This window comes from Macaca nemestrina, chromosome 8 (genome assembly GCF_043159975.1).
Source record: "Macaca nemestrina isolate mMacNem1 chromosome 8, mMacNem.hap1, whole genome shotgun sequence".
NCBI lineage: Eukaryota > Metazoa > Chordata > Mammalia > Primates > Cercopithecidae > Macaca > Macaca nemestrina.
The window spans coordinates 40834433-40957643 of NC_092132.1; the positions used below are offsets into that span (position 1 = coordinate 40834433).

General features: G+C 37.2%; 1 protein-coding gene and 1 long non-coding RNA gene across 3 annotated transcripts; one reads left to right on the forward strand and one right to left on the reverse strand.

The window, feature by feature from the left end:
- The first annotated feature begins 10522 nt into the window (after positions 1 to 10522).
- LOC105476004 (LDL receptor related protein 12) lies at positions 10523 to 103230 on the forward strand. Of its 2 annotated transcripts, XM_011731564.3 has the most exons (7): positions 10523 to 10953; positions 62744 to 62800; positions 83492 to 83627; positions 92955 to 93157; positions 94389 to 95493; positions 97270 to 97402; positions 100938 to 103230. In XM_011731564.3, the coding sequence occupies exons 1-7, from the start codon at positions 10875 to 10877 to the stop codon at positions 101802 to 101804; spliced, it is 2580 nt and encodes an 859-aa protein (XP_011729866.1). In that variant the 5' UTR covers positions 10523 to 10874; the 3' UTR covers positions 101805 to 103230. The 2 variants fall into 2 exon arrangements, with proteins under 2 accessions (XP_011729866.1, XP_011729867.1); XM_011731565.3 differs by lacking the exon at positions 62744 to 62800.
- Positions 71488 to 73280, reverse strand: LOC139355790 (uncharacterized). Its single transcript, XR_011606833.1, has 3 exons — positions 73213 to 73280; positions 72069 to 72173; positions 71488 to 71594 (listed from the first exon to the last, which is right to left on the reverse strand). It is a non-coding gene; the product is annotated as an uncharacterized lncRNA (long non-coding RNA).
- Positions 103231 to 123211: the final 19981 nt, after the last annotated feature.

Consider the following 123211-nt stretch of genomic DNA (forward strand, 5'->3'; position numbering starts at 1 on the left):
AGTCTTTCTCCTCTCTTTTGGTGAAAGAATATTTTTACACAAGCATTTATTAGTAAACTTGTTCCCTGAGGCTTAAACGTTAACAAAGGATTAAGAGCATAAATAATTTACATGAGATAGAAACATATCCATGAAAGTATAACACCCTTTAAATGATACACTGAACAAAAGTTAACAGAGTTTTCCACTGCATATCAGAATAGGCAAATCCTCTTGTTATCTACCTTTACTTTTAAAAACGAAGTTCATAACAGTAAAATTTTTTCACTCACGGAGCTATTATTTTTTTCCAATCAGAGAACTTCGGCAAAGACTGTTTTAGGAAACATGGTATCTATACTAACTGCACACATAAAATTAATCTTAAAAACGATTAATGAGATTGTTTTCCCTTTCTAAACAACTGAATTAAAGTAAAAGCATGATCAAACTACTTGGCTGTACAGAAATCAGTTATTAATACTGCTTAAAAAATGTAATAGGGAACAGCTGATTCAGTAGACATAGATATATTTGGCCTCTGTAGAGCTGAACTCGTCTGTCCCACATCACATTTGAAGTTATTCCAATAGCGCCAAGCAAAATAGCGACAGAGTAATTGGCATTAAACAAGATAAAGGATACATATTCTTTGGCTATTATGTTAGCAACTGAGTACACTGAAATACTATCAGCCAACAATATAATTTCCAAAAAGAACATTACTGATGTAATAAATGTTTGTGACCTTTAAGTCTCCTAAAGGTGTAGCATGGTTCTAGGAGAAATAATTAGGCATTCTTGCACCAACTTGTCTTCTACCTCAGGGAAGGATTGCTGTGCAGTAAGGGGTCACCTTAGAAGGGAATTGGGGAAACATCCCTGACCCCAAATCTCTCCACCCTGACACTTCCACTAATGACCAATCAAATTATAAATACTCTAGAGGAGTAACCGTACTTGGCTTCAAGGTGGATTTGTTTATAAAGTTTTTTTTGTTTGTTTTTTGTTTTTTGTTTTTGCCAGGAATCATTTCTGATAGAGGAAGGGAGAGGGTGAGAAAGCATCAACAAATTGAGAGCCTGAAGTCAAAGAAAGAGACTGCAAGCAAGGCTGGGGAGAACAGAGGAGTAATAAAAAAGGAACCATTGGGTGTTGAAGACAAACTACATACTTCAATGTTGTATCCAGGGTCCACGCCAAATTTAGAAATCCCTAAGTTTAACTTCGAAATGGATAATGCTGTAACCTAACAGGCTGAGAGGAAAAAAAGAAAAAAGGACAAAATTCTTGATGAAATCAGAAAAAAAATAAATAAAGATCACCAAGAATTCAGCTCTGATCTAAATCAAAGGCCAAAGAAGTTTCTGTAGAGGCCTCTGGATAAGAGCATTAGACTTTCTTGTAGGCAATTCTGTTAGTTCCTCTTCACCTCTTGACCTTTTATTACTTGAGCTTTCTCTGGCACAGACACACTTTATCTTTCCTCTTTTTGTAAAAATTTCTTTACTTGGTGTCTATGATACCAGACTTTTCTTCATCTCTTCCCACCCACTGGCCATACCTTCTCTCTCTCCTCTTATTGTCAGTTCCTCTTCCTCTACCATCTCTGACCCCTGCAATACTGATGTCTTCCATATTCTCTAAGGGAAACTTCATCCTCTCCAGAAGCAATCTTATCAATGCCAATCATTTTCTACCTTGAGTCCATTTTTCTCCTCTGAAATACATAGTATACCCAACCACCTGTTGAATTTCTCTACCTGTGCTGGTTCTAAGTTATACTCGTTATTTTCTCTGTCCTCTTCTCCCACTTCACTCCATCTAGTTGCTCAAACTACAAATCTGAGAGTCTTAAATTCTATCTGCTACACAACCATTGACTGTGTTCTGTACTCTCCATTCCTACTGCTCCTGGGCACTCCTCAGTCCATCTCATCTCCTCGCTGCTGTCTGTAACCTCCTCCAGACTGCTCTCCACCTTTCCACTTCCTCCCTTGCTGGGCTCTATCAAAATGGAGCCTGACTCCTCTGCTCAAAATTCTTTCAAGGCTCCCCAAATCCTGCATCATACAAAATAAAACTACACTTATTTGCATGTCACTTATAATCCTTGGTGATGTAATTCCTGATTATAGTTTGATTTCTTCACCTTCTACACCTATTGAATCAGCAATACCAAACTACTTTATCTTCCCAGAACACACCCTGTTCTCTTCTCCTATCTCTACTTGATGTTCCTCTGCCTTCAAGGCTTTTGTATTACCCCTCGCAAATCTCCTTCTTTACTGGCCGTCTCCTACTCATTCTTCATTTCTCAAATCAAGTGTTTTTCCTCTGTGAAAACTCTAATTCTCCCCTGCGGTTCTGGTGTTATCGTACACATATGTATCTCTACTGTTACCATGTTTGTTCACTGAACAGTCCCAGCACCTGAAACAATCACCAGCACATAGTAGGTGCTCCATAAATATTTATTGAATGAATGAGTATTGTGTATATTTATGGATATATCTGTTTCCCCCACTAGATTATAAGCTCTGTTGTATCTACAAGGACTAGCCTGACAGAGTAGAACCACCACAGTTTGGTGATTGAGTTTGGTAATGTGAACATCTACACTGTCTACAATCTTGAGCATATTTCAAGTATTCAAAAATATAGAGTGGATCATGAGTAAAATCTCAATAACATTCTAGTTAATTTTCAGAGAAATGATTTTATTTTGCTGAACCATCAATTTTAGCAAATACACATTGATGGATAGAAGACAATATTGGTAATAGCAAATGATGAATAATAAAGATAATTTATTTTGGAGTTTCACCAAGTTGGAAAGGGCTCTTTAAACTTATCATTCTCATATGTTGGTGACTGATGACCCAGAAATTCATAATGCATTGAACACATCTTGAATTTACACTGCAAAGGTCTGCTTATCTGGGTTCCCTTCTCTGCTCCCTGATCCTGACTTCACACTGGGCATTAATTTCATCACCTCTTAGACTAATTACAAGGAACAGTCTAACTTGATAGACAACAGAATTGGAATCTGTCTGCACATCTGAAGCAAAGTGTTAGCTCACAGCTTTCTGAAGAATGTTTTGAAAAGACTTCTTTTCTACGGGCTTCTGCTGAGTTAGAGAACAAAAGTCCTGTTTATTTTAATAGTCAATAAAATAAGTAGTATCCAACTTAAAGGTCATGTAAGGCCAGCTGAGACTATAAAAAGCCCACAACCTAGTATAGAGGAAATATTAACATTGACAGTAAAATAGCAGAAAACTATGGCTTCAATACCAGATTTGTGTTTTGAAAAAACCTCATTACGCAGTATCTTGAGTATCAGCACAAATATGTGGGTCTCATCCTGCAGTGATATTTATTGGCTGTTCCTAAGATCAGGCCTCCAAGATTCACTCCCTTTGTGCCTGGGCTCCAAACCTAGCAGTTTTCACTGGAAGGCCACTCGGGCACTAATGTCTAGATAAGTATCTGTCATCTTTCTCTCTCTGTCTCTCTTTCTCTCTCTCTCTCTCTCTCTCTCTCTTCACTGCATTACCCCTGCCTAATAGCTTTGCTTCTCATTTTCCCCAAGAATCTATTTAATTCTTGAGCTTCATTATTCATTCACTGAATAAATATTTACTGAGCATCTATTTGGCGACAGGCCTTCTTTCAGATGCTTCCAGTGAACAAAACACAAAAGTCCCTGTCGATCTGGAGCTTTCTTTCCTCCTCCCTTTCCTTATTTCTCTTCCTCAATGAAGACAGGAGAATTCGAATATTCTGATTCTACTCCCCATATCTGCAAATGTACCAATCAATAAGCTATAGATGGGATTAGTGAATTCAGAGTACATCTCTCATCTTCAGAGAGAGGTCCATGTCTCAATTCTTAACACCATTTGTTCAGAGTTACAAGCAGTGTCCATGAAATGCCTTGCCAGCAGGAAGAGGCTTGTGGGGAAATTGGTTAACTATTGTAACGAGTGTGGCTAATGCTGTGAGAATGGACTTCTTGAAAGACATCATCCACTGAACAGGAAGATCGGATGTGAGTGGGGAAGAATAAGTGTGCATGGCAGGCAGCCTGGGTGACTGCTTCTGCCTGTCTGAGGCAATGAAAAAGCGCAAAATGTCCAGAGGAGCCTGGTGCCTATATATCCCGGTCTCTGGAGTGCTGAAGGTTAGAACTGCTGAGAATCTAATCCAGAAGGAACACAGTCAGCACAGCTGCTCTGCGACTTGCCCTTTCCTCCCCACTCACAGGCCAGCTGAGGCAACCTTCAAATAACAGGTCTCTTCTCTACCTGTTCATTGCCATTAAATGCCTTTAAGTCATGCATTTAAAAGCTGAAAGTATTTTGTGAAATTGTGTATATATGGGTATTTATAAATTGGAGTTACCATCTGAGGAGTGTCTGTACTTAAACAGAGCTACTAATTACATAGGAAAAAATGTTGTAGTGACTGGAGTTACGTGCACCGGTGACTAGAACCAGCCAACATAATGTTCTAAAGTGCTTAACTTTTTTCACTTAATTCGCTTTATTGAATACAAGAATAAAATTTTTATATTGAAATGCTTTTGACACAATTTCTTTCATGTCCTGTGCTGTGCAAGTGAGGCAGTGGACTCTGGGAATCGAAAGGCTTAGACTGTTCTTTTCCATCACAGCTGGTATGTATTCAAAATGCAAACCAGCCTGGGTATTTCCAAGGAGAATATTCTTTTCATGATGAAGCTGGAGTAATCTATTCTTTGGTAGAAATGACCTGTGTTTTCATGGCCTGATAACTGAGCAGTTTCATATGATTTGATGTATTCTTTGAGATCAGAAAAAATCTGTCATAGATCTTTTCTGAAGATTAGGGCAATAAGCAACCTAGGGTTCTCTGATCTTCAAAGGAAACTATAAATACTGACTCCAAGGTCAACGAAAAAAATACTACAAGCAGCAAAAAGCCAGACTTATGGTTCATCTAATTTATATTCACTTGTTACTTTCAAAAATTCGAGGAAATAAAACTTTAAAAAATAAATCTAAAAGAGGCTTATGTCTATTCAGCTTAAACAGAATTCGAGTTAGTATGGGTTATTTCTGGGAAACAGAATAAGACAGAAAAATAACTACATAGATTTTATTTTAAATTGTATGATATGAGAAAATAGGATCATTTTGCTTATGTCATTTATATGTTTAATAACAGTAGCAATTTATTGAGTACCTCATAGGTGCCTGGTGATGTATTAAGTGCTTTACATACAACTTGGTAAAATGATTTAAGAGAGCATGCTCTAGGATCAAATTGCCTGAGTCTAAATGCTGTCCATTTACTGTGATCTTGAGATAATTGCTGAATATCTCTGTGCCTGTTTGTTCTTTTGAAAAATGGGGATAATAATAGTATCAAAATCATAGGATTGTTTGAGGACTGAATACATAGCATACCATAGGCATTCAATATATTTTAGCAATTATTATCTCAAAGGTATGTAGACGATCAAAGAAGCCCCCACTTTTTTCCTGTTTCATAGGAGGAAATATGAGGTACAAGAAGTTAGCTTCTTTACTAAGGTTGAACACCTAAATCAAACCCAGCATGGTTAAGTTCTTGAGGCTTATACCTTGTAATAGCTTGTTCTTGCATTGCTATAAAGAACTACTTGAGACTGGGTAATTTACAAAGAAAAGAGGTTTAATTGACTCACAGTTCCACAGGCTGTACAGGAAGCATGGCAGGGGAGGCCTCAGGAAACTAACAATCATGGCAGAAGGCAAAGGGGAAGCAGACACATCCTAAATGGCTGGAGCAGGAGGAAGAGAGTAAAGGTGGAGATACTAAATGCTTTTAAACAACCGGATCTCATGAGAACTCACTATTGCGAGGACAGCAAGGGGGAAATCCACCCCAGTGATCCAATCACCTTCCTCCAGGCCTCTCCTCCAACACTCGGGATTACAACTGGACATAAGGTTTGGGCGGGGTCATGAATCCAAACCATGTCAGCCTTTATCCACTACAGTATACTATATAGTTGACCCTTGAACAACACAGGTTTGAAGTGCTTGGATCCACTTATGTGGATTTTTTTTTCAACCAAACATAGATCAAATATTGATGGGGTGAAACTTGCATATAGGAAGGCTGCTGTTATATAGGTGGGTTCTGGTCCCATAGAGTCCACTGGACTTAAGTAAACATGGATTTTGCTATATGGGAGGGGGAGGTGTCCTGGAACCAATCCCTTGCATATACTAAGGGGTAACTATATTTGCCAAATATACTGGGGAACCTCAAATCTTTTTTGGATTTAGGAAGAATAAAAACAAATAAGTTATATATGCCTGAAATTAGCAGTATTTCCCTATAAAGAACCTTTGGATTGCCATCACAGCTGCCAATTCATTTCTGATGGGCTCATGGGGAGACATGGAATGAGATTTCATCCTACATACATTTCTAGCTCATATCCTCAGTCAATCACGAGAACTTAAACACAAAGTTATGTGCATTTTGAAACTTAGCAGTTAAACGACAACAAAAAGGTTCAGAGTATCTCTTTATATATACCAATGTCTGTAGTTACTGCTCCCTTTACTTCTTTTTTCTTGGTGAGGGCAATTGTTTTATATGTTTAAAGAGATAGATGTTATTACCACTATAAGTTATTGCATGCTCTATGGCCTGGTTTTACAATTAAGTTGAGCTTGTGAGGGCAAAACTAAATCTATTTGGATTTGGATTATTTAATTTAGAGCCAGGATTACATCTTTGACCACTTGGTACAATGTTGGGTATGCTGTCACAGCCCAGAATATTTAACCACAATAAATGTGCTAGTGAACTGGCACAGAAGTTACCTAGATTGATGGATCTCATTTGATGGCCTATATTATTCAACTCCAGTGGAAATTAGAATTCATTTCTAAAGGGATCTCATTTATTTAACTTCAATCTTAAAAAACTGTCTTTCTTTTAGTTAGTTATATTTTTTTTTCTCATTTGTTTTTCTTTTTTAAACACAATATTCCTTTGAGGGGGAGTTAAAGGATTTAACTTTCTCTGGCAGCATGCCAAATAGAAAACCTACTATCATCAATTTTCTTTCCAATAAAAGATGATTCTCAGAGTGGGAGTGATAATTCTCCCCAGTCTAACCTCAGTGTTGATGAGATTTTCAAATGCTACTAAATGAAGCAGAGTCTACATTGGGATGGAGCAAATTTTAATTGGTGACAAATAAAAATTAGACCACTATATGTGATGATAACCAAACAAGGAAAAAAGAAAAGTTTAAAATCAAACAAAAGGATTGATTATTTAAGGGCATGTTTCCATAAAGTGGACGATTGTAGCCCTTTTCAAAATATGTCATGGGAAAAAGAAGCAGTCCCTGTACTGCTCCACTCCCAATTGCATGTACTTGAGGAGCTCCAGAACCACTTGGAAAAGGATCAAGCAGCAACTCAAACAGTTGCCTCATTCAGTTTTTCACAAACTTTTAAGAAAATGGTTGACACAATATTTTAAGAATGTGCTGAAAATAATGTCTTCTCTCTATAAAAGTACATGAACATAAAATCTTCATGTAATTTCAGAAGGCTTAAGATTCACTGAAGCCCATCTGTGGATCCAGGGGACTCAGATTAAGAATGATATGGGTCTCAGGGACATGATTTATGCTTTAAATCATGCAGTCCAGAACACTGGCCAAGCAAAATGAACTAGTAGTACAATTGCAATGGAATTGTTACCAATATTAACCACTGCATAGCTATAGTTTTCTGAATTTCAAAGTGCTTTCTCACAGATGAACAATTTGATGTATCAGCCCAGAGGGCCAGCTAGGTAGATTAGGTGAGAAAAAGGGAGTAACAATGAGTACCTATTCTGTGCTGTGATGCTTATTAACGTCTGATATCCTACTAGAATTGTTTTCAATAAATAAAAATCTTCCATCATAAAATATAAATACCCTTCACTGGTGAATATTGAATACTTATTAGAGCACTTCTAATAAAAACCAAAATACTTAGGTTTTGAAGGCATTAAGAAGGCACCTAGATCTACATTTCTGCAAGTTTTTCTGGTGGTGGGGGGGGTTAGTGGGGGTGTCACTAAGACTATTTCAGGAAAGTACATGAGGTTCTCCCTTTGCAAATTTATACATTGCATGAGTCTCGATTTTCTTCATATACTTCAACCAAAACAACATATTGCAACAGATTGGATGCAGAAGCAGATATGAGAATCCAGCTGTCTTCTATTAAACCAGCCATTAGGGAGATTTATAGAAGTGCAAAAACAATGCCACTCTTCTTACTAATTTTTTGTGTTTGTTTTGGAAAGCAGAGTTATGTAAACTTGTAATGCATGTTTTATTTTAAATGAATTTACTTTTTTTCTATTTTAATTTCTAAATGGTAAATATCAATAGATATGACCCACATAAATAAAAGTTCTTTGGTGTCCTCACCAAATTGTAAGTGTTATGGGGGTCCAGATACCCAAAAGTTTGATAACCTGGCAAGTCTGAGAAGACATATTGGGGTGGATGAGCAAGAGAAGGGGTGGGAGGGGTGTGACAGGAACTGATGAGGGCACTGTGTGTCTCATCTTTGGAACAGGGTTTCTTGAAAGGTACTAAAAGTGGACAGGGGAGGATGCAGTCCAGTCAACCTCATCACTTTGCTTGTGGCCTGTTCTTAACGCAGCTCTCATGGAAGCGCAATTTATAGAAAGCGATCTTAAGAAACAAGAAAGTGGAGTTTAGACTCCTAAAATTAGGAAAGACAACTGCAATTTGCTTAGTGAAAAACACTGAAGTTGCCTCTTTCCAGAATGGAAAACATTTTTGGAGTGCTGGTCGCTTTTTTTTGCCAGATGATATAAGATTTGTTAATTATTAGATTTTTGTAATACTTATTAATACATTTTTCTCTTATCTTTTGTGGTTTTTTAAAAAAAAAAACTTAAAAGGGGGTAAATTGGCAGGAGATACAGGGAAAGCCTAAATGTATTCCCCAGAAAGTATATTTTAAATTTTAACATTTACTTACTGAGAGGTGAGACCAGCAGAACTTCCTGGGTCGAGCGCAGACTTGAGGAACTTTCCATCTTACAAGAGGATTCTAAAACACATCAATCAGCGCTCTGTAAAACGCACCAATCAGCAGAATCCTACAAGTAACCAATCGTGGGGAGGATTGAAAAAAGGGCACTCTGATAGGACAGAAACGGGCAACATGGGCGGGGACAACAAGACAATAAAAGCTGGCCACCACCAACCAGCAGCTGGGGTCCTCTTCCACATTATGGAAGTTTAGCCCTTTTGCTCCTCACAATAAACCTTGCTACCGCTCACTGTTTGGGTCCCTGTCATCTTTCAGAGCTGTAACACTCAACGGGAAGGTCTGCAGCTTCATTCTTGAAGTCAGGGAGACCACGAACCCCCTGGCAGGCACCAATTCCAGACACATTACTAGGCACTAAGCATTGTGCTAGAGAGTTTGCTGTGGTATAGGGGAAACATTCTTGACTTTGGAATGAGAAAAACTGTTTCAAACAACTTACTTGCCATGGGTAATTTATTCTCTCTCTTTTAGATAAAACATGGATAATATTTATCTCACAAGGATGTTTGGGATTAAAAAGTGATAACCTATGTCAATAGGACAGCATGGTGCAGTGTAGGTCTTCAATGAATAGCATGGAGAGTGCTTACAAAGGGCAACGATAAAATCTAATAAAAATAAGACGTTGTAGACAAACACTTTAAAAACACAGGGCGTAAGGTATGATGTGCCAGCGTCACTACAGACGTACTTAGAAAAATGTCCTGGGGATCTATGTAAAGGAGGACTCCCATTTGTTGGAATGGGGGAAGTGCTTTAGGGAAACTGCAGCGTGATGGGCGAACCCTCCTCTCAATATATCTACCTCGAAAGTCGGCTCCAGCACTGCTGAGCATCCTGGCCCAGCTGCCCCCGACCCAGCGTGAGATGTTAAACCTCTTGGGGCTTCCAAGCCAGACTGGAGGGGCTCTGCACAAGCCTTGCTCGACTCATTCCGGGCACCTTGAGCGTGGGAGTCCACACTGCCCCCTGACCGACCAGCTGCCGCGTTGGCCGCACTAATTTGCGCCCGCCCGCACTCCAAGCTCGGCGCCGACCGCAAGTGCAGACGTGGGGGTGCGGGATAGAGGAAGGAACTCATAAGTTCTCAGCTTCAGACCATCCACGCCTCCGCCAACATGGAAGCACCTTCAGCCTCCCAACTTGTACCCACCCCACCCGCTGGGCCAGAGCCCAGGCCTCGGACAGCGACCGAGCTCCTCCACCCACCCCGCGCTCCAGCCCCTGGGCATCCAGCGGTCGGCGTTCGCACGCTCTCTCATCGATTGGCGCTGCCTTGCTCCTTGGGCTCCAGTCGCGGGGAAATCGGCCCCAGACTTGGAAAGTCCAGCGGAGCGCGGGGCGGGAACCGAGGCAGGCGGGCCAGGGGATTGCCGATCGTACGGATGGGCGCGCGCTCCGTCTGGCGAGTCGCGGCGCCGGCTAGCCCGAGCGGCGCGAGGCCAGAGTCCCGCGTCCGCCACCCCCTCGCCTCGCGCCGCCGCGCGAGCTCCTTGCCCTTGCCCCCAGGAGGTTCGCCCCGCGTGGGGCTCTCGCACCGTCCGGGGTGGGAGCAGGCGAGCCGGAGGGAGGAGAAAGGAGGGAGCGCGCGCGGGCGGCGGCGGCCCCTCCCCTCCTCCTCCCCCTCCCGCCGCCGCGGAGAGCGCAGGGAGCAGCCGGGGGCTCGGCGGCGGCGGCGGCGGCGTCTACCCCCAGCTCCTCCTTCCTCCCTCCTCCTCCATCTCCTCCTCTCTCTCTCCATCTGCCGTGGTTATGGCCCGTCGCTGGAGCACAAAAGAGTCTCCGCGGTGGAGGTCTGCGTTGCTCTTGCTCTTCTTCGCTGGGGTGTACGGTAAGTGTCCGCGTCCCCGCGCCCCGCTGACCGAACAAAGCTGAGGCGACCCGGGCCCTCGAGGCCTCCAGGACTGGGGTTCCCCTGAAGACTCCGGCGGAGAGCCGGGCTGCCGGCGGGACAAAGACCGGCAAGGGGGTGGATGTGGCGGAACGGGTGTCCCCACACGGAGATGCTTTCCTCCACTCGCCCACCTTCAGACTCTCGGGTGGTGGAGAGGGGCTGGGGGTCCCGGCCGGGAGGGCCCCGGCGGAGCGAGCGGGTGGCGGGAGGACTTCCCGACCTGCGCTGGAGGGCCCCCGCGGCCAGCTGCTCGAGGACCCATAGCCCGGCACAATCCACACACAAAGATGTATGACTGTGAGAAAGCAGAGGAGGTCGCCCCCGCCGCTGCCGGGACGGTCCGCCCCCCCGCCCCCACCCGGGGTTAGGAAGTTCTCTCACCGGTGAGATTCCCACCGCACCAGTCCTTTCCCTACCCGAGTCCCTGAGAAGGCTCCCTGCTGACTTCTCCCCACCCCTCCACCTCGCGGGCAAGGGCTCTGCCGAATCCGGGCGTGCAGGATCCTGTTGGTTTCCCGGGAGCAGCACGCGGGAGAAGGCCAGAAAATAGTTTCCAGCCCCACCTCAGTCTCTCGCTCTTAGGGTGTCCTGGCTCCCAGTTCAATTGTAATTTCATCCATCATCGTCCGCCGCTCTGGTCACTGTTACTTTATTCCAGTCGATGGATCGGGTTAAGAGAAGGCTGAAGACTGTGTGAGGACAGCTTTGTATTGCGTTGGGGTCTGAGCAAGAGCTGAATGGAATTAATTGCAAAGAACATTTATCTCTTAAGATAAATGAGTTCCACTTCTGACTTCACCGTTCTTAGTTCATCAGTTAAACACATTGAATAGGTATTTCAGAGAGCTCAGTTTTAACCTTTCCTTTTTGGAGTGTTGCTTTGATTTCCTCAGAAAAAGAATTAGAAGTTATCATTACTTTGGTAAATTTTACTTATAAAAAGTCTAAGTCATTTGCCACAAACACTGATTTGACTAGTATAATGGTGGTGGTAGTGAGGTTTAGTCAACAGCCAATTTGTCAGCAAGTATTATCTTTTGAACGCATTTATCTACGGAATTGAATGTGATGGTGGCTTTTGAAACCTGGCAAGTGACACTAAATGAAGAATTAATGAACGTAATTGGGCATTTACCGACAGCCAAGAAATAGTAGTCTTTTTGGTACAATTCAGGGTGTGTTCCTCCCGTACCTGATTAATAGTATTTTTGTTTGTTTTGGTGAGGAGAGTGGTTTGGTCCATTTTTTATATAGAGGTAATTGCCAAAGGTGTGCTTGTGTGGGACCAAAAACCCAGTGCACGACTTTTGATAGTTAGCTGCTTCAAGTGGCTGTGATCCCTGCTTGCCTGATGACTTGTGGGTTTGGGTCTACACCAGAGATCAATAAGCTATTATGTTGTTTCTTCTGGCCTGAAGGTGGATATAGTTCTGCTCTAGGTTTGGTATAATGGCCCAGGAGAGAGAAGAAATTGAGAGGTATCTTTAATTTGGGGTGATTAGGATTGTCCAGCTTTGTCCTTTGCTATAATAAGAATTGAATTTCTGTGATGTCTGATCAGAATAGATAAATAAATGGGCTCTTCTTTCATTAAAACCTGTGTCATCAGTGTTTGAACTACAAGTCTTTTGCCTCGAGGGATAAGAGGCTGTGAACCCCTTAATTTGTTTTGGTGCATTCTTTAGTACTTGTACACAAAGTGACTTTCTGGTGGGTGCTTATCAAAGCTTTATCTTTTTGGAATTTGTGTTCAGTGAGGAATTGTTAGTAAGCAAAGACTAAAACTCCTTTTTCCAACAGTGTGGGCCCAGATTATAAAACCAGCAGGTGATTATGCCAAAGGTGGTTGTCTCAAGCCACAGCAAGTTTCAAAGTGTAAAAAAAAAAAAAAGGAGGTAGTGAACCAGGCAGAACATTAAACTGTATCAGCAGAGATTAAAGGGAACCCTTCACCCTGGAACTGAGAAATCCTCTTTATAGCTGCATGTTTTTTGTCCTCTTCTGTCTCTAACCATGTGTGGGTTTATAATAGTGAAAAAGGGCTATAACAATAGTATGGGGGATGTGGTTCTGTAACAATAGCGGGAATTCGGTAACTTAGAATATATAGTAGTTGTAATGGGTAGTGGATGCATCCTGAGAAATAGCTATCGTCTTGAACCTCTTAGAACAGATACTAGCTGTAATTTGTGAAACTGTCCCCTATACAGTAAAAAGTGTGTGTGTGTTTTAAATAGCTTCAAAAAGAGTTAGGTCTATTAATGAAACTGAATATTCAGAATCGCTGTTAGCAAAGAAAAGCAGGTTGATTGGCCAATATTTGGGGAATTCCAATATTAATTCTTCACAGAGTGACTCTTGAAAATGAAATGACTCTAAGGTGTGCTTCAGATTTTTGAAACATTTCACATACATAAAAACTTTTTTTTTTGTTTATTTTGGTACTACTCTCCAGATGACGATTTTTATGGGCTCTGATATGTGACTGTTATACTTCCAAATTAACTTGTCTGAATGCCAGTCTTACCTGAAACTCTAAATTGTAATCTAGAATATAAAGTTTTCCAGAAGTAGTTGTTCAAGGACCTGTAATTATCTTTCAGGGGCTACTGTATCTTAACTGCATTCAATGTGCCTAAGAGTTAGGAGGAGAGACTAAAGGTTGACCTCTGCCACCTTTGGAAGTTTGAAGGGATAAAAATGTCAGTAGTGACAACCACAAGCTTTGCAACGCGTTGTCCTAGGCTTACTGTAAGAGGAAAAAGTACTTTGTCATTTTTCACATAGGGATGTCTGGCTTTTACAAATCTATGGGAGTTTCCAAAACCTCTGTCTCCTAGTCAGTAGAAGCTGTTAGTCTTGCTCACCTCCTAAACCACAAGTTGGTAATTCTGACAGTTCCATTGCTTTATCCTTTCCACTTCTGTTTGTCTCCCAGATTAGTGTTTCCTAACTTTTACTCAAACCTACCCTTAAAATACACATTGCTTAGGGTACTATGTACATAGAGAAAAAAGTTAATGAAACCATACTTTTACTACCTGTGCACTCAGATGTTTTCTGTTTATTCCTCCTCTTTCTCACCCTTCCCTTCTTCATTTGCTGGTCTGGACTCATTAAATTAATTTTGGATCCACTAATAAATTGCAGTCCTTAGCTTGAAAAACACTACCCAAAATGAAGCCTTAAAATGTAGTTTAGAGGCCAGGCGTGGTGGCTCAGGCCTGTAATCCCAGCACTTTGGGAGGCGGAGGCAGGTAGGTCTCCTGAAGTCAGGAGTTTGAGACCAGCCTGGCTAACATGGCGAAACCGTCTCTATTAAAAATATAAAAATTAGCCAGGTGTGCTGGCGCACGCCTGTAATCCCAGCTACTCGGGAGGCTGAGGCAGGAGAACCTCTTGAACCCGGGAGGCGGAGGTTGCATGATTGTACTCCAGCCTGGGTGACGAGTGAAACTCTGTCTCAAAAAAAAAAAAAAAAGTAATTTAGAGTGTTTGTTGTTTGTATATCATTTTACAGTAACCTTGAAGAGTTGCAGATGGTTATTTTTTGGTTACTTGCTGCCAGAGCATTTGATAGCTGTAGAACTGTTCCTAGCATATACTGATTGACTTGTGATAAAATTCATTTTTAAACTGGTTTTCAGCTTATTACAGTAAAGAGTCTTTACTGTTCTCAGTAGTATTCTAGATGTTGTGGTAGCCTAAAATAATCCTTTTACTCTTGCATATATGTAATGGATGAATCTTTTCCCATGAATTTTATGGAATGTTCAGTAGCACTTAATAACTGGTTTAAGGGTAGACAAGAAATTCCAATTTTAGAAAGGTTATAGAAGTAACTGAAACATGAGGGAAAAATCTAAACCAGATACCAATTACTTCTTACAAAGTCAAGTTTGATTACATAAAATATGTTGAATAAAATTGAATTAATTGCTTAACATAAACCCTTCCTTGAGTTCAGAATCTAAATTATATCCATATCCTTGGGAGAATATGAAGGTAGGCAGCACATTCCACAAAATTCTAGGTGGTTATCAGGCAGAAAGTATTAAACAAGCACTGTTAGCTGTATTCCAGATACAGTATGGAGGAGATTTGAATGATGTATAGTAAATGATTTATAAGGTTCCTAGAAAGTAAAATTTCTTTTGAAGAACATAAAAGGGATTTTAGCCTGAAAAGTGAGCAGCAGTTAAAGAAAACGTTAAGATTTACTTTTGTAGTTAGAAAATTTAAAGCTGGCCGGGCGCGGTGGCTCAAGCCTGTAATCCCAGCACTTTGGGAGGCCGAGACGGGCGGATCACGAGGTCAGGAGATCGAAACCATCCTGGCTAACACGGTGAAACCCCGTCTCTATTAAGAAATACAAAAAACTAGCCGGGCGAGGTGGCGGGCGCCTGTAGTCCCAGCTACTCGGGAGGCTGAGGCCGGAGAATGGCGTGAACCCGGGAGGCGGAGCTTGCAGTGAGCTGAGATCCGGCCACTGCACTCCAGCCTGGGCGACAGAGTGAGACTCCGTCTCAAAAAAAAAAAAAAAAAAAAAAAAAAAAGAAAATTTAAAGCTTATTAAATTATTAAAGGTGCAAGAGGACCTTTTTGTGTGTCTGATATGAGATGTTGTCTTTTTTTTTTTTTTTTTTCTCTACACTTTACCAGTGATACCACAATTTAAGGGGTGAAAGTTCAGTAGAAATATACGTGAAATATACGTGAGAATTATATAGATTTAAGTAAATATAGAATATTTTTATTTTAAGTATTAATCCTGTTCTTGCTGCATGTCTTTATAAGAAGAGGAAGGTTGTTCTAAATATAGGAATTGGAAGTTGATGATCTCTAATTTCTAATTTACCTTTCTTTTCTGTGTTTCTTCTTTTCTCCTTATCACTCCCCCCTTTTGGAGAGAGTTAAGTGATAGTTGCACATTATTTAATTCCCATTTTCTAAAATTTAGGATTAGATCCTGCAAATACAAATTACCAATGTATCTATTCAAATACATGTCATCAGAGTCTCTTCTTTTTAAGTATATATAAATATATTACTTCAATACTGTATCAGCTTGGGGGATTCTCACTGTCTAAGTTATAGAAGGGAAGGAAGGAAACTAACATTTATTAAATTAAGTTCGATAGCATTTATTTACTTACAAGTACTTAATACTTATATTGAAAGATTCGTGATTAGTCTTTATTTATTGCCAATTAATCTTTAGTAGGTCTTATTTGGCAATCCTATCAGATACATATTCTTTTTTTTATTTTATGAAAGAGAACATTGAAACACAGAGATATTGTGACTTAACTGAAGTCAAACCACTATGAAGTAGTAGAGTCAGGATTGTAGCCTAACCCTGGCTGTTGCTTCACTCAGTTCATTTAGCAAATATTTATTGAGCCCTTGCTTATGTCTAGCACTGTGTTAGATAAAACCTGATGCACATAGTTTCTGCCCTCATGGAGCTTATAGTCTAATGAATAAGTTGTAATAAGTGCTCTCACAGAAACAAACACGGGGCAGAGATAGTGAGTAACAGGCACAGAGTAATTAGGGGAAGACTTTCTGATGAAGGGACATTTATGAGACCTAAAGGATAGCTATAGCTAACTGTGTTATGGTTGGGTAAGAGAGCTTTGCATATGAGAACAATGCACGAAAGGCCCGGGATCAGGAGAGAGCTGATAAGTTGCAGATAAATTAATAAAATCACTGTAACTGGAGCATAATGGTTATAAGGGAGAGCGACAGGGTGAGATTAGAGTAACACTTAGAAACTCTGGGCTTTAGAATCCATGGTAAAGAGTTTAGGTTTTATTTTAAGTTTAACTATTCAAAGGATTTAAGTGACATCACGTGATTTATGTTTTGAAACAGTCACTTTTGCTACTATGTGGAGTATTGTTGTGAAGTGGGAAACAGTAGAGATGGGATGATCAGTTAGAATTTGACTGTAATCCAAGTGAGAGATAACAGGAGCATGGACCAAGGTAGTAGTAGTGGAGATAAAGGCGTGTAGATTGCCCTTTTGATAGAGAAAAGGGGATTTTTCCCCTCTTGCCGTAAGAAGGAAAGAAGAAAATATTGATGCAAGTGTGTTTAGGTCTGTAGGTTTTGGGGTGGGAAAGTGGACATTACATCTGATTGTTCTTATTTTCTCAAAGTAATATGACATGAGATCATCAGTGAAGAGGAGGAATGAGAATTTGAGGGTGATTTTTGTTCCCTCAATTCAGTAGAACAGTTTGGACCCTTAGCAAGTTAGATTTCTGTTACTTAATCTAGAATAGAGAAAGCTATGAACACTATGCATTAAGATACATTGCGAATAGTTGTACAACAGATGACAGGAAGAGATGGACTTAAATTACAAGGGGAGGAACCTTAAGAAGGTTACTGTGGAGAATTCAGTTCTGAGGGCAGTCATTTTGTCAGTGAAATAAGTATAGAACATAACTTTTTACAGTGTTTTAAGTGTATTGCAGGCAAGAAGCAAAGGGTGGGGCAAAAGATGGATTTCCAATACCTTTTTGCTTAAGTTAAATGCTTTCTGCTAAGCTATCAATAAAGATTGCTTTAGAAATCAGATTGTCTTTGGTAGAGTCAAGAATATATTAAAAGATGGGTGAATTTCAGAGCAGATTTGGAAAAATTGAGCTTTTATCTCTTTTTTTTTTTGATCATGTAGCTTTACAGAAGATACAACTTTGGTAGGTACCAAAACTTCAAAGTAAATAAAAGTGACAGAACAGTTTTCTAATTTTCCTCTTACATAGTTAATAACTCATTTACTTGCTGGTATCAGTTTGGTGAAGGTGTGAAATTGTTTTATGCTCATGTGTTGTCATTGAACGAGACTAACTTGATACCTACGTTTAGTTCACTTACATTTCACTTTTTAGAGAAATTTAAAATGGTGCTAATCTTTTAATATTAGGATTAAGTGGAGCACAATAGGATGTTTAGTAGTTGGAATTTACCTTTTCAAATATAAGGAGTAAACCTTTCATAATGTGACTTAATTTCATTAATAGTTAAGGCATCTTTATACATATATTGGAGAAAACATAAGAATCATCTTTGTATCTGATATATATTGAAGTAGAATTGTTTCTTGAAATTATTATTGCCTGTAAAAGTTTTACCAAGAGAATACAGAACACCTATACAAAAAATGCCATGACTAGTTCTCAAAATTACTGTGTGAGGTAGGTATTATTAGAAGAAACAGAAGCTTTGAAAATAGTAGTTTTGCCTAAGATTCATGTCTCTCTACTGCTGTGCTCTTTGTGTAGAGGCCCATTATTTTTTTTTTGTCTACATTATTGTAACAGCCCCCAACTAGTCTTGGCTCTAGTCTTGTCCTGATTGAATCATATCACACCTAGCAGTAGCCAGAGCGACTTATCTAAAGTACAGATCTGGTAATACAACTTTCTTGCTTAAAACCCAACAGCAGTTCCCTGTTCTTAAAATATAAATTTAACTCACTAGAGCTTTCATGATCTGGCTAGTTTCTTTTTTTTCACTTTTAAGTTCAGGAATACATGTGCAGGTTTGTTATGTAAGTAAACTTGTGTCATGGGAGTTTGTTGTACACAATTATTACGTGGGGGTTTGTTGTACTCAATTATTAAACAATTTGTTGTACAGATTATTTCATCACCTAGTGATATGCTACATCATATCTAGTGATATCTGTACAGCATTTCACACCTAGTACACAGTAGTTATTTTTTCTGATCCTCTCCTTCGTCCTACCCTCCACCTTCTGATAGGGCCTAGTATGTGTTGTTCCCCTCCTTCTATGTGTCCATGTGTTCTTTCTCATCATTTAGCTCCCACTTATAAGTGACAACATGCAGTATTTGGTTTTCTGTTCCTGCATTTGTTTGCTAAGGATAATGGCCTCCAGCTCCATCTATGTTCCTGTAAAGGACATTATCTTGTTCTTTTTTATGGCTGCATAGTATTCTATGGGATATATGTGCTACATTTTCTTTATCTAGTCTGTGATTGATGGGCATTTAAGTTAATTCCATGTCTTTGCTATTATGAATCAGTGCTACAATGAACATAACACGTGCATGTGTCTTTATAATACAACAATTTATATTCCTTTGGGTGTATTTCCAGTAATGGGATTGCTGGGTCAATGGTGTTTCTGTTTCTAGGTCTTTGAGGAGTCGCCACATTGTCTTCCACAATGGTTGAACTAATTTAGACTTCTGCCAACAGCATACAAGCATTGCTTTTTCACCACAACCTCGCAAGCATCTGTTTGGAATTTTTAATAATTAGCCATTCTGAGTGGTGTGAGATGGTATCTCATTGTGGTTTTGATTTGCATTTCTCTGATGATTGGTGATGTTGAGCTATTTTTCATATGATTGTTGGCTGTATATATGTCTTTTTTTTTGAAAAGTGTTCATGTCCTTTACCCAGTTTTTAATGTTTTTTTCTTGTAAATTTGTTTTAAGTTCTTTATAGATGCTGAATGTTAGATTAGTTTGTGTTTTTTTGTTTGTTTGTTTTGTTTTGTTTTGTTTTGTTTTTTTGAGACGGAGTCTTGCTCTGTCACCCAGGCTGGAGTGCAGTGGTACAATCTCGGCTCACTGCAAGCTCCACCTCCTGGGTTCATGCCTTTCTCCTGCCTCAGCCTCCCGAGTAGCTAGGACTACAGGCACCCACCACAACGCCCGGCTAATTTTTTTTTTTTTTTTTTTGTATGTTTAGTAGAGACAGGGTTTCACCGTGTTAGCCATGATGGTCTCGATCTCCTGACCTCGTGATCTGCCCGCCTCGGCCTCCCAAAGTGCTGAGATTACAGGCGTGAGCCACCTCGCCCAGCCTAGATTAGTTCTTTATAGATGCTGGATATTTTGCAAACTATGCGAAAATATTCTCCCATTCTGTAGGTAGCCTGTTCACTCTGTTGACCGTTTCCTTTGCTGGACAGAGGCTCTTCAGTTTAATTGGATTCCATTTGTCAATTTTTGCATTTGTTGCAATTGCTTTTGGCATCTTTGTCCTGAGATCTTTGCCTATTTCTGTGTCTAAAATGGTATTGCCTAGCTTGTCTTCCAGGGTTTTTATAGTTTTGGGTTTTACATTTAATAAGTCTTCAATCCATCATGAGTTAATTTTTGTGTATGGTGTAAGGAAGGGGTCCAGTTTCAGTCCTCTGCATGTGACTAGGTGGTTACCCCAGTACTATTTATTGAATAAGGAATCCTTTTCCCATGGCTCATTTTTGTCAAGTTTGTTGAAGATCAGATAGTTGTAGGCGTGCTGCCTTATTTCTGGGTTCTCTATTGTGTTCCATTGGTCTGTGTGTCTGTTTCTGTACTAGTACCATGCAGTTTTGGTTACTGTAGACCTGCAGTGTAGTTTGAAGTTGGGTAGCATGATATCTCCAGCTTTGTTCTGTTTGCTTAGGATTATCTTGGCTATTTGGGCTCTTTTTTGGTCCTATATGAATTTTAAAATAGTTTCTTCTAGTTCTGTGAAGAATGTCAATGGTAGTTTAATAGGAATAGCATTGAATCTATAAATTGCTTTGGGCAGTATGGCCGTTTTAACAATATTGATTCTTCCTACCCATGAACATAGAATGTTTTTCCATTTGTTTGTGTCATCTCTGATTTCTTTAAGCATAGTTTTGTAGTTCTCCTTCTAGAGATCTTTTACCTCCCTGGTTAGCTGTGTTTCTGGGCATTTTATTCTTTTTGTTGCAGTTGTGAATGGAATTGCATTCCTAATTTGGCTTCAGCTTGATTGTTGTTGGTGTATAGGAATTTAGTGATATTTGCACATTGATTTTATATCCTGTGACTTTGCTGAAGTAGTTTTCAGCTTAAGAAGCTTTTGGGCTGAGACTATGGGATTTTCTAGATATAGGATCATGTCATTTGCAAACAGGAATAATTTGACATCCTCTCTTCCTATTTGGATGCCCTTTATTTATTTATTTTGCTTGATTACCCTAACCGGGACTTCCAATACTATGTTGAACAGCAGTGATGAGAGAGGGTGGCATCCTTTTCTTATGTGAGTTTTCAAGGGTAATGCTTCCAGCTTTTGTCCATTCATTATGATGTTGGTTGTGGGTTTGTTTGTCATAGATGGCGCTTTTTTTTTTTTTTTTTTTTGAGATGGAGTCTCACGCTGTTGCCCAGGCTGGAGTGCAGTGGCCGGATCTCAGCTCACTGCAAGCTCCGCCTCCCGGGTTCACGCCATTCTCCGGCCTCAGCCTCCTGAGTAGCTGGGACTACAGGCGCCCGCCACCGCGCCCAGCTAATTTTTTGTATTTTTAGTAGAGACGGGGTTTCACTGTGGTCTCGATCTCCTGACCTTGTGATCCGCCCGCCTCGGCCTCCCAAAGTGCTGGGATTACAGGCTTGAGCCACCGCGCCCGGCCGCGCTTATTATTTTGAGGTATGTTTCTTAATACCTAGTTTACTGAGAGTTTTTAATATAAACAGGTGTTGACTTTTATCAAAAGCCCCTTCTGCATCTGTCAAGATAATCGTGGTTTTTATCTTTAGCTCTCTTTATGTGATGAATCACATTTATTGATTTGCACATGTTGAATCAACCCTGCATCCCAGGGATAAAGCCTACTTGATCACGGTGGATAAGCTTTTTCATGTGCTACTGGATTCTGTTTGCCAGTATTTTTTGAGAATTTTTGCATTGGTGTTCATCAAGAATATTTGCCTTATGTTTTCTTTTGTTGTCAATAAGTTTTTTGTTTTTGTGTTTTTGTTTGTTTTTTTAAATACTAAAACCTCCATCAGGTTTTGGTGTCAGGATGATGCTGGCCTCATAGAATGAGGAGCAATTTTTTTGAATAGTTACAGCAGGAACAGTACCAGCCCTTCTTTGTACATCTGGTAGAATTCAGCTGTGAATCCATCTGGGCTTTTTTTTGGTTGGTAGGCTATTTATTACTGACTTAATTTCAGAGTTTGTTATTAGCCTGTTTAGGGAATTCAGCACTTTTTTTCCTGGTTTAGTCTTAGGAGGGTGTATGTGTCCAATAATTTATCCATTTCTTCTAGATTTGTCTAGTTTATGTGCATACAGGTGTTTGCAACATTCTCTAATGATTGTTTGTATTTCTGTGGGGTCTGTGGTAGTATCCCCTTTGTTGTTTCTGATTGTGCTCATTGGAATTTTCTCTCTTCTTTATTAGTCTAGTTAGTGGTCTATTTTATTAATTTTTTCAAAGAAACAGCTCCTGGATTTGTTGATCTTTTGAATTGTTTTTTGCATCTCAGTCTCCTTCAGTTCATCTCTCATTTTGGTTATTTCTTGTCTTTACTAGCTTTGGGGTTTGTTTGTTCTTGGTTCTCTAGTTCTTTTAGTTGTGATGTTAAGTTGTTAATTTGTGATCTTTCTAACTTTTTGATGTGGGCATTTAATGCTATAAATTCCCTTTTAATACTGCCTTAGCTGTGTCCCAGAGATTCTGGTGTGTTGTATTGTTGTTCCATTGGTTTCTAAGAACAACTTTTTTTTTTCTTTTTTTGAGACGGAGTCTCGCTGTTGCCCAGGCTGGAGCACAGTGGCATGATCTCTGCTCACTGCAGGCTCTGCCTCCTGGGTTTGAGCCATTCCCCTGCCTCAGCCTCCCAAGTAGCTGGGACTACAGACACCCGCCACCACGCCTGGCTAATTTTTTTGTATTTTCAGTAGAGACGGGGTTTCACCATGTTAGCTACAATGGTCTCGATCTCCTGACTTCGTGATCTGCCTGCCTCGGCCTCCCAAAGTGCTGGGATTACAGGCACGTGCCACCGTGCCGTCCTGTTTCCAAGAACTTCTTGATTTCTGCCTGAATTTTATTATTTACCCAAAAGTCATTCATTCAGGAGCAGATTATTCAATTTTCATGTCATTGTATGGTTTGTAGTGAGTCTCTTAGTCTTGATTCCTAATTTGATTGCACTGTGGTTCAAGAGATGGTTTTTTAGGATTTCATTTCTTTTGTATTGCTGAGGAATGTTTTGCTTCGGATTATGTAATCAAGTTTTAGAGTACGTGCCATCTGGCAATGAGAAGAATGTATATTCTGTTGTTTTAGGGCAGAGAATTCTATAGGTATCTGTCAGGTCCATTTGATCTAGTGCTGAATTCAGGTCCTGAATATCTTTGTTAATTTTCTGTTTCGATGATCTAATACTGTCAGTGAGGTGTTAAAGTCTCCCACTATTATTATGTGGGAGTCTAAGTCTCTTTGAAGATCTCTAAGAACTTGCTTTATGAATCTGGGTGTTCCTGTGTTGAGTGCATATATATTTAAAATAGATCTTGTTGAATCGAACCCATTACCATTATGTAATGCCCTTCTTTGTCTTTTTTTATCTGTGTTTTAAAGTCCGTTTTGTCTGAAACTAGGATTGCTTTTTTCTCTTTTCCATTTGCTTGGTACATTATTCTCTCTTTATTTTAAACCTATGTGTGTCACTGGATGTGAGATGAGTCTCTTGAAGATACCATACCAATGGGTCTTTGTTCTTTATCCAGCTTGCCATTCTGTGTCTTTTACTTGGGGCATTTATTCCATTTACATTCAAGCTTAGTGTTGATATGTGTGGATTTGATCCTGTCATCATGATGTTTCCTGGTTATTTTGCAGACTTGTTTATGCAGTTGCTTTATAATGTCATTGGTCTGTACACTTCAATGCGTTTTTGTAGTGTCTGGTAATGGTCCTTCCTTCCCATGTTCAGTGCTTCATTCAGGAGCTCTTGTATAGCAGGTCTGGTGGTAACGAATTCCTTCAGCATTTGCGTGTCTGAAAAGCATCTTATTTTTCCTTTGCTTATGACACTTTGGCAAGATATGAAATTCTGGGTTGGAATTTCTTTAAGAATTTTGAATATTGGCCCCCGGTCTCTTCTGGCTTGTAGAGTTCCTACTGAGAGGTGTGCTGTTAGTCTGATGGACTTCCCTTTGTAGATGACCTACTCTTTCTCTCTAGCTACCTTTAACGTTTTTTCTTTCATGTTGACCTTGGAGAATCTGTTGATTATGCGTCTTGGGGATGATCTTCTTGTGAAATATCTTACTTGAGTTCTCTGCATTTTCTGAATTCGAATGTTGGCTTCTCTAGCTAGGTTGGGGAAGTTCTCATGGATGACATCCTGAAGTATGTTTTCCAAGTTGGTTCCATTTCCCCCATCTCTTTCAGAGATACCAATGAGTTGTAGATTTGATCTCTTTACATAATCCCTTATTTCTCAGAGGTTTTGTTTGTTCCTATTCATTCTTTTTTCTCTATTCTTGTCTGACTATCTTGTTTCAGAATGCCAGTCTTCAAGCTCTGAGATTCTTTCGTCTGCTTGGTCTCTTATGCTGTTAATACTTGTGATTGCATTATGAAATTCTTAAAGTGTGTTTTTCAGCTCTATCAGGTCGGTTACATTCTTTTCTGTAGTGGCTGTTTTGTCTGTCAGCTCCTATATTGTTTTCTTGTGATTTTTAGCTTCTTTGGATTGGGTTTCAATGTACTCCTGTAGCCCAGTGATCTTTGTTACTATTCATATTCTGATCTCTGTTTCTGTCATTCAGTCATCTTAGCCCAGTTCAGAACCCTTGCTGGAGAGGTGATGTGGTCATTTGGAGGGAAAAAGGCACTCTGGTTTTTTGAGTTTTCAGAGTTCTTGTACTGGTTCTTACTCATCTTGTGGGACTGTCTACCTTCAATCTTTGAGGTTTCTGATCTTTGGATTGTTTTTCCCCTTTTATCCTATTTGATAACTTTGAGTGTTTGTGGTGTAAGGTGGATTCAGCTGACTGGCTTCATTCCTGGAAGATTTTAGGCGGCCAGTGCTCAGTTCCCAACTCCTAGACTACATGCTGTAATTCTGAGGTACTTGTATTGGGCCCCAACTTTGTTCTCTGGCTCTTCAAGGCTTCAAAATCAACTACGCTGGATTGGGGGGACCAACTTGCAGCACCTGTGGCAGAGTGCTAGCAGTGCCAGGGTGTCTGCCTTCCTGTGGGTGTTCACCACAGTGGTGGAGACAGTGCAGCTGGGCAGGGTGTCAGGGACCCCCTGCTGGTAAACTGGAGGTGATGTTGGCTTGGGGCTCTAGTCACACTGGAGGTGATGGCTTGTGGGCAGGGCACTGGCGGATCTGGATTCCTTCTCTGTGCTCTGCAAGCAGGAATAATCATTCAGGGGCAGGGGATCTGGCTAGTTTTTATCTTTCTGCCTCATCTTGGTCATTCCCCTTAACCCCTGCCCTTCCCCCTCTCCCACACCATGTTCCTGCCATACTTGTGACTTCCAGCCTTTATACACACTGCTCCCACTGCCTGCCTTATTTCTTCCTCCACCACTTTCTTCTCTAAGCTAACTCCTGCTGTCCTTCAGTTTTCTTCCCATTGCTGCCTCTTTTGGGGAGTCTTCCTGGTTCCTCTAAAACTAAGTGCCCTTCTTAGAAACATCTCAAATATATAATGTGAGCCTCAAATGTAACTCATATATGTAGTTTTGAATTTTCTATTAACCACATTAAAAAAAGAAACAGGTGAAATTAATGTTAATATTTTAAAACTAATATATCTAAAATACTATCATTCCAACACATAAACAATAGAAAGTAATTATTAATGAGAAGCTCTGCATTATGTTTTTCATGCTCAGTCTTCAAAATCCAGTGCAAATTTTATACTTACAGCCCATCTCAGTTCAACTAACCACATTTTAAATGCTGAAAGCCTCTTGGAAAACAGCGTCTATTAAAGCTGTATGTAAACATGTCCTGTGGCCCAGCAGTTCTGCCCCTAGATATGAACTCAACAGGTACATAATGTATGCCAAAAGACATGTACAAGAATATTCATAGCATCCTTATTTGTTATAGTCCCAGACTAGAAACAACCCCTATGTCCATCAGCAATAGAATAGATGAATAAATTATGGTATATTAGCATATGGTAATTCTGTTTAGCAGCAGTTTCCAAATTTTCGAGTCGCAGGACTCCACAGTTATTGAGGAATCCAAAGAATGGTTTTTATATAGGAGCTATATATGTTTTTAAGAATATTAGGAATTAAAATTGAGTAATTATTAAAATATTCATTTAAAATGACAATAAGAAACCTATTACATATTACTGTAAATAACATGTACAATAAAAATATGTAAAATGACAAATAACTATATTTTCTAACACAAACAAAAATTTTTTTGAGAACAGTGGCATTGTCTTAATGTTTTTGCAATTACCATAGAGTCAGAGTTATATGTAAAACATATTTAGTATAATGCCAGACAATACTTGTTGAATAAATGAATTAATTTATCTATAAATGGAGTAAATTACATTTATGTGATTCCTAATGTTGAATCATTTTTGCATTCATTTATAGGCCATACCAACTTGCTAATGATAAATTTTAATCTGCTAGAATACATTTACTGATTTTTTTATACTTTGCATTTATATTTATGACATCAGTCTATTGTCAGTCTTAGCTTTCTTCTGCCCTCTACCTCTTTTTTTCCTTCCTGTAACCTAACCTCCCTCTCTTCTGCTTGATTTTCGTATGTTAATCCATTCTTTTAGATGCACTTACAATCTTTTTTTTGTTGTTGATTTCAGTGTTTAGAAGTAGTATAAAAGATTGTAGTGTTCCAGTTATTATTATTTTACCTTTTAAGATTAGAAAAGGAGAGGTGATTGTTTATGAACTGTATAGGTACTGTAATAGGAAAGCAAAAATTAACAGTTTTGTACTAATAAATGCTGGGGGGAGAAGTGTTTTCATTCCTAGTATGTTTCAACTTTATTCCACTAAGCAAGATAATACAGATGAGCCTATAAGAAGTAGATCCCTTCTTATGCATGGGCTTTGGGACTAATTAAGCCAGTAAGAGACCTCAGTGGAGATGGATCAATTCCATGAGAAGTGGAACTCACATCTGAAGGCAGGAGCTGTGTGGGAGGTAAAATGGAGATGCTAAATGAGGATTGAGCTCAAGTCAGGGGGTAGGACTCCTGTATTCTGTCAGTTGGGTACATCCAGTTTGTGTGGATGATACTTTAGGACCAAACTAATTTGCTCAAAAAGTAGCAGACATAAAGTTAACCAGAATATGGCTCCAGTGCTATCTAAACTATGATCTAGTAGTGTACTAACATGATTACGTGTATATAAAAGTATTTGCCCAGGTACAAAGGATGGGAGATTAAGGAGAACCTACTACTATCGGTGCTGCTGGAGTGGATCACTACACAGGGGCTAGGAGCCATATGAAAAATACAAGGGAGTATTAAGAAATTGCATAAATTACATTTGTATACAATTCAACTTCACATTATTTTTTCCACCACGTAAGAATAAGAGTCTGAGTGTTTGATTTGATTGCTGTATGTGGGTGGGTTAGAGAGAATTAGAATCAGAATACATGATTTATCTCTCGTCTTTATTTTATTATTTTATTTATTCTTTTATTCCCTCATCTAAGTAGGGGGCTAGCTACAATAAATGGAAATTATGTTTTTTAAAGGTTTATTAGAACTCTAAAAGCATATGTGCGTGATGCCTTTGGGGAAATAACTCTTTAATTTTTAATTCCTTCATCCTTGAGTCAGCTTTGCTAATTTATATTAAATTATACGTTCTAGAACATTATTTTGCCTATATTTCCATATTTGCTTTAAGGTTGTAAATAATATTGTTTTAAAAATATTTTCTACATCTGTGATTATATCACCATAGCCATTCCTAATACCTATCTGTCTCTCTTGTCTGTCATTCTTTTCTTGAACAGACTTGTCAAAGGTTTCTTTATTTTAGACGTTCTTCTCAAAGAACCAGCTCTTGGTTTCATGCTGTACTGCTTTCCTTGTTTTCTATTTTATTAATTTTTTTCACTATTTCTTTATTTTGTTGATTTTTGTAGCTGGTTGTTTATTTTTAAATTTTGTTTTAGACATTATACAGTAAAACTGACTCTCTTTTTTTCTGGTGCAAAGTTATATGACTGTTAACACATGTACACATTCATATAACTACCACTAAAATCAGAATGTAGAACAGTTCAGCATCCCAGAAAACTCTTGCCTGTTCTTCCTTTATATTCACAACCATGTTCTCACCCTTAATCTGTGACAGCCACTGAGATGTTCCTAACCATAGTTTTTGTTTTGTCTTTTTAAAAATGTCATATAGATGGAATTGTCCAACACATAACCATTTGAGACTGACTGCTTTTACTCAGCATAGTATCTTGGAGATTCATGCACATTGTTGCATCAATCAGTAGTTTTATTCCTTGCCGTTGTATGGATATACCACAGTTTATCAGTTCACCTATTGAAGGACATTTCCATTGTTTTCAGTTTTTGGCTATTATAAATAAAGCTTCTACAAATATCTAGTACAGGTTTCTGTGTGGACATAAGTTTTTATCTCTCTAGGGCAGTGGTCCCCAACCTTTTTGACACCAGGGACCAGTTTTGTGGAAGACAATTTTTCTGCAGACCTGGTAGGGAGGGAGGATGGTTTTGGAATGAAGCTGTTCCACCTCAGATCATCAGGTATTAGATTCTCATGAGGAATGCCCAACCTAGATCCCTTGCATGTGCAGTTCACAATAGGGTTCGCAGTCTGCCACCAGGAGGTGGACCTCAGGCGGTGCATTAGTCTGTTTTCTGACTGTTGTAAAGAACTGCCTTGAGACCGGGCCATTTATAAAGGAAAGTGGTATAGTTTCTCACAGTTCAGCATGGCTGGGGAGGCCTCAGGAAACTTACAGTCCTGGTGGAATGTGAAAGGAAAGCAAGGCACCTTCTTCACAAGGTGACAGGAAGGAGAATGAACACAGGAGGAACTACCAAACAATTATAAATCATCAGATCTCATGAGAACTCGCTCACTATTATGAGAGCAGCATGGGGGAAACCACCCCCATGATTCCGTTACCTCTACCTGATCTCTCCCTTAACACGTGGGGATTATAAAGATTAAGGGGATTACAATTCAATATGAGATTTTGGGTGGGGACATAGGCAGACCTTATCAGGTGGTAATGCTTGCTCACCCACCACTCACTTCCTGCTCTGCTGCCCAGTTCCTAATAGGCCACGGACTATTACCGGTCTGCAGCCTGGGGGTTAGGGACCCCTACTTTAGGGTAAATACTTAGGAGAAGAATTGCTGGGTCCTAAGTTACACATACGTGCTTAACTTTTTAAGAAACTACCAAACCATTTTCCAGAGTGACTGTATCAGTTTGCATTCTGACTAGCAGTGTGAGAGTGTTCCAGTTGCTCTGCATCTTTGTCAGTACTTGATATTGTTAATATTTTTGTTTTTGTCATTCTAGAAGGGATATGGTGGTAGCTCATCTGATTTCATTTGTGTTTTTTAACGGCTAATGATATTGAACATCTCATATACTTCTTTGCCATCTTGTGTGAAATGTTTTAAGTTCATTACTCATTTTTAATTGGGTTGGTGGTTTTTTTGTGTTGAGTTTTGGGAGTTCTTACATATATTTTTTCCCCTCTGAATCTGTAGCTTGTCTTTTTATTCTCTAGACAGTGCCATTGGCAAAGGAGAAGTTTTAAAATTTGATGAAGTTCAACTTGTCAGTTTTTTATGAGTTGTTTTTTGTGTCATTTCTAAAAGTTCTTTACCTAATCCCGGATCACAGAGGTTTTCTTCTGCTTTTTTCCTAAAAGTTTTAGAGTTTTATGTTACACGTTTAGATCTAAAGTTCATTATAATTTATCTTTTTAAAAGGTATGAGGTTTAAAAAAGAGGTTCAGTTTTTGCATATGGATAACCACCAACTGTTCCAACCCGAGGAATCACCTCTTCTATTTGATCACCTTGAGGTTGGTCTTCTAATTTTTTAACATCTGCTTCCGCTTTAACCATAGCCAGCTTCTCATGTTCTGTATACTTTCTATGTGCTGAATTTTCAAGGATTTGCTCAAGAATATCAAGAATCTTTGTGTACAATATTCTCAGCCTCTCTTATGGACTCTTGCATACAGCCAATCCCACAAGGCCAGTGGTCTTCAGCACACCTACCACGACAGTGCCAACAAGCCAATGACCTGCCATTTTTCTTGAAGTCTTTAATCAGGCTGAATTTTATTTTGCTGTGTTCTCTCTCCCTCCTCTCCCCCTCCCCTCCCCCTCCCCTCTCCCCTTCCCCCTTCCTTCTCCCTCTCTCCTACCCCCAGCCTCTCTCCCCACTCCATCTTTCCCTTCTTTCCCCCACAACTAAGAAACATGTATGGGTTGTGTGTATAAATATATTTGTTTTTTGTTGTTGTTTGTTTGTTTTCTGAGACGGAGTCTCGCTCTGTTGCCCAGGCTGGAGTGCAGTGGCACAATCTCAGCTCACTGCAAGCTCCTGCCTCCCAGGTTCACACCATTCTCCTGCTTCAGCCTCCAGAGTACCTGGGACTACAGGCCACCACACTCGGCGAATTTTTTTGTGTTTTTAGTAGAGACGGGGTTTCACTGTGTTAGCCAGGATGGTCTCGATCTTCTGACCTTGTGATCCACCTGCCTCGGCCTCCCAAAGTGCTGGGATTACAGGCATGAGCCACCGCGCCTGGCCTGGGTTGTGTATATATGTTGCGGATACACAGCTAAAACTGTTTTTTTATTTTGCCCTCACACTTGAGTAATGGTTTGACTGGATATGGAATTCCAGGCTTTAATATTTTCTTTCAGAATTCTGTGTATGTTATTTTATCATTTTGTAACTTTTAAGTTACCATTTTGGTTCTCATACCAAAGAGTTGTCCTTTTAGAAGTTTGTAATTTCCTTTTCCTATTTAGAGTTTATAGTTTTCACAAGTATGTGTCTGTGTGTGTATCTCCAGTCATTATTATTGTTTGCTATTTGGCAGACCATTTTATCTGACCATGTTGATATTCTTCCAAAATACTTATATGTGTATATGTCTAGTTGTATGAATATATGCACACATACGTATTTATTATGGGTATATGTGCACATATATATGTCTACACCTGTATATGTGTTTTAAATCCCTTTTATCCTGTAAGTTTCCTCCATTTGGAACTTCTATTAAGTGTAATATAATATTCATAATACCTAGCTTTTTTTTGGTCTCTTAGGTTTTTATATTGTTTTTATTCTATAATTTAAAGATTCTTCAGTTTAGTCTTCTAAATTATAATTTGTCTGTAATACGTCTATTTATGAATAATTTTTTTTTGTTTCGACAGAGTCTCACTCTGTTACCCAGGCTGGAGTGTAGTGGTGCGATGTAGGCTCACTGCAACCTTGACCTCCCAGCTTCAAGCGATTCTTCTGCCTCAGCCTCCTTAGTGGCTGGGACTACAGGCGTGTGCCTGGCTGATTTTTGGATTTTTTGGTAGAGATAGGGTTTCACCATGTTGGCAAGGCTGGCCTCAAACTCCTGACTTCAAGTGATCTGCCTGCCTTGGCCTCCAGGATTACAGGTGTGAGCCACCACACCCAGCCTAATTTTCTTTTTTTCGTAACGATAATTTTGTTTTTTTCAGTTAGCTATGAGGAGCTGATTTGTATCTTTCTCATCTTCCCTGATTACTCCCTTCCTGCCCTGTCCCCTACTCTCATCCCTACACCTGAGAATATAAGAATTGTGGGTCCTTTCCTCAGAAAATAATCCCCCTGTGTGCATTCACAGAAAATTTTGTACATAATGCCTGATTCTAGAATGTCTGAAAGCTCATTTATGACCTCTAGATCCTTGCTATTCAAAGTGCTGTTGTAGAAACAGCTACATTGGTCCTGTCTGGTAGCTGGTTAGAAATGCAGAATCTCAGGGCCTGTGCCAGATACCAAATTGGAATCTTCATTTTAACAAGATCCCTTGTGATTTATTTTATATTCAAGTTTGAGAAGCACTGTGATAAGAGGTTAGAAACCTCTGTGGTGTATGTGATATATATGATTTTCCTGTTGTGTTACCATTTACATATCTGGAATATCATCTACAACACTTTAAAAAAAAAATCATGACTCAATCACCAAAATTGTAAAGTAGAAATATTTTGAAGTAGTTACAACATAGTATAGTATTTGAATAGCAAGCTATGCTATATGAAGTAGCAGGACTCAAGCAGGGACTGATGTATACACTCATTCTTGTCCAAACACCTACATAGTGGTTACTATGAGCCAGGCAGCATTCTAATCACTGTGTGTTTGTTTATGTATATGTGTGTCTTAGTCCATTTGGAGTGCTATAACAAAATACCATAGACTGAGTGGCTTATAAAGAACAGAAATTTCTCACAGTTCTGGTGGCCGGGAAGTCCAGCATCGAGGCACTGGCAGATTTGGTGTCTGGTAGGGGCTCACTTTCTGATTCATAGACAGTGTCTTTTTGCTGTGTCCTCACGTGGCAAAAGAGGCTAGCTAGTTCTTTGGGGTCTCTTTTATAAGGACACTAATCCCATTCTTGAGGGCAGAGCCCTCATGACCTAATCACCTCATGAGGTACAAAGACTCCACTTCCTAATACTATAACCTTAGGAGTTAGGATTTCAATCATACGAATTTGGGGAGGGATACAGATATTCAGACTCTGTGAATGTATGAATGTATATGTATTTATTTACACAGATTCATTTGCTTAACAAATGATAAACATATGAATCTGTGTAAATAAATACATATACATACATCAGCTTCGATACTATTTCCATTTTACAAATAAGGAAGCTGAGAAACAAAAAGATTAACTATCTTAGCCAAGGTCACATAATTAGTAAATGGAAGATCTAGGATTTGAACCAAGATAGCATAACCTAGAATCTGTGCTCTTAACCATTACATTATATTGCTCTTTTATAGTTGTACTTGGAGATCTCCGTAAACAAAACGCAACTCAAAAGCAAGCTGATTAATTCCTTATACATTCACCTTTTAAAATTTATTACTAGAACTCATCTGCTTGTGGTGCTGATAGATGAGCCAAACATGCTGGATCATTAATTCTTTCTGAATTAGTTTTGGTTTGCTATTAACTGAGATTTCTACATGGCAAGAAGCTAGATTATTGGATTTTACACTACCTACCCTCAAGGTTTGATATAAGGTTATTAAATAACTTATGCAAATACTTTCTACATTAAATGTTAATTTTCTTCCATCTCCAGTAGATGGACAAAAGACAATTTATAGAAACAGTAATTGGATGGCTAATAAAATTAGAACAAAGATTAACTTCAAAAGCAGTCAGAGAAATACAAATAAATACCACCTGTTAATTTAGTAAATATATAAAAATGAAACTATTTTATCAAATGTTCAATAAAGACATAAAAATAAAAATGTGATTAGTGTTTAATGAAAGGAGCATTCATACTTGATAAGTAGAAATGTTCATCTTTGCTGATGGGTTTGTTGGTATTATTTGACATATCATGGTCTTCTTTTCCTTACCGCTTTTTTCCATAAACTATTTCCTAATTTTGAACATTAAATTGTTTGCAGTTTTGTTCACATAATGCTGTAATTAATATGCTTTTATCTTTGTTTGAATTTTTATTATTTATGGTTTATAAAAGTGGAATTACTAGGTCAAAGGTTGGAGTGTTTTCCAAGCTCTCATTAAAAATAATATCTAATTTGTATTGAATGCTTACCGTGTGCAGTCATTGCTCTAAATGCTTTACATATATATGAACTCATTTAATCTTCACATCAAAAATATAAGATGGACCCTGTTTTATGTTTTACAGGAAATTGAGCCACAGTGGAATTAAAATAATTTTAAAGTCACACAATTAGAGCCAGGATTTGTTTTCCAGAAAGATTATACTACTTTAAGCTTCTGCTTGTAGAATTTGAGATTATCTGCCCTCTTATGACCTCCCCAGTAAAATGTTCTGATAATTGCACAATAGCAGTGAGCACAACTAGAACCTCTAAATACCATTCCTCACTGGAAGAATCCAAGGGTCATTGGATGAATGACTGATTTCCATTCTAGGGTAGAAAATACAAGAGAAACTAGGGATATTCTGTTGTATCAGAAGGCAAAGAAGCTACACAAAGACTAGTATTTCCAGCCAAAAGGACACAACGGCCAATAGAAAGGGGGCTCCCAGTGACCAAAAGATGAGAGAACTTGAACATGATAAAAGAATATAATGAAGTCAGTTGGTTGAAATGCACTGAATTTATAAAAACTCCTTGGTGTATAACAATAGATGTGTAATAAGGAACACACACACACACACACACCACTACAACAACAGTGAATTACTGGATACAGTAAAAACAAATAAGCACTAACTCCATACTCTGATAACAAGCAATTATGAAGAAAGAATTAAACATTTATCCTTTTTCTCTGTATGAACTCTGGTTATAGGTTAAGCAAATAACCTTATTTGTTGAGGGAAACTTCTTTGCAGAATTTTAGTTAATGAATGTGGAAGTAATGGCAGGATTAGAATATCGTTTTGCCAACCCTAATGAAATAATTTATTCAGGCTATGATCATCAGTGGATAAAAACATTAGACATACGATCATGTGGGAACTTCTCAGTGGAGGAATCAGTCTGCCCTACCTGGACCTATTGCTTAATCTCAGTTTTATGAAAAGTAGGGTAAGGAGATAGTGTATGACTTCTGTCACACGTATGAAACATACAGCATAAGCTCTGAAGTTTTCCAGCCAAAAATGTTGAGCCTGTGTAAAATTAAGATCAAGTTTCTGTAGCAAGGTTTGGCAAAACATGGCCTTTCAGTCAAATTCGACCTAATGACTGTTTTAATAACATTGTTTTGTTTTGTTTTGTTTTTTAAACACAGCCACTCTGAATCATTTACATATTGTCTAGCTGCTTTTGTGCCGCAGTGACAGAGTTGAGTAGTTGCAACAGAAACTGTATGGCCCACAGAGCCTAAAATATTTACCAGTTTGGCCTTTCACAGAAAAGGCTTCCTCATCCTTGAGCTAGATGAACCAAAGTTAAGTGACATCAGAAAGAAGCAACACCACAGAATATGGGCCTTTTACAGGACTGCTGATCTAGCTTCTTTAACTAGTCAGTGGTATGGAAAATGAAGGAGTATCCCTCTAGGCTAAGAGGGACTTAAACACAGCAACCAAATGCAATCTCGAGACTGTTTTGATCCTGCTTCAAATAAGCAAACTGAAAAAAACAGGAGACAATCAGGAAAATCTGATTATTGCCTGGCTATACTGAATGACATCAAGATTTATTATGAATTTTAAGTAGTACCATTATAGATAGGTGGATAACGTATTTTGAGAGAGATGTATGTTGAAGTATATGGAGGTAAAATGATATGTGGCATTTACTTCAACATACTTCACAAAAACAAAAATATAGCAAAGACACATTAATCTCAAGATTCTTTAATGTCAAGACTTACATACTTTATACTGTATCATCATGCCATCATTACTTTCTATAGTAGGTTTTAGTGTTGCCTCCTAGGTTGCTGTGCAAAACAGCTACCAGCCACTCTTTTAAATGCCCTAATTCCTTGGTTACTTAACACACTTGTGTGCTTACTCCTATTTCCACAATATCTAAGCACGACTGTAAAACACAATATCTAAGCGTTGTATTTGATACTTGATTCTGCTCTTCAGTAACTATGAGATTTCGTCCTGACAGGTTAATTTTTCAGTCTCAACTTCCTGGGCCTTAGAAGGGGGAATATCAGTTACTCCTGGAATTGTTTCAAAATTAAAGGATACGTTTGTTCTGTAAATAATGAAATTATTAACCCAAATGAGACCCACATATATTTTGGAAGTTATAGTGAGGGAATTGATGCATGATCTTTATAGTAAGACAGACCTAAGTTTGGATATTAGTTGTATGTGTTAGTCGTGTCCTTGAGCAAGTTATTTACTATATCTGAAGTTTAGTTTCTTCATTTGTAAACTGGAGACAATATTACCTCAAGTATTTGTTCTAATAACTAAGTAAATTAAAATTTGGGAAAGTACATAGTATAGCAACAGATACATGCTAATTAAATATTTTTTCTTTTTTTCATTTGGGGAAATGTATAGCTGGATATATTTACATTGGATAACTTAAACTTCTTTTGAACATCGAATGGTGTGATTAATAAGAATTATGCAGAACTTACATAAAGAAAATTTCTCTAACATAAAGAGGATACTAAATGGAGAGATATCCTTTGTTTTTGGATAGGCACATACAGTGTTGTTAGGAGGTCCTTTCTCTCTAAACTATTTTTTTTTTATTAAAAAAATTTTATTTCAATAGGTTTTTGGGGAGCAGGTGGTGGTTGATTACATGAGTAAGTTATTTAGTGGTGATTTCTGGGATTTTGGTACACCCATCCTAAGCAGTGTATGCTGTGCCCAATTACCCAATGTGTAGTCTTTTATCACTCACCCCCCCTCACCCTTTCCCCCGAGTCCCCAAAGTCCATTATATCAATCTTATGCCTTTGAGCCCTCATAGCTGAGCTCCCATTTATAAGTGAGAATATAAAATGTTTGATTTTTTCCATTCCTGAGTTACCTCCCATGGAATAATGGTCTCTAGTTCCATCCAGATTGCTGCAAATGCCATTATTTTGTTCTTTTTTATGACTGAGTAGTATTCCGTGGTATATGTATACCACATTTTCTTTATCCACTTGTTGATTGATGGGACTTTGTGCTGGTTCCTTATTTTTGCAATTGTGAATTGTACTGCTATAAATATGCATGTGCAAGTATCTTTTTCATACAATGACTGCTTTTCCTCTGGGTAAATACCTAGTAGTGGGATTGCTGTATCAAGTAGTAGATCTACTTTTAGTTCTTTAAGGAATCTCCACACAGTTTTCCATAGTGGTTGTACTAGTTTACATTCCCACTGGCAGTGTAAAAGTGTTCCCTGTTCACCACATTCCATGCCAACATCTGTTATTTTATGATTTTTTGATTATGGCCATTCTTGCAGGAGTAAGGTGGTATTGATTGTAGTTTTGATTTGCATTTCCCTGATCATTAGTGATGTTGAGCCATTTTTTTCATGTTTATTGGCCATTTGTATGTCTTCTTTTAAGAATTGTCTATTCATGTCCTTAGCACATGTTTTGATAGGATTTTTTTTTTTTCTGCTGATAAGAGTTCCTTGTAGATTCTGGATATTAGTCCTTTGTTGGATGCATAGTTTGGGAAGATTTTGTCCCACTCTGTAGGTTGTCTGTTTACTCTGCTGATTATTTCTTTTGCTTTGCAGAAGCTTTTTAGTTTAATTAAGTCCCATCTATTTGTTTTTGAGACATTTGCTTTTGGGTTCTTTGCCATGAAGTCTTTGCCTAAGCCAGTGTCTAGAGGGGTTTTTCAAATGTTATCTTCTAGAATTTTTATGGTTTCAGGTCTTAGATTTAAGTCTTTGATCTATGTTGAGTTGATTTTTGCATAAAGTGAAAGATGAGGATCCGGTTTCATTCTTCTACATGTGACCTCCCAATTATCCCAGCACCATTTGTTGAATAGGGTGTCCTTTCCCCACTTCATGCATGTTTTTGTTTGCTTTGTCAAAGATCGGTTAACTGTAAGTATTGGGCTTTATTTTTGGGTTCTTTATTGTGTTCCATTGGTCTACATGCCTTTTTGTTGTTGTTGTTGTTGTTGTTGTTGTCATTTGTTGAGATGAAGTCTTGCTCTGTCGCACAGGCTGGAGTGCAGTGGCGTGATCTCAATTCACTGCAGCCTCCGCCTTTGGGGTTCAAACAATTCTGCTGCCTAAGCCTCCTGAGTAGCTGGGACTACAGGTGTGTACCACCACGCCCGGCTAATTTTTTAATATTTAGTAGAGACAGGGTTTCACCATGTTGGCCAGGCTGGTCTTGAACTTCTGACCTCAAGTGATCTTCCCGCATTGGCCTCCCAAAGTGGTGGGATTACAGGCGTGAACCACTGCACTAGGCCTACATGCCTACTTTTATACCAGTACCATGCTGTTTTGGTGACTGTAGCCTTATAGTATAGTTTGAAGTCAGGTCATGTGATGCCTTTAGATTTGTTCTTTTTGCTTAGTCTTGCTTTGGCTGTGTGAGCTGTTTTTTGGTTTCATATGAATTTTAGGATTGTTTTTTCTAGTTCTGTGAAAAATATGGTGGTATTTTGATGGGAATTGCTTTGAATTTTTAGACTGCTTTTGGCAGTATGGTCATTTTCACAATATTGATTCTACCTATCCATGAGCATTGAATGTGTTTCCTTTTGTTTGTGTGGTCTGTGATGTCTTTCAGCAGTGTTTTGTAGTTTTCCTTGTAGAGGTATTTCACATTCTTGGTTAGGTATATTCCTAAGGTTTTCTTTTTCTTTTTTTTTTCTCCAGCTATTGCAAAAGAGTTGGGTTCTTGATTTAATTATCAGCCTGGTTACTGTTGGTGTGTAGTGGTGCTACTGATTTGTGTAGATTAAATTTGTATCCTGAAACTTTCCTGAATTCATTTATCAGTTCTAGGAGCTTTCAGGATGAATTTTTAGGGTTTTCTGGGTATAGAATTGTATCATTGGCAAACAGCGACAGTTTGACTTCCTCTTTACCAATTCGGATGCCCTTTGTCTCTTGTCTGATTGCTCTGGCTAGGAATTCCAGTACTGTGTTGAATAGAAGTGGTGAAAGTGGACATCCTTGAACAGAAGTAGTGAAAGTGGGCAATCTTGTTCCTGTTCTCATGGGAAATGCTTTCAACTTTCCCCATTCAGTATAATGTTGGCTATGGGTTTGTCATAGGTGGCTTTTATTGCCTTAATGTATGTACCTTCTATGTTGATTTTGCTGAGGGTTTTAATCATAAAGGGATGCTGGATTTTGTCAAATGCTTTTTCTGTGTCTATTGAGATGATTGTGATTTTTGTTTTTAATTTTTGTTTATGTGGTGTATTATATTTATTGACTTGTGTATGTTAACCCATTTCTGCGTTTCTGATATGAAACCCACTTGATCATGGTGGGTTATCTTTTTGATATGCTGTTGGATTTGGTTAGCTGGTATTTTGTTGGGGGTTTTTGTATCTGTGGTCCTCAGGGATATTGGCCTGTAGTTTTCTTTGTTATATCCTTCCCTGGTTTTGTTATTAGGGTGATGCTGGTGGCTTCATAGAATGATGTAGGGAAGATTCCCTCTTTCTCTATCTTTGGAATAGTTTTAATGGTATTGGTACCAATTCTTCTTTGAATGTGTGATAGAATTCAGCTGTGAATTCATCTGTTCCTGGACTTGTTTTTGTGGACAATTTTTTAATTATTTCCGCCTTGCTGCTTGTTATTGGTCTCTTTAGAGTTTCTGTTTCCTCCTATTTTTCAGGAATTTATTCATCTTCTCTAGGTTTTCTCATTTGTGTGCATAAAGGTGTTTGTAGAAGCCTTGAATGATCTTTTGTATTTCTGTGGTATCAGTTGTAATATCTCCCATTTCATTTCTAATTAAGCTTATTTGGATCTTCTCTCTTCTTGCTTAATCTCACTAATGGTCTTAATTTTATTTATCTTTTCAAAGAACCAGCTTTTTTTTTAATTTATATTTTGTGTGTTTATTTGTTTCAAATTCATTTAGTTCTGCTCTGATCTTTATTTCCTTCCTTCTGCTGGGTTTGGTTTGTTCTTATTTCTCTAGTTCCTCGAGATGTGACCTTAAATTATCTATTGGTGCTCTTTCAGACTTTTTGATGTAGGCTGTTAATGTTATGAATTTTCCTCATAGCACTGCTTTTGCTGTATCCCAGAGGTTTTGATAGGTTGTGTCACTATTATCGTGCCGTTCAAATAATTTTTAAATTTCCATCTTGATTTCATTGTTGACCCAATTATCATTCAGGAGCAGGTTATTTGATTTCCATCTGTTTGCGTGGTTTTGAGGATTCCTTTTGGAGTTTATTTCCAATTTTATTCCACTATAGTCTGAAAGAGTACTTGATACAATTTTTATTTTCTTAAATTTATTGAGACTCGTTTTTGGGCCTGTCGTTTGGTCTGTCTTGGAGACTGTTCGTGTGCTGATGAATGAATGTATATTCTATAGTTGTTGGGTGGAATATTCTGTAAATATCTGTTAAATCCATTTGTTTTAGGGTGTAGTTGAAGTCCATTGTTTCTTTGTTGACTTTCTGTCTTGATGACCTATGTAGTGCTGTCGGTAGAGTATTGAAGTCCCCCACTAATATTGTATTGCTGTCTATCTCATTTCTTAAGTCTAGTAGTAATTGTTTTATAAATTTGAGAGCTCTGGTGTTAGGTGCATATATATTTAGGATTGTGATATTTTCCTTTGGACTAGTCCTTTTATTGTTATATAATGTCCCTCTTTGTCTTTTTTTTTTTTTTAAACTGTTGTTGATTTCAAGTTTATTTTGTCTGATATAAGAGTAGCCATTTCTGCTCACTTTTGGTGTCCATTTGCATGGAATATCTTTGTGAGTGTTTATGTGTCAAATGAGTCTCTTGCAGACAGCAGATACTTGGTTGGTGAATTATCTATTCTGGCATTTTATGTCTTTTAAGTGGAGCATTTAGGCCATTTACCTTAAATGTTAGTATTGAAATGTGAGGTACTATTCTTTTCATCATGCTGTTTGTTGCCTGAATACCTTGTTTGTTTGTTTTCATTGTGTTATTGTTTTATAGGTCCTTTGAGATTTATGGTTTAAGGAGGTTTTATTTTGGTATATTTCAAGGATTTGTTTCAAGATTTAGAGCTCCTTTTAGCAGTTCATGTAGTGTTCACTTGGTAGTGGTGAATTCTCTCAGCATTTGTTTATCTAAAAAAGGCTGTATCTTTCTTTCATTTATGAAACTTAAGCTTTGCTGGATACAGAATTCTTGGCTGATAGTTGCTTTGTTTAAGGAGGCTAAAGATAGGACCCCAATCCCTTCTAGCTTGTAAGGTTTCGGCTGAGAAATCTGCTGTTAATCTGAAAGGTTTTACTTTATAGGTTAAAGTGATGCTTTTGCCTCACAGCCCTTAGGATTCTTTCCTTCATCTTGACTTTAGATAACCTGATGACTATGTGCCTAGGTGATGATCTTTTTACGATGAATCACCTGGGTGTTCTTTGAGCTTTGTATTTCAACATCTAGAGCTCTAGCAAAGGCAGGGAAGTTTTCCTTGATTATTCCCTCAGATGTGTTTTCCAAACTTTCAGATTTCTCTTCTTCCTCAAGAACACCAGTTATCCTTAGGTTTGGTCGTTTAATGTAATCCCAAACTTCTTGGAGGCTTTGTTCATTTTTTTTTTAATTCTTTTTTCCTTGTCTATATCAGATTGGATTAATTTGAAAGCCTTGTCTTCAAGCTGTGAAGTTTTTTCTTCTACTTATTCTATTCTGTTGTTTAGATTTTCCAATGTATTTTGCATTTCTCTAAGTGTACCCTTCATCTTCAGAAGTTGTGATTGTTTTTTATTTATGCTGTCTATTTCTCTGGAGACTTTTCTGGCCATATCCCGTAACATTAAAAAAAAAAATCTTAAAGTTGGTATTCACCTTTCTCTGATGCCTCCTTGAGTAGCTTAATAATCGACTATCTGAATTATTTTTCTGGCAAGTCCGAGATTTCTTCTTGGTTTGGATCCATTGCTAGTGAGCTAGTGTAATCTTTTGGGGGTATTAAAGAACCTTGTTTTGTCATAGCGCCAGAAGTGTTTTTCTGGTTCTTTCTAATTTGGATAGACTAGGTCAGAGGGGAGATCTGGGGCTCAAGGGCTGCTGCTCAGAGTCCTTTTTTCCATGGGGTGCTCCCTTGATGTGGTGTTCTCTCCCTTCCCATAGGTATTCCTGAGAGCTGAACTGCAGTGATTGTTGTTTCACTTGTGGGTCTAGTCACCCAGCAGAGCTACCAGGCTCTGGCCTGGTACTGGGGAGTGTCTGCAAAAAGTCCTGGAATGTGATCCATCTTCAGGTGTCTCAGCCATGGATACCAGCATCTTTCCAGTGGACATACAGGGGAGTGAAGTGGACTCTGTGAGGATCCTTGGTTGTATTTTTGTTTATTGCACTGGTTTTGTGTTGGTTGGTCTCCAGCCAGTAGGTGGCACTTTCAAGAGAGCATCAGCTGTGGTAGTGTAGGGAGGATACAAGCTTGCCCTAGGTTCTCAGGCAGTGGGTGGGACCAAAGAGCTCCCAAGAGATTATGTCCTTTGTTTTTGGCTACCAGGCAGGTAGAAAAAGATCATCAGGTGGGGGCATGGTTAGGTGTGGCTGAGCTCAAACTCTCGTTGGGCAAGGCTTGCTGCAGCTGCTGTGGGGGAATGGGGGTGTAGTTCTTAGGCCAATAGAGTCATGTTCCCAGGAGGATTATGGCTGCCTCTGCTGTATCATACAGGTCACCAGGGAAGTGGGGGAAGGCCGGCAATGACAGGCCTTACCCAGCTCCCATGTAGCCTGAAAGGCCAGTTTCACTCCCACTGTGCTTCTCCAACGGCACCAAGTTTATTTCTATTCAGTTGGTGAGCAAGGCTGAGAACTTGGCCCAGTCTACAAACCTCCCCCCTGAGAAAGCAAGCAGGGCTTTCAGGTTTCATGCCTTCTCCCTTGCCAAGGCTTCTGTGGGTGTATCTGCAGTCTCCATTTGCCCCCTCCCCCAGATTCTGTCGAGTAAACTTCACATTCTGTCGAAATTGTTACGAAGTTCAATTGGAAGTTTCCTTCTCCCTGTGGTTTTTTGTCAGTTCCACTGGCAGCCCTCCCCAAGTACCCCTGGGAGACAGTCAGAAATGGCTTCCCTGTGGACCTAGAGTGCCTACCCGGCTCTTCCCACTGCTTCCTGTACCCCTGTATTTCACTCAGCTGTCTAAATTCATCTCAACTCCAGGTAAGGTCAAGTTCTTTTCCCATGATCTGTGTCATGCGTATCCATATGAAGAGACCACCAAACAGGCTTTGTGTGAGCAACATGGCTGTTTATTTCACCTGGGTGCAGGGGGGCTGAGTCCGAAAAGAGAGTCAGTGAAGGGAGATAAGGGTGGCACCGTTTTATAGGATTTGGGTAGGTAAAGGAAAATTACAGTCAAAGAGGGGTTGCTCTCTGGCGGGCAGGAGTGGAGGTCACAAGGTGCTCAGTGGGGAAACTTTTTGAGCCAGGATGAGCCAGGAAAAGGAATTTCACAAGATAATATCATCGCTTAAGGCAAGGACTGGCTATTTTCACGTCTTTTATGGGGGAATGTCATCGGTTAAGGTGAGGCAGGGCATTTGCACTTCTTTTGTGATTCTTCAGTTAACTTCAGGCCATCTGGGTGTATAGGTGCAAGTCACAGGGGATGCGATGGCTTGGCTTGGGCTCAGAGGCCTGACAATCTGGACCTTCAGGTTTCCCAGTGAGGATGTGCGTTCAGGGGCAAACATTCCCCCCTCACACTTTGGGCACTCACAGTTTTTGGCTGTCTCACAGACCTGCAGCAGCAAGCAGCTTCATTCAGAGGATCTGTGGATTCTCTAGGCTTTCCTACTATGTTTCTGTGGTAGTTCTTGGAGCGAAAGTTCATGATGTGGGTCTCCGCACACTGCTCTGTCTGTCTGAGTGGGAGCTGCAAGTTAGTCCTGCCTCCTGTGCGCCATTTTTTTTCTTACATTGGATAACTTTTATCAATTATGTGAAAAAGGATAATTCTGCTTCACATGTGATACTTCTATAGAAAAATGCCGAGCTGACAGGTTAACTGGAAGATAGTACTTTAAGGTTCCATGAAAGAGTAGATAAGCTATGAGATGACTTCAGTAGAAGTAAGTGAAAAGCTAGCTATTTGCTGAGAGAAAAAAAATTGTATTTTTCATAGAGACAAGGTTTCCCCATGTTGGTCAGGCTGGTCTCGAACTCCCAACCTCAGGTGATCTGCCCGCCTCAGCCTCCCAAATTGCTGGGATTACAGGCGTGAGCCACCGTGCGTGCCAAAAACAAAAAACAAAAAAACACGTTTTTTTTTTTTTTTTTTTTTGAGACGGAGTCTCACGCTGTTGCCCAGGCTGGAGTGCAGTGGCGCGATCTCGGCTCACTGCAAGCTCTGCCTCCCGGGTTCCCGCCATTCTCCTGCCTCAGCCTCCTGAGTAGCTGGGACTACAGGCGCCCGCCACCGCGCCCGGCTAATTTTTTGTATTTTTAGTAGAGACGGGGTTTCACTGTGGTCTCGATCTCCTGACCTTGTGATCCGCCCGCCTCGGCCTCCCAAAGTGCTGGGATTACAGGCTTGAGCCACCGCGCCCGGCCAAAAAACACGTATTTATACATTTATTAGATTAATGGGCTGTAAGCTGTTAAGAACCCAGGCGTCACTGAAGATCAAAAATGGTAAATTTAAAAACATGCCATTTTCTTGGTATCCTCCTCCCCAACAAGTTCTAAAGCTAATGCAGAGCAAAGTCCCTTACAATCTAAAGACTGAAGCTGCTCAAAATGTAAAATATTTGGTAGTCATTTACCAAACATTTTGAAAGACAGTGATAATAAATTTCTCTTTAATTCAAGGGAACAGTTGGATTTGAAATCTTTCACTTGTGGCTTTCTGACTTAGTTCACTCATAGAAGAATGCCTGGCTTTCTCTTTATACATTCTTTCTCCTTTTCCTTCTCTCTTCTTACCCTCCTAACAGTAACATATGAAACCAAATTGTTAATTATACAGAGGATGTGTCTTGCCTAATTCCAAAATCTGATAATTTTTATTCATTAAATCAACAAACATTTACTGAGATCTCACTGTGTCATAAATTAGGAGATGGTTGCTGGGGAATAGCAAGGCAGGGAGAGAGAGTAAGAAAGAAAAGGAAGGAGAGAAGAAAGAAGAGGAGAAGGACTTTCTTTGCCCTGAGGTACTCAACATTTGGTGTGGAAGACTAGCAGTTAAAATGTGGTACATACGTATGTGGAATACTACACAGCCATAAAGAACAGAATCATGTCTTTTGCAGCAGCATGAATGCAGCTGGAGGCCATAATCGTAAGTGAATTAGCACAGAAACAGAAAACCAAATACCACATATTCTCACGTTTAAGTGGGAGCTAAACATTCACGGACATACAGATGGGAACAGTAGACACCGGTGACTACTAGAGGTAGAAGGGAGAGGGATGTGAGTTAAAAAACTACCTATTGGGTACTATGCTCACTATCTGGGTGATAGGATCCATACCCCAAACCTCAGCATCACACAGTCTACCCATGTAATAAACCTGCACATATACCCCCAGTATGTAAAAGTTGAAATTATTTTTTAAAATTAATAACCCCCAAATATGATAAAGATTTTGGTAGTAATTTGCTCATAACACAATACATACTAATACAATGTACTATGTGAGCCTGAAGAAGGACCCGCGACTCATCCTAAGGTAGACAGAAGTGTATTTCCTGAACTGGGTTGAAGGAATTAGAGAGTAACCAGTGGCAATGCACTCGACTTTTCCATGCAAAGGGTACATCATGTTCAACAGTGGCAAAATTTCAGAATCTGTTTGTATTTTAGTGGTGCTGAATCCAGAATATATAAGTACAAGGTAAAGGCAGAAAAGGAGTAGCAAAATTTAAGGGATGGAGGGATAGAAGAGCCAGATTATGGTGAGCCTTAGAGACTCTTAACACATAGAAGGAACTGAACTAGTTACAGTTTTATAAGCTGAAGATTAATGTCAGATGTGCCTTTAAAAAAGATCTCTGGTAGCATTGCAAAGAATGATAGAGGATTCATGAGAGAGTAGTGCAAAAAGGATCAAAGAGTTGTGAGACCAAAAGTAGGAAAACCAGTTTCCAAGCTAATTCATTTATTTATACATTCAGCAAATATTCATTGACTGTCTGATATGAACCAGGCACTATTCTGTGCTCTGCCCCTTTGAAGCTTATATTTAATGCAGTAAGACAGGAAAGAAATATCAAAGACATGGAATAAGGAAATAGCAGGAGGGTTGGAAAGAACTGAGAACTTAATATATAGTGCATGAAGGGAAGGAAGGAAGGAACGATAAGGAAGAAACTGAAATGACTTCCAGGTTCCTACTTGGACAACAGGGAGATGCTAGTGTCATTCACCAAGGTAAGGAATATAAGAGAAAGAGCAGACTGAGGGTAGATAAGAGTTTAGTGTCACACCTACCTATTTTGAGGTACCTAGGATATTAAGGCAAAACCATACAGTAGAAAGTTAAAAACAATATTTATTGTAGAAATTGGACTAACAGCTCCTTCATAAGGTGATTGTGAAATTGAATGTACTGAAACATGGAAATTCCTTAGACCATCATTTGGTACATAGTACATACTTACGTTAGCTGCTATTGTTTTTATTTCAAGATTATGGGCTTTGAGCTAGACACATTTGCCTAAATACTGGCAGCACCACTTGCCGGTTTTGTGACCTTGAACAAGTCTCTTAACTTCTTTGAGTCTTTTTTTCTGCATGTAAAACTGGAATAGTATCTATTTTAGAGGGGTGTTGTAAGAATTAGTAATGGTGTATGAAAAGTACTGACTACAGTGACTGGCACAGTATAAGTGCCCAGTGACTACTGGGAGTCTAATAAAAATTTGCAGCTTAGGAGAAAGTTCAGATTAGGAGTTGAAATTTGGGAGCTATTAACATGGAGTACTTGAACCTTTAAACATGTATGCTGAGAATAGACTTTCTAGAAAGGGAGAGGATAATATGCCAAAAGATCCCTGAATAGTTGGAAAGAGAGGCGATTTACTAAGAATAGTGGTTGAGGAATTTGTTGGAAGCTTGAAACAAATAATGAAGGGCTGATAGAGTTTTCAAGGGCATTGGAGATAGAACTGAGTCAATTATTTAAAGGTTATACAACAGCATTGAGTATCCAGATGAACTGAAACCATGAATTTACAGTGATACCATTCTTTGTAGTTATATGGTTTTCTCCAACTATAAGAAAAGTGGAGGCCGGGCATGGGGGCTCACGCCTGTAATCCCAACACTTTGGGAGGCTGAAGCGGGCGGATCATGAGGGCAGGAAATGGAGACCATCCTAGCTAACACAGTGAAACCCCGTCTGTACTAAAAATAAAAAAAATTAGCCGGGCGTGGTGGCAGATGCCTGTAGGCTCAGCTAGTCAGGAGACTGAGGCAGGAGAATGGCATAAACCCGGGAGGCAGAGCTTGCAGTGAGCCGAGATCGCGCCACTGTGCTCCAGCCTGGGCGACAGAGTGAGACTCCATCTCAAAAAACAAAAAACAAAAAAACGTGGATTCAGAGTTGATGTTTTTTAGGATAAAGTGTTTTCTAAGTAGGCCATTGGTATCCGTTTCCACATGAGCTTCAGAAACGTGCTAGGGGTCAAAGCTAGATTGAGGAGGGTTCAGGAGCATATGATAGGTAAGGAAGCTCCATTAGTCAGTATAGATTCTTCTTTCAAAAATGTTGGCTGAGAAAGACCAAAATAGGAAAATGTAAGGAAGAAGGTGCACTGGCAAGAAAGTAGTGGTTTTTGCTTTTGTTTTTTAATGGACAGGAATTACTTGAATGTATATTCAAGAGGAAACAAGGGAACCAAAAGAGAGGAAAGGTCTAAAGTTGAAGCAAAGAGATGGGCTAATGAATGACTCCAGGATCCAGAGTAATCTTAGACCTAGTATGTCCTTGGCACTCATTATAAAGCCTCTGATAAACTTGAGAACCACCTTTATTTATTTATTTATTTATTTATTTATTTATTTATTTTTTGAGTTGGAATTTTGCTCTTGTTGTCCAGGCTGGAGTGCAGTGGTGCAATATCAGCTCTCTACAGCCTCTGCTTCCTGGATTCAAGTGATTCTCCTGCCTCAGCCTCCTGAGTAGTTGGTATTACAGGCATGCACCACCACACCCAGCTAATTTTGCATTTTTAGTAGAGACGGGGTTTCTCCATGTTGGTCAGGCTGGTCTTGAACTCCTAACCTCAGGTGATCTGCCTACCTCCCAAAGTGCAAGGATTACAGGCATGAGCCACCGCGCCCAGCCGAGAACCACCTTTATTATCAGTGAAATACCATGTGTAACTTCATGTTCTCTGGTCATACGTAGTGCTAGAAGTAGAGACAAACGACTTGCTTTCTCATCTTTTATACATAATAAAGATCGGAAAAAGACAATACTAGGGTGTTTGATGCAAAAAAAGAAAATAGCGTTAAGGTTAAGAAAAATTTAGATCTACAAATACTATTGACTGATTTTAACAATTCAGTAATTTCTTTTAATGTTATTAAAAGTATAGTTTAAACACACTGATTTTTAAATTTTGCTTTCTTTATAATTCTACCTTTAAAGGCGTTTCTTTCTGCAGTATAATACATTAAATTATCTTTGTTATTACAAAAGTGAACACTGTTTGTGTGTTTGTGTTAGTCTGTACATAGACTACATAGTGCTAGTAGTGATGTCAGCAAGAATAGCAATGTGGTATCTACATACTCATCTCATCACTGAGTCTCATGTATAAGAACATTTTTTAAAGTGACCTGTTGCTATAGAAGAGGGAAATTTATATTAAATGATAGTTCTTATACTATTTTGACAATAATATTAAGAAAAAAGACATTACCTGTAATCATGTTTTTATTATAATGTCATAAGGAAAAGCTTGAAACTGTATAGCTGTAGAATTTTATGTTGTCTTTTTTCAGAAGTTAGCATTCCGGTACATATTCAATACACATTAATTACAGAAGTAATATATACTTTTAAAATTCAAACATTATAGAAATGTATCAGCAACAAGAGTTAATTATTTCTGCCCTTCTCCCTATCTTGGGAGTGAGTAAACAGTGCTAGCAGTTACATATATATATTATATGTATATAATAAAATATATAATAATCGTATATTATATAATACATTTAATATATAATATATAAATATATACAAATAATTAGTAATATATAAATATATTATATATTTATATGTTATAATTATATATGATATAAATATATAAATAATCTATTGTAATAATTATAAATATAATATGTAATACATAATTATAAATTGTTATAATATAAATACATTATATATAATGTAATACATAATTATATATAACACATATATATCTGCCACATATTTTTCTACATGTGTAACTTGGCTGTTTTGTGTACTTTCTGATTTTTAATTTTTAAAAATTGGTCTCACAAAATAACACTAGGGGTCACAAGTTCAAGTGCTGACAAAGACCAGGAAGGTAACACAAGTGAATGAAGAGGGCCTGGTATCGGTCTCAGAATGACAGGGGAAGGTAGTGGGCACTAGACACCTAAAAATGGCATGCTTCTTCTAAAAGAGGTCAGCCACAGATCCAGCTCAGTAGGTATGTATGCAGAAATAGATATACACAGATACTAAATTTTTTTCAAAAGAAGCCCAGAAATTCAGTATTTTTAGGTGAAGACTCTCAATTTTTAATGTTGGAATTGAGTAAATCTGGATTTCAGTCTGTCTCTACAACTTACTAGCTATAGAATTGTGGGGACGATGGAATCTATTCTTACAACTTTAGGAGGATGATTTAATAATACATCATGAATTCATACAATATGTAATGCTTATTAAATGTTGACTGTGATTAGTGGTTGTCCAGCTTTAAAGGTGTGGGAACGGGATTGATTACAAGGGAGCATCAGAGAGCTATTTTGGGTGATGGAAATGGTCTGTGTCTTGATTGTAGTGTTGGTTGCTTGACTGGACATATTTGTTAGTACTTATCAAACCCTTGAAGTCGATGGATTTTTTGCATATAAATTATACCTCAACAAAGCTGATTTTATAAAGATAACTAACTGCTTTTCCCTTTTCTGTGTACTCCAGTTACATCAACTGTTAATAAAGTAGAGTTGATACCAAAGGTTTCTAACATTTTTATCACTAGTCTCTTACTGTCCCCTCTGAGCCTCAGTCACAAGCCCCACAGTGTGAAAGATTTTGCCCGCTGGGAAACAAGAAAGAAAGGAAAAACTACCTTTATTGGTTCAGTATACTCTTCTATACTGTGCGAACCATGTACTGGATTTATCAATTTGGGTACTGTGCTTGATATATAATATGAGTAAAGCAGGCCACTTAGTTACTTTGCAGAAATGTTATAATGTAATCTACAAGCTAATTACCCACTGTTTAGTGATAAGCTATAAAGCTTAATAAACCAAGAAGAAAAATTAGAAGCAAAAGTAATATACAGGCATACCTCAGAGATATGGTTTGGTTCCAGACCTCCACAATAAAGTGAATGTCACAATAAAGTGAGTCACGTGAATTTTTTGGTTTCCCAGTGCATGTAAAAGTTATGTTTATACTATAGTCTATTAAGTATGAAATGACATATCTAAAAAAATGTATACCTTAATTTAAAAATATTTTATTGCTTCAGAATGCTAATGATCATCTGAACCTTTAGCAAGTTATAATTCCTCTCCTGGTGAAAGGTCTTGCCTCAGTGTTGATGGCTGCTGACTGTCAGGGTAGTGGTTGTTGAAGGTTGCAGTAGCTGTAGCAATTTCTTAAAATAAGACAACAATAAAGTTTGTCACATCAGTGAACTCTTCCCTTCATGAAAGCTTTCTCTGTAGCATGTGATGTTGTTTGATAGCCTTTTGCCCACAGTAGAATGTCTTTCAAAATAGGGGTCAGTCTTTTCAAACCCTGCTGTTGCTTTATCAACTAAGTTTATGTAATATTGTAAATCTTTTGTTGTCATTTCAACAGTGTTCACAGCCTCTTCCCTAGGAATAGATTCCATCTGAAGAAACCACTTTCTTTGCTGATCCCTAAAAAGCAACTCCTCGTCCATTAAAGTTTTCTCATGAGACTGCAGCAATTCAGTCACATATTCAGGCTCTACTTCTAATTCTAGTTCTGTTGCGATTTCCACCACTCTGCAGTTTCTTCCTCCACTGAAGCCTTGAAACACCTCAAAGGTCATACATGAGGGTTGGAATCAACTTCATCCAAGCTCGTGTTAGGTCACAGTTCATTGACCTCCAATGAATCATGAATGTTCTTAATGACATCTAGAATGGTGAGTCCTTTCCAGAGGTTTCAATTTACTTTGCCTGGATCCATCAAATGACTTGCTGTGGCAACCATAGCCTTACAAAATGTGTTTCCTAAATAATAGGCTTGAAAGTCGAAATTACTCCTGATTCATGGGCAGCAGAGTGGATGTTGTGTTAGCAGGCATGGAAATATGTGGATTTCCTTATACATCTCCGTCACCACTATTGGGTGACCAGGTGAATTGTCAATGAGCAGTAATATTTTGAAAGGAATCTTTTTTTTCTCAGAGGGTGGTCTCAAGAGTGGGCTTAAAATATTCAATAAACAATGCCATAAACAGATGTGCTGTCACCCAGGCTTTGTTTAAGCAGAGTAGATTTAGCTTAATTCCTAAGGGCCCTGGGATTTTTGGAATGGTAAATAATCATTAGCTTCAACTTAAAGTCACAAGCTGCATTAGCCTATAACAGGAGAGTTAGACCTCTTTATCTTGGAAAAATGGTACTGATAGACTTGGTCCATGTAGGGATGCCACAAACCTCCAATTTGGTAAACAAAACAACAGAAAAACAACACTGTATCTGCAGAGTATCATAAAGCAAAGTGCAATAAAAAGAGGTGTGCCTGTACTTAAGTATATAAAAGTTTAGTTCCTTAAATGAGAATAAATACCTGAGTAACAGCACTCATTGTCTTTTTGCATGCTTCTTTAGGTATACGTGTATATGTGTGTGTGTGTGTGTATATATATATTTATGTGTATTCTATAAACACACGCATATGTGTATCTTTCACAAACTTCTCCTAACTTCATTCTACGTCTGCCACTCTTGAGATTGCAAGACTAACTCCTTCTCTACCACTTCCTCCTCCTCCTCTGCCTACTCACCATGAAAACAGTAATTCACTTCCACTTAATGAACCGTAAATACATTTTCTATTCCTTGTGATTTTCTTAATGACATGTTCTTTTCTCTAGCTAACTTTATTGTAAGAATAATACAATAAAGTCTGTAGTACATGTAACTTAGAAAATATGTGTTAATCAACTGTTTATGTTATTGTTAAGGCATCCAGTCAGCAATAGGCTTCTAGAAGTTATGTTTTGGGGGAATCAAAAGTTATATGCAAATGTTTAACTATGCAGAAGGGTTAGCACCCCCAACCCCTGTGTTGTTCAAGGGTCAACTGTATAATTACGAACTGTGACCAAAGCACAAGCATCAAAAGAAGAAATAGGTAAATTAGGCTGTTTTGAAAATTAAAAACACTTGTGCTTCAAAGGACACTGTCAAGAAAGTGAAAAGTCAGCTTATAGAATGGGAGAAAATATTTGCAAATTATGTATCTAACCAAGGGATCAATATCTACAATGTCTAAAGGACTCTTACAACTCAGCAATAACAGAAAGACAATCAGCCAATTAAGAAATGGGCAAAGGATTTGAATGGACATTTCTCCAAAGAACAGCATAAATGGCCAATAAGCACATGAAAAGAGCCACATTATTACTCATTAGGGAAGTGCAGATCAAAACCATAATGATATATCACTTCATACCCATAGGATAGCTAAATTGAAAAAGATGGACAATAATAAATGTTGTCAAGGATGTGGAGAAATGGACCCTTACATGTTGCTGATGGGAATGTAAAATGGCATTGCCATTTGGAATATAGTTTGGCAGTTCCTCAGAAAGGAAAACATAGGGATACCATATGACCCACCAGTTCCACTCTCTCTATATACTAAAGAGAATTGAAAACATATGTCTATATAAAAACTTGTATACAAATATTCATAGCAATGCTATTCACAAAAAGTAGAAACTGCCTAAATGTGTGTCACCTAGTGAATATGTAAATAAAATGTGATATATCCAGATAATGTAATATTATTCAGCCACAGAAACGAAGTACTGAGTCATGGTACAAGGATGAATCATGAAAATATAAAGCTAGGTAAAAGAAGCCAGACACAAAAGACCACGTATTGTATGATTCCGTTTATTTGAAATGACCAGAATAGGCAAATCCATACAGACAGAAAAACTAGATTAGCTGTTGCTAGGGGATGTAGGGATGAGAAAAGGAGGAATAACTGCTGATAGGTACAAGGTTTTTTGAGGGGGTGATGAAGATGTTCAGGCATTAGATGGTGATGGTGATGGTTGTACAACTTCCTGAATGTACTAAAAACCACCCATTATGCACTTGAAAAATGAAGTTTGTGATATAAAATATCTTTCAATAAAGCTGTTACTGTAAGAAATATAGGTGTGTAATTTTTTTTCCTGGAGTTCTGAATTCTTTCAAACTCATATTCATTCTTGTGAACCATAGTCATAGGTAGGAACCTTTGAACTTAGTAGTCCTAAAATTCCTTTTTCAGTTTATGTTGTGAGCTCTTTTATCAGTAGCTCAAGCTAATTTTAGAATAGAGAAGATGATTTTCATCTGTATGAACACTCACTGAGGTGCTCAGCAGTAGGATGCATAAGATCTCTGCATGTTCTTTAAGGGACCTGATTCATTCTTTGAATACTAGGAGCTTGTGTTTGTTTAGTATTTGTACTTTAAACAACGTAGTAGTTCGTTGTCATTATATGCTTATTTCCAAGACATTTCAAACATAAAATCTTACTAACATAATACTACAGGAAGTCTAAACATATGAAAACACTGAACTCCCAAAGGTCCATTAAGAATATGGTTTGGCCGGGCGCGGTGGCTCACGCCTATAATCCAGGACTTTGGGAGGCCGAGGTGGGCGGATCGTGAGGTCAGGAGATCGAGACCATCCTGGCCAACATGGTGAAACCCCGTCTGTACTAAAAATACAAAAATTAGCTGGGCATGGTGGCACGTGCCTGTAATCCCAGCTATCAGGAGGCTGAGGCAGGAGAATTGCTTTATTTAACCAGGGAGTTGGAGGTTGCAGTGAGCTGAGATCACGCCACAGCACTCCAGCCTAGTGACAGAGGAAGACTCCATCTCAACAACAACAACAAAAGAATGGGGTTTAAAAATTATAATGTATATTTTCATTAAAAGTAATGTTATAAATAATTACTATTGTTTTAAGTGGAAAATATGTTCAAGGCTAGTTCATATAAATACATAATGGATGGCCCAATTAAAAAGTTACAGAAATAATACTTTTAGGATACCAGTAATTAAATCAATCAGGAAAATATCTTTTTTCTCAGGGATTTCTTAACCTTTTTTACAAAATTAAACATCTCATTGTAGGTATTTGTTAGACATTATGGAGCCTTTCCTTAGAAGAATGTACTGAATTTGTCATACACTTAAAAGGGATTCACAAAAATCTTCATCTAGACCTACATGGGGAAGGTAGGTGTGTGAGTCTATTTGGGCTACCATAACAGAATACCACAGACTGGGTGGCTTAAACAACAGAAATTTGTTTTCTCTTAGTTCTGGAGGCTAGAAGTTCGAGATTTAGGTGTTGTCAGGGCTGGTTTCTGATGTGGCCTCTTTTCCTGGCATGTGGTGTCCTCCTTACTGTGTCCTCACATGGCCTCTTCTCTTACTGTGTCCTCACATAGCATGTGTGGACAGAGATCTCTGGTATCTCTTCTTCTTATAAGAGGACACCAGCCTTCTTGGATAGAACCCCCACCCTTACCTTATTGAGCAGAGGGCCAAAATTCACTGAAAATGTTCTCAATCAATGAGAAAGGGGCCACTCTGCACACTTTGATTCTAGATTTTAGGCCTGCCGACATGTAACACCGGGAAAATGAGGCCTCCACTATCAAGCCTGCCTTTTTGGCAAACTATCTTGGAGTTTGGCCATACAGGTAGTAAAAAAGAAATATGTATTTGCCTGGCTTTGTTTTCTGCATATATATCTTCACAAATAAAAAGTGATGATCAGGCTACAACATATTAGATTTGAGGATTCTGGGACCTGGGTTTTGAGCCCTCCTCCCTCATTTTCTTTTATCTTCTCACATAATTTGACATGAATTATCTATAAGTTTCCTTACAATGCTGTCTTACCAAAAAACTAAATAAGAAAGTTAAAACTATAATTATTGGAAATACTTATTTTGCATAATTTGCATATGTTATACTAGATTAAGATACTGAAGGGGAATAAAACAATGCTTATGATATTAACCATGATCTTAATTCACCTACATGTTTTAAGATTCATAAGTCATTTGAATCTCAAATCTCAAATCCAGAATATTTTGTGTGTTGTATAATATGCTATCAGAGGGTTTTATTTTTTTGTTTAAAAAATTTCTTATGGATAATTTCAAATATTTGTGAAAATAGATAGGACAGGATAATGAACCCCTGTGTACCCAAAACCTAGGCCCTAACAGCAGTTACTAACCCAGAGCCAATCTGCCTCCTTGCTAGGCTGTTAAATTCTTCTGCATATTTTGAAGAAATACCAGACCTCATTTCATCCAGTAATATTTTAGAATGCATCTCTAAAAGAACAAGTATGCTTTCTTTTTAAATCAGTTTAAGTGCCATGCCATTATCTTAGGAACAATTGTTAATTTTTCCTTGGTTTTATAAAACCAAACTGGTTTGTGTTTACAGTTGTCTCATTAATGTCCTGTTTGTTTATGAATCAGAATGTAAATGAGGTCCACAGTTTGTAATTATTCAATACTTCCTTTAAGCTTCTTTCAATCTGTGGACTTCCTCCACAACTTTAAAAATATATATATTTGTTGAAACAGTTTAGAGTTTTTCATTCTGGAGTTTGTTGAGTGTTCCTCTGTAATGTGATTTAAAATGGTCCTCTGTTGTTTGCTTTTTCAGTAAACTGGTAAATGGATTTAGAGCTATAAAGCCTAATACAGTAGCCGTCAGCCACATTAACTATTTTAAATTTAAGGTTAAATTAATTAAAATTAAATAAAATAAAAAATTTAGTTGCTAAAGTACAAAGCTCATTTTAAATGATTAATAGCTACATGTGGCTAGTGGCTACCATATTGGGCAGTGCCTTGATAGAACAGTTCCATCATGTGGGAAGTTCTGTTAGTCACTGCTGCTTTAGATAGAGGCTTGATCAAGTTCAGGTTTCTCCTCCTCTGTGTTCTTCCATTAGGAGGCCCATGATGTGTGATGTCTCACTGTCCTTTTTTTCTGATGTTAGCAGTTATTGATAGTCAATGCCTGAATCCATTCATTCATTAAAGGATGCAAAATGTTGACCATAGGAGTTTTAAAGAATTACTTCTGGTTGGGTTGATCTCCAGAAGCTTTATGGCTGAGGTAACATTTAGTTGAGCCTTGAAATTTCTCTGAAAGTTTGGTAAGTGAAGGTACAGGGAAAAGAGGAATTTTGTGGTTGTGGATTGTGGTGGTTGTGTTTGTTTTTGTTTTTTAAACAGGGCAGAAGACTAATGTGTTTGGTGCACAAGAAGTATGGGAATTTAAAATTGAAAAGTATATCTGGAGCCTATACAATGTAGATCCTGAATGCAACGACAAGGCATTGGATTTTATTTGAAAGGGAAATGCTATAGTAGCTATTTGTTGGTTGCCTACCATCCAGTTATCTTTTTTCTCTTTTTAACAATGCCCTTAAATGCTTCAGAAAATGTAATTCAACACCTCACTCTAGGCTTATGTCTATCATCATATTCCATTTTGTTTTCCTTGAGAGGGGTGGGCATGTGACCTAAGCTGTTCTAAACAGAATGAATATCAAGGCTTTTGGTTGTAAGTGATGAGATACAAATACTCTGTCTTCCCCTGGATGTGGTACCTGGAAGTGCTGTAGTTATTCTGTCAGGCTGATGAGGAAGCCAGCACACAGCCTGACAAAATAACACACAGAGAGATCAGGCAACCACTGATTTCTCTGTCACTAGAGATTATTGTTTCCTGTTCTAGAACTTTATAGAATAGAATCATACAGAATGAATTCTTTTGTGTTTCTTCTTTTACTCTATGTTTTTGGAATTCTTTTTTCATTTCCCTTACCTAGGTGTGGGTATATATCTATATGTTAGGTCATATATCTATATGTTCATCCTGAAAGAACTGTTTTCCAAAGTGGTTGTACTATTTTATATTCCCACTGGCAATTTTTGAGAGTTCTAGTTGAAGCTTGTTTTAAAGCTTTGCTAGGATAATTACAGAGTAGCTTTTACTTGGCAGTTAAGTTAGCCCTACTCCTAAGGTGTGGGTGGACTTCCTGGTCTACTAATACCCATGCATTTATCAAGGTCTCTCCGCTTCGGAGTTCTCTCTTGCTGGTCAGAACTTTAGCATCTTCCAGATTTGTGGGATGGAAGGGTTTATTTAAGCTTTCAGCAGCAATTCTTTGCCTATTCTTAATAGGTGACATCTGTTCTTAAGGCGTTACCTTACCCATGTGCAGCTTGACATTCAGCCTAAGACTAGGACTGTGATGCAAATTTTGGAGTTTTTCTTTGTTTTTTTTTTGTGTGTTTCTCATTGTTGTTCTTTTAAAAAACTGATACTGGTACTCTGAATGTTTCTGTTGCCTGAGCCCCTCTAAACTCTCATCTCTGTCTCCTCAGTTTAGCAAGATCTCCCTGCTTTGCTTGGGTTCTCCCTCAATATGCCAGAATCCAGGAAGTCTCCAGATAGAAAGGGCAGTAATAGGACTCACCTTAATTTGTTTCCCTTTTCTCAGGGATCACAGTCTTACACTACCTGTTGTCCAGTGTCTGCATTTTTTTTACATATTTTTCTGTTTTTTTAATTGTTCACAGCAAAATTGCTGATCTATTGCTACTTCCTCTTTTATAACCAGCAGCAGTTCATGAGTTTTTTTTCTTTAAATCTTTTTTCGTTGCAACTGAAAATGGGGTCTTCTGCCATGTCTTCCAACTGGCTGTCATTTGTATTTACAAACGCTTTGGATTTCTGTATGCTTATTTTATATCCTACTACTTTACTAAATTTTCCTGTTCTTTATAGTTATTTTTCTATTGACTGTCTTGGGTTTTCCAAGTAGATATAATCTGCACATGGACACAGTTTTACTTTTTTTTTTTTTTTTTTTTTAACAATTCTTGTCTAATTGCACCGTTTGATATTAGTAACTATAGTGGCCACTCCTGTCCTCATCCCTACTTTTAGAAGAAAAGCCTGTAGGCTTTCCCCTTGAATAGGAAGCTTGCTAATTATATTTTGTTTTATATTTTGTTTGCTTCTGTTTTACATATTTTCAATTATTTTGTCAACAGATTGCCAACTCTTCAGGAGCAGGGACTCGGCATGCCTCTTACTTATATGGACTTAAGTATTCCTGCTATGTGTTATGTTTTGTGCTAGTTATTGGGGTTGCAAAACAAAACCCTGCTGTGTCCCATCAGAATACTCCCCCCACCCCAAAATTAAGATCTAGTAAGGAATATAGGCATTACACAGATAAAACAAATGTGATAAAATTTCAGAAAGTGACAGTGTCAGATACTAAAGGAACCTGTAACAGAATGACCTAACCTAGTATGGGAGAATCAAGAGATATCTCCCTAAAGAAATAATGTTCAATGAAAATCCAAAGGCAAGAGAGACAGTTGATACTTTCTAAAAGACACCCATTATTACTGGAAAGAAGAGAGAGAATGGGAAAGTGGGTCACAAGAGAGAAAGGTTTAGAAGTAGTTAGGAAGAATCGGACTGTGGAGAGCTTGACAAGCCCTATTAGGATTGTGAACTTTTTCCTTAAGTACAATAAAATAAGAACCGTCTTTGCTTTTTTGGTTTGTATGTGTATATATGTGTTTATGTTTGATAACTACTCTCACTGAGAAGTAGAAAAGCAATTGTAGGAAGCTGAGCATTTTCGTTTCTTATAGTTGCCAGTCATTTAACTTTTAAACCAATGTTTTTCTTATAAATTGGAATGCTGTGGCAGGTAGATTTTAATTCTGAGAGCTAAGCACTATTTCTTATATAAGCAAGAAGTATATTCATGTCTGAATCCTTTAAAAAAAAAAAGCAAGGAACACAAACTTTTTTATGTCGTGGGAATTAGTATTGAGCCTGAATTCTTTTTAAGAGGTGAGGAATACAGACTTTTTAATGACTATGTATTTGAATGTTCAATCCATCCAGTTACTAGCTCTTTGGAAAAAAAATTACTAAACTGCTAGAAGCTTTGGTTTTCTCATTTGTAAAATGAACCGTTGTTTTAAGGATTAGCTGAGTGAACTCTTGTAAGGCACTTAGGATTTGGCTGGTACATATATATCAAATCTTAGGTGTATTTATTAGCTGTTCTTAAGAACTTTAGTTCTTAAATAAAAAGGACAGAAATATATAAAAGAAGACAGAAAGATAATAAAGCAACAGGGATGCAGAGACTATAAATTTAGACATTCTCTTACGATAACATCCCCATTATATAAGTGAGCAAACTGAATCTTAGAAGTCATTTGAAGTTCATGACTATATAAATAGTAGAGCTGGGGTTTTATTACAGGAGTCTGACTCGAGAACTCAAACTCCATATCACTGTTGTATAGTTTCTTTCCTAAAACAGCGTCTATTTTAGTCGATTCTGTCTCATATTGCAGTCAAAACTACAGAGCAATAAATGGGAATGGTTGATTACATGTTGGTGTTTAGTGAGACCAAAAAATTGTCATAACAAACTATTTTCTGATTTAGGTGATAATGAAACTTTTTCGTAGTTGAAAAATCTTTTTTAGGGTTTATCTACTTAACTGTTTCATTACATAATTAGCTGTTAATGTGTAGTTAAATAAGTAATGTTTCATCAGACTTTTTTTTAGTATTTGCTATCTCTAAAGGGTGATGTCTGAAAAAATATCTGAAATGACTGCATTTGAACACTGTAGTCATAGTAAGATTGGTGGCGGGTGTTCATATTTGTACGTATGAAATATTCTTGGGGTTTGGGAGAGGGGCATTAAGGAGGATATAATTTGTATTAACAAAGCAATTTTCTTTGGGCTATCTACTGGAAACCTAGAAATGATTGAAAAGTATTTTTGTAAAAAAGTATTTTTTTTTTTACAAAAAAGACATCTTTGTAAAAATATTTTTTAGAATGGCAGTACACATAAATTAAGTAGCCCACTTCTTCAAGTGATGTTCAGAAGCAGAAACGTCACTTTGATGTTAACAGAAGTTATCATTGATTTTTTTTTTTAACTTCTAAATAGGATTGTTTTTAAGCTAGAGTAAATGTATGGGAAACTAGTAGTATCATGTTTTCTGTTTTAAAGGGTTAACCAGTTTTTAAAATCATTAATACTTCAATGAAATTTTAATATGTTATAATTGGCATGATATTTATCACATTTCTGTTTATCCAGAATGATGGGAATGAACTATATTCTGTTCACCTGTTTATCTTTTTTTGTAATATAAATAAAATTTTTAAAGAAATCTGTGCCTGTTTGTAACAAATTTGGCCAATGCTAAAGTATACAATTCAAACTTCCTCTCTAATTCCAGTTCCAGAGGTTTTCCTCCACAGTTTGTATATACCCTTAGGCTCATCAGTGTTTATGTAAATGCATAGACATACACATGACATGTTTAACATCTGCATATTATAAACTATACATACATAATTTTAAAGTTAAAATTAAATCATACTTTACTGCTCATCTGAAACATTTTTAATTTAATATGTGTATCCAATTAGTACACATATAATTATTTGTTTATTGACTATTTTATTATAAGACTGTTTATTCATGTGCATGTTGATAATAGTTTTAGATTTTTTTTTTTTTTTTACTGATAATAAAGGATTTCACTAAGCCCTATAAGGTTGGTATTATCTCCATTTTAAAAGATAAAATTGAGGCACAGAGAGATTGGGTAACTTGCACACCAAATAAGTAATGGAGCTGGTTTTAGAATCCTGGCAATATAGCTCAGAATCCACAATCTTCAATATTACATTATGCTGCTTTTTTGCCTTCTATTTTTGCTCTGTTTACCCAACTGGAAAAATTTCATGTTTAAAATATATCTTAACTGGGTGTGATAGTACACTCCTGTAGTCCCAGCTGCTCGGGAGGCTAAGGTAGGAGGATTGCTTGAGTCCAGGAGTTCTAGTCCAGCCTGGACAACATAGTCAGACCCTGTCTCTTTTTTTAAAAAGTAAAATCTGATATTAAAACTCTCCTGAGCATAATATGCTATCTTCCGGATATTGGAAATGTTGCTATCACAAATTACATAGCTATGATTTGTAGCTGTGTATAATATAGAAGTAGAAGGTTTAAGCCCAAACCTTACCAGTGCTTCTCAAACTTTAATGTGCATGTAGATCACTGAGTGTGCAGGAGGATCTTGTTAAAATATAAATTCAGATTCCATAATCTGGAATGAGCCTGAGTCTCTGCATTTCTAACACACTCCCAAGGTGGCCAGTACTGCTAGTCTACTCGTGAGTGGCAAGGATTTAGGCAGTTTATACTGACCTTTGGCAAACCTTGTTAGGTATTTTATTGAATCAGTTTCATGTTTTGTTTCTGCTGCCTGTTTTTATAAATGGTGTGTTGTAAAGAAATGGGTACAGTCTTTCTAGTCATTTCAATTCTATATGTGTGGCATTTAACAATAAATGAGAAAAAGAAATTGTGCCTTTTTTTGCATCAATGCACAGTACTTAAAATGAATATAATCACTTATTTGTATACTTAATATGGCCCTCCCACGTATCTCATCATTTTCACTGTTTCATTCTTAATTGAGGGAAGCATAATGTATGTTTTCATTTTGAAGGGTATAGCTGTAGTTGAACCAAAAATATTGTTTTATCACTCTTATTTTTTCTTTAGTAATAAGAATAATATACTTTACACAGTTACAAAAATCAACACCTGTTCAATGCTATGTGCCGGGCACTATGTCAAGTGCTTAATGGGCATGATTTCATTTTAATCACCAGGACATCCCTCATTTATTCATCTATCAGCTATTTGTGCGCCTCTTCTGTATCAGAAACTGTGCCTACGGGGGGAGGCAAATAAACACAAATTCAGTTCTCCTATAGCTTAGTGCATTGGAGTAGGGGGTGCGATACAATATTCAAGCAATCATAGAAGTGTGGTAGTTGTAAACAAAAAGTTGTTAATTATAATATTTGCTATTTTCTCCACTCTCAACCGTGAAAGAAAATTCTGCTTTTGTCTTCTAAGTTTTTTCTGACTAGCTTCCTTCCCCACCTGACTCCAAGGAGAATTCTTTCTCTGTCTGCTCGGTTTCTGAGCTGTTGTGATGCCAGATCCAACTAATGAGTTAGAACTAATGATGTATAAAATACAAAATTTTAAGACAAATACCTGAAAAGACATTGTTTACATTAATTTGAGGGAGTAAATATTCCCAATACTTAAGATTGTTAGAACGGTGTGGCTGATTTGGACACGCTTTTAGGGGAATGCTATTTTTAACAAGCTGTGTTCTCTTTTTTTCTTGTAGCAGTACTGACTTCCCTTTTGATTATTAATTGATAGAAAATTCTTTCTGGTGTTGATCAGATCTATGTATTCGACCTTTATCTATACCACTACATTGTTGAGATTTCCAAAATGTTTGTTTTCCCCATTACTCTTATGATTTTGAGCTTCCTAGGATTGTTTTGAAGATTATTATAAGAAACTTTAGCTTCTCAATATTAAAAGGAGCACTATGTAATTGTTTCTCTTTTAAAGGGAGGTTCTGAAAAATTTTATCTTGGATATTAGTTTATTCATTATGTTTAATTTTAGGAAATGGTGCTCTTGCAGAACATTCTGAAAATGTGCATATTTCAGGAGTGTCAACTGGTAAGTCATTTTTTGTAATGTTTAAATTTCATGCATGACTTATATGGTAAATATTGAGAGCCACCTGGTATCTTACGAAGTGATATTTGGCTATAAAAATTATTACTGCTTTTTGCAGCATGTAATAAGGAATGAAGTAACTGGAACATGGAGAAATTCTCATAAGATAAAACTGATACTTGCATGCCCATGGATTGATTATACTTTTCCAAACGGACTGCATAATTATTTTTTCATACAAACATTGAACCTAGGGAAAAGTTAGCTCAAGTTGAATTAGTATTTTCTTTCCATATAAAGTTATGTGAAATGAAATTTACTGAAATGTGATTTTGAATGCTATCCCTAGGATTAGAGCCTTAGAAATTAAGCTTTTTGCTTGATTTTTAGATTATAGTACTACTCTACATAAAACTATTGTATTTGAGCACGCAGTTTATTTGCTATTAAAAAGCAACCCAATATGCTTGTGTCCATGAAATTCAGAAATTCATCATTGAGGTAAATGTATTTTTTGTACTCATCTAGGCTTTTATAACTTATAATTACTTTATAACTTTATAATTACTTAAAGACTTATAACTACTAAAATTTTTATTCATAGGTCACTTCCACAACTCTGTTACCATTTTTGCTATATCAACCACAGTTACTAGGAGAACTAAAATATTTATTTTTGCATATATTGAAATAGGTTTTCTTACTATTCATTTATTATTTCCCTATATTGATAAGTTTTGTGTGGTTAAAACTGCACTTAGTGTATTTATCAATCCATTGATTAACTTCTTTGTGTCATCTTGTGATTTATTTGGTTCTTTTTTCCTCACATGAAGCAAATCTTGTTCTTTTGTTTTATGTCTGACTTTGTATTTAGAAAGTTTATAGACTTAAGAAATACTCTAAGGATTAGTATGCTCTAGTCAAACACATCAACAAGCCTAGTTTCCTGAAAATACAAAGCAAGTGCTTCAGTGCCTGCATTAATTTTTTTTCATAGTTTGTTTCACTTTTTAAAAAATATGTTCTCAAATGATACATAATTGTATATACCAAATAACAAGGTTATTTTAAAGATGGCCTTCTCTCTTTTTCTTTGCATTTTGAATAATGAGAATTATAACTACTTCTCCAAGTTGTAACTATAAAGTATGCTTGTTTACAAACATTTTAATTTATACAACCAAATGGTTACTATTTAATTCAGTAGTTTTCAAAAATTTTGGTCTCAAGACGCATTATAAACTTTTAAAAACTACTGAGGCCTGTTTTAGTGTACGTGTGCTGCTACAACAAAATACTACTGTGAATAGCTTGAATAACAGACATCAATTTTTCTCACAGTTCTGGAAGTCCAAGATCAAAGTGCTGGCAGGATTGGTCCCTGGTGAGACCTCTTTTCCTGGCCTGTAGATGGCCACCTTCTCATTGTGTCTTCACATGGCCCTTTTTCTATGAATGTTCAGAGAAAGCAAGAGATCTCTTGTGCATCTTCTTCTAACAAGAACATCAGTCCTATGGTATTAGGGCCCCATCCTTATGACCTCATTTAACCCCAGTTACCTCCTTAATGGCTGTATCTCCAAATACAGTCACATTGGTAGTTAGGGCTTCCACATATGGGCTTGAGGTGGGACACAATTCAGTCTATAACAAGGACTTAAAAGAGTTTTTGTTTATGTGAGCTACAGCTACCAATATTTACTATGTTAGAAATTAAAACTGAGAGTTTGTTTTAAAACTCATTAGTTCAATTAAAAATAACAGTAACCTATTGCATGTTTACATCAATATGTACTATAGTTTTATGAAAAATATATTTTTCAAAACAAAAAACATCAATAAGAACAGCTTTGTTTTATAATTTTGTAAAGTAATGATTGGCTTAAAAGAAGATAGCTAGATTCTCATATCTGTTTCTGCACTCAGTCTTTTGCAACATCATGCTTTGTTTGACATACTAGGAGACAGGCCAGTCTCACAGTGATGTGTAATTGGAAAAGAGAGTAATATTTTAATAGCCTTTTCCAGATAATCGTAAATATTCTGTGATACTAGACTAAAACTCAAAAAGAGGTAGTTTCTTTAAGGTTAGTTGCAATGTGGAGTCTAACACCATATCATTGAGCATTTTGTGCTCTGTTACATTAAAATCTAATTGGGTCTTTCTTACCCTTTGAATCAGTTTTCTTACCATGTATGATTTTATAATGTTCTTTGATCACTTGCAAATGCAGATTTGCTGAGTTATGCAGATTAATACAGAGTATAAGAAGTTATGAAAACTTGGAAATTTGGACAGATACAGTACTATGTTCTGAATTTTGTGTCAACTAATCAAGAGTTACATTATACTTATTTTTAGCTGTTTGCTTGTGATTAGACCACTAGGCTCTTGTTGAGCATTGATAATACCCTTCAGTAAATTTCTGTTTGAAGAAAGAAATCAGAAGTAAAGATATTTTACATTTTTTAATCTTTTTTTTCTTCTGAATTTCAGATGCATATTTAGAAATACGTATTAGCTTGCTAGGGCTACCATAACAAAATGTCCCAGACTGGGTAACTTAAACAACATGAATTTATTTTCTCACTGTTTTGCAGGCTAGAATTCTGAGATCCAGGTGTCAGCAGGGTTGGTTTCTTCTGAGTTCTTTCTCTTTGGCTTATAAATGATGTCTTACTTTCTTCACATAGTCTCCCCTCTGTGTGTGTTGTCCTGATCTCCTCCTCTTACAAGGACACCAGTCATATTGGATTAGGGCCACACATATGACCTCATTTTAACTTTAACTCTTTAACTCTGTAAAGACTGTCTCTCCAAATCCAGTTACGTTCTGATGTACTAGGGTTAGACTTTAAAATATGAGTTTTTGAGGCAACACAATTCAGGCCATAACAAAATGTGTGTTTTAATTAAATATATTTATATGTCAATAAAATACTCCATTTCAGAAGTGAGTAAAACCTTATTCATGGCTTATTTTTTCTAAGTCTCATCTTACAAAATCTTTCTAACATAGAATGGGAAGAATAATATATGAAATCTGTTCTAATTATATTATTAAAAATAAATGGAATTATATTATTAAAAATAAGTGGATGCTGTCTCCAAAGGTATGTCTGGGTACACAGAGTCATTGCTTTTTTTTTTTTTTTGAAATGGAGTCTCACTCAATCTGTTTCCCAGGCTGGAGTACAGTCTCAGTTCACTACAACCTCTGCCTCCCGGGTTGAAGCAATTCTCCTGCCCCAGTCTCCCAAGTAGCTGGGACTGCAGGCATGCACCACCATGCCCAACTAATTTTTGTATTTTTAATAGAGACGTGGTTTCACCACATTGGCCAGGCTGGTCTGAGACTCCTGACTTCAAGTGATCCGCCCACCTTGGCCTCCCAAAGTGCTGGCATTACAGGCATGAGCCACCGTGCCTGGCCTCATTGCATTTTTTTCTGAGGCCAGTACGGAGCTATAGATGTAATGTTTAATGGAGTATAAGTTTTCTGAAATCCTTGCATCCCCAGTAGAAACTAGGACCCCTTCAGTGCTGATCTAAATGGAGAGCTAGCCTTTGGAAGAATCTCAAAATGCAGGACTTGCTTTCTATTGAGATCAGCAAGCAACAGAAATGGTGAGATGCTTCAGTATTCTATGCTACCATCTATTTCTGCTCTCCCCTGCTCTTTTCACCTCTGCTACTCCATTTGCCAGTGCTCAGTGCCCTGCTCGATTGTCGTTTGCACTTTGGAAAGTATATTGATGATTTTAGAAAGAATTTTAATTGTCTACACCTAGTGTTATCAGGTAATTTGTTTTCCAAATCAGGACACTTTGAAAGCGAAATAATACATTATTTTTAATTATGCTGCACCAGTGACAGAACAAGAACTGTTCTGGACAAATCAGGCTGTATAGTCACCCTGTTGGCAGTGAATTCAGTTCGTTTAACATGTATCAAGCACCTGATAGGACCTTGTGCCAAGGAGGGTGGAAGTAAGTGGTGAGTAAAATATTCTGTCTCAAGGAACTTATCACTTAATAGCAGAAGTAAATGTGCAAACCGTACCTATAATATGATCTTAATGTACTAAGGCACATTATGGCAAATAATGAACACATTAAGTTAGAATATGAATTTGTAAAAAGCCTAGTTATAATATCTGGTAAGTAGTAAATGACTTAATATTAACTTTTCTTATTTTATTAATTAGGCATAGTATTAAGTGCTTCATTTTGTTTACTCATGAATTTTTGGGGGAATTACTAATTTCTAATTAAAATATAGTTTTGGTTCTTGTGCTTGGAACAATTTGTTCTGTTTTTAATATTCTGTTTATTTCCATCTTCTTCCTCCTCAAATCCTTGCCAGGAAAGATAAGTCTTTGCCTTTTTGCTTGTTCTTATGCTACAGGGTTGGCATAAGAAATTGTAGTTAAATTATCAAAAAGTGTGTATCTAGTTGTTATATAATGGGAAAGAATATTGGATAAAATCTAATTTTTGTACTTTTTAAAAAATTTAGTACTTTTCTTGGTCCAGAATTTTAAATCTCCCTTCATATATTAGAGAAAGGAGAAAAGACAAATGGTATTTTTATAAATTTAATAATATATGAAAATCAGTATGAATTGTACCACAGAAACTGCCAAGTAATTTAACTGCATACACGAGAGAGTAGGAAGGCTATTTTAATCACTTTTTTAAAAAATGTCTATATGTTTCTTTTTGAAATGTTTAAAATTACCAAATTACTGCTTAACTGCTACATAGAATGAAATATATCTTAGGTCAAGTTGATTTACCACAAAGCCCTTGTACACATTAAACACATGTATTTGATTTTTTAAAATATATCTGCTTTAACCTGAATTACTCTGTAATCTATGATATTGACTTTAATCAGGATATTCTAGAAATAATTTATGTTCTCCTTATTCTTGATTACTTCTAAATCAAGTTTTTTGTTTTCACAAATTCTATTTATTATACAAGTTTCATTAAACATTTAGAAAAAAGCATTAGAAAATCGCCCATTAACCCTACCTTCCTAGAATAATTAATAATAGTATATTAAATTTTTTATTTGTCCTTTTGTGTACATACCTTAAAAATAATTGTATATGCATTTGAATTATCCCTAATTTTATCTCCTGCTCTATTTAACACTATGTACATTTTTTCCCTTAGTCTTCATATCCATTATTGTAATACCTGCATAAAATTTCCATCACGTGACTTCATTACAATGGGTTGTTTCCAATGGATTTTGCCTAATTTGGATCTTGCTCAAGAGATATATTCATATACAGTTGACTCTTGAACAAGATGGCAGTTGGGGCACCCTGCATAGTCGAAAAACCATGTATAATTCTTGATTCTCCAAAAGTTTAAGTACTCACTAGCATGCTGTTGACTGGAAATCTTAACAACAACATAAACATTCAATTAAATTTATGTACGTTATATGTATTAAATGCTGTATTCTTTTTTTTTTTTTTTTTTTTTGATACAGGATCTGGCTTTGTCACCCAGGCTGGAGTGCAGCGGCATGATCTCAGCCCACTGCAACCTCCACCTCCTGGGCTCAAGCCATCCTTCCACCTCAGCCTCCCGAGTAGCTGGGACTACAGGTGCTCACCACCATGCCCAGCCAGTTTTTGTTTTTGTAGAGATGGGGTTTTGCCATGTTGCCCAGGCTGGTCTTGAACTTGTGAGTACAAGTGATCTCCCCACCTCGGCCTCCCAAAATGCTGGTATTATAGGTGTGAGCCACTGTGCCCAGCCTTAAATGCTGTATTCTTAAAGTAAGCTAGAGAAAGGAAAATGTTATTAAGAAAATCATAAGAGAAAATCCATTTACAGTATGCTACTGTATTTATTGATACTGTAAGTTTACATTATCTATTTACAGATGAGTCATCTGTCTGGTAAGGTGGGCAGCTGCAATTGCAGACCTCAGTCTACAGTACATATCAAGCAATTCAGCTTTTTCTTGTGATGTTGTGACTTTTCTTTGCTTCTTGGGAGCACTTGCAACATTACTAGTGGCACTTCGTATGGATCCCATGGTGTTATTTGGGGTTTATGGTATTGCACTAAACAAATGAAAAATACGTGAGAACCACCAGAGATCACATTATACTGTGACACACAATTTACTGGAGATACCAACTGCTCACATGAAGGTGATCAGCATCACACAGCAATTTAAGCAGATACTTGCAAATTGAGCTCACCAAAATAGCAATGGGAGGTGGCTACAGAATTATTAGTTGTATAGTATGTCCTATAATTAATTTTATTCAGTTATGATTTAGTATTCATCTTTATACTTTTCTTGAATGTAAATGGTGCTGTGTGTGGCCTGCAAGTGTTCGTGTAAGTTTTGATAAATTCTAACTCTTTGTAATAGGTTAGTGTATTTTTTATGGTAGTAAATGATAAAATAGTATTTTACATACATATGTATTCATGATATACCTAATGTTTTTTCAAAATTTCCAGTCTGTGATTTGTCTGCAAGGTTTTTCAAATTGTCACGAATCTCCAAAAAATTTTCCAGTGTATTTATTGAAAACAATCCATGTGTAAGTGAACTCACACAATTCAAACCCATGTTGTTCAAGGGTCAACTGTATATCTAGCCTTTTTTATTTCTAAGAATATTTCCTTAGCATACATTTCTGAAAGTGAAATTACTGTATCACAGGTCATAAATAATTTAATGACTAGAAACTTAAGATTGCCTTCCAAAAAAGATGTACTAATTTACACAGTTGTCTGCATTTACTTTCAATATAATCATGTTTTTCTTGCTTAACTTTTTTTCTTATTATGTTTCCGTTAAAGTCTCAACCTTTTATTTTCTGTCAAACTTTAAAAAAAAAAAAAAGGAACATTTTCTTTTCTTTTTGATTCATGGCCTGGAGTTGTGACATTTCAAAGAATAAGAGAATGAGATTTGCTTTCCTTTATAGTTAGGCAAAAACTAGCCTGAAGTTTATAAAATATTTTCTGTTTGCTAATAGGAACAGATGTTAAGGCTTGCTGCTTTCTCAGGCAGAAGCTTTTTCTAACATAGGAAGATTAACATGGTATTTCCAATTACCAATGATACAACTTCCAAATATTCCTACTTTTTAATGATAACTGAAGTCTGAGATTACCTTGATTTTGAGTCTACTCTGCATTTGACTTGAAATCTTTTGTCAGGCAAAGCTGACATTTCTATGAGCTGAGAGAGAGAATATTTACTAAGAATTTCCTTTCTTAATCCTTATTCATATTAACTAAATTAGCAGAGTATATAAAATAGACTTCAGATAGTTTTTAAGTATTGTTTAGGCTGTCAGAATTTTATTCTATCAAAGTCATCAGCCTTTCTTGCTTTTACGTATTTGCGTTTTATAGTTTCTATTCTAATATTCGAAGGCCTAGCACATTGCTAATCCTGTATGCCTTTTACAACTGTTAATTTGGTTGTGGCCTTTAAAATAGGGACATATTTTCTAAATTGCAGTAACTTTGCTTTCAGATTAGTTAACAACATTTTGTAATAATGGCGAGTACTAAATTAAAATGGCTTTTGTTTTTAACCACAGCTTTGGGCTTAAATATTTTAACATGGTATTTTGAAATTTTCCTGGAAGAACATCTAGTCTGATAAAGCTTTTATTATCCTAGAATGTTTAAGATCTTCCAAATAAAGAATTTGAAAGGAAATAAAGGTTAAATTTTAATTATCTCTGATAGAAGTTTACAATTATTTTTTAAATATAGAAAAGTTACATGAATAAGTAGCAAGTCAAGTGGTCCTTTGCACCTTTCCTATGTAATTTTAATATTATTTTACAGTTATTCAATTAGGTACCTGGACCTCTTGCTAAATTTACTAAGAAGAATTTCACTAGTTCTTTTGACCAGTGTTATAAAAATGTCTTTCATCCATGTTTGAAATGAAGAAAAGAAAGAAGACTTATTACATTTTAGTTGATTATTGATACATTAGGGTTTTTAGGATTTCAGAATATAGAAATAGAACGTAGTGTGAACCCAAGAAGCTATCCTTTGTATAAAGAAAATGAGTAGGGAATATGAGACAGTACATTCTTTATATAAAAAAAATTACTATAGGATGCTAATAATTTTTAAAGTCATTGTCTACCTTCAGAGTTTACTTCTGAGACACTTAAAGTTTTAAAGTAGTGAACTCCCTTTAAGTTTTGGAAAGGAAACTAATGGTGCTATTATTTCTATATTATGTACTCTAATCTTATGGGCAATGTCTTACATGAAACATCTTTATGTTATATAATTGTAACCTATTTTATATTATATGTCAAGTATTTATTGAACAATTATGTATTTATAACAAAATAATTATGTTATATTTTTATGTTACATTACAGGTTGACTATCCCAAATCTGAAAATCCAAAAATCAAAATGCTCCAAAATCCAAAACATTTTGAGCAACGACATAACACTCAAAGGAAATGCCCATTGGAGCATTTCACACTTCAGATTTTTGGTTTTGGGATGCTCAGCTAGTAAGGATATATCTGCACATATTCCATAATTTGAAAAAAAATCAAAATACTTCTGGTCCCAAGGAATTTGGATAAGGAATATTCATTGTATGTTGTAATAAACAATAACCCCAGCGTTAGAGCAGCACATGTGAGTACCAGAACTATAGACAGAACAGGTTGTATTGTGACAGAGTATGCAGTGCTTAGATGGTAGAAGTGAAGTTCATCTGGATGGATATATCCATTTCATTGAGTGAGCCAAACCTAGTGAAGGTAAAAAGGCAAGTTCTGTTCAAGCATTTGACATTTTCTTTTCCAATCTGTAACTCTGGGAATGACTCTTCAAAGTGTGATAACATGTTGGTTATCAGTAATTTTTGCCAAGGCATGAATTTGAATTGAATGTACTATGAAACTGTTGTGCAAAAGCCAGTCACTTGGTCAATAAGCAAACTGTACTTGGGTATCAGTTGACTAATAGCCTGTTATAAGTAAGGGGGTGATTTGATATTAAACTGCAGTAATGGAAATACAGTATCCAGAACCAAGCAGATGATAGTTCTTCTTTAGTATTCATGCAAACATACTCTGGTATTGTTTATTTCTGGGTACCACCCTTGACAAAGGACACAGTAACTGGAACACTACTAAAAACTGTGTCAAAGCTGATAGAGATGGGTTACAAAACCATGAGCTCCAAGGCCAGTTTGTTAGCTTAAGTGATGATTTCTGCCTTACCTTTTTATGCTTCCAGCCAGAGTCACAGTAACCTTCAAAAATTAGTAATTTTTCCCATTCTGGAAATAGTAGTAGTTTGCTTTAGCCTTTTAGTCTTCTGTAGTGCTTAAAATCGGAAAATGTAGGTACCATGTCAGTAATTTTTATACGCTTGCAGGAAAAAAAATTGCCCTCATAAGCCCTTTAAAAATGGCATAAAAGTATGCATCTTCTCTATTCATCTGATGTTATGCATTGTTAGCAAAATCCTAAATTATTCTTACTAAGAAGTTTCAGGGTGAAGCTGGCTAGTTAGTTCCATTTTAGGTGGGTATATTCAGTGTCTTTGCTCTCCTCATCTTCATTCATACTGTGCTATGACCCTGTGGGGTTTTTTTGTTCTTTTTTGTTTTTTCTCCTTCTCTATCTATATTTTTGTCTCTTCTGACTTTATGTTTTGTTTTATTGCCATATAACCCTTGATTATAGTTTGTTTGTTCTGAACATTAGTGACTTTCAAGAGACCAAGAAATTACCTGCCTTGATTACAGCCGATAGCCAAGTAAAATATTTTGGTCCTTAAAAAATGTCACTTAGAATAATAAGAATAAATATATGGCTGTATTCAGTCTTAAATGTCAGTACTAATGCAGAAGAATATTCATTTAAATTATAAACAGCTGGATATAAGATTTCCTACTTGCCATGGCACTTGTAGTTTCTAATAATAAGTCTGAGAGTAATGAGAGTCTTAAGTGAGAGTGATGGATTAATATCATTTTTTTCTGCTTGCCTGATTCTTGACTTTCAAGTCATAATTAAAACCTTTCCCATCTTAGGCTAGTAAATATTGCTACAAGTTGAGCATCCCGAATCTAAAAATCTGAAATTTGAAATGCTCCGGAATCTTTTAGAGCACTGACATGATACAGGAAATACTCATTGAAGTATTTCAGATTTTGGATTAGGGATGTTTAACCAGTATATATGCACAAATATTCCAAATTTTGAAATCCAAAACACTTCTGGTCCCAAGCATTTTGGATTAGGGGTACTCAACCTATGTTCAAGTGCTAGTTAATTATTCCCATACAGGGAGAAGTTCAGTTTTCTAACTTCTTTTTTAAAAAGAATGAAGTTTGGAGTAATTCTAAGGAAATCTTACTCATGTTCAATCTCTGTCCCCTTCCAACTCTGTCCATCCTCAAAATGTTGACTGTTGTGACATTTCGCATTATGACACAGCTTGGCTCAGGTGCCAGGGAGTCAGAAAACCCCATTTAAAGAGTCTGGAGGGTCAGAGAAATCAAGACACTATTTAGGCAACAAGCGCAGTCAAGATACAGGAAGAGGACTTTTGAATCAAGTCATTTCTGCCTAGCTGTGGGCATATGTTTCCGGTTCAGGTTACAGGGCCTAGTTATGTTATACATGACATTTCAATGAGGGCAACTATAGTACTCTAACTTATTTTTCTTGCATATTCCAACAGTTGGTCACTTGCCATGTATTCTCAGTGGCCCATAGACTCTATGCTGAATATGCCTGCTTTCCAAACTGTCCATTTTTAAGTGTCTGTCCGTTGCTCTTCCTTTGAAATGTCTCCCTCAGCCTCCACTTCATGCCCTTATTGCTTCTATTCTACTCCTTGCCCTAAGCATCTTACCCATAATTAACTATATATATATATGTTCTCTTATTAAAAGTAGGTTCTAGAATGCTGTTTATAACATTTTTAATTCCAAAGATACTAAGAAGCTGGTCAGTCCTGCCTATAGTTCTTAGATAATGGAATCAATCTTTAGAAATTTCAAAACTACTAACTGTACTTACGTTCTCTGTGTTATTATAGATTATCTACCCTTTTCATCCATGTTAATGTAGGACCAATAGTTCGTTTTTCTAGAATAGACCACTTTTGTCATTTAAATGCTATTGAAGCGGCTCCCTTCCACCTCCCTGGTAATTTTTCCAGATGTCATAGGGAGTTCTTTAGTGGGCAGCAGTTTGCCTTAGTGGTTAAGAATACAGCTTGTATGAAGTCTCTTGCCTGAGTTCCATCCCAGCTCTGACACTTACAGCTTTTTTGTGCCTTAGGAAAATTACCAAATTTCTCTATGCCTCCATTTTTTTCTTATCTGTTAAGTAGGGATAATAATAATAAGCATTAAAGTACCTGACAGGTAGTAAGTTCATTAAGTATTAGGTAATTTTATAACATTATCATCAGCTGTGGATCCAGGGCCTGCATACGTGCTTCACTTTAATGATACTTACAGTCCTTGGACTTAGAAACCATACATTTCTGACTTGAAGCAGAAATCTCATCCTCAGCACTGTGTGTCATACTTAGTCTCTAAGTTTTCAAACTGCTATTATTTTCCTAAATTAACAATAGTCCAGGAGGTATCTGATATCTGATGCTAGTCATCTAACTACAAACTCTGGTTTTTCCATGTTTGGGTGCCTCTAGTTGTTTGCATAAGCATAGTATTTTCAATGTATTGGATGATTCCCTTGTTAACTTTCAGAATAATTTTTACTCTAATCCCATATGGCCATTCAACAGACACCATTTGCTTACCAAATTTTTATTTTGGAGATGGTGGGGTTTTTTAGTACATTCATTTCCATTGGAATCAAATCCTTCTTACTAGTTGTCAACACTTGGAATTGCTTTTGTACTCATCAGCCATAATGGAATTAATATTCTTTATAATACACTCTATACAGTACTCTGAAAAATGAGATGGCCAAATGACAGTAACCACTGTTACCTATATATGCTATTATCCTTTGCTTATGAACAGAGTGAGCATGATTTTACTCTGTTATGAAACTTTCATAAAGTAAAATTGTACAAAAAGATGAGTTTTTGTAATTGCCTTTTAGGTGATCTCTTTGCCTCACTGGTTTCTCTTCCCTCAATAACCTTTACAAAATACTTGGATCACATAACTTCCTTTTGTAGTAGGTCTATCTTGGCTTGACTACTGTCTATAGAATTGGGTCAGTAAATTCTTTTAACTAGTTTAGAGTATGCTTTTCTGTAGCTCTACCACCTTCTCTTCTATGAAAGAAATCGTTTGTGCATAGTCAAGCAGAACCTTCCCTGTTCTATACTTGGCATAATGCAGGTTTTTGGTTAGCCTTTGTTTCTGTTTAATAACACCATGTGTTTAACTGAACATGTGACACTTTGCCTAAAATTACTTGTTATGCATTATATCATGTAGTACTGTATTATCTGGTATGATGTCATATTAACTATTAAATGCTTCTTGAATTCAGTTAAGAAGTACATGTCATTGTTATAAAACTACAATTTCCATGAGAGCACGAGTTCTCTATTTCTTTTGTGCCCTTCATATGTGTCTTATGAAGTTAGGTGGTCAGTAAACATAAACAGACACTTACTTGCATTTCAGTTTTGTGATTTATTAAAATCAAAATCACAAAGATTTCACATAACTTAGTCTCAACTACTTTTTGTCATAAAGTATCAATTCTTGTCAGTTTAAAAAAACCCAGTTCTTCATCTGTGGAACAGGAAATTGTACTTTTTCTTTGACAGTAGTAGTTCAGCTCTAATTATAAATATCTTTACTTAATGTTTTTTTCTGTGATTTTTTAGGTGTTTTGAAACTATGAAATTCAGATTGCAAGACAGCTTGAAATTATTTTGAAGTGATCCTCCCTCTTTCATGTGTCCTCTTAATAGAGGTTGTTTGAGCACTTCCAATTTTTTAAATAATTGATTTAAAGATAATAAGTATGATGCATTAATCTAGTTTTAAAACAATAGTCCTATGCTTTCTGTAGGATTATTAAAATAGTATAAGTATAAACATGAAGAGTCTTCAGTGTTTCTTCATCAGTTGATCTTGCCCTGTTTTCTAAACTATACAATGAGATCTTTGTATTTTAAACGAGAAAACTAAAACCAAAATCTTAAGAACTCCGTCAGAGAATCTCTACCTATTCATTCTTCAGTTAATTCTCCCTTTCTCAATTGACAGCATACATGATAAATTTTAAAAATATGTATTCAGTTAATCTTTCATATAGCTTAACCATTATTAGCATTATAATAATGTCATTGTCTTTTTCCTATACGCTAGATCAACTGTAAATTAAATAGGCTTTTGTGGGGGCTAGTCACATAGCCTGTGTGTTCCTACTGAAAAGATGCTATCCACGTTTGAAAGTTGCTATCTTTTGAATAAATATTTAGAACCTCTTTAATTTGGGGATTTCTATTTCTGGGGTTATAGGAAATTTATAAAAAGTAGAGAATGTAGATCGTCATTATTCAAAGTACTTGAATATTTGTTTATATCAAAAGATAACTGACGAAAGTAAATTAGATAGATGATTTAGTTGATACTGGCTGGGTGTGGTGGCACACACCTGTAATCCCAGTATTTTGGGAGGCCAAGGAGAGTGGATTATTTGAGTTCAGGAGTTTAAGACCAGCCTGGGCAACATAGGGAGACCCCATCTCTATAAAAAAAAAAATAGTAAATTTAAAAAGTTGATGCAAGTAATTAAGAGATGTATTAAGGAAGCAAAATGAACAAAGACTAACAAGGCTTCTGAGAAAATGGTGTTGGCGTAGATCACTTACGACTACATACCTTTTAAGTATAACCCTATTAAATAAAATATCAATACAGATACTAGCACAGTCAAATACCTGTAGACATTTACAATTAGAATCAGTCTATATTCTGCAGCCATATATGCATAGGTTCATGCTCCCCTACTTAAAGGTATTTGCTTCTAATGGAGACTAATTTAATCAAAATTAAAAATACACGTCAGGCATATATCCCTCATCAATTAAGTTGTTTTGTTTTCATAGTGGTGTGATGTCTTCACATTTCCATCTGCATTTTGCAACTTCCCAAGATAGCTTAATATAGACAAAAACCAAGGAGTTATTTTAGCCAAAAAAAGTAACCACATTTTGCAATAAAGAAAGGCAGTTTCTATAGGGTTTTCATATTTTTTCTTAAACTCTGAAAACTTCTACTTCTGGTTATTTCAAATCATTAGCATGCTGGGAATAAGATCTTACACAATTCTGCATAGTACTGACAAGATTTATTTATTTGCCAATTACATATAAACTAATTCTTAAGGACGAATTAGCCAGATCATAGCTGAAATAACTATGTTTAAGCAATAGAAATGGTATGAATAGAATGAATGTAAGCAAAAGAAGGTCAAGTTTGATGTATTTTAAACTGGGAGGATAGTCAAAATGTAGAAAGATGAAGTTCAAGCCATGTAAAGATTTTGATTTCAAACAAAAAGAGATTTATTTCCTAAAGTAAAGTTTTGTGAGTATGTGTCTCAACCCTATCCTTCCCATGGCTTTTATCTGTGTCAGGTTAATCATGACATATTTTCTCATTCTTTGCAGTGCATAACGGTGCCTAGCACTTACTCAGTAAACAATCCCACGTCCTCTTTCAGTCACTGTCCTCTTTCTTAGCCTGAAAACAGCCTTAGTAGCCATCTCAATACAGCATTCCAGGCATTACTACCAACCCATCTGATTTGGCATATCATGTAATATTGTTTACTGACAGTTTACTGTAATGCAAGCAGTGTGCTATGTCTGTTACCAAAATAATTGTATATAATCCTTGGAACACCCTGTGTACTAGTATTTTAATCCCCATTTGCAAGTGAGGAAATGGAGACTGAAGTTTGTTTTTTGTGTGTGTGTCTGTTTTTTTGAGACAAAGTCTCGCTCTGTTGCCTACACTGGAGTCAGTGGCACGATCTCAGCTCACCGCAACCTCCGCCTCCCAGGTTCAAGCAATTCTCCTGCCTCAGCCTCCTGAGTAGCTGGGACTATAGGCGTGCACCACCATACCTGGCTAATTTTTTTTTTTTTTTTAAAGTAGAGACGGGGTTTCAGCATATTGGCCGGGCTGGTCTTGAACTCCTGATCTCATGATCCGCCCGGCTTGGCCTCCCAAACTGCTGTGATTACATGCATGAACCACCACACCTGGCCCGAGACTTAAGTTTTATCTATTTTATCAATATTATAATAATAAGCCATCTCAAATCTATAATGTAAAATGAGTAACAGTAGTATAAATATAATAAACTAGGAAAAAGGAAATTACAGATGATAGTAGGTACTGGAGCTGAAGTATTAATGATAAGTTGGGACTGGGAAACAATTTATAAAGCTTATAAATAATGAAATAATGAAAAAATGGAAGACCCAGAGGAGATCCTTTGGAAGATTGGGACAGATTTGTAAGAGATAAAACAGGACTTGGTTCCCTAACACGTGGAGAAGGCAGGCTCAATTTCTGACTGAAATTTCCAGTTTTAATCTCTGTGAGGCCTAACTTATTTCCTGTCCTTAAAAATTCTTGAAAACGCCTGTGGTATTCTTCAGTTTCTTTTTCCTTAAGTACCTATTCCATCAATCAAATGCTGCATAAGATGACATAGATTCAGAATATAGGATATTCTGAAGACGAATTTGGGAAACACACAGGTCTGATCATGTTGAATTTGAGGTTAGAATGTCCAGTGGGCATTTGACTGTTCAAAGCCTCTGGGTTAAAAATTTTAAACTCTTGACCATAGTTGAAATTGTAAAAGCGAATGAAATCTTCTATTGAGAGTGAGAAGAGCAGAGGGCTTTGGAATTAACCATGAATTCCAGGGGCTGGCTGTCTGACTGGCCAAGGACAGAGGATCTAGAGCTAGAAAATTAACACAGAATAGAGTTAGAAGGAGGATCAGAGGAGGTGATGTCCACAAAGTCTGGGTAGTACAGTTCCAAGTCTGGGTAGTCAGTGTCAAGTGCTCCAGAAAGATCAAGTACCTTGGGAATGAGTATCCATTGCATTTAGCAGTGAGGTCACTGATGACCTTTGCCTGCTAGCGTGGTTTCTGTGGAGATAAGGTCAGAATTGAAAGTCTATTTCAGTGGGTCAGAGAGAAAATGCAAAGGAAGAAAATGAGAAATTTATCATTGTATCCCAGTGAGCTATCAGAAATATAGTGGGAAGAGATGCATGATTGAGGGCTGAAATAGACCTTAGAGGTATTCAAATAGCAACTCCTTATTTCAACACCTGAGGAAATTATTAATAGCACCCCCCAAAATTTAGTAGTTTACATTGTGATAGAACAGACATTGGCAGATAGACAGACAGCATCTAGGTCTTCTCATTCCAAATCTGCCAGTATACAAAGGCAAACTCTTAACCCAAAAATGAGTTAAAAATTGCTTTAATAGTTTCCTTTGACTTTTGAAATGTGTTCTTTATTAGGTATAGAAAGGAATACATTATGGCTGTGCTAGAGCATATTTGTCTACATACTCAGTGTATTGTACATGCGAAAATAGGTTGATAAAAAGCCACTGGCTAGATCTGGAGCCAAATTCCAAATTCAGTCATGTTGGAAATATGCATAACTAAATCAATATATATATATTTATAATTAATTCAGTAAGAAACTTTAGGATACTATGGTTTTGTTTTTGATTAGGAAGAATCATTAATATTTTAAAATAATGTTATAAAAGTACATATTGAATTAGAAATATAAATATTGAATCGTATAATAACCAATCTTATTTAGGGGTGGTATGTCTTATCCTTGGGCAGTTGTATGAAAATAAAATATTCACAAAATGTATTTTTGAGTACCATACTAGAATCTTCGGTTTTTGGTATAAGAGCACCACCTATGGGTTTCTCATGTACTTGAAATTTTTTTCCTAAAACAAAACCTAATAAAATTCTTTCTAGTTTTTCCCTATAATTAGAATATCGATTTAGTCAAAGGTTAGGAATGTTCTTTGTCATAGATTACTCCCACCTTGTTTTTGGCTGTATGTCACTGCTGTTAAACCATTTAATAAATAGTTGAGTACTTAATATGCTAGTACAGCGTTATAATTCTGAGTTGAATGTAATTTAACTCAAAATTGTATTCTCTTTAATGTAGGTGAATCTTACATTAATTCAATGAATTAATACAAATGAACAATTTTCCATATTCTGGGGAAAGGGTAATGATTGTTTTTGGCTGTTTATTTATATGTTTGTTTATATTTTCATGAACTTGAGATTTCCTTTAGCTTACTACGACTCCATAATGCTATGGTAGGAGATAATGAAAAGTCTCGCTCTGTCACCAGGCTGGAGTGCAGTGGCGCTATCTCAGCTTACCGCAGCCTCCGCCCCTCAGTACTCCAGACTGTACTCCATCCAGTCTGGAGACAGAGCGAGACTCCATCTAAAAAAATATCACTCAGGTTCAAGCGATTCTCCTTCCTCAGCCTCCTGAGTAGCTGGGACTACAGGCGCACCACCACACCCAGCTAATTTTTGTATTTTTAGTAGAGACAGGGTTTCACCGTGTCCAGGAGAAAAGAAGGTGTTATAAATAACTTAGCTATCCTTTTATTAAATTATTGTAATAATAACTCAGAGCAAAGTGGAAGCAAACTGGCAGTTTATTATTAATAAACTCTTAAAAAAGAATTACATTTGAATATATTTAGTCTTTTTCTAAAACATCATTTATTAAAATTAAAAATTTTTTGTCAGGGAGATTTACTAATGAAACAGCAGCAAAAAAAAAAAAGGGAAGCTTTGACTATGCCTTGGCAATGAGATGAATGCTAAGCCCTTGATGTATCTGTGTGCTGTATGCTATCAATCTGTTCTGAAAGCGATTCAAAACAGATTCCCTTTGGCAGTGGACCCTGATTCCAGGGCAGATCCATTTTTAGATACGAACTTTTTTTCTGCAGTAGAATATACTTTTAAGGCTCTGATGGCATGTTTTCTTCAGGGAATAGGTTATTCTATAGAAATAAGGATTGACTTTAAGTAACATAGCTTGTTTCATTTTGATCATTATGGATAAAATTCTTTAAATTACATAGTATACTTCCTAGCATTCTTAACCTAAATTGAACAGAGTATAAGCTTTGTTACGGGAAAAAAAAAAAATTGCCGTGCATGGTGACATGCTCTTTGTTGTCCCAGCTACTGAGGAAGCTAAGGCAAGAGGATCACCTGAGCCCAAGAATTCAAGGCTGTAGTGTTCTGTGCTAATGCCTGTGAATAGCTACTGCACTCCAGCCTGGGCAACATAGTGAGATCTCATCTCTTTAAAAAAAAAAAAATGCTGGGCATGGTGGCTTACGCCTGTAATCCCAGCACTTTGGGAGGCCGAGGCAGGAAGATCATGAGGTCAAGAGATCAAGACCATCCTGGCCAACCTGGTGAAACCTCTTCTCTACTGAAAATACAAAAATTAGCTGGGTGTAGTGGCTCGCGCCTGTAGTCCCAGCTACTCGGGAGGCTGAGGCAGGAGAATTGTTTGAACCCGGGAAGCGGAGGTTGTAGTGAGCCGAGTTTGCACCACTGTACCCCATCCAGCCTGGAGACAGAGCAAGACTCCATCTAAAAAAAAAAAAAAAAAAAAAGTTATTTTTCCAAGTTACAATTGTAATAGTGATATTTGGCCATCTCTTGGGTTACCTGATTTTTAAACTACAGCTGAACTTAAAAAGCACTGGAGTGCAGGCCGTGTATTATACCAGTCATTTTGCCTATACCGATTCATTATTCACTTAACAACTCTTAGATCAGTATGAATATTAATTTATTATGACAATATACAACAGTCTTACCTTTTGAGAGACAGGCAATAATGTGTAAATTATGAGCTCATGGTTTTTGAGTTTAGTATGTACTGTTTATTGTGTTTCTGAAAACTTACTCATCACTTCTGATAACTGTTTATGTATCCCTGGCAGCTACTCTCCCCACTTCTAATTTTCTGCTTCTAATCTGCTGTTACTTTAAAATCAAGTAATCTAATTTGTTGAAGTTGTATTAAATAAGAGGTTCTAGGATTTTAAATTCTACTAAAGGCTTAAACATCACGTATTTAATTGAGAGAGAATAAATTGTCACATTATCAACTGAATTCTGGACAATGTTAACTATTTACAACGAGAGTTCCAGATAATGCAAGAATAATCCAGGAAAGTATTGGTATTAGTTTTAAGTTATTCTATATGCATGAAGATTTTCCTCTGTGATATGCAGATATCTAATCACATGATGATATTTTAAGCACTATTTCAAGATTTTACTTTTAAATAATGTAGGAATCATTAATAACACTGTAATAAATAGCTTGGAAGTATTAATGGAATAAATTGAAGAACTGCTTTGCAGTAATTTTGAATGTTTTACTATCTTTATTCAAACGTCCACTAACTTCTTAACAAAAATTACAATCCAGCATCTTATTGTTAGGCTTATTTAGAGTACCCTAAAAGCAGCATTATGCTCCTAAGGATGTAAACAAAGTAGGTGAGCAAATATTGGAAAGGTAGTTTATGACAAAGAAAATAAACTTGAAAGATGAGTTTTGAAAAAAGATGGGTAGATGGATAGATCAATCTCTATGGCCAAAGCCAGTAATCTTGAACTCATTCAGTGATCCAGGTGGAAATTTCCTTGCCTGCCCAAAACATGTACGGTAGTCCCTCCTTATCTGTGGGGGATACCTTCAAGATCCCCAGTGAATACCTGAAACTGCAGAGTACCAAACCTGATTGCTGTCCAATATAATGCCTTTTCCATCTTAACTAAGCACTTAGGCACTGTGGCCATTAACTTTTGCAGTTTGAGGTATCACAGCAAAACTAGCGTGAATTTCTTTTTCCTTCTTTGTAATTTCATGGATATAAGATTCATTCTTTCTTTAGAGCTCAGACACCTCAGCATATGATTTTTTTTCTGTTGTTGAGAACTTTCACCTTTTCACTTAATGGAAGCACTTTACAGCCTCTCTTTGACATATCTGAATTACCAGCATCACTGCTTTTGTGCTTTGAGACCATTCATAATGGCAAAATAAGGGTGATGCGAACACAAGCACTTTAATACTGTGACAGTTGATCTCATAACTGAGATGGCTACTAAGTAACTAATGGGTGGGTAGCATACACAGCGTGGATACACTGGACAAAGGGGAGATTCATGTCCCAGGAGGGACAGAGCGGCACAGCAAGAGATGTCATCACTACTCAGAACAGCACACAATTTAAAACTTAAGAGTTGTTTATTTCTGGAATTTTCCATTTAATATTTTCAGACCACTGTTGACTCCAAGTAACTGAACAATGGAAAGCAAAATGTCCAACAAGTGGGGCTACTCTATTTAATTGGAATAAGAAACTTTATCTAAAAGGGAGGAAATTGAAATATCTCATTAGAATAATAACTTTTTAAAGTTGATACTACCATATCTTATTGGATATTATTTGATGTGTAAAGTTTTTTGGTTTTTAAAAAATAAACACTGACTTACCTAGTACTATTTTGAATGTATAATAATAAGCAAAGATTGCTTTGGCTGTCTTCCAGCTTGTGGAGAGACTCCAGAGCAAATTCGAGCACCAAGTGGCATAATCACAAGCCCAGGCTGGCCTTCTGAATATCCTGCAAAAATCAACTGTAGCTGGTTCATAAGGGCAAACCCAGGCGAAATCATTACTATAAGGTAATTCTACCTTTCTGTATTACTACATAATTTATTATAAAACATAAATTCCATTTTCATTTATTATTACTTAACATGCAGTAATATAAAAAGAAGTCTTTTCAGGAGATGTGATAAAGAACAGCTAATGGTGTCATCTTAAGAGTAAGAATAACAGCCCATCTGGTATGTGTTTTGACTATTTTCTAAGGGTGGTAATGTATTTGCATTGAATCATCTATATTCTTCTAAGCTGCTTTTTAACAAAAGATACACATTTGCAAAATAGCCTATTAGGGTCAAGACTAATCTTTGGCAGTGGAACAAACAAATAAACAAAACTCAATAATTCACTTGGATATCGAGCCCTTAACCTTTGTCTCATTAGTAGAGCCTTCTACCTAAATAAGTTAAAACACGATTGTCATGCATGTCTGTATATGTGTATGTATGTATAAAACTTGAAACAAGCTGATAATGGAGAGTTACTATATCTAGAAAAATCTTTTATTGTAACTTCGAAACAAAAGAGCATTTGTTAAGAATACAAATGAAAGGCTTTCTTAAGGGAAATAACCATAAGTTTAAGATTCTAAGAATAAATGTGACATATAAATAAGGAAGGTTAAGATTAAATTTTAAAACATTTAGCAAATTACTTGCAGAAAAAAACAGTATGGGAATAAGATTGTAAAGAATATATTTAGTAGAACTAGATATTGCTTGCTTAGGAAAATTCTATCAAGGCCATTAGGAAAAAAATGTTACCTACGGCGGGGGAAAAAATAGTGTGCCTGAATGAAGAACTGCAGTTGGAACAAAACACAAATAAGAATGTCATTTCCATCACAGAGACAGTGTAGCACAAAGGCACCTTCAACGTGCTTTCGTGTGTAACATTGTATGGGTAGGAGGCATAGAATTTTAGATTTAGAAGAGACTTTGGAGATCATAAACTCAAATTCCTTCATTTTACATTTTTAAAATAAGACTTATACATTTAGCCTACTTTCTCATCTTTTTTCGTCTTCCTTTTTTGTATATATTAACTAATGAGGAAACCAGTCTCTCCTGAGAAGCATAACTGTCATCTATCTCCTTTTTTTGGTGGAAGCCATAAACAAGGGCAATAGTTTGTTTTCCTTTTATTTTCCTGTACCCTACATTACCTCTTCTGGAACCCTGGAGCTTGGCACATACAAAAGCTGTTATTCTCCTCCTCCAGGCAGTGTTTTTCTCTTGCCTGATTGAGTGGTAGAATGCACCATTAAGGTTATCTTTCTGTAACAGTGTCAGTGTTGAAATGTAAATATACCTATTTTCTGTTACTTGTTGTATGACTGTGTGTTTGCAAAATAACATTTTTACCACATATTGGGAGTTTGTTAGCATAAAACTAGAATTTATAGAGACCTTCACCTTTTAACCTAAAAATTAAACTTACAGCTTATAGTTCAGTTTTGTAAAACTTGAAAATCTTACCAGCACAGAAGAGATTACATTGAAATACTGCCATCTGGTTTTGATAATGTATTGGATCCTTGAGATTTCGTGAAGTAAAATACACTGAAAACCAAGCACAGTACTAAAATGCAGAATAAAATTGAAGTGAGCTCTACAGCTAAAGGAGAATTTCCTCAATTCTGGAAGGGAGCAGTGAATTTGGATGTATACAGACCAGAAGGTGATTTTAGTAATTGTTCAAATTCTTTACTGAAGTCATTATCATGTTAATACCATAACTTTAAAAAGATGACACACATGCATATACACAAAGACAAGTTTTACATATGATTATCAATGCATAATCTTAAATGATTCAAAAGAATCATATGCATAATTAAATGTAGCTCTTTTAGACATACAAATGAGTCAGTATTAGGAAATATTAAATTAACTTACCAAGTTAACAAGTCAAAAGAAAAAGTATGTGATTATCTAGTATACCTAGATGCTTTAAAGCATCTTGGTAAAAAAGAAAATCAGCCTTCATTCCTGAATTTAACATAAAAATTTTAAATTCTTAGTAAAATGGAATTGGAAATATGATTTTTTAGATCTGGATAGAAGAGGGAAACTAAAGTTCTGGAGTAAAAACAAACAATACTGAGAGCTAGCTGTATAAAACTTGCTTAAGATGGTGAAATAAAGGCATTTTTACTTCATTCCTCTCCCTTGGAACCCACTACAATCAACAAAGGCCACCTTATCCATGGGGAAGAGAGGATTGAATACCAGCACCCTGCTTGAAGCCAAGGACTAGGGACAGGCAATTTTGCTCAAGACAGGAGGCTGAAAAATCTTCCACCAACCACAGCCTGAATTTATATGGGGCTGAGAGCTTAGAGAGCTGAAAGGGCATAACCTAACAAACATGAATAACTATGTCACCTGCTGACTCCATGACAGGATCTTTAATACTCTGAACCATCATTTAAGACTTACTCTGGAATATAGACCCAAGCAGGGGAACATAAAGGAAGAGAGGGTTAAAAAAGAGAGAGAAAACCAAAAAACTTCCATAAAATAAACTTCTAAACCGAAATTCCAGAATGTGTGAAAAAATTGAATGGTGAGAAAAACAGCCAAGCAAAATTAAGTTGGAACTCAGATTTACTCCAAACGTTTTAAGATGTATTCTGTCAGGGATTATTTCTCAACTTTCTTTATGCCATGAACACCTAATAGTCTGGTAAAACCTATGTATTCTTTCCCAGATTAATATGTTTAAATTCATTTAAAAAAATACATAGCATTACAAAGGGAACCAATTATATTAAAGTACAGCTATCAGATATTTTGTAATATTTGTAATGTAGTAATATATGCTTATTTATTAACACATTAACAAAATCAAGTGATGGTTAATTTCAAAGAAAAAAATGTAAGTGTAAATAGTATTTTTAGATACCTGTAAAAACTGAAATGTAACATAAAAATATCTCTAATTTTGAATAGTGGTGGAGTGGCCGGTGGTATAAATACTGTCATGGTTTGTTGTTTATAAGTGAAGGAAATGCTAAATTTTAATAAAAGGTTAGTGAAAATAAAGGTGTAAATTGTTTCCAACCAATTTGTGATTTTTGAGGGGACAGGAGAAACATTGAATACTCTTACTTGGCCTTTATTAGAAAAAAAGTGTGTTTTAGCATTTCAATTAAAGTATCAAAAGGTAGCCACTGATTAAAAATAGAAGTAATATTGAGCAGTTAATAGAGGAAAAGCAACTTTAAAAATATATTCACAAAAAGGCTAGATGTGATGGCTCACTCCTGTAATCCCAGCACTTTGGGAGGCTGAGGAGGGCTGATCACTTGAGGTCACGATCACTTTGAGACCAGCCTGGCCAACATAATGAAACCTCATCTCTACTAAAAATACAAAAATTAGCTGGGCATGGTGGCAGACACCTGTAATTCTAGCTACTCAGGAGGCTGAGGTATGAGAATTGCTTGAACCCGGGAGGTGGAGGTTACAGAGCCAAGATCGTGCCACTGCACTCCAGTCTGGGTAACAGAGTGAAACCCTGTCTCAAAAAAAAAAAAAGGAGGAAAAGAGGAAAATGAGAACTCTCTCCCAAGTAGAAAGTTTGTAACACACTTAAAACTAATAGAGAATGTCTAAAAACGAGGAGATGGGGTAGACGCTATGGCTCGTGCCTGTAATACTAGCACTTTGGGAGGCCAAGGTAGGCTCAGGAATTTGAGACCAGCCTGGACAACGTGGTTGAAACCCTGTCTCTACCAAAAATACAAAAAACTAGCTGGGCATGATGGCTCATTGCCTGTGGTCCCAGCTACTCAGGAGGCTGAGGTGGGACGATCACCTGAGCACAGGAGGTTGAGGCTGCAGTGAGCCATGAATGTACCACTGCACTGCAGCCTGGGTGGAAGAGTGAGACCTTGTCTCAAAAATAAACAAAAACAAAACAAGGGGATAGAAGAGGTTGGCTTTGGAGCTACTCATCAAGAGAAAGCTAGTCTAGGAAGATTAACATCCATTGTAATTGAGCTTAAGGCATAAAATACTAGTAACAATTAGGGTGATCTACCAGGAAAAAAAAAACAGCAGTAAATTTCATGTACCTAACTACATAGCCTGAAATACATGCAAAGCAAAATGTGGAGAATTGCCCAGCAAATTTGACCAATCCACAATTCCAATGGGAGATTTTTAACACACCTTTAATACTTATTTCAACAGAAAATACACATTCTTTTCAAAAGCCTGTGAAACATTTATAAAAATTGATTATGTTTTAAATCACAAAGGAACTCAATACATTTCAAAGACTACATCATTCAGATTGTGTTTTGTTACCACAGTGCAATTAAAATAAAGGAAAAAAAATAAAACCTGTATGTTTAGAAATATATTCTTAAATAACTCCTGAATTAAAGAGGAAATCACAATGGGACTAAATGGTTTTAAAATAACCATAGTGAAAGTAATACATATTAAAGCTGTTAGAATACATTGAAAGAATACTTAGGAAAGTTTACTACTTTAATGCATTGATTTAAAATTTAGAAAATAAATAAGCTCAGCATTTAACTGAGGAAAGGAAAAGAATTACAGGGTAAATTTTAAAGTAGAAGTAAAGGCCAGGAAAATAATAAAATTCAATAAAACAAAAAGCTGACTTTCTGAAAAACTCAGGAAAATAGATAAAACTCAAAGCAAAACTGAAGAAAAAGAAGATAAAAAGAGCAAAAGTGTCTATAAACATAACATTTTTAATGTCATAAGAATATTATAAGCAGTTTTATGTTAATACTTTTATACAAGTAGATTAATTGGATTTTTTAAAGAAAATTTATATTACTAAAATTGATTCAAGAAGAATTAGAAAGCTGATGAATCAGTAGCCATTGAAGAAGTTGAATCAGCATTCAAATTAAGACTCTAGAACTAGTTTTATAGGCAAGTTTTACCAAATGAATAGAAAAGGAATTTCCTTAACCTGGTAAAGGATGTCTGTTAAAAAATTTAAAAAAGCAAATTTAATGTCAAAGTTAATTTTAGCACCAAGGACCAAGACAAAAATGTGTGCTTTTACTGGTTATAGTAGAATTCTTAGTCAATGCAACAGTGCAATAGATAGAAATAGGTGATATAAAAAAAATGGCAAGGAAGAGAAAACTTTTATTTGCTAATTATATGTTTGTTTTAAGCAGTTTAAAGCAAACTTAAAGATCACAGATAGGAAAAAATGTCTTTAAATTGTATGAAAGTACTGTGTACAGAGCTTTGTAGTAATAAAATTTACTATCAACATAAAATCAATTTTCCAAGAAAATTTAAATGATCAAAAGTTTAAGAAACACTGATTAAACCAAAAAACATTAAGAAATTGAAACTCTCTCCCTGACTCAATATATTCTAAATAGGCACACAGCACAAATACATCAACAGTGCTTTTATTACAGAAATTATTATGAAGCATTTAAAAAACCAAAAAGTAATTTTACTTATTCATTTAAAAATCCTAAATGAATTAGCAAACTAAATCAAATAGGGTATACATGAACAGATACTTATTATTTCTTATTCTAGACAATGTTTCTGCTTTCATGAATTTTTTTTTTTTTTTTTTTTTTGAGAGATAGTGTCTCACTTTGTCACCCAGGCTGGAGTGCAGTGGTGCCATCTCGGCTCACTGCAACCTCTGCCTCCCGGGTTCAAGCAATTCTCCTGCCTCAGCCTCCTGAGTAGCTGGGATTACAGGTGTGTAAAAACTAAAACTCTGAAATACTTAAAAAATAGTTGAACATCTTTGGGATCTTTGGAAACACCAAGGTATCTTAGAGAGGACACTAAATGCACTAAACATAAAGCAAAAATAAAAAATTAGACTTCATCAAGACTAAAATTAAAAACCACGCTCAATTAATTTTTGAATTTTAGTAGAGATGGGGTTTCACCATGTTGGCCAGGTTGGTCTCAAACTTCTGACCTCAGGTGATCCACCCACCTCGGCCTCCCAGAGTGCTGGGATTACAGGCATGAGCCACCTCTCCCAGCCTTTGCCTTCATGAATCTTAAATGTTTAGTGGACTAAAAGTTTATTAAGGGATTCCCTAGTTTGAATGGGACTAGGCCTCCCATAAACAAGAGCTATAAAGTTTGGATAAAATATTTTAAAACGAACTATTTGAAGGATCTGGAGAGTAATAAGAAACTGGCAAAAACTGGAGAGTATTCCACCCCTGAAAGAAGGAACCACTCTTCGTGAGATAGGCTTGTTTCCTACCAGTTCTCTGAAGATTCTTGCCAGTCCGTGCAACGTGGAGTGACTGGAACTCAAGCACATCACCATGGTCTTGTTAGCTTGAGGTGTCAGGATGCAGTTGAGGCTGCAACAGTAACTGGAAATTAATTAATAAGGTAACTCCTGGAAAGGAGAGAACCACAAACTGGAAAGTAACTGCATTTAAATTATTCTCAGATCCTTAGCTGACCCATGAATTGTGTGTGCATAAAGAAGACTCCGAGGAACCCGCTGGAAAGTAACAGCGGGAAGGCTGAAAAGACTATATGATTTCAGCTGCTGTGCGCCACAGCAGAGGCAGTATGTGGAGTTTGAATCCTGTCCATCACAGGCGAGACCCAGTATAGGGCTTCATAAATAAATGCCTTGAGATTTTTAATGAAACTCTGTGTGTCATACTTTACAAGTAAAGACAGTGTCCTTAAACTAAGAATTCTCCCTGAGACTAAGGGCAGAGCAGAAACAAACTCGCTTTAAAGTATAAAAAAACCCAACCTCCTCAAGTTCATGGTCATCAGACTAATTTAACTGTGTGATAGAACAAAAATTAGTATCTTCTATGTTCTAGATAAATGTAAGAAAAAAAAAATCTCATTTTCTACTTGAAAACACACAAAAATTAATTTATATAAATCTCAGCTATAAATGTAAAAACTAAAACTCTGAAATACTTAAAAAGTAGTTGAACATCGTTGAGATATTTGGAAACACCAAGATATCTTAGGACACTAAACGCACTAAACATAAAGCAAAAATAATAAATTAGACTTCATCAAGACTAAAATTTTAAATGTCTGCTCATTAAAAGGTTCCATTAAGAAAATGAAAAGACAAAACCATAGACTGGAAGAAAATATTAGCAATACACATATCTAACAAAGGACTTGAATCCTTTTTTTTTTTTTTTGAGACAGAGTTTTGTTCTGTCACCCAGGCTGGGGTGCAGTGGTGTGATCTGAGCTCACTACAACCTCCACCTCCCAGGTTCAAGCAATTCTCCTGCCTCAGCCTCCCGAGTAGCTGGGATTACAAGCCTGCACCACCACACTCAGCTAATTTTTGTATTTTCAGTAGAGAAGGAGTTTCATCATGTTGTTTGGCCAGGCTGGTCTCGAACTCCTGACCTCAAGTGATCTGCCCACCTCAGCCTCCCACAGTGCTGGGATTACAGGCATGAGCTACCATGCCTGGCCAAGAATATAAAAGGGATTTTTATAACTTTTTTGTTTTAATGGGCAAAAGACATGAACAGATTCTTACACAGAAGATATAAAAATGGCCAACAATCACATGAAAAGATGTTCAGCAAATTTGTCTTCAGGGAAGTGTGCATAAAACCGCAATAAAAGATACCACCCCTCAGTGAGACTAAAATGAAAAAGACTGACCACATTGACTGCTGGAGAGAAAGAATGTGGATGTAGGTGGATATGACATGTCTTACATAATAGACATGCCCCCAAGTAACTCATGTTTATAATATGTAGAGTTCTTAAATAAGAAATATTAATGAATAAAGGAGGTAATTTGAAAAACAAGGCAATTTGGAGTAAAAGAAATAGAAATAACCAGTAAATTGGAAAGGCATTTCAATCTCAGTAAATAAAGACATGCAAAATAGAAGTGATAAATCTCTTTTGTCTACCTAACTGGCAAAACATTTTAAAAAATAGAATATGTCATTTTGCTAAATGTATGGGATATACGGTACAGACTTGGTAGAATTGTAAGTTCATATAAACATGTTTTGCCAGGATCTGTCAGATTTAAAGAGGAATTATTCTTCTGACCTAGCAATACTAGTTCTAGAACAGTTTGTCCTAGAGAATTTATTGTTCTTGTGTGTAAGAGAGATATGTACATGTATAAGGAGGTTTTGTTTTGTTTTGAGACAGAGTCTCGCTCTGTCGCCCAGGCTGGCGTGCAGTGGCGCAATCTCAGCTCACTGCAACCTCTGCCTCCCTGGTTCAAGAGATTCTCCTGCATCAGCCTCCTGAGTAGCCAGCACTACAGGCACACACCACCATGCCTGGCTAATTTTTGTATTTTTAGTAGACATGGAGTTTCACCATGGCCAGGCTGGTCTCAAACTCCTGACTTCGTGATCTGCCCACCTCAGCCTCCCAAAGTTCTAGGTTTACAGGTGTGAGCCACCATGCCTGGTCAGTAGTTTTTAAAGCATAGTTCATAATAGTGCAAACCTGGAAACAATCAAATTGTCTATCAGCTTTTGTTAGTTATTCAGAATATTTGAAGAAGAAACATTCTGATATAATAATCCTTGGGTAATTAACTTTACTATCACTTAGTTATAAGGCAAAGGCAAGAAGATAAAGTCAGATCTTTACTTTTTGGTGAGACATGTTCAGATACTGTAAAACTATATTTTGGTTTCTCTTTTTTTCATAAGCAATGACTAATTTTCTATGTGCTTTTATTTATTTGATGCTTTTGACCTATACTTATGCCCACATTTTATTAACTACAAGATAGTATTTGGCTATAAAGTGATTTATGTAAAAAAGTATTCCCAAACTCAGGGACTTTTCACCAAAAACATTTTTCATGTGTTCCTTTTTCAGTCTTTTACCTTGCTCAGATTTGTGCTCATTACTCTCCTAAGAATGTCAGCTGCAAACTTTTTATTAAGCAAGTATTAATCTAAGAGAAGGCTGAGTTTCTCTGTGTTTACTTCAGTTCATCAGATTGGGGAGAGGTGATTCTGGTTGGAACACAGAACAATTCAGGATGTTCTGAGTTAGAAGTAGTCTTTCCCAACCATGCACACAGAGAAGAAAAAGAAAAGGTGCCACCTGTCACCTGTTTTTTTAACATTATTTTGAAACTGGCATTACTTGTGAAGAAGTATTTTTCTACAATCTGGAGAAGAAATACATATATGAGGAACATAGAATTAGTATTATTATTTGCTAATGATATGGTTGTATGCCTGGAAGACCCAGGAGAGTCGGTCAATATATGGAAGCTTATAATAATATCCTCAGTTACATTGTAATATGATTTTTTTTCCAAAATTGCCTTTTTAATAGACATTTCTGATTTTTTTTTTCCCCCAGTTTTCAGGATTTTGATATTCAAGGATCCAGAAGGTGCAGTTTGGACTGGTTGACAATAGAAACATACAAGAATATTGAAAGTTACAGAGCTTGTGGTTCCACAATTCCACCTCCGTATATCTCCTCACAAGACCACATCTGGATTAGGTTTCATTCAGATGACAGCGTCTCTAGAAAGGGTTTCAGACTGGCATATTTTTCAGGTGTGTTTTTAAATAAGAAAGATTGAACTGAATTTTATGGTATTAACTGCTCTGTCACTTTGGAGCTAATCTTCTAAATAATGTTCATTTAATTAGGAGTAGGCCCTCGAGGCAGCTGAGATTGAGGATTAGAAGCTAAAGTCAGATACCCTAAGGCTGGTTCTCCAAAAAGTGTTTTGTATAATTCTAACAAAATGATTAACTTCATATACTAAGGTTAATTTTCTTTTTAAACATCTTAAATACATTTATTCTAAGAATAGCCTTTTATCTCTCAAGTGCTTACTCATATCCAGAAAGTTAGTTCAGAATGTATTTTTGTGGTAATTATTGTTTTTATACCCCCAAAGAAAAGACCTAACAGATTTCACCTTCATAGTTTATAGTCTCAGAAAAAAAAACATCTTTTCTTAAACTGTGTCTAAAAAGCATGACCAGATCATACAAATGTGAATAATTCAGAATTAGTCCTCTCTTTTAGATCAAAATGCAAAGATCTTCATGGAATAACAATAAGCATTTAACAAGTTGAATTGTTGAGTAAGTGTGCCAGTACTAATTTGTCATTAGAACCCAATCTGTTAAATCATTCTGTTTATAAAGACACGTACACACGTATGTTGATTGCAGCACTGTTCACAATAGCAAAGACAGGGAGTCAACCCAAATGCCCATCAGTAATAGACTGAATAAAGAAAATGTTGGTACCTATACACCATGGAATACTATGCAGCCATAAAAAGGAACGAGATCATGTCCTTTGCAGGAAGCTGGATGGATGGATGAAACTGGAAGCCATTATCCTCAGCAAACTAACGCAGGAACAGAAAACCAAACACTGCATGTTTTCACTTATAAGTGGGACCTGAACAATGAGAACACATGGACACAGGCCCCACATTTATTGTGGCCTTTTGGGGAGGGTGGGATGGGAGGGAGAGCATTAGGGAAAAGAGCTAAATGCATACTGGGCTTAATACCTAGGTGATGGGTGCAGCACACCACCATGGCACATGTTTACCCATGTAACAAACCTGCACATCCTGCACATGTACCCTGGAACTTTAAATATATATATATATATATAAACCCAACCTGTTTTTTAAAACTCTTAGCACTTGGGCTTTATGAACATTTATTATAAAAATATTGCTCTTGCTGTTTTATGTCTTTTAAAGATTATAATTTTTCTCCTTCTCTTTCCATCTCCTTTCTACTCACATCTTCACAGGGAAATCTGAGGAACCAAACTGTGCTTGTGATCAGTTTCGTTGTGGTAATGGAAAGTGTATACCAGAAGCCTGGAAGTGTAATAACATGGATGAATGTGGAGATAGCTCTGATGAAGAGATCTGTGCCAAAGAAGCTAATCCTCCAACTGCCACTGCTTTTCAACCCTGTGCTTACAACCAGTTCCAGTGTTTATCCCGTTTTACCAAAGTTTACACTTGCCTCCCCGAATCTTTAAAATGTGATGGGAACATTGACTGCCTTGACCTAGGAGATGAGATAGACTGTGATGTGCCAACGTGTGGGCAGTGGCTAAAATATTTTTATGGTACTTTTAATTCTCCCAATTACCCAGACTTTTATCCTCCTGGAAGCAATTGCACCTGGTTAATCGACACTGGTGATCACCGTAAAGTCATTTTACGCTTTACGGACTTTAAACTTGATGGAACTGGTTATGGTGATTATGTCAAAATATATGATGGATTAGAGGAGAATCCACACAAGCTTTTGCGTGTGTTGACAGCTTTTGATTCTCATGCACCTCTTACAGTTGTTTCTTCTTCTGGACAGATAAGGGTACATTTTTGTGCTGATAAAGTGAATGCTGCGAGGGGATTTAATGCTACTTACCAAGTAGATGGGTTCTGTTTGCCATGGGAAATACCCTGTGGAGGTAACTGGGGGTGTTATACTGAGCAGCAGCGTTGTGATGGGTATTGGCATTGCCCAAATGGAAGGGATGAAATCAATTGTACCATGTGCCAGAAGGAAGAATTTCCGTGTTCCCGAAACGGTGTCTGTTATCCTCGTTCTGATCGCTGCAACTACCAGAATCATTGCCCAAATGGCTCAGATGAAAAAAACTGCTTTTTTTGCCAACCAGGAAATTTCCATTGTAAAAACAATCGTTGCGTGTTTGAAAGTTGGGTGTGTGATTCTCAAGATGACTGTGGTGATGGCAGCGATGAAGAGAATTGCCCAGTAATCGTGCCTACAAGAGTCATCACTGCTGCCGTCATAGGGAGCCTCATCTGTGGCCTGTTACTCGTCATTGCATTGGGATGTACTTGTAAGCTTTATTCTCTGAGAATGTTTGAAAGAAGGTCAGTATCAAGACAGAACTATAAGGTTATGCTCTCCACAATAAAAGCAGGCCCAAATATTTGAAATGAGTACTTTGAGGATTAGCAATGTATTTTTGTTTTATATTAGTTTAGAAATGGATAAAGATTGTTGATGATGTATAAAATTAGTGTGAAAAGCCCAGGACTCAAAAGGCCAAACACATTACAAACTAAATATTTAGAGTTATGAGAAAAAGCAATCTATTTACCAGCTCCTGTTTTCAGATTAATCCGTTTTATAGGAATATTGTAAGCTGCAGCTCTCAGTTTTAGTGTTTTAACCTGTATTTTTCTAAATACTAATTCAAAAATTCCAGATATGTGATAGCCTACTATGTTCAAAGCATACAGGTAAATAGAAAAATGAATAAGGCATAATATCACAAGCAGTTTACAGTTAGGAGGAAGGAATTGGGGCATGGAGTAAGATGACAAAAGTGTAATGCTGTAAAGAGCTGTAAAACAAAATGGTATAAAGTCAAAAATACCTAATCTAATAAGGGAGAGAGGTGGAAAGGCTTTAATTGGAGAGGTGCCACTTGAAATGTATAAGTAGAATATAGATAGGGGAAAAGGTGTTAAAGCAATAACCTGGGAAAATATATAGAAGTAGGAATGTCCAGCATTGCTCAAAAAGTAAGCACATGGTTCAGTTTATCTGGAGCCCAGGATGCGTATGAAGGGCTAATAGGAGGTACGATTGGAACACAAGACTATTGTCCTGTTGTAGAGTTAAGTGACAACAGCACTTCAGAGTTCTCAGTTTAGTAAGAAATGGTTAACTGTTAAAGGGTGACCTTCAGAGTGAGTAGTTTTCAGTATGATCCAGGGTAAATGGGACCTGAGATAAGTTAATGGCAGAGATGTCCCTGTGGAGACAATGACCTTCAGTCCCAGGAGAATTACAAATAATAGATTTAACAGAGAACTTTTGACATAACAGATGGCTAATAGATGGCACACAGATGCACAGTATTGTAATAACCATTACTGCATCTTTTCTTTTTTTTCCTTTTTTTTTTTTTTTGTTTGTTTGTTTTGAGACAGAGTCTTGCTCTGTCACCCAGGCTGGAGTGCAGTGGTGCAATCTCAGCTCACTGCACTCCGTCTCCCAGGTTCAAGCGATTCTCCTGTCTCAGCCTCCCAAGTAGCTGGGATTACAAGTGCCTGCCACCACGCCTGCCTAATCTTTTGTATTTTTAGGAGAGACGGGGTTTCACTCTGTTGACCAGGCTGGTCCCGAACTCCTGACTTCGTGATCCACCTGCCTTGGCCTCCCAAAGTACTGGGATTACAGGCATGAGCCACCGCACCTGGCCTCTGCATCTTTTCTTTCGGCAAGTGTAAATGGCAAGAAAACTTTTTACCACATTGCAACAAAAGAGCACAATGAAGAGTCAGAGATCCCAGCTGGGCGCGGTGGCTTCAACATATATTCAGTAAATACAGTGTTCTTAGGAGTTGTAAAATCTCGTATTATTTCTCCCTTTACCTTTTACAGGGATTTTCATTCATTAAAACTCAGTGATCCAGGCTTTTACTAGCTTAAAGCCCCATGAAGACAGACTGCTTGCTTCAGCTTTGTATTCCTAGTGTAGGGATAACACATATATTCAGTAAATGTTTGTCAAATGACTAAGCTTTAAAATGATCAAATATGCCAAGATTCAGATTGTTTTAATTACTGATAATGGAAATTTGTTCTTTTTCTTAGCTCCCCCTTTTAATCTTTTTTCTTTCCATCTACTCTCAAAGATCATTTGAAACACAGTTGTCAAGAGTGGAAGCAGAATTGTTAAGAAGAGAAGCTCCTCCCTCTTATGGACAATTGATTGCTCAGGGTTTAATTCCACCAGTTGAAGATTTTCCTGTTTGTTCACCTAATCAGGTATATTGCAATGTGTAGTTTCTATTACATTTCCTCTTAAAATGAAATCTGTGCCTGTATATATGATAAAGCAAAGACCCTTGACTGTCAGAATTTTTGCAATCAAGGATTTAAATGTATGGAAGATTTGAAGTCATAGTTTTCATTACATTTTAACACTACAAACTACAAAAGTTTATTTTTCATTCCACTGATGTGGTTGTGCTAGTCTGAAGCATTTTACTGTTTAGGATAATTTAGTGCATTATAATTCAAAAGTATTGAGCTTGGCAAATTATTTTTTACCTGACCTGAACATCTACAGGATTTAAGAATGAACACTAAAATTAATATGCTAGTAATATAACGTGCTAGATTAACTAGTTATAAGTAAAAGTAATTGAAATGAAGTTAACATTTCTACCTGAGGAAAAACATCTTCAAGCCTGATTTTACAGTGTTTAACAATTTATAGCATTTTGTTTATATAGTAATTCATTATATGTTTCTGAATTCTTTAAATTTCTCAGCAATTAAAAACATTTTCTTGTCATGCTTAAAAATGTGCCAGCATTCATTTTAGGCATAAGGATTTATACATTTAAATTGCAAATTCATTCAGAAACATTTATAAAAATTGTTTCCAGTATTAGAGTTAAAACTGGTAAACATTGTTTACCTAGTAATATAATTATTTTCAAAATAGAATACCATTTCCTTTTTGGTAAATGGGATTTCTGATTATAGTCTATCACCTTATTAGAGTCTTTTAGGAAATCTTTGGTGAGAATTTGTAGTTTCAAGACATTTCTCCATATGTAATTGCCTAAGTAAATCATTCAGAAGTTCCACTGGTTGGAATTTTGTGTGCAAAGTAGGAAAAACCTAAGTTGTGGCTTCTTTATATCAGCCCTGCTATGGGGAAAGTTTTTTTTTTTTTAGATAAGAATCAGATCATGGTTAATTTTACACATCTACTTCATTCTCTACCACCCACCACCCCTAAACCCCATAAAGTCAGAGGGAACATAGTTCACACAATATGTCCTCATTCCTGACACCAATTGCAAATTCAAGGAGTTCCCCAAATCCCCTTCAGGTTTGGTGATTTACTAGGAAGACTCAGAAAACTCACTGAAAGCAACTTACTTGTGGTTACAGTTTATTACAGGGAGAGGATACAAACATACAGATTAACCAAGGGAAAAGATGCACAGGACAAAGTTCAGAAGGGTACCAAACATGGACCTTCCAGTTGTCCTTTCCCCATAGAGACAGGAGGGCATTACTCTGTCAACACAGATGTGTGACAGTATGCATGGAGTGTTACCAACCAGGAAAGCTCACCCAGGCCTCAGTGTCTGGAGTTTGTACTAGTGCACTAGCACAAAGGCAAGATTAATTGCACATGTGGCCAATCCCAGTTTCTAGCCTTATCCAGAGATTGATTGACCCAAAGCGCTCACCCTACATCACACTGATGGTGTGGTTCAGAGCTTCCACTCTAAATCAGTTTTACTATCTGGCTGGTCCAAGGTCCCCAGGCAAAGACACTGCTTTCAGACAAGACAGTCGAAGGGCTTGGAGACCCAGAAGCCAAGGACAAAGGCTTTGGGTGAGGTTAAATTCTTTATTGCCTCACACTACCCCAGTTTCTCAGGTTATATTTACCCTTGTGGGAGAATTCTACTTCAACATTTTAAAATAAAGTATGTTTTTGGGTGGTAAGTTAGATTTTATTCATTTAATGAAATTAAACTCTCAACTTTGAAGCTTTTGGTAACAAATTATCAAATTTTTATAGCAGTTTTTGGAAAAAATAAGTAATGATGTAATTCACCATCTCACTCAAAGTAGAAATGCTTTTTGAGGAATGCTTTCTCCTTCATAAACTGAAGAAGTATATGAAATTATTCCTAGAACATTCATGAGATCCCCTCATAAAATGTTAGATTGCCAGTCCTAATTAAACTGACTTTTAACTAAGTAGAGAGTTTCACTTCACTATGACAAACCAAATGTTAAAGTCAACATTAAAGTATGTTGAAGGCATTGTTGATCTTGATGGCTAATAGCAGCACAACAGAGAAGGATAACAGAAGAGCCTTTTGTTCACTGCTGGATATAATAGCATAGTGCTCAACATGAAGCCTTAAAACTTGCACGCTCACTGTTGAGGAGCAGATCTGTGGAGAAGTTCATTAGAAATGTGAACCACTTTTTCTTTCTTTTTTTTTTTTAATTTGTAGTTAGGTACTTCTTAATTGGTAAAAAATCTTACTCATCTGTATAGCAAATCCATGTGTGCCGATATCCAAATTTCTTATTGACAGTCTGTGCCTTACTAAAGTTAGACTATGAAATGTTCCTATGATAGTAGCTTCTTAACTTATCATAAATTATGTTTATGGCACTATGGAAAGGCCTATATGGAAAGCATAAATAAATGCAATACCAGCCACAAAGAGATACAGAACATAAGAGGACATCTTCCTTATTTTCTACCTTCTTTCTTCTGTGAGGGGAAAGGGAAGAGGTGTGAGTTTTGGCAGGAGATAGTATCATCATCTGAAGGAGAGTATATCAACTTGAGATTGTTTCCTGGAAATAAAATTTTTAAATACTAAATGCCAGATTGGTGAAAGCTATTTCAAGTTTGAATACTTCTTTTTATAACCACTAGATGGAGCTTAAAGACTATCTTATATAATGCTATATGGTTTTTAAAAATAAACTAAACTTGTTCATCTAGAAAAAAGAATAGATTTTTTATTCAGTTGGGCAACCTTTCATATACACTAATTACAGCTAACTAGCTTTCAGAGAATAATGATATAATTTATGCTTAATACTAAACTATAGAAAATAACACTTTAAAGATTGAGAAGGAATCTAAATGTCTAGATACCATTGAGTAGTGATATAAACAAGTTAACTTCTTTTGTTTCTTGTCTTCTATGCTGTATTACAAATATAATTCCTTTATTTGTGACAATATAATTAAATCCTCAGTATCCATTCACCAAATCCTTAAGAAGCAACTCTGTGAAATGCAATTTTCACATGTTTTGGGAAAGTTCAGCCTTGTAAATTAAATCTAATGTGTTCTTTTTTTTAAAAAAAAAAAAAAGATAAAAGGCCTGGTTTTCACAAACTCATTTTGGTCACTTCGTCAATTATGGTGGAGATTCTCCTATGTCCCTAGTTACAGAAGTATCAATTTTATTTTCTAGCTTTGGTACACTTTTCACATTGGATTATGGTGTGAGATTTTGAAACAACTGTTACAGTTGACACTAAATATCATTTTTAAGTTGCATATATAAAATGGAATAGCAAGAAAATTTTAAACACAGCAATGATTCAAGTTATATTAGTAGATTAGATTCTGTAGTAGGATGAACCCACCTAGGTAAGAGAATTTAATTTTTCCTCCTTAGACCCAAGCAACAATGAGTAACAGAATTTTTAACCACAACACATTCTTAAGAGAAGGGTATTTTTTATCTTAGGACCTTGTTGTTAAGTATCTTAAGACCTTTTCTTATTTTTGTAGGCTTCTGTTTTGGAAAATCTGAGGCTAGCGGTACGATCTCAGCTTGGATTTACTTCAGTCAGGCTTCCTATGGCAGGCAGATCAAGCAACATTTGGAACCGTATTTTTAATTTTGCAAGATCACGTCATTCTGGGTCATTGGCTTTGGTCTCAGCAGATGGAGATGAGGTTGTCCCTAGTCAGAGTACCAGTAGAGAACCTGAGAGAAATCATACTCACAGAAGTTTGTTTTCCGTGGAGTCTGATGATACAGACACAGAAAATGAGAGAAGAGATACGGCAGGAGCATCTGGTGGGGTTGCAGCTCCTTTGCCTCAAAAAGTCCCTCCCACAACGGCAGTAGAGGCGACAGTAGGAGCGTGTGCAAGTTCCTCAACTCAGAGTACCCGAGGTGGTCATGCAGATAATGGAAGGGATGTGACAAGTGTGGAACCCCCAAGTGTGAGTCCAGCACGTCACCAGCTTACAAGTGCACTCAGTCGTATGACTCAGGGGCTACGTTGGGTACGTTTTACATTAGGACGATCAAGTTCCGTAAGTCAGAACCAGAGTCCTTTGAGACAACTTGATAATGGGGTAAGTGGAAGAGAAGATGATGATGATGTTGAAATGCTAATTCCAGTTTCTGATGGATCTTCAGACTTTGATGTGAATGACTGCTCCAGACCTCTTCTTGATCTTGCCTCAGATCAAGGACAAGGGCTTAGACAACCATATAGTGCAACAAACCCTGGAGTAAGGCCAAGTAATCGAGATGGCCCCTGTGAGCGCTGTGGTATTGTCCACACTGCCCAGATACCAGACACTTGCTTGGAAGTAACACTGAAAAACGAAACGAGTGATGATGAGGCTTTGTTACTTTGTTAGGTACGAATCACATAAGGGAGATTGTATACAAGTTGGAGCAATATCCATTTATTATTTTGTAACTTTACAGTTAAACTAGTTTTAGTTTAAAAAGAAAAAAATGCAGGGTGATTTCTTACTATTATATGTTAGCCTGCATGGTTAAATTCGACAACTTGTAACTCTATGAACTTAGAGTTTACTATTTTAGCAGCTAAAAATGCATTACATATTCATATTGTTCAATAATGTCCTTTCGTTTGTTTCTGATTGTTTTCATCCTGATACTGTAGTTCACTGTAGAAATGTGACTGCTGAAACTCATTTGATTGTCATTTTTATCTATCCTATGTTAAATGGTTTGTTTGTACAAAATAATACCTTATTTTAATTGAAACGTTTATGCTTTTGTCAACACATCTTGTAACTTAATATACTAGATGTTAAGGTTGTTAATGTACAAAAAAAACACCCTTATACTCACCTGCGTTTTCGTTTAACATTTGTCCATTATCGGATTTCATTATCATATGAACTTGTCAAAGGGAAACAAACTTTGTCTAAAAATTTTTCTCTTATGTTTAACATACAACGATGTGAAATTTAGGCAGAGTTAGATAAATTACTGGCAAAAACAAAACTCTTTTATAAAGATTTTCTAATGTTGACTTTAATACTCTAACATGGTACAAACCAAATGTTAAAATCCCAAGTCATTTCTTTTTTCATCTGTATTTAGCAACAGAATTAAGTGGATGAAGATATTCTACTATGCATTAAATCTTGAACTTTATAAAACATGTACAAAAATTGTACAAGATAAGTTCCAGCTGGTAATGTCTTTCCCTAATACAGGGTTGCGCTTGTATTGGACCCTAGGGATTTGCACTAAAATTATATCAAGGTCTCAGATGAGCTTAGTGCACAAGCACTATCACTTTAAATACTATTATTTGCTACCACAGCGACTATATATTTCCATAGCTTTTGGCTGGGGGCGGGGGGCATTTTTATTACAACTTGAAATTGCTTTGCTGGTTTCATATTTATTTGTTGTATTTAAGAAATACATTGTTGTAAGAGTGATTTTTTTTCAATATATTTTATTCCTGGGGGGGATCATGCTACACTCTCAAAAGAAAATTGAGAAATCATTCAGATCATCCCCCCCTTTCTAAGTAGTGTAAATTGTAAAACCCGACATATTTTTTTTATTGTCAGTTGCTGTTTATTTATTCTTTAGCTGTCTGTTTTAGTAGTTTAATGATTGAGTATGAAAAATGTATTTGTGTGTGATTATTGCTATTTATTAAATTTTAAGTACTTTGCTGAATGTCATTTTAAAGCATGTTTGAAGTCTTGTGTATTTGTCTGTGTTATGCTGTCAGGAAGAACTGACTAAGATGTTTTAATATGTATCAAAAATTAAAATGATTTTTTTTATTGCCTTGAGGTACTTTTTAAATCAAAGTTGTTCTTTATTGAATTGTGGTGCATATACAAATTCAGGCCATAAAATATGCAATATATCTAGAATAAAAATGATTGGAAGGAGATCATTCCTTAACTGCTTTATAGTAAAGTAGCAGCTTTTACCAGTAGTCGAGGGTAAAATTTTCTAAGGACTTGAATATTACTTTGCTTGAGACTGCCCTTCAGTTGATGTATCTCACAAGATGAGAGAGTTTAATGGATTAACTGCATTTTAGTTGACGTATCTCACAAGATGCAGTAACACAGTCAGTTCTCTTTTTAAATTGTTTTCACATACATTTTAGACCCCATAGTATATTCTACTGGCAGAATTCGGGTTACCAAATAATCTTTTACACCCTAGTACTATACCATCAAGTATAGGGCTTTTGGTTTTGTTTTCTAGCATATGTTTTAATTATTTTAATTAACTAATACATCTTCCTGGTTCAAATAGTAAAATGTAAATTCCTCTTCTGTCCCAACACCCATCTTTCAGTTCCCTTGAAAGAGACATATACCAGTACCAGATCCTTGTATATCTCTCTAGAAATAACCATATATGTACATAGGCATATCAATGCTATATTTTAGTATTGCAAATTGTAACATACTATGCATACATTTTCTGTACTTTTTCTCAAAGGGAAAAAATACATCATTAGAGTTTGAATATTAAAAGTAAAATCAAGCATTGCTGTTACTTGTGTTTTTACATTTAAATCATTGATCTCTCCTGAATTTAGGGCTTCACTTTTTTTTTCCCCCAGATAACTACCTAGTTTTCACAAAATTATTATTAAATAATAGATCCTTTCCTTACTAATTTGAAATGGAACTTATATAGTACATTTCCATATTATTTGGGTATGTTTCTAGACTCTATTTTCTTCTGTTGATCTGCTTTTCTCTTTTTATACCAATCCTTTATTGTTTTAATAACTGATTTTTAAATGTTTCAAATATTCTTATTTATATTTCCATTTGAATGACAGAATTTGTTGAGTTCCACAGAACATCCATGGGTACTTTTTTTTTAGACAGTTTTAATTTTATAGATTAATTTAGGGGAATTTGACATCATTATCATATGAGTTAAAGCTTTTTATCTAGACCATGGTGCACTATCTAAAAATCATGCCCATTCGTTTTTTGTTGTTTCCTTCAGATGAATTTTACACTTTACAGAGATCTCATAAGAGTTTATTTTTTAAATTTTTTACATTTTATTGCCTTTATTAATGAAATCCTATTAATAATTTTGCCTAATTTTAGTACATAAAAAGGCTAATTATTTATGTTAATTTTCTGCCCGGCTAGCTGATTCCATTTTTTTGTTGTTTGTAATAGTATTTCACTTAATTATTTTGTGTTTGCCAACTACACAGTCCTGTCATCAGCAAACACTGATAATGTAACCATTGTTACATTTTGCATTCCTCTTTGTATGTTAATTGCATTGTCTAGTACTTCTAAAATAATGTTCAATAACTGGCTATAATGAATTGGGTTGAGATAGATTTAATCATATTAAGGAGTATCAACTAATCCCTATTTTAAAAACTGCATGTTTAATTTTATCACATGCCTTTTCAACATCTGCGGAGATGATGATTTTTTTCCTTTGATCCTTTAAGATGAATTTTACTAATATGTTTTGTAATTTTGCACTATCATTACATTCTTTAAATAAATTCTTTTTGGCCATGTGTATTTTTTTAATCTGTTGCTAGACTGCACTTCATATTTTATTTAGGATATTTGCACTTGTATTAATCAGTAGTCTATAGTTTGTATGTGTGTGCATACACATGGTCACTTTGAGAAGTAGTATTTTATGCTTGTGGATTTGGAAACTTCCCTTCTTTTACATGCCCTAGAACAGTTTAAATAGGATTGGAATTTTCTGTTTCTTAAAATTTTCAGTGAAATTATCTGGGTTTAGTGGATGTTTGGCAAGCAGCTTTTTGACAACTTTGTTGGTATCATCTAAGTAATCCATGTAGTTTTTTTAAATCCTATCTGGATCAGGAACCATCCATTTAATCCAAGTTTTCAAATTTATTTGCCTAGTTGAGGAACCTCTTCCTCTTGTTTGTGTGTGGATGTTGCCCCTTAGTTTGTATTATGCTTTCTCCCTTATTTTCTTTTTTTTTTTTTTTTTTTGAGACCGAGTCTCGCTGTCGCCCAGGTTGGAGTATAGTGGCACGATCTTTGCTCACTGCAAGCTCCGCCTCCCGGGTTCACTCCATTCTCCTGCCTCAGTCTCCCGTGTAGCTGGGACTACAGGCGCCCACCATCACGCCTGGCTAATTTTTTTGTATTTTTAGTAGAGACGGGGTTTCACCATGTTAGCCAGGATGGTCTGGCTCTCCCGACCTTGTGGTCCACCTGCCTCTGCCTCCCAAAGTTCCTCCCTTATTTTCTTGATGAAGGTAGCTAACAGTTTACCTATTTTTAAAATTATGTATTTTTTTATTTTCCCCAAACTGCTTGGATGTCTCTATTCTGTAATTTTTTTTCTTTCTAATTAGTTTATTTCCACTTTCATAAGTTTTCTACCTTTTGCTTTCCTTGGTTTATTTATTTTATTTTTTTCTAACTCGTTTAGTTAGCATGTAACTTACTTATTTTTACTTCTTAATTCTTAAGAGATTAAGACACGGACTTAAGTGTGAGCACTGCTTAAGGTGAATCATTTGGCTGCATTAATGTCATTACTGTTATTTTCTAAATGTTCTTAAGTTTCAGTTTTGATACCTTCTTTAATCCAAAAGTTATATAAAAGGATTTCTTTGCTTTGCTTTTTTTCCTAGATAATGAGAATTTTTTGGTGTGCGTGGTAGTTTTGTTTTCTGATTCTTTTCATTTTATGGCATCAAAAACAGAATGTTAAGAGTGTATGTGTTGGGGGGGGCAGTTATTGTCTTTCAATTTTTAAATGTCCCAAGAGCACTTTTAAAAAGTGTGTTATTTCTTCACAGGATACAGATTTTAGTAGGGATTACTCAGATTTTAGGTCTTCTCAACAGGATACAGTCCTTTGTCTTGTCAGTCAGAGCACCAATATTAGTAGGAAAGAGAATGGAAAAAAAAGGAGCTGTATCAGAAGGGATCTGTGGGCCAGACGCCCAGTTCTTGGCTCATGTCATACACTAGCACTAAGAACATATAAGCACAGGATGAAGGGGTCTTTCGATAAGCTGTTGAGGTTTTAGTTCTTACTACTGCTTACCACTGTCATCCACTGTTAATCTGGAAATAAGTGGGTAAGACAGACTAAATGAGATAAAGGAAGAACAAGTTCATTCAATTTTCTAAGTGTTAATTGAGCACCTACAACAGATCCAGCAATGTTCACAGCAGTTTACAGCCCTCCTTTCACCTGCTCCACCATTTCCCTCACACCTTTTCCCCGAATTCCAAGGGAGAAGATGACAGCAACTTGATAGGACCTGCTTTACTCAGGAAGGTCCCTGTTTAAAAATTGGTAGAAGCAGGTATTAGAGAGAAAGGCCTTTTCTCTGACTACCTGAACTCTTGTTAAGGAATAGCATACAAATTGCAAATTGTATATAGTTATTGGCATGAGCTGACAGCTGGCTGTGATTGCATTTTTTTCCTAAGGTAATCAACATTCAAGGTAGTCAAAGGAGGCTAAGTAAAATTCACAGAATTTTAGAGCTGGAAGGAATCTTAAAATGAGGAAGTAACAGACATAGCTGTTTAGTCAGGAATTTTCTAGACTTCAAAGAAATCTATTATATACCCATATTATACACACAGGTAAACATAGGCCATGTATACACACATGGTTTACCATCATGTGATGTCACAAGGTTTATTCCTATTAGAAGTCAGGCCATTCTGACATTTCTGCACATGCCTACTCCTAAATGTGTCTATCCCATGTTCACACCATCAAATGTTATTCTGCGAGCCTTTTACCACTAGCTGCTTCTGCATTATAGGAATTTTCTTTTTTTTTTTTTTTCTTTTTTTTTTTTTTTTGAGACGGAGTCTCACGCTGTTGCCCAGGCTGGAGTGCAGTGGCGCGATCTCGGCTCACTGCAAGCTCCGCCTCCCGGGTTCCCGCCATTCTCCTGCCTCAGCCTCCTGAGTAGCTGGGACTACAGGCGCCCGCCACCGCGCCCGGCTAATTTTTTGTATTTTTAGTAGAGACGGGGTTTCACTGTGGTCTCGATCTCCTGACCTTGTGATCCGCCCGCCTCGGCCTCCCAAAGTGCTGGGATTACAGGCTTGAGCCACCGCGCCCGGCCAGGAATTTTCAAAGCAATAATATTTGCCCATTATTAAGTGCCTATCACCTGCCAATTTGTTTATATGTGTCCTTGGAATCATCACAGTCCTGTGAAGTAACAAACTTATCTTCTATTTATCCAAGGGCATATAGCCAATAAGGGCAGAACTAAGATTTAACCTTAGTCATGCCTGACTCAACAGCTGTGAATAGGATGGATCATAAAGTGAAGTAAGATTTATCAGGAGAAATATCTATCAAGTTGGAGTTGACAGACCTGGATTATTATGCCAACTCACTGAGCCTCGGCTTTGTCATCCTGAGGTAAGGATAATAGCTTCTTCATAAGATCATTGTGAGGAATAAAGATAACATTTGAAAAGGCCTCAGCACTTGTTCTGTCCATCTATTGCTGCATAAAAAACTACCCCCAAACTTTGTGCTGAAAGCAACTACAATCATTCTGTTTTCTCACAGATCACTGTGGGCAGAGCTCAGTGGTATTGGCTCATTCTGCTCCTCTTGGCCTCTGCTGGAGTTGGAGAATATATTCCCCAAAGAGCTCACCTGAGTGGCTGGCAGGTTTGTGCTGCCTGTTGGCTGGGTGCTCAGCCAGGAGCCTGGGATCCTCTTCATAAGAGTCTCCTCAAGGCTGCTTCTGTTTCCTTAGTGCATGGAAGCTGGACCCAAGAATGAATGTTTCAGTACACCTCTGCAGAAGCTGCAAGGCTCTTGTGACCGAGTCTCAGACATCCTAGAATGTTATTAGGTTGGTGCAAAAGTAATTGCGAGTTTTACCATTACTTTCAATGGCAAAACCGGCAATTACTTTTGCACCAACGTAATACTTCTGCCATATTCTATTTATCAAATCACTGGCCAACCTGGATTCAGTAGGAAAAGAAATAGACTCACCTCTAAATAAAAGGAATAGCAGATAAGTCATGCCATCTTTACCCCAACACAGTACCTAATACATAGCAAGAAACATTAAGTTGCCATTATTAATATTTTAAGTAGAAAAAGTTTTACAGCCTTAGAAATTTATTTGCTAAAAGGATATAACATTAACTCACCTCCACTGTCATGTCAGGCATGTATGTGTATCTCATATCTGTTTATTACAAATACAAGGATAAAAAAACTTGCCTTAGCATGTTCAGTCAGAAATCACAGCACTGATGCAATTTTAAATAAACATATTTAGGCAGTTGGTAAAATTTAAAGATTAGCAGTTATTTCTCTACATTTAAAATAATTTGTATTAATATTTCAACATGTTATAACCTATAAAATTTTTATTTTTAAATTGCTTAGAGGCAACAGTATAGTGGGTAAAAGTCTGGAGTCAGATTGCCTGGATTCTAATTTCTGTCCAACTCCTTACTGGCATGTGCCCTTCAGGAAGTCACTTAATCACCCTGTACTTCCATTCTTCATCTGTAAAATGGGGATAATAGGGCTACTGGAGGATCAAACAAATTAATATACATAATGCTCTTGGAACAGCGTTGTAATATATATATAGCAGCTCTTGGCTCATAGTAGGTGCTGTGTAACTGTTTGCTATTATTGTCATTGTTTAAATGTTAAAACATCTTACGGTGGCTCATGCCTGTAATCCCAGCACTTTGACAGGCCAGGTGGGCAGATCACCTGAGGTCAGGAGTTTAAGACCAGCCTGGCCAACATGGTGAAACCCTGTCTCTATTAAGAATACAAAAATTAGCCAGGTGTGGTGGTACATGCCTGTAATCCCAGCTACTTGGGAGGCTGAGGTGGGAGGATTGCTTGAACCCAGGAGGTGGAGGTTGCAGTGATCCGAGATCACACCACTGCACTCCAGCCTGGGTGACACAGCGAGAATCTGTCTCAAAATCTCTGAAGCATACATTTAAATAAGCTATTGTACATGAAAAGTTCTAAAATAATACTGGTTTTTGAAGAGAAATGGAAACAGATCATTTTCCATTTCTTATGTGTGCTTATTCCTGGGATCATGAAAGTGAACTGCAACGCAGAACAAAGGTCAATAAGAGAGCAGGGGAGAAGAAAGGATAACAGCCCCCTTGTGATAAGTTAATAGAATTCCAAGACCAAGCAGACACAGATGAAAGGATCCTGCAGAGTTCAGGCAGCCCAAGGAAGTTACGTTAGTGACAGGGAACTAAAGCGAGGTCTTTACAGAACTCCTAGATCTGAATGTTTCTCAGATCATGTAGTTACCTTGTTGTAGCAAACACTGCTAATTGCATACCCAGTATCCATGAAAAGAAAAGCCTCATTTTAAGGGTGATGGAAAAGGAAGAGAAAAAGCCTGATTTCACTGAGCAATTGCATCAATCTTGGCCTGGCTATCTCTGGACTTCTAGTTCCATGAAAAATTAGACCTGTATGTATTTAAGCAACTGGTAGGCTTCTCAATTACCCATGGAGTAACCTTCTTAACCAATCTACTGGTTCTTAAATTAGGAATAGTAACGGTGGAGTAGAGGATTAAATGAGATGATGTGAATGCAGCAGAACAGTGATGAGGAGGCATGTGTCAATGGAGCTCAATCAATGAGTTCAGTGAATGTAGGTGCTCTGTCAATGTAGCTCCAGTTGATGGGTTATCTCAATAAGCTCCTCATCCTTGTGTTCTCCTAACAGCAATTCTATTTATATGTTGGACTTCCCTGCAAGATTTCATTTGAACAAAGGGTTTTAAGGATTAATACAATTTGAAAACTAGTGTTAGAACATCACAGGACCAAGTCGCCTTCTGCCTACCTAGGACACACCTGGTTTACTGAGAATGAAATGAGAATTTGCTTAGAGTGTTTTCCAGTAAGGATACTGAGGTGTCAATTAGGGCAAGTTTTTCCATATGTTGGAAGGAAGCTCAAACCCCAAAAAGCTTAATGTCCCCCAAAAAGTGACTTGGAAGCTTTACTAAGGAGAAGTAATAGAGTACAGTGAGATGGAAAAGTATGGGCTTTGGAATCAGGCACATCACCATTTGAATTCTGTGTCCACTACTAAAGAGTTTTGTAACTGAATAAATCACTGGATTGTCTTGTCTCATATGGGATCACACCTACCCTTAAGGGTTACTAGTGAAAAGACCAAATTTTTAAAAAAGCAAGAAACAAATTATACAGAAGCCTTTCCTGGAGCTTTACATAAGAGATTGAAAACAAATTTTAATTGTCATATCATAGATTCACTTTCCAAAATAAAAGTCTTTTAAAAGAGCTCCCCTATACCATGTATTAAGCATTTTGTGTATTACTAGAGTTTTCTGAAAGAGCAGGTTTCTTATAATAGCCACTGTCCTGTTTTCTTGGTTACAGGGCAACTTGTGGCTATATCTCAATGAAAACTAAATTCACTAAACGAAGGTAGAGTGATGTCTTGGCACACTCCGTTTTATTATTTACAGAAGCCAAAATGAAGAACTTCCATGGAGCCCCAGAACAGAAAAGACGTGGCTACTTCCTGTGGACTTAGTAACATATGTTGAGCTCGTAATAATTACAAATTATGATAAAAAGCAACATATTAACAATATTCAATGGAATATTCTCAATTGCATTACAATGGGAGCAGCTTTTTAAGATATTTCTATATTACTACTGAGCTCTGATTTCAAGTGACCCTGGAAATTCCTTGTAGATTTAGTTTTCCAAAGTCTGAGTTACCTTAAATATAAATTTTGTACAACAGTCCCCACCTTGTCCGAGGTTTCACTTTCTGTGGTTTCAGTTGCCCACAGTCAAGCTTGGTCTGAAAATATTAAATGGAAAATTCCAGAAGTCGATAATTCATAAGGTTGAAATTGTGTGCTGTTCTGAGTAGCGTGATGACGTCTCATGCCATCCAGCTTCATTCCATGCGGGATGTGAATCCTCCCTTTGTCTAGCTTCTCCACACTGTAGACATTGCATGCCCCTGGTCACTTAATAGTAGTCTTGGTTATCAGATCAATTGTTGTGGTATCACAGTGCTTGAATTCAATTCACTTTTATTTTACTATTCCTATTGACCCCAAAGCACGAGAGTAATCATGTTGGCAAGTTCGATATGCCAAAGAGAAGCCGGAAAATGTGTTCTTTAAGTTAAACGTTGGAAGTTCTCCACTTAATAACGAAAGAAAAAAAAATTGTAGGCTGAGGTTGCTAAGGTCTATGATAAGAACAAATCTATGTGTGAAATTGTGAAGAAGGAAAAAAGTTTATGCATAGTATGTATAGGGTTTGGTACTAGCCTCAGTTTAGGCATCCACTGGGGGTCTTGACAGGTATCCCCCCTTATCCATGGGGGGATTTTCATTTTGTGAGTTTTAGCTGCATCCTGTTCCTATTTCCTTTGGTGGTACTTTGCACATTGACATTTTTTACTGAGATTTTACCATATAACCTAATTTCCATTTCTCTATCTCATGTTGCCATTAGAGTAATTAGTCAAAGGCTGGCCTTGGTGGCTCACACCTGTAATCCCAACACATTGAGAGGCTGAGGCCGAGGAGGGAGGATTGCTTGAGGCCAGGAGTTTGAGACCAACATGAGCAACACAGTGAGATATGTATAAAATAAAATAAAATAAAATAAAATAAAATAAAATAAAATAAAATAAATTAGCTAAGCAGGCATAATAGCAAGTGCCTTTAATCCCAGCTACTTAGGAGGCTGAGGTGGGAGGATCGATTGAGCCCAGGAAGTCTAGGCGGCAGTAAGCTACGATAGCATCCTTGCACTCCAGCCTAGGTGACAGAGCAAAGCCTTGTCTCTAAAAAAATTGTTTTAATTAAAAGAGTTGTTAGTCAAGTGTGCAAAGCAACTGTTTGTAACCAATTCCTTGCTTTTGAATAAACATAATCATTTATTGGTACTTCCTGAATACCAACCCTCATGCTAGATGCCTTATGTGTTTTGTTTCTAATCCCCAGAACAAATATGGGATGGGTGTTCTTACCAACACAAATAGCAGCAGAAGAAGCATCAATAAGTACCTCCATCATTGGGATTGGAAGCAGTATAGCTCTTGGAAGTTGAACTAATTCTTTATTGTATTTCACTTATAGAATAATTGAGGGATTTAATTTTCTATTTTAAATGTTATAGTCTCATTGTAAGGGTTTATGTTTTATTTTGGAATAATATTTGCTTTACAAAAAATATAAAAATATTAGAAAACAACCACTTTGCAATTACTAGGATGGCTGTAATAAAAAAGACAGGGAATAACAAGTGTTGGTGAGGATGTGGAGAAACTGGAACCCTCATCCACTGCTGGCAGGAATGTAAAACCGTGCAGCTGCTCTGAAAACAGTCTGGCAGTGTCTCAAAAGCTAAATGTAGACTTACCATATGACCCAGAAATCCCACTCCCAGGTATATACCCAAGAGAAATAAAAACGTATCCACACAAAAACTTGTGCACAAACGTTCATGACAGCCTTATTCATGAGCGCTGAAAAGTGGAAACAAGGCAAATGGCCATCACCTGATAAATGAACAAACAAAACGTGATACATTCATGCAATGGAATATTATTTGGCAACAAAAAGGAATCCTGTGCTGAAGTGCTGATACATGATGAACTTCAAAAACACTCTACATGAAAAAAGTCAGTTACAAAAAAACACAAATTATATAATCCCATTTATATGAAATGTTCAGAAGAGGCAAATCTATGGAGACAAAAAGTAGATCAATAGTTGCTCAGGGCTAGAGGAAGGCGAAAGGAATTTGGAAGGAGGTGGATGTCAGAGGAAAACTGCTACACAGTTAAAACAGGCAAGGAAGACTTTTTTCTAAGACTATTACCATAAGGGGAGAGATCAAACTCAAGTCTGCTGAAACAAAAGGTGAGCAGGTTTGGAAGTGCTAAAGTGAGCTAGTGGAGAAGTCCTGGAGGACGTAGAAGGGGAGGTTGGTCAGTGTAATTAGGCCAATTATGCTTGCTAATTTGTACTTAGGGAAGTTAGGCTCCTACCCTTCCACAGAGACTGGGAGACAGGGGCACAAGCTAACTTGATTACATTTGAAGGAATGACTCCAGGTCCTTGAGAAAGAGATACTTGGGTTATTAAACTGGCATGAAGCTGGAAGAGGATCTATCTTCATTTCAAAGGGGCAAAGAATTTTCAATGACAAGTTTTCTAAAGTAAATGCTCTAAGAAAAGGGAGGTCAGGGACCTGTAATCAGGAAGGAACTTGTCTATAGGCTAGTCAACCTGAGGGGAATACTAATGCTGTCTTGGCCAACGGATACAAGGTTTATTTTTGATATGATGAAAATGTTCTAAAATTAGATCAAATGAATGTTGTAAAACTCTGTAAATGTACTAAAAACCATTAAATTGTACACCCTAAATGGGTCAGCTTTATGGTATGTAAATTATAGCTCAATAAAGCTGTGTTTAAAAGATCAGAGAACAAAAATACAAATAATATCCCTTTTTTTCTGTTTGCTTTTAGAATTAGATCTAGCTATTCCACTATAAATAACCTTGCTTATTCTGCAGGAAACAAGTAGTTGCTTTATGAAACTAAAGTTACAAAAATACCGGCCAGGCATGGTGGCTCAGGCCTATAATCTCAGCACTTTGGGAGGCCAAGCTGAGTGGATCACCTGAGGTCAGGAGTTCGAGACCAGCCCGGCCAACATGGCAAAACCCTGTCTCTACTAAAAATACAAAAATTAGCTGGGTGTGGTGGCATGCGCCTGTAGTCCCAGCTACCTGGGAGGCTGAGGCAAAAGAATTGCTTAAACCGGGGAGGCGGAGGTTGCAGTGAGCCAAGATCAGGCCACTGTAGGCCAGCTTGTGGACAGAGCAAGACTCTGTCTCAAATATAAATAAATAAATAGAGTTGCAGAAAATACCATTCATCTGCCATTCCTAGGGCTGGCCTGGCGCGGTGGCTCATGCCTGTAATCCCAGCACTTTGGGAGGCCGAGGCAGGAGGATCACAAGGTCAGGAGATCAAGACCATCCTGGCTAACATGGTGAAATCCCATCTCTACTAAAAATTAAAAAAAAAATTAGCCAGACGTGGTGGCGGATGCCTTTAGTCCCAGCTACTCGGGAGGCTTAGGCAGGAGAATGGCGTGAACCCGGGAGGCAGAGCTTGCAGTGAGCCGAGATCGCACCACTGCACTCCAGCCTTGACAAGAGAGCAAGACTCTACCTCCAAAAAAAAAAAAAAAAAAAAAAATAGGGCTGAGCTCGCTGGTTCACGCCTGTAATCCCAGCACTTTGGGAGGCCGAGGCAGGTAGATCACCTGAGCTCGGGAGTTCCAGACCAGCCTGACCAACATAGAGAAACCCCGTCTCTACTAAAAATACAAAATAGCTGGGCATGGTGGCGCATGCCTGTAATCCCAGCTACTCGGGAGGCTGAGGCAGGAGAATCACTTGAACCCACAAGGCAGAGTTTGCGGCGAGCAGAGATTGTGCCGTTGCACTCCAGCCTGGGCAACAAGAGCTAAACTGCATCTCAAAAAAAAAAAAAAAAAAAAAAAAAAAACCCATAACGTAGTGAGTGTAGTGGTTGTAGGTACCATTGACATTAAAATCTGATCAAAGTAATTTACTTTGGCACTTAACCTCTCTGAGCCATAGCTTGTACATCTGTAAGGTTGAGGTAATATTTCCTACCTCATGGAGTTTCTGTAGTGATAAAATCATTTATGCAAAAGGCTTTATAGTCCAGTGCCAAGCATGTTCAAATTCAATAACTGACTATTCCATGAACATTGATGGGGGAATGCTACATGCCAGGCATTGTTCTGATGAGTACTACTCTTGATCTCAAGCACCGCAGGCCTGCTTGACAGCACCCCTCCCTGGCTCTCTGCACCACATGCCTCCCTAAGAGGCAAGGAATTCACAGAGTTATGGGGACATGAGTGCTGCTCTTCCTCCCTCCACTTCTAGACCACACTCTTGGTACCCAGAATCCCAGATTTTCACATCCAAATGTCCTAAGTCCACATGTGGGACCTCCCTGGTGTCTTCCTGGGATCTATCTTCCTGGGGCTGGATGGAGCTGCTAGCATGAATATACCAGGCACCAGGGGAGTAAGGAGCTGTGGACGGACTGTGGCCAGGTGGGCTGCGGTGTCCACATGCACGAGCACAAGGCCTCTTACAGTGCAGGACAGGGCCTGGGATAGGAAGAAAAGGGACAAGTGTTTGCCATGCATATTCTTGCCCTGAGCACTGCAAATATTAGGGGCAAGACAGGTTCTGGCACTGGTGATAAGACAATATTCAAAACAAATATGAATATTATTTAAAACACTGAATTATTTCTGCCAACTGGAAGAAAAAAGTTAAACTGCATTTAACTTTTTGCTTTTCTCTTAAAGCCCAAGCCCATTTAGCTCTAAGCACAAAGCTATGGCCCTGAAAGTTTCTTTCCCCTTGAAGACTGCTTGACTTGAACTAAAATAAATGAAGAATTATTGCCTTTAGTAATTATGCATTGTCACTTCATTTCTAATTTATATTTTTTCTTGTTCCCATGAAATACTTTTTTATAAGAATAAGACTTTATAAGAATAATCTTTTTATAAGAAAAAGATTTTATTCTTTTATAAGAATAAAAATGCCTTATTTTTAAAAAGTCATTTATGCAAATTCCCTATGTACCATAATCTTTTCCCAGAGGGATATGTAGATAGGAATAAATAGATGTTAAGGAAAGGGGGGAAAATGTGGGATGGAGGAATGAAAGAAGAATTTTAAAGATATTTCATAGTTAGAGACTGATGGAATAACGTTATTCTTTCTCTTTCTCTATCTCTAAATAAAGGCGGTTACTTATTTCCTTATTGTATGTGTCACTAACATTTTGATATTTCCCCAAATGTTCAAGTCTGCATACATCAGGTATAATCAACGTATTCAGGTATAATCGATGTGAGAGTTAAATGCCCGAATAGGAATATGTAAATCAAGTGTATGTGAACTACATAATATTGGAAATATAAGATGGAAGCTTATTACTTAAGGAACTCCCATTAGTAAACCTTTTTTGAAGTTAATTATATGCTCGATCTGTATTTTCTTTTACTCATGATGTGAAAATTTTGCTTGATGTGAAGAATACATTGTATAAATCTAAAAACTTACACTTTTATAAAACTGAACTCACAACTTAGTGTGCACAAAGGGATGCAGTAGTCATATTCAAAGGGACCAAAGAAGCTACTTTCCTTTCCAATTTTGAAGAAAGGGTAATAACTATATGTCCATATAGATGCAAAATCATCAGTAGTGACACTTTGTTGATGACAAGTTGCTGAACAAGCCAAAGAAATAGTCTTTTCATGAAGCCATCTAGTGGTTTATTCCAGCCTTACCCTTACGTATTTTGCAACACAATTTGTTGAATAACTTGTTTTTTCTATCACTCAGTTGAACTTTCTTGAAATGAAAAGTGAATGATACTAAAGCTGCGTTTGGAGTTCCAAAGGAGTTTAAAAAAAGACTCCTGGGCCAAGCGCAGTGGCTTACACCTGTAATCCCAGCACTTTGGGAGGCTGAGGTCAGAGAATCACTTGAGCCCAGGATTTCAAGACCAGCCTGGGCAACACAGGGAAACCTCGTCTATACAAATAATTTAAAAATTGAATGAACGTGGTGGCACACACCTGTAGTCCCTGCTACTCGGGAGGCTAAGGTGGGAGGATCTCTTGAACCTGAGAGGTTGAGGCTGCAGTGAGCCTGCACTCCAGCCTGAGAGACACAGTGAGACTTTGTCTCAAAAAAAAAAAAAAAAAAAAAAAAGGAATAAGAGAAAAATCTGATCTGTGTCCTTATTAATACAGACCAAATGCTAAAATCCCATCACAGAGCCCCATATTGGAATGTTGATAAGGCAAAAATGAAAAGTTAGTGAATTACTCTTTTTGCACTGCTGTTTTACCATACAAAAATATATGATATAGTTTTGTTTCCCAGAAGTTCACTGATTAGTGCCCTAAAGTACATGGTTATGTAACAGGTGGGCAGTCAGGTGTTATTCTTGACCTGCAACAACATATTTACCGTGTTTCCCATGTATGGTTCTAAATGAATATCTCTTACAGCAAAAATAATTTCCTCTCAAGAAGTATTTGTATAATGTCAATCACGTTTTTCATGAAAAAGGAAGGTAACTCCATTACCTTCCATTTATATTCGAGAAACACAAGTGTAGTGAAATGAAATCGCATAGACAGTGATGCAGAGGTAGAAACGTTCTAACTTCAAGGAGAGTGGGAAGAAGTGCAGGTAAAAAGGGGCACACTATGACTGCCTCTCTCTGTATCTCAAAGTCTTGCTTACACCAATTCCTCCAACATCTGGGTCATCAGAGCCTCACCAGCGTCTTGTCTACATAACTTAAACGCAGTGTTGTGAGGGTTCTGGAACAGCGCCTGCTCTCCCTGCTCCAGCCCTAGCTGTGATTCTGGCCTAGGGCCTCCCAGGGCTCCTGAAAAAGTTGCAGTGAATCCCAGTGAGGTGCACCTTGCACTTTAGACCTTGACGTCATTGAGAATTTTTGTTTTATATGTAGGAGACAGAAACAGTGCTGCCAACTCACAGACAACATTTAAAACCAAAGTAGGTGATCTCTTCCTCTGCAGATATCCCGCAGCTTGCTTTATATCCAAGTCTAAGGTTAAATTTTCTTTTTAAACAAAATAAAATACAAATAATAGATGTGTAGTTGCCAGGGACCAGGATTTGTGGGGGAGAGGATTGACTAAGCAGGGCACAAGGAAACTATTTTGGGGTCATGGAAATGTTCTCTACCTTAATTATGGTGGTGGTTACATAACTTCTTTTTTTTGTCAAGATTCATAGAACTCTATGCTTCTTAAAGATGACTTTTACTCCATGTATTTTAGTCTATTTTTATTAAAAAGTAGAATATATAATATTCAAACTCTGTTTGATCTATGTAGCAAAATTCCAAGTATTTCGTTAATGTTAAATAATCTTGCTTCTTAATTCTCAAGACCAGAAGAAGCATTTCATAAGCTTGTGTATCTCATATTTAAAAGTTATAACTACTAATGAAAAGGAAGTTGCTGAAATATGGGAGTAACATAGTTGGTTTTGCTAATAATATATAGCAAGCACTGTGCTGTGTGCTTTAAATGAATATCTCTTTTAAAGTTTACAACCACCCTGTGGATGGGAAGCACCAATAGGGGGAAAACAAGAGCTTAAGAGTAGTTAAGAAACTTATCAAAGAATCACAGATGGCCGGGTGCGGTGGCTCAAGCCTGTAATCCCAGCACTTTGGGAGGCCGAGACGGGCGGATCACGAGGTCAGGAGATCGAGACCATCCTGGCTAACACAGTGAAACCCCGTCTCTACTAAAAAAATACAAAAAACTAGCCGGGCGACGTGGCGGGCGCCTGTAGTCCCAGCTACTTGGGAGGCTGAGGCAGGAGAATGGCGGGAACCCGGGAGGCGGAGCTTGCAGTGAGCTGAGATCCGCCCACTGCACTCCAGCCTGGGTGACAGAGCGAGACTCCGTCTCAAAAAAAAAAAAAAAAAAAAAAAAGAATCACAGATAACAGATAATGAAGTCAGAGTTCACTTCCAGATCAGTCTGGCTCCCAAGTACAAGCCTATTTACTAATTTTATTTTGCTTTATTATATTTTTTCTAATCAAGGGAACACTTTCATTATTCCCCTAAAGTTTATTATATTACTGGAATATATTTTGCTAAAAAACTCAAAACAACTTGGAAATTATGACACAATAGGAGTGAGTTAAAGGAGTAGGAGGGTTTCTGTGGGTACAAGTGAGTGCTGTTGGCAGGATGGGTGGACAAACTTTTGAGCAGAGCCTGGTGTTTGTCATTTCTTAAGAAGGCAGAATCCTTTTGTTCAAGGGGAACAATGTTAGGCACCATGATAGGCTAAATTATAGCCCCCAAATATATCCAGATCCTAATCTCTGGAACCTGTGAATGTTGCCTTATGTGGCAAAAGGGACTCCCAAGATGTGATTAAGATAAGGATTTTTTAAATGGAGAGATTATCCTGGATTATCCAGGTGGGCCTTAAATGCAATTACATGCATCCTTAGAAGAAGGAGATTGAGGGAGATTTGACACAGAAGAGGAGAAGACAATATGATTACAGAAGCATCCGTTATGTGATTATGGGAGAATGAAGCGATGTGGCCACCGCCAATAAATGCCAGCAGCCACCAACAGCTGGAAGAGCCAAGGAAACAGATTCTTCCATTCAGAGCCTCCAGAAGGAATCGGCCCTGCTAACACCTTGACTTTAGCCCACTGAAGCTAATTTTGAACTTCTGGCATCCATCAATGTAAGCAAATAAGTCTGTGTCCTTTCCAGCCACCAAGTTTGTGATAAATTGTTACAGCAGCCATAAAACTAATATACTTAGTCCTCCCACTTATCCCTGATTTCACTTTCCAAGGTTTCGTTGCCCACAGTTAACCTGGGTCTGAAAACGGGAATCCTCCCTTTGTCTAGCATACCCACGCTGTAGAGGTTCCCCACCCACTAGTCACTCAGTAGCTATTTCAGTTATCAGACTGGCTGTTCCAATATCGTAGTGCTCGTGTTCAAGTCACCATTGTTTTACTTCATACTGGCCCCAAAGCACAAGAATAGTGATGCCGGCAATTCTGATTCACTAAAGAGAAGCAGAAAAGTGTTTTCTTTAAGTGAAATGGTAAAAGTTCTCCACTTAATAAGGAAAGAGAAAAAATCATATACTGAGGTTGCTGAGATCTATGGTGAGAACAAAACTTCTATGCATGAAATTGTGAACAAGGAAGAAAGAAATTAGTGCTAGTTTTGCTGTTGCTCCTCAGACTACAAGAGTTACCGCCATGGTGTGTGGTGGACGAGTGCTTAGTTAAGATGGAAGAGGCGTTAAGTTCGTGGGAGATATGAAAAGAAACGTGTTCCAGTTGATGGCAATCGAGTTTGGGACTATCTGCAGTTTCATACTATCCACAGTGTGTTCCCTGAGGATTAGGGAGGACTCACTGTACACTGTAAGAGCCAGCTTCTCCAGGATATGCTTGAAACTGCCTGTTTAGCATCAGAATATCTTTAACAAAAAACAAGCAAACAACCAAAAAACACCACCACCATGTAATACCAGACAATATTGGAAATAGGAACTTTTGAATAAGTAATTCCTTGAATTTCTTGGAGTTACACAATAGCATATCCGAAAGTTCTTCCCCCAGGCAGTTCAGTGTTAGTGTGTTGAATCTGCTCCCACCAAATTTGTTAATTTATTACAAAAGGACTGCTTTATAACTACAGTTATAAAGTTACAAACTATAGTTATAAAGTTATAAACTATAGGTTTTTTGAACACCGATGACACTGATCACCTGAGCAAACACATAGACTGGCTCTACAATATTGAGATGACTGAATGAACCAGCCTGGAAGCAGCGGACAGAAGTGAGCAAGGTCTGAAGGTAATGTCCATGATGTCAGATTTCATTCTGGGATCATCATTGATTCACATACGTAATCTGAGGCCCGGGTGTAGCCAGGATTTGGACGTGGCTTTGGAGCATGGAGTTGCATAATGGGTAAATTACAGCTTCCAGAAGGAAAGCCTTGCCTCCAACATTGACTGCCATGTGATCTTGGGCAAATCGTTTGACCTGAAAAGGCTCATCTGTTAAAGGTAAAACAGTACTTAGCTCAAAGAATTCTGAGGATTAAGTAAAATAATGCATATGAATAAACTTGGCCCAGTACTAACTTGATGTTAATAATGGACAAATCTCAGCTACTGTCACTGGTACTGTTATGTGGATTACCTCTTTTCTCCTTCTGCCCAGGAGTGGTGCTTCAGGGACAGTATCCACTGGAGTTGTGTAGTGGGCCAGCTCTCTCCACGGCCCCCCAGAGTCAGGGGAGACCATCCCTGCCTATCGTGCGTGTTAATTCTGAGCAGTGATTAAAATGTCATACCTGCTCTTCAGTATGAGGACTTTAAAACCAGTCCCACCAAGCATCACCGCCCCATCCCCAGGACTGTAGGTTTTACACTCTGTATGTAGCTCCTTTCCAAGGGGATCCACTTGGCCCCAGTGGAAGGACCAGGAATAAAATAGTTCTGAATCTAGAAGGCAAGTTTTCCTTGGTTCCCAATTCACTCATCTGAATCTGGGAAGAGTGTAATTCTAGGACTATACCAGGCACTCTCCATTCAGAGAATTGTAAAATTATAAAAGTGGGAAGGGTGGGTCTTACAAGCTTTTGCCAACCTAGCTGTGGAGGAGGCAGAGACCCTGAGCTGTTAAGTGACTTGCCCAAGCTCTCTGCAGAAGCATCAGATTACTATTAGATTAGATTACTATTTCCTCATTAAATTTTCTTCCACCCTTTCCATGCCAGCTACCTTTCCCAACTCCCACTTTCATCACTGATTCAAGTATAAATACATTACCCTGCCAGGGAATTCTATCCCTCAGTGTCCAGGGAACTGGAGTTTCCACAGATGCTGGTGCATGTGCACTGCTTTGAGACGCCCAACTCTCCTTGCTCAGTCTCACTCATCCACCCTCACCATTCCTTCCCTGTGCCCCAGAGGACTCTTCCATTTGGTGGAAACAACAGCCTAAAAACCTCTCCTAGCCCACAGGAGCCTGTAGTAGGAGTGGATAGGGTCAGGAGCAAAGAGAAAGCAAACTTGGCACCTCCAGGATAGCCGAAGACTGAAATACAACTGACCCTGGTGGACTCGTTTCTCAAAATCTCAACCATTCAGTGAAGGAAGTCACCTGCTTGCTCCTCCAGGCCTCTCTCCTGTAGACCATCAAGAACGGATGGGAGGCTCTTCTTGCCAAATCACCCTCACCTACACTTCCAGATAGATGTGTTTTCATGGGTTAAGCATTGACAGTCTTTGTAACCGTCATGTAAAATGCTTCTTTAAAACTTTGATTCCTCTGAGGAGTAATGTATTCTCAGACATCCTTGATATGTTCATCAATGCAACTGACTCTCTCCCCAGCAACAAAAATGAAGAACAGCAGGAGCTCTCCATCCCACCTTTATCCCAATGCCAACATTGTGTCCCCTGATTCTTGTTTACTGCCCATGGAGGGCCTGGAGTGTCTGGGTAAGGAGGAGGTACGGTAGGACAAAGAAAATGAAGGTGAGTGTGTGCTGAGAACAAGTTTCCCCCACTGAGCAGGTTTGTCCAGGCTCAGCCACCTGCCCTGCAAGCTAGTGTGTGGGAATGATGGCCAGAAAGGGGAAAAGTCCCTTCTGTTCTGTGAGTTAACATTTCTCCCTAAAACTACCTCTCTTTTATTGCTGTCAGTGAATCTCAGTGAGCCATTTCCTCCTGCTTCAGTGACATTCTACAATCCCCCTTTTCTGATGAAAGTTTGAGTTAATTAAATGTGGGAAGTTTGTTTTGTGTTATGTTACAGGGCATTTCATGATGTAAACTGTCTAAGATAAAAGAAACCTTTGAAATCATTAATCTGGACAGTTTCAGAAAGGATGGCACAACTGCACTGACATCCAATCTTATTTTTCTAAGGTGGGGCTTACTTGTACAGCTTGTAGAAATTTCATTATGTTTATAATTACCCCTTTCACCCTTACACAAAGGTCCCTTGACAATAATTGCATAACCTCTTTGGGTTTCTTGTTCCTGGCTTGACAGCCAAATCTATGG

Excerpts from the sequence above, each read along its gene's own strand:
- LOC105476004 (XM_011731564.3), top strand. The coding sequence starts at position 10,875 with ATGGCCCGTCGCTGGAGCACAAAAGAGTCTCCGCGGTGGAGGTCTGCG. Across the intron at positions 62,801-83,491 it reads TATTTCAGGAGTGTCAACTG|CTTGTGGAGAGACTCCAGAG; the intron begins GTAAGTCATTTT and ends GCTGTCTTCCAG. Across the intron at positions 93,158-94,388 it reads CAGACTGGCATATTTTTCAG|GGAAATCTGAGGAACCAAAC; the intron begins GTGTGTTTTTAA and ends ACATCTTCACAG.